The 144,179-nt window shown below is 43.5% G+C and overlaps 3 protein-coding genes and 1 long non-coding RNA gene across 11 annotated transcripts; 2 read left to right on the forward strand and 2 right to left on the reverse strand.

Moving 5' to 3' along the window:
• Positions 1 to 6,664: 6,664 nt before the first annotated feature.
• Positions 6,665 to 50,107, reverse strand: LOC106598853 (polyamine-transporting ATPase 13A3). Of its 2 annotated transcripts, XM_045714507.1 has the most exons (32): positions 49,759 to 50,107; positions 36,158 to 36,234; positions 35,556 to 35,732; positions 33,307 to 33,486; positions 32,982 to 33,052; positions 32,747 to 32,830; positions 32,201 to 32,270; positions 31,522 to 31,656; positions 31,012 to 31,084; positions 30,380 to 30,511; positions 29,951 to 30,118; positions 29,147 to 29,304; positions 28,555 to 28,743; positions 28,265 to 28,326; positions 27,397 to 27,547; positions 22,573 to 22,695; positions 22,449 to 22,466; positions 22,169 to 22,322; positions 21,876 to 21,996; positions 21,547 to 21,671; positions 21,042 to 21,205; positions 20,632 to 20,772; positions 20,205 to 20,284; positions 19,940 to 19,982; positions 19,235 to 19,344; positions 18,761 to 18,857; positions 18,533 to 18,605; positions 18,153 to 18,330; positions 17,537 to 17,718; positions 17,090 to 17,178; positions 16,876 to 16,956; positions 6,665 to 8,852 (listed from the first exon to the last, which is right to left on the reverse strand). In XM_045714507.1, the coding sequence occupies exons 2-32, from the start codon at positions 36,206 to 36,208 to the stop codon at positions 8,673 to 8,675; spliced, it is 3,660 nt and encodes a 1,219-aa protein (XP_045570463.1). In that variant the 5' UTR covers positions 36,209 to 36,234; positions 49,759 to 50,107; the 3' UTR covers positions 6,665 to 8,672. The 2 variants fall into 2 exon arrangements, with proteins under 2 accessions (XP_045570463.1, XP_014045343.1); XM_014189868.2 differs by lacking the exon at positions 16,876 to 16,956.
• Positions 50,108 to 57,863: 7,756 nt separating this feature from the next.
• Positions 57,864 to 62,169, reverse strand: LOC100195537 (nucleolin). Of its 3 annotated transcripts, none has more exons than XM_045714508.1 (14): positions 62,024 to 62,169; positions 61,599 to 61,659; positions 61,405 to 61,509; positions 61,160 to 61,216; positions 60,955 to 61,038; positions 60,733 to 60,856; positions 60,491 to 60,627; positions 60,265 to 60,391; positions 60,020 to 60,162; positions 59,687 to 59,816; positions 59,375 to 59,511; positions 59,125 to 59,251; positions 58,814 to 59,040; positions 57,864 to 58,171 (listed from the first exon to the last, which is right to left on the reverse strand). In XM_045714508.1, exons 1-14 carry the CDS (start codon positions 62,039 to 62,041, stop codon positions 58,140 to 58,142), a joined length of 1,509 nt encoding a protein of 502 aa, XP_045570464.1. In that variant the 5' UTR covers positions 62,042 to 62,169; the 3' UTR covers positions 57,864 to 58,139. The 3 variants fall into 3 exon arrangements, with proteins under 3 accessions (XP_045570464.1, XP_014045345.2, XP_014045350.2); XM_014189870.2 differs by having other exon boundaries at positions 59,375 to 59,514; XM_014189875.2 differs by lacking the exon at positions 61,160 to 61,216 and having other exon boundaries at positions 59,375 to 59,514.
• A 44-nt stretch (positions 62,170 to 62,213) lies between these two features.
• Positions 62,214 to 74,928, forward strand: LOC106598861 (uncharacterized). 5 transcript variants are annotated; one of them, XR_006769067.1, is made up of 9 exons: positions 62,214 to 63,575; positions 63,695 to 64,577; positions 64,838 to 65,075; positions 65,314 to 65,413; positions 65,828 to 65,939; positions 70,810 to 70,898; positions 71,639 to 71,743; positions 72,718 to 72,947; positions 74,271 to 74,928. It is a non-coding gene; the product is annotated as an uncharacterized lncRNA (long non-coding RNA). The 5 variants fall into 5 exon arrangements; XR_006769068.1 differs by having other exon boundaries at positions 62,215 to 63,575; positions 63,731 to 64,577; XR_006769065.1 differs by having other exon boundaries at positions 62,216 to 64,577; positions 70,715 to 70,898.
• Positions 74,929 to 85,474: 10,546 nt separating this feature from the next.
• Positions 85,475 to 126,246, forward strand: LOC106598862 (unconventional myosin-VIIa). Its single transcript, XM_014189878.2, has 48 exons — positions 85,475 to 85,772; positions 86,236 to 86,272; positions 86,890 to 86,991; positions 87,390 to 87,539; positions 87,859 to 88,043; positions 88,265 to 88,386; positions 88,646 to 88,788; positions 89,069 to 89,182; positions 90,878 to 91,031; positions 91,248 to 91,324; positions 91,423 to 91,542; positions 91,805 to 91,947; positions 92,106 to 92,316; positions 92,406 to 92,541; positions 92,647 to 92,816; positions 97,784 to 97,927; positions 98,537 to 98,695; positions 98,856 to 98,948; positions 102,115 to 102,209; positions 102,492 to 102,576; positions 103,078 to 103,296; positions 103,724 to 103,933; positions 104,166 to 104,480; positions 105,011 to 105,160; positions 105,395 to 105,463; positions 105,785 to 105,909; positions 106,121 to 106,247; positions 106,401 to 106,520; positions 107,641 to 107,814; positions 108,708 to 108,935; positions 109,465 to 109,632; positions 109,841 to 109,958; positions 110,109 to 110,235; positions 110,602 to 110,774; positions 115,265 to 115,446; positions 116,632 to 116,741; positions 116,973 to 117,121; positions 117,586 to 117,739; positions 118,317 to 118,472; positions 118,703 to 118,808; positions 119,702 to 119,815; positions 119,906 to 120,017; positions 120,446 to 120,552; positions 120,784 to 120,969; positions 124,487 to 124,603; positions 124,697 to 124,780; positions 125,493 to 125,612; positions 125,834 to 126,246. Exons 2-48 carry the CDS (start codon positions 86,255 to 86,257, stop codon positions 125,930 to 125,932), a joined length of 6,540 nt encoding a protein of 2,179 aa, XP_014045353.1. The 5' UTR covers positions 85,475 to 85,772; positions 86,236 to 86,254; the 3' UTR covers positions 125,933 to 126,246.
• The last annotated feature ends 17,933 nt before the right edge of the window (positions 126,247 to 144,179 follow it).

A 144,179-nucleotide genomic window follows, 5' to 3' on the forward strand; every position in this document is an offset into this window, starting at 1 on the left:
GCAATGCTACCAAATACTAATTGAGTGTATGTAAACTTCTGACCCACTGGGAATGTGATGAAAGAAATAAAAGCTGAAATAAATCCTTCTCTCTACTATTATTCTGACATTTCACATTCTTAAAATAAAGTGGTGATCCTAACTGACCTAAGACAGGGATTGTTTACTATGATTAAATGTCAGGAATTGTGAAAATCTGAGTTTAAATGTATTTGGCTAAGGTGTACGTAAACCTCAGACTTCAACTGTGTGCCTGTTACCCAAAATAAATTCATATTAATTAAATTTATGAGAGGTTGATGTTGAAAGCATAGAGTTGTCTGTTTAAACGACTAGAACACAGCTCAGACACCCCATGCATACCCCACAAGACATGCCACTAGAGGTTTCTTCACAGTCCCCAAGTCCAGAACAGACTGTGGGAGGCACACAGTACTACATAGAGCCATGACTACTCTATTCCACATCAGGTAACTGATGCAAGCAGTAAAATCAGATTAAAAAACAGATTAAAATACACCTTATGGAAAAGTGGGGACTGTGAAGCAACACAAACATAGGCACAGACACATGCATATGTAACAGTATAGCTTCCGTCCATCTCCTCGCCCCAACCTGGGCTCGAACCAGGGACCCTCTGCGCACATCAACAACTGACACCCACAAAGCATCGTTACCCATCGCGCCACAAAAGCCACGGCCCTTGCAACGCAAGGGGAACAACCACTTCAGGTTTCAGAGCGAGTGACGTCACTGATTGAAACGCTATTAGCGCGCACCACCGCTAACTAACTAGCCATTTCACATCGGTTACACACACACACACACACACACACACACGATAACATACGCACTATCCACACACGTACACATGGATTTTGGGTTGGAGATATGTGGTAGTGGAGTATGGGCCAGAGGGCACACACTTTGTTGTGAATTCTGTAATGAATATATTATAATGTTTTTCAAATTGTTTAACTGCCTTAATTTTTCCGGACCCCAGGAAGAGTAGCTGCTGCCTTGGCAGGAACTACACAAAATGGCAGCTTCTGTTGATGTCAGTACCCAGCCAGTACCCAGTCAGTACCTAGCCAGTACCCAGTCAGTACCCGGCCAGTACCCAGTCAGCACCTAGCCAGTACCCCGCCAGTACCCAGCCAGTACCCAGTCAGTACCTAGCCAGTACCCAGTCAGTACTCAGCCAGTACCCAGTCAGTACCCAGCCAGTACCCAGTCAGTACCTAGCCAGTACCCAGCTACTCCAAGTCCATATCCATGAGTGTGTCTGCTGAGGGATTTATGATTGTGAAGGCCATTCTTACCAGTGAAGATGACTCACAAGACCCCTATTTTGGCCACTTACGCTCTGAAAGAGACTTCTGGGACTGCCCTTTCAGCACTCGAGGACCTCTAGCTGAGCCCCCTTCACACGGGAGATCAGCCTCACTGGGGAAAAGTCTCTGCTCTTTTGGGGGGGCTGTCCTGAAGGATGCCCTTGTCCCCGGGCCTCCCTCCCTTCTTCACCTGCCGGCTTAGTGTCTCATCACTTAGCTATGCACATAATCCCTGGTTAGTGCATGTGAGCCACTAGGCCTGGGCTCTGGCCCCCGGCCTCCCGTTCTCACATGCTTGCTGGGTGGCTCCATGGTGGCCATGGCAACTCTCATCTTCTCATGACACTTGGGCCTCAGTCATGGGTCTAAATTCTCTCTGGTCACTGAGTGTTGTTTTCTGTCAGCTTTCTGTCGCTTTCTGTCAACCCCCCCCCATCTATTTGTCCGTTTCTATCTCTGACCCTTTCTGTAACTATTCACCCCCGCAGTTTTCAGCTGTTCCCTGCTATGCTCAAAGCCTGCGAGAATGATCAGGGTTGGTGAAGTTATAAGTGATAGTTCACTCCAAAATGTCAGTTTGTTAGTGGTTTACAATACCTCAAAATACCTCTAATGTTGAGATGAGTCCATGCCGTGTGTGTATATGTCGTGATGCAATGCAGCATTTGGAACATGCATTTGGTAATCCATGCTGTGATTGGGAGTCCCATAGGGCGGCGCACAAGTGGCCCAGCGTTGTCCAGGTTTGGCTGGGGTAGGCCGTCATTGTAAATAAGAATTTGAGGACAATGTTGGCCACAGTACAACATCAACTACTGGTTTACTTTAATGCAACTGGTCGTCAAATGAAAACCTGACCAAAAGTTTTTATTTTGAGTCGGAGGTGTAAAATGAGAGCATAAAACATACTGCAATCATTTATTGTGGCCCCTAAGTGCAGATCAGTTTACCCAACGGCTAGCCTTAACTATTAGGAGGGGGGGGGACTAAAAACCATCAGCCCTTGAGCAGGGTAACCTACAGCTCTGTGTGGCCCCACACTAACAAGTGTCAGTGATACCAGCCTGTCCTCCCCCTATGTGAATGCCATGTGAGAGGCGGCCCCATCCCTGCCCTGCCGCCTGAACACAAGGCCCTCCATTGACTTCTAACCTGTCGAGGGACCTGAGGAGACAAAAGGGCCCGGGGCGGGGCCCGTCCCTCCAACAAGGCGGTGAACAAACGCTAACACGGCTGCAACTGTCCACCCCCTGAATCACTGAATTCATTAACCAACCGCAGAACCCATTCAGGCCCATATCCCCCTGATAACAGAAGGGGACAGAGATGGCCATAAAGGATGGTGGCAGGAGCCTTGCTAAGGGGACAAGAGGGAGGAGAAGAGGCTTTGTGTCCGTCTGCTGGCCTACAGATCGTTGCAGGCCCGCTACCAGACATGGGCGTCTTTGTGTCATTGGTACAATGGGGCTAACCATAAGTGAGCAGCGGGCTAGCCTTGTGGCCCGACTATCAATCACTGTGATGGCCTTATGAGCAGGCCCATAGTTCCAAGTGAGGGTATCTTACTGTGACTTTTGATACTCTCTTTGGAATAATGGGACCAATGTTGTCCAATACGTTGTCTCAAGTTTGCCAAAAAGCACCTTGAAGAACCTGGATGATCATCAAGACTCTTGGTAGAATGTTCTATGGACAGATGATTCAAAAGTATAACTTTTTGAACAAAATGGGTCCCATTACATCTGGTGAAAACCAAACACTGCATTCCACAGTAAGAACTTCACAACAACGGTCAAGCATGGTGGTGGTAGTGTGATGGTTTGGGGATGCTTTGCTACCTTAGGACCTGGACGACTTTCCTAAGTAGAAGGAACCATGAATTCTGGCATCAGTCAGTCATGTAACTATAAGCAGGACATTCCACAAGGCGGCCCAAGCCCCCAACTTTGTGAGAACAGTGAGAAATAAAGCCTGTGTTTGTGTGTGTTCTTTAGGTCTTTCTATCCATCTTTATCTGTTACTGTCTGGAAACAAAGGAATACAGGAAAGACTTACACCAAACATCTAATTCCTCACAAGTGAGGAAACACTAGCCAGAAAACACACTGCTCTAAAGCAAGAGATCCTCATTCCAAAACGCCACTGTTGACCAAAAAGATTATCTACAAGTGGACACATCAATTCATGACTCCTCCTCATCCCCATCATCATGAATATTCCTCAATGGCCTCTTCTTGCCCTGATCTCTGGGAGATTGCATTCCTTTCACTGGCACTGAGCAGCCAGGCACCCCTCTTCTCTTTCAGGGTCCCCCTCTAAACTCTAAATCCACCCATTCACAGCTATGGGCCCTGATCTCCACATGAAATGATACCCTCTTACACTCTCTGGGCTTTAAAGCGCCCATATGCCAGGCAGCGAGGCGGCTGGGAAAGCTCATAATTGATCAGTAAGTGTAAAACTTGTGACCGTGGTCAGCCCCCCATGAAGCCCACAGGAGTGTTTTAATATACAGATTTATTGGCAAATGGAATGGTTGAGTTAAGTCATCAGAATGGAAGAAGGCATTTATGCAATCCTCTCTACAGAGCAAACATAAGGGAAAATATCAATATTATTGTAGACAATTTCAGAAAATCACACATTCTTTGTGAGTTGTATCACAATGGAAAGGAAGGAATTAAAAGTAAACAATCATTACAATTAATTTTTTCTTTTTTTTGTGGTTCTGACTAGCAGTAAGGCATTTAAAGGATAGTTTAGTGAAATTACATGCTTAGATTTGTTTCCTTACCTTGAAAGTTGTATATGGACAAGGAGAGACTGCAATCCACACTTTGGTTTTGTTAAACTAGCCACTGCCAACAAAGGCTAATATTAGCATATTCAGACTAAAAATCAATGAACATCAATCTCCCCCATATATTGATGCCCAAATTATCTTAAAATAATTTCAAACCAAGTCATTGAACAATACAATCTATTTAACAGATGATTTGGGCATGACATTTAAAAAGGTAAGGAAACAAATATCGAACTATTTAATTTCACTGAACTATCCATTTAATACTTCTGGTGAGACCTTTACAGCGAGATCTATTCAAAGTAATTGTTGACAAATGTTTAGGTCAATATCAACAAGCTTGGATGTTCACTACCGTTCAAAAGTTTAGGGTCACTTAGAAATGTCCTGGTTTTTGAAAGAAAATCAAATTTTTGTCCATTAAAATAAACAGATCAGAAATACAGTGTAGACATGTTAATGCTGGCAGCTTCATTAAACAGTACCCGCAAAACACCAGTCTCAACGTCAACAGTAAAGAGGCGACTCCGGGATGCTGGCCTTCTAGGCAGAATTGCAAAAAAAAGCCACATCTCAGACTGGCCAATAAAAATAAAAGATTAAAATGGGCAAAAAGAACACAGACACTGGACAGAGGAACTCTGCCTAGAAGGCCAGCATCCCGGAGTCGCCTCTTCACTGTTGACGTTGAGACTGGTGTTTTGCGGGTGCTATTTAATGAAGCTGCCAGTTGAGGACTTGTGAGGCATCTTTTTCTCAAACTAGACTATCTAATGTACTTGTCCTCTTGCGCAGTTGTGCACCGGGGCCTCCCACTCCTCTTTCTATTATGGTTAGAGACATTTTGCGCTGTTCTGTGAAGGGAGTAGTGCACAACGTTGTACGAGATCTTCAGTTTCTTGGCAATTTCTCACATGGAATAGTCTTCATTTCTCAGAACAAGAATAGACTGACGAGTTTCAGAAGAAAGTCCTTTGTTTCTGGCCATTTTGAGCCCGTAATCGAACCCACAAATGCTGATGCTCCAGATACTCAACTAGTCTAAAGAAGGGCAGTTTTATTGCTTCTTTAATCAGAACAACAGTTTTCAGCTGTGCCATCATAATTGCAAAAGGGTTTTCTAATGATCAATTAGCCTTTTAAAATGATAAACTTGGATTCGCTAACACAACGTGCCAGTGGAACACAGGAGTGATGGTTGCTGATAATGGATCTTCGTATGCCTATGTAGATATTCTATAAAAAAAATGAAAAAAGAAGCTTTTCCCAGCTACAATAGTCATTTACAACATTTTAATGGACTTGTTTGTTGTTGCTTTTCTTTCAAAAACAAGGACATTTCTAAAGTGACCCCAAACCTTTGAACGGGAGTGTATACTAAACAATACAGGCGATACATCAGTTGTAAAACATGTACTGTACAAATTGAAAAAACAGATATTAGAATTAGCTGTTAATCTCAGAGAATATAAAATACAATCAAAATGTGATATCTTTTCAAAACAATTCCCTTTGATAAAAGCAGCATTTAGGTCAGGTGCAATGGTTTATAAATGTTACAAAAGGTATGGCATGACCTCATTCCCATCCATCACCTCACTTGGATACTCTAGGTCTGCTATTCTACAGAGATCAAATGTTTCATATGAGGAGACGGTACAGAATGTCACCTTTTATTTGAGGGTATTCTCATACATATCCGTTTTATCGTTTTAAGATTAAAGCACTTCATGTATTTAGTCCACCTATTTGAACGTTTCAAGTATTTGACGCCTTTAAAATGGGAGGACTAGATACATAGTGCTTTCATTTCTAAATGGTAAAACAGGTATATATGAAAATACCCTAAAATAAAAGATTCTGTACTGTCACCTCATATGAAACATTTGATCTCAAATCCAAAATGCTAGAGTATAGAGCTGAATTAAAACGATGTAGCTTCAGCATCCAAATAAATACGTACAGGAGTGTACGTGCACACACCCACCAGGTTTTTTTCTGGATCAAAATTGGGGTTAGGTGGTGGCTGTGATGAATAGTGCGGTTACCGACTGAAAATTTTAGATGCCCTCTTGGTCCGCAGAAAAAAATGTCCTGCAATTCTACACATTTGTCATGATGTGAGAGAAAAATAATTTTCTATGCAAATTTTCAGCAAATCTACACATTTTGCCATGGCTTATGCATTGATATGCTATCGGAGTGACTCAAACATAACTAAATGAATGGGGGCCCCATGCCATGACAAAAATACTGAATGCATAATTTCTCGAATTTTTGATTCTCCCTAACGGGCTAGATTTTATTTGGGTGATTGTTAGTTCTCAAAGATCATCTCATTAATATATATATATATATATATATATATATATATATCTGGTTTAATATATATCTGGTTTAAGTCATTTAAGTTTCCACTGAAAATGTTTTCCCATCCCAATAATTTTGTATTAAGTCCTGCCTAAGACTTTTCTATGCCGAAAAAACCCTGCATACACACGCACAAACACACAGGCACCAGATGAACTCAAGTGTTCAGGTTTTACAAGGGTCACGGACACTCACATACTTCCACAGGAAGAATTACATTCATAAAGCGTAGCAAATTCTCAGAGAAACACAGCAATATATTATTGGTACATTGGAATGTTATTCAATCTTGGCAAATACAGTAGTACCACTCACGCTTAAAACACACACAGTGCTTTCAAAATGCATAATCTGGGTGTGTTGATAAAAAATAAAAAATCCCTCCATTTCCCTCAGTAAGGTCCTGTTCACACATGTTCTCTTTAACTCTTGACATTTCGTTGGAGCAGCAATCAAGGCAGGTGAGAAAGTGTTAGTGGACGATTCCATAGTTCTTAGTCTTTGTGAAGATGAAAAATCAACCAGTGGTGAGTGCAAGGCAAGCCCTGTATTGGAAAGACATCATCTTTGGGCCTCTACACCAAGGCTCAACTAATAGCAAAAAGAGGGTTATAAATACCCAGTATGGGGCAGCCTGTCAGTAGTCACATTGCTGGGGTTCTATGTGTGCTTTGGGGGTTATGGGTAAGGACGGAGCAGTTATGGTCTAGTTATGGTCAAGAAGTTGACAGGATCACAGTCTGATTACAAGCTCATGATGTGATTTCACATGATTATTTTTGTTTAGTCCTGGATATGGGGCTAGTTGTCCAGGTGATGGAAGGTTCTAGACTCGATATTGGTTATAAACCAGTCAGTTGTCCAGGCAATGGAAGGTTCTAGACTCGATATTGGTTATAAACCAGGTCAGTTGTCCAGGCAATGGAAGGTTCTAGACTCGATATTGGTTATAAACCAGGTCAGTTGTCCAGGCAATGGAAGGTTCTAGACTCGATATTGGTTATAAACCAGGTCAGTTGTCCAGGCAATGGAAGGTTCTAGACTCGATATTGGTTATAAACCAGGTCAGTTGTCCAGGCAATGGAAGGTTCTAGACTCGATATCGTTTATAAACTAGAGCCGGGACGATATCAGTATTGCGATACTTGTTATTATCTTGGAAAAGAAAAACGAAGCAGATTTAACTTCTTTAGGAAACCAGCCCTTATGTTGGAGTCACAATTATTTATTTTCCTAGCTATAGATGGGTAAGCTGACAATGTCACGAAAACGATGCGCACTCTTCAAAATGGGGCAGAAGTCTGAGTTGTTGTGATTCTGGATGGCCAGATAGATACCAACAATGACAAGAAACTGCCATGTGGGGAATCGCAAGTGACTCATTTCAGGTAGTTTCATCTTCTTGATACCATGTCTTGTTTTGAGGTGTTTTGACTGATTTTATGTCAATGCTAATATGGCTCAAATTCGCTAGCTAGCTAACAACTGTTACGATGTATTTGAGAGACAAGTGCTCATTGTGCAAATGGATTTTGGTTTTCAATAAACATTGGAGAATAAATATAGTTGACATGTTGTCAACAATCTAAGCCAACCTGTCTGTTTTTCCCCATAGTTACGCACGCGTCCGTTTTGTTACTCAACAACCAATCTGCCTATTGCACACAATATTTTACTTACAGTAGGTTTTTAAAATACCTAAGAGTTTGGTCTACTTCATGTTTTCATTTTTGCCATGGAAAAAATATTGCGATACTGGTATCATCACAGCCCTACTTGTCCAGGCAAAGGAAGGTTCTATACTTGATACTGGTTATAAACCTGTCAATGGTTCGGGGAATGGAAGGTTCTAGACTTGAAACTGGTTATAAACCAGTTAGTGGTCCAGGGAATGAAAGGTTCTAGACTGGGTACTGTATGCCTCCCGAGTGGCACAGCGGTCTAAGACACTGCATCTCAGTGCTAGTGGCATCACTAGAGACCCTGGTTCGATCCCGGGCTGTATCACAACTGGCCATGATCAGGAGTACCATAGGGCGGCGCACAATTGGCCCAGCGTCGTCCGGGTTAGGGGAGGGTTTGGCCGGGGTAGGCCGTCATTGTAAATAAGAATTTGTTATTAACTGACTTGCCTCGTTAAATAATTCTTTTTTTGTGGCCATGTGTCACATGCTGACAGTGTGGTGGGGGGTGCTGGTGGTGTAGGTGACGGTAGCAGGTTTGGGGGGCCAGTCGGGGTCCTCCTGCAGCTCCTGGGCGACTTGCATGTAGCGCACTCTGGGGGTCTTCTCCTTCTGACCGAACAGCCAGGAGAGGAACGCCGTGCACCAACGCTCATTAGCAGACTAGAAATAGTACATACACAAATCAAACAAGAAAACAGCATAGACCACAGTAGGGTGAGAAACGAGAAAAACGCGAAAAAAAAGGGGGGGGATTTTCACGAAATTGACTACATAGAAAGGTCCTTTGGAAGAAGGATTTGACACAGAGGGGTGTGAAATTATTGACACCCTTGATAAAGATGAGGAATAATGACTGTATGAAATAAAGTATTCAAATACTGAGCTATAATGTATGTTCCAAAAAAATTGGGAAATTAAACAATTGCTCAGAGAAATATTTTTTTTAAGAAGTAATATTTTTTTTTCTCCACAAAAGGTAGGGGTCAAAATTATTAACACCCCTAAAGATTCTAATAAATAAAGAAGTCAAAAGTTAAGTATTTGGTCCCATATTCCTAGCATGCAATGACTACATCAAGCTTGTGACTCTACAAATGTGTAGGATGCATTTGCAGTTCGTTTTGGTAGTGTTGCAGATTATTTTGTGCCCAATAGAAATGAATGGTAAATAACATAGTGTCATTTTGGAGTCAAAATGACAATACAAGAATATGTTTCTAAACACTTCTACATTAATGTGGATGCTACCATGATTACATCTGAATCAATTGTGAATAATGATCAGTGAGAAAGTTAGAGGGTCAAAGATCATACCCCCAAGACACACTAACCTCCCGTTACTGGGAATTGTGAGAGGTTTGAATTACTTATTTTCTAGTCATTATTGTTCATCTTTATCAAGAGTGTCAATATTTTCAAACCCCACTGTCTATTTGACATTTGTATCTTAAAGCATGATTGAGAAATAATTAATTGAAGTTGGAATAATTATGACATTTCGGCATTACCCAGGCCTCCTTTAAGACTCCATAATGTTTGATCTGTAGGGGCTACAAAGCAAAAAAATGGGTGTCATATGAAGCTTTACCACTTGCTATGTAATATGAGTAGTATTTTGTTTTTAATAACAATTCATTACATACATTCAAGAATATTAAAAAATATCAGCTTTAATATTTAAAAAATATAAACTGGGTGGTTCGATCTACTTTTAGTGTTACGATCCAATTTGTTAGCGTTACCAACAGAGTGAATGTGAAAATGGATTCTAAATGGTCGCCCTCTGCTGGTGATTTGCAGGATGTGCAATGATGCAAGTAAAAGGACGGCTGTGATTGGTTAGATCGCCTACTATGCCAATTTCTCTGTATAAAATGGGCCATAACAGAGAGCAGTGGTACTCCTTAGTTTATTGAATATATATATATATTGTTCCCTGGACGGCAGATCGATGGCAGTATGGCGCAGCTGTTGAACAGAAAGGCCGAAATAGAATGTAACTGCTCAGCTGCAGCTCAATTACGCTTTAAGATAAAGGTTAAATATCAACAATCCTTTCTCCAAAAGGAACCTTCTATGGATTACATTTAGTAAAAATCCCCCAAATCATGGTCTTTTTCCCCCTAGTTTCGTGAGGAATCATCCAGTATCAGCATAGACCAAAGTTGCCTTTAGTGGCGTACAATTCTACACATGTTGCTAATCATGTTATTTTACACATTTTGCAATGAGGCTAAGAGAAAATGTTGCTGCTTCAAGGATAATTTCCAGCAGTTCTACACATATTGGCATGGGGCAGAGACAAAAATGCGCAGTTGTATAGTTAATAGCATGCTATTCTACAGATTTTGCAATGAGGCTGAGAGAATTTTGCATTTTTACAGCAAATGTCCTGTAACTCTCAATTTTTGCTATGGCTTATGACCTGTACATATGCTTTCTGGGGAGGGGGATTGGAGACCTCCAGGGTTCTGGGGGGGCAACCTTGCGGTGGTGTGTGGTACGCCAGTGGTTGCTTTTCAAATGCTACAGAAAGTATTTTTATTTCTAGTAATAATGCATGATACAGAGCATTCGGTAAGTATTCAGACCCTGACCTTTTCCACATTTTGTTACGTTACAGCCTTATTCTAAAATTAAATTGTTTTTTTCCCCCCTCATCAATCTACACACAATACCCCATTAATGACAAAGCAAAAACAGATTTTTAGAAGATTTATAAAAAAAAATGAAGAAAAAAAATGAAATATCACATTTACATAAGTATTCAGACCCTTTACTCAGTACTTTGTTGAAGCACCTTTGGCAGCGATTACAGCCTTGAGTGTTTTTGGGTATGATGCTATAAGCTTGTGTGACCGATGTGAAATGGCTAGTTAGTTAGCGGTGGTGCGCGCTAATAGCGTTTCAATCGGTGACGTCACTCGCTCTGAGACTTGAAGTAGGGTTTCCCCTTGCGTTGCAAGGGCCGCGGCTTTTGTGGCGCGATGGGTAACGATGCTTTGTGGGGTGTCAGTTGTTGATGTGTGCAAGGGTCCCTGGTTCGAGCCCGGGTTGGGGCAAAGAGAGGGACGGAACCTACACTGTTACACTTGTCACACCTGTATTTGGGGAGTTTCTCCCATTCTTCTCTGCAGATCCTCTCAAGCTGGGGTGGCAGGTTGCCTAGTGGTTAGAGCGTTGGGCCAGTAACCGAAAGGTTGCTAGATCGAATCCCCGAGCTGCCCTTGAACAAGGCAGTTAAACCCACTGTTCCTAGGCCGTCATTGTAAATAAGAATTTGTTCTTAACTAACTAAGTAAATAAAAAGCTCTGTCAGGTTGGATGGGGAGTGGTGCTGCACAGCTATTTTCAGGTCTCTCCAGAGATGTTCAATCGGGTTCAAGTCCGGGCTCTGGCTGGGACATTCAGAGACTTGTCACAAAGCCACTTCTGCTTTGCCTTGGCTGTGTGCTTAGGATTGTTGTCTTGTTGGAAGGTGAACCTTTGACCCAGTCTGAGTTCCTGAGCAGGTTTTCATCAGGGATCTCTCTGTACTTTGCTCCATTCATCTTTCTCTTGATCCTGACTAGTCTCACAGTCTCTGCCGCTGAATAACATCCCCACAGCATGATGCTGCCACCACCACGCTTCACCGTAGGGATGGTGCCAGGTTTCCTCCAGATGTGACTCTTGGCATTCAGGCCAAAGAGTTCAATCTTGGTTTCATCAGACCAGAGAATCTTGTTTCTCGTGGTCTGAGAGTCTTTAGGTGCCTTTTGGCAAACTCCAAGTGGGCTGTCATGTGACTTTTACTGAGGAGTGGCTTCCATCTGGCCACTCTACCATAAAGGCCTAATTGTTGGAGTGCGGCAGAGATGGTTGACTTTCTGGAAGGTTCTCCCATCTCCACGGAGGAACTCTGGAGCTCTGTCAGAGTGACCATCGGGTTCTTGTTTATCTCCCTGACCAAGGCCCTTCTCCCCCGATTGCTCAGTTTGGCCGGGCGGCCAGCTCTAGGAAGAGTCTTGGTGGTTCCAAACTTCTTCCATTTAAGAATGATGGAGGCCACTGTGTTCTTGGGGACCTTCAATGCTGCAGAAATGTTTTGCTACCTTTCTCCAGATCTGTGCCTTGCCACAATCCTGTCTCGGAGCTATACGGACAATTACTTCAACCTCACTGCTTGGTTTTTGCTCTGACATGCACTGTCAACTGTTGGACCTTATATAGACAGGTGTGTACCTTTCCAAATCATGTCCAATCAATTGAATTTACCACAGGTAAACATCTCACGGATGATCAATGGAAACAGGAGGCACCGGAGCTCAATTTCAAGTCTCACAGCAAAGGGTCTGAATAATGTCTCCCGACCCCTCATGTCTCAGCCTCCAGTATTTATGCTGCAGTAGTTTATGTGTCGGGGGGCTAGGGTCAGTCTGTTATATCTGGAGTTTTTCTCCTGTCTTTTCCGGTGTCCTGTGTGAATTTAAGTATGCCCTCTCTAATTCTCTCTTTCTTTCTTTCTTTCTTTCTTTGTTTCTCTCTCTCGGAAGACCTGAGCCCTAGGACCATGCCTCAGGACTACCTGGCATGATGACTCCTTGCTGTCCCCAGTCCACCTGGCCGTGCTGCTGCTCCAGTTTCAACTGTTCTGCCTGCGGCTATGGAACCCTGACATGTTCACCGGACATTCTATCTGTCCCAGACCTGTTGTTTTCAACTCTCTAGAGACAGCAGGAGCGGTAGAGATATCATCAATGATCGGCTATGAAAAGCCAACTGACACTTACTTTTGAGGTGCTGACTTGTTGCACCCTCGACAACTACTGTGATTATTATTATTTGACCATGCTAGTCATTTATGAACATTTGAACATCTTGGCCATGTTCTGTTATAATCTCCACCCGGCACAGCCAGAAGAGGACTGGCCACCCCTCATAGCCTGGTTCCTCTCTAGGTTTCTTCCTAGGTTTTGGCCTTTCTAGGGAGTTTTTCCTAGCCACCATGCTTCTACACCTGCATTGCTTGCTGTTTGGGGTTTTAGGCTGGGTTTCTGTACAGCACTTTGAGATATCAGCTGATGTAAGAAGGGCTATATAAATACATTTGATTTAATTATGTAAATAAGGTATTGCCGTTTTGTTTTTTTATAAATTAGCAGACATTTCTAAAAGCCTGTTTTCGCTTTGTCATTATGGGGTATTGTGTGTAAATTGATGAGGAAAATGTTTTATTTAATCCATTTTAGAATAAGGGTGTAACATAACAAAATGTGGAAAAAGTCAAGGTGTCTGAATACTTTCCGAATGCACTGTATATTAGACTAAATATCTGTGTAGGACAATAATTGCTAAAAACATGATATCGGTATCAATATCTTTCATACCTGATATTAAGATTATATTTTATTTCCAAAATTATCTGCCACTTAAACTCAAGGCATGCTTGAGAAGATTTGCAGATATTTCTGCAAAGCAGTTTTTAAAATATTGGTCATGTCTATTACGGCCCATAAAATAATGGTTCTCGAACTGGATCTTTCCATATCGGTGCATCTATCATTCTTAGTAATTTAAATGTCACTTATTTCTCAGCTTATTCAATCATAAAAAAGACAAAACAAATTAATTGAATATCAAGCCCCTCAGAAGCCAGAGCAAGGATCAATGTATCAACATTGTGCATGCATGGGGGGGTAGGGAAGGACAACTACTATGGGTCTTAGTGGGGGGGAAAGGGATGAACAACTACTATGGGTCATAGTGGGGGGAAAGGGAGGAACAACTACTATGGGTCTTAGTGGGGGGGAAAGGGAGGAACAACTACTATGGGTCATAGTGGGGGGGAAAGGGAGGAACAACTACTATGGGTCTTAGTGGGGGGGAAAGGGAGGAACAACTACTATGGGTCATAGTGGGGGGGAAAGGGAGGAACAACTACTATGGGTCATAGTGGGGGGAAAGGGAGGAACAACTACTATGGGTCTTAGTGGGGGGGAAAGGGAGGAACAACTACTATGGGTCTTAGTGGGGGGGAAAGGGAGGAACAACTACTATGGGTCATAGTGGGGGGGGAAAGGGAGGAACAACTACTATGGGTCTTAGTGGGGGGAAAGGGAGGAACAACTACTATGGGTCATAGTGGGGGGGGAAAGGGAGGAACAACTACTATGGGTCATAGTGGGGGGGAAAGGGAGGAACAACTACTATGGGTCTTAGTGGGGGGGAAAGGGAGGAACAACTACTATGGGTCATAGTGGGGGGGAAAGGGAGGAACAACTACTAGATCTACAAAGTGAAAGAGAACAAAATAAATACGCAAAGCCTAAACATTCCCAACCTGAGGTGTGAGAGTAGCGGAGGTGACGGCCATGACGTACTGGCCTAAACATTCCCAACCTGAGGTGTGAGAGTAAGCGGAGGTGACGGCCATGACGTACTGGCCTAAACATTCCCAACCTGAGGTGTGAGAGTAGCGGAGGTGACGGCCATGACGTACTGGCCTAAACATTCCCAACCTGAGGTGTGAGAGTAGCGGAGGTGACGGCCATGACGTACTGGCCTAAACATTCCCAACCTGAGGTGTGAGAGTAGCGGAGGTGACGGCCATGACGTACTGGCCTAAACATTCCCAACCTGAGGTGTGAGAGTAGGAGGTGACGGCCATGACGTACTGGCCTAAACATTCCCAACCTGAGGTGTGAGAGTAAGGAGGTGACGGCCATGACGTACTGGCCTAAACATTCCCAACCTGAGGTGTGAGAGTAGCGGAGGTGACGGCCATGCCGTACTGGCCTAAACATTCCCAACCTGAGGTGTGAGAGTAGCGGAGGTGACGGCCATGACGTACTGGCCTAAACATTCCCAACCTGAGGTGTGAGAGTAGCGGAGGTGACGGCCATGACGTACTGGCCTAAACATTCCCAACCTGAGGTGTGAGAGTAGCGGAGGTGACGGCCATGACGTACTGGCCTAAACATTCCCAACCTGAGGTGTGAGAGTAGCGGAGGTGACGGCCATGACGTACTGGCCTAAACATTCCCAACCTGAGGTGTGAGAGTAAGCGGAGGTGACGGCCATGACGTACTGGCCTAAACATTCCCAACCTGAGGTGTGAGAGTAGCGGAGGTGACGGCCATGACGTACTGGCCTAAACATTCCCAACCTGAGGTGTGAGAGTAAGCGGAGGTGACGGCCATGACGTACTGGCCTAAACATTCCCAACCTGAGGTGTGAGAGTAGCGGAGGTGACGGCCATGACGTACTGGCCTAAACATTCCCAACCTGAGGTGTGAGAGTAGCGGAGGTGACGGCCATGACGTACTGGCCTAAACATTCCCAACCTGAGGTGTGAGAGTAGCGGAGGTGACGGCCATGACGTACTGGCCTAAACATTCCCAACCTGAGGTGTGAGAGTAAGCGGAGGTGACGGCCATGACGTACTGGCCTAAACATTCCCAACCTGAGGTGTGAGAGTAAGCGGAGGTGACGGCCATGACGTACTGGCCTAAACATTCCCAACCTGAGGTGTGAGAGTAGGCGGAGGTGACGGCCATGACGTACTGGCCTAAACATTCCCAACCTGAGGTGTGAGAGTAGCGGAGGTGACGGCCATGACGTACTGGCCTAAACATTCCCAACCTGAGGTGTGAGAGTAGCGGAGGTGACGGCCATGACGTACTGGCCTAAACATTCCCAACCTGAGGTGTGAGAGTAGCGGAGGTGACGGCCATGACGTACTGGCCTAAACATTCCCAACCTGAGGTGTGAGAGTAGCGGAGGTGACGGCCATGACGTACTGGCCTAAACATTCCCAACCTGAGGTGTGAGAGTAGCGGAGGTGACGGCCATGACGTACTGGCATAAACATTCCCAACCTGAGGTGTGAGAGTAGCGGAGGTGACGGCCATGCCGTACTGGCCTAAACATTCCCAACCTGAGGTGTGAGAGTAGCGGAGGTGACGGCCATGCCGTACTGGCCTAAACATTCCCAACCTGAGGTGTGAGAGTAAGCGGAGGTGACGGCCATGACGTACTGGCCTAAACATTCCCAACCTGAGGTGTGAGAGTAGCGGAGGTGACGGCCATGCCGTACTGGCCTAAACATTCCCAACCTGAGGTGTGAGAGTAGCGGAGGTGACGGCCATGACGTACTGGCCTAAACATTCCCAACCTGAGGTGTGAGAGTAGGAGGTGACGGCCATGCCGTACTGGCCTAAACATTCCCAACCTGAGGTGTGAGAGTAGCGGAGGTGACGGCCATGACGTACTGGCCTAAACATTCCCAACCTGAGGTGTGAGAGTAGCGGAGGTGACGGCCATGCCATCGCTGCCCCCCTGCTTGTCTCGACTGAACACCAGCTTCCATAAGATGATGTCAAGGACCAAAGTCTAAGGAAGATTTCATTGGGCAGGAGTGAAAAGAAAATGGCTGCTAATCGTCCATAATTAGGGGGTGATGATCAGGTTACGAGCAAAGACAAGGATGTCACTCAGAACAACAGTCAAAAATAAAAACGCACATTATTTAAGAAATATTGATTGAATGTGGTTGTTATATTTGATTATTGAGGGATTGTATCAATTGATTGGATTGGTGTCATTTAATAATCACAGATGTCTACATGCAAGATTCTCAACAAGCTGAATCCTGTAGAGACAGATTGTAGGGTGAATACACATGAAGTTCCCTATACTGTACCTCCAATAGGAAAGACACAGCAGCGTTCACTAGGACAATGATGACCACTGTTACGCGCCATTCATGGGGAACACACACAATCTACGGGGAAAGAGCGTAATGGGATGGGGTTAGCTAGTCTCAAGACAAAAGCGTCACAAGGCAAAGTATACACTACACCACATCATGCCAGGCAATGGCAGCCATTTTGGGTCGGACATTTTGTCTCACTTACCTCCAGGAAATTGTCGATGGCAGGAACAGGATACAGCATGATCATGAAGAGGAATATGTACAGAGCCATACAGGATAGCATGAACGGCCCTATGACATTGGTTCAAACAAAATTAGGTCACAAGTAACTAGGCCATTTTGCTGCTCATATGGACAATTTAATTTAATCAGAGTCGGGGTAAATTCCATTTAAATTCCAGTCATTTCTGGAAGTACACTGAAATTCCAATTCTCTTCAATGCTTTTCAATGAGGAACATCTGGAAATTAAAATTGAATTTGGTTAACTTTCTGAAATGACTGGAATTAAAGCCCAGATTGACAAATCAATACAGTAAGCCATAGCTTCATAACAAATGTTAGCTCTATGTCAAACAATAACATTAGCATCTTAAATCTGCTGTTGCTGTGGATTCAAACACAGTTGACAATACACAAGTGGAGCTTACAGTTTTTATAGCTTGGCTGTCTGAAAGGTTTTCCCTTGGAGAAGATGATGGCCACTGCCAGGTACTGGAAGGAGGAGACGTAGAAGAGTGTAGTGTTCTCATAGTTTTTGATGTTCTTGTGGTCGACATGTGACGTTATGTTGGGACCATGGGTGAGATTGGCACTGGAAACATTACAGGCACTGTTGAAGAGAAACTTGGGTTAGCATGAAGATAACTTTCTTGGACATAATTACATGGCCCAGCTATTGTACCTCAGATTGTTTCCAAGATGGTGGACTGGTGGTGTACCCCTTATCAACCCTTTAGACCCCCAGATAACTTTCTTGGACTTCTGGATTGGGTTGTTGGACCATCTGAGGTCGTGTCCTACAATTCTTTTTTGGACCTTCCATATACAGTAAGAGTCTCAGATCACTTTTTGGACAATCAGATAAATATTTTGGATAATCAATAGGGGTATCCCTGATCATTTTGTTGGACCATCAGATAATATTTTGGATCATATATATGGTCCAGATTACCTTTTGGACCATCAGATAACTTTTGGGGTCATAAATAGCCAAATAGGTGTCCCAGATTCCTTCCCCCACAGCCCAGGCAGCGCAGTACTCACTCTGAGAGGGGCGTCCATTTCTCGTACCAGTTCTGGCCCCGGACCCAGAGGAAGGCCAGGACCTGGAAGGCCAGACAGGTGAGGATCTGGGTCAGCACGGAGAACAGCAGAGGGCCTGAGATTAGACTGGACGGGGGGCGCCGTGCCACCAGAACCTTCCACGCCGGGTTCAGACTCACTTACAATAAATAATGAACAATAGGAAATCAATAAAAATGGCAGTACATTTTTTTAAATCAATTTTAGTCATTCATTTTAGTGATACAGCAATTAGGATGTGAATATTTGAGTCCCCATAAAGAAACTATCAATGTCTGCTTGGATACTCAACTCAAGTAATGCCGGTTAAAGCATTCTGGAGACAGGTTTCTATTACTCACTTGTGAAGGCAATGATCAGAATGATAGCAACGTCAATGAAGAGGAACTGGAAGTCTCCCAGGTTGCTGAGGATCTACAACATGGAGACACAACCCCTTAAAACTGATCTCAAACCAGTCATTATCATATTCGTCAGTTGATCATAGCAGCTACACTTATCTCAAACCGGCTGTTACCATGTTTGTCAGTTGAGCTTAGTAGCTAAACTGATCTGGGACCAGTACTCACAGAGTAGAGGAGCGTGACACTGAGGTACTGGATGATGCTGTACAGGGCCATGAACTTGAACACACAGAAGGAGGTGATGAGAGCAGCTCGCCCCTCTCTGTGGAGAAACAACAGGCCATCATTCAGCCTGGCAACTCTGAGACTACTTTGATACAGCACTTCAGATACTTCAACAGATACATTTTATTCCACAGACAGATATTTCACTGGTACTTGTGCCAAGTAATTTATAACAACTGTATAAGGACTGTCAAATAAAGAGACATTTGACATTGTTCATGAAAAGGGATGCTAGTTCCTCTATAGGTTTATTCCAAGATTCCTGCCTTCAAGGGAGTTGTCCCTGACCACTGTGCTTTTGCCTTTGCATTGCTTGCTCTTTGGGGCTTCAGGCTTGGGTAACTGTAAAGCACTGTGACAACAGATGACGTAAAAAGGGCTTTATAAAAAAACATCTGATTGATGCTACAGTACCTAATGAGGTTGGGCACACAGGAGATGTTGGCGATGGAGGAGGTGAAGGGGGAGGCGACTGAGGCCTCCAGCTCTGACAGAGAGATCCCACTGTGAGCTCTCTTTAGGGCCTGGAGATAACAGAGGGAGGAGGGGAGGTCACTCAAATCGGCTCCAAATAATTGCTTGGAACATTGGTTGTGGGTTTAATTCCCGTGGAGGCCAGGTGAAAGGTACAGAGCCATACAGGATAGCATGAATAGCCTGTCTGGTAAAATAGATTTTATAGCAGAGTTATAAGAGGGCGGCATTACAGGAAAGAGACGTCTGTTCCTAATAGTGGTGTCATGAGAATACTGTCCCCTTATGGAATCTATTGACCAATGTCATACTTCTTGAAAACAGCTGATCCTATAGTCTGAACAGTGGCCCTGATCATAGCAACACTAATCTGCCCCATTCAAGCATTCTTTACAGTAATATATGCCATTTAGCAGCTGCTCCTATCCAAAACAACTTACAGTCATGTGTGCATACATTTTACGTAAGGATGGTCCCGGGAATTGAACCCACTTTCCTGGTGTTGCAAGCGCCATGCTCTATCAACTGAGCTACAAAGGACCACATTAATTGCAGTAAAACATGCTTTTATATTATGAGATGAAAAACACTCAGTACACCTCTTCAGAACAGTAGTACACATAAAAATGACAACCCCATACTTACGCCACAGTCATTGGCACCATCACCACACATCCCTACAGTATAGCTGCAAAGAATGCAAAAAAAGAGGCAGAAATTAAAGCAAAGTAGTCAACATATTACTTCGCTGGATGACAGAAATTTAGCATAATGTAGTTTCCCAGTAAGCACAAGACGTTGAAAAGATGTATTTTCAACGTGATTCCAAAAGGATGTATTTTCATCCCAAAAAAACAACTATTTTGAACGTCTTGTGCTCGTAGGGGTTAGTGCTGAAGAGGAGACTCACTCCACACTCTGTAGGACCTCTACCAGCTGAGTCTTCTGGTCAGGAGCCATGCGGGCGAATATTGTGGCACGCAGTGCCAGCTACAGCACCACCCAGTGGACAGACAGAGCATAACGCTAGCATCAAATAACGCTGTATTAGTGTGACTAAAGCTGCGTTTACACATGTAGCCCAATTCTGATCTTTTGCCCATTTATTGGCAAAAGAGCTGAGCTGATTGGTCAAAAGACCAATGAATGGAAAAATATCTGAATTCGGCTGCCTGTGTAAACACATCCATGATGTCCATAAGGGTTTACCATCTAGGTATTACAAACCCAGCTCAGTTAAGGGAGGCACTGAACACTAGAATGTAGCAATTTAGTACATCTGTCATCCTACAGTCATTTCATTTCTATTGTCCAGAGTGATGGAGTTTGGCACTGACCTTTTGGACTAGGTCAGGGAAGTGTTCAGTGATGACAGCAAAGGACCTGCCACTCATAGCAAAGTGGTAGCCGTGCTCCTGCTGCTTGTGCTGCTCACCATAAGCCACATGGCCCACATCCTCAAGGCTGATTTCCACTGACTGGGGAACATTAGAGAAAAGGGGGACATGAACGGCCATGATGGATCATCAGTTGCAACAACATTAATGAGGAAAAGAGAAACTGTGTCCTTAGGCTACAGGACATACAATATACTGAATATAAAGATACTGCGATATTCATCCAGGGAGTACTTTTTAAATATAAAGATCTTGTTTCCAAGTGAGACTTGCTTAATAAACTCATATCCTGTCTTTATAGAATAGTTTAATATCAATCCATGTCTTTTAATTAAGTTTTTCCCCCTCACCTCAACACGATTGTCTTTGCTGGTGTGGTTCTCTGTGTAGTGCCAATTGATCGTAGCAGGCTGGATGTCTTTGGGAGGTGTGGCGTCTGCTATGATGACCCTCTCATGAGGGGTTATCATGCCACAGTCTCTGGCTACTGATATAGCGGTTAGCATATTATCGCCTACAGACAGACAGAGAGATGACAACAAGATGCAAAACAGGTTAAATTACTAAAATGTAAAATGCAAGATGTAAAATGTACATTTTCATTGTTATCAGTGTAAGTGTGGCAGCTAGTTGTAGTTAGCTTAGTCATTCCAAATGACATAATAGCAGTTTAAATGGCTTTGCAGTACTGATGGTTACTTCAGTGTAAAGTGCTGGTGGGACTATGGTATTGAATATTGGTAAGATTGGTACATGCTACAGTACAAAAAGGCACTAGCAAACCTAAACAATCTCCCAGAATACTGACAACATTTTGTATTGTAGATGAAGACTGTATACGATTGGCTTATTCACCTGTAACCATCACAGTGCGGATGTTTGCACGTCGCAGGTCTTTTAAAACCCCAGCAGTCTCTTCCTTTAGCTTGTTTTGCATGATTATGAGCCCAAGGAACTCCATATTGGTCTCTATGAGATCTCTGACAGGTATAGAAAACAGATGAATTTATTAAAGAATAGGAATTTAGCCCACATAATCCAGCAATTAAAAAAGTTACACTATTTGTGAAAGGGGAAGTTCACAAATTCACACATTCAAATGTCTTGAATCTTCTAGCAAGAAATAAGTCAGTTCTCAATCCTGTGATTCTATTCAGCACATTGTATTAAGCACATTGTACTACCTGTTGAGGTTCTGGACCTTGTGCCAGGAGAGTTTGGCCTCCAGCTGGCGATGGGCCAAGGCTATGACTCTGAACCCCTGCCTGGTGTAAGACTCCAGGGTCTCTGTGAAGCTCTCTGGTACTAGAGTAAGAGAAAATAATCATTCATTGGGTTATAGTCTATTAACCTGCAAGCATGTTCATGTAAATGCGTAAGCCTGTCTTGACCGTGCACATACAGGTGGGGTACAGGGATAGAAGTACATGTTCTGGCAAACTGCTGCCTGGTAAGACTGAATAAAGGTCTAACTAACTTGTGTCCTCTGTGCAGAGGCTGGCCACAACCTCTGGCGCCCCTTTGAGGTAGGCGTCCATGCGCTTCTCCCCCAGCTTCCGGACCACCACACTCATCCTCTGTAGAGCTGACGAGAAAGGAAACTGGCGGACGATCCCAATTTCATAGGACAACTGAGAGACCGACAGCACAAGGTCAAACAAAATCCATTCAACCGTTCAACTTTTCCCATTCATATACAAATCAATATTCAAAGAAGGAAAGAAAGATGCATTTGAAAAAGCCCTCACACTACTTACCGTCAGCTCAGACAGCTCCTAAAAACCCAAAGGAGAAAAGAAGGGTTAAAGGACATAGTTAAGGTATATCTACCAGATATTGAGATGTAGCGAGGTAGGAGAGAGCATACTATGGATACTGTACCATGTTCTGTGCTAGATTGACTTCCTGGTTGACCTCTGGGAGCACCTGTTTGGGTGGCCGCACCACAGTGGGCATTATTGGATTGTGGAGGGCTGTTTCTTCCTCTGTTGGCTCCTCTAGAATCTGAACATCACAAACATTGGTGTTAAACAACATTAGTGACCCATATGAAAAAACTGGCAGCCCCTTCTGAAAGGCTAAACATGATTTAGACGGGTAACCCAGGGGCCAGTCTGCCATCTTGCCAAGGCAACGATGTAACATTGCTGAATGTAGAAACAGTCTGGCACCAGTGGTAGGGATTTTGTGCTTGTGTTAGCATGTAGCATCTTCCAGCTATTCTGTTACCATAGCTCTAACAGAAAGAATCCCACTGCTGCCACTATCTGTCAATATGTTTTGTGTTGTAGTCACGACATACAAAGATATGAAGAATGTGTCAGAGCATGTTTCAGTCAGCAACAGTACATATACAAGTTGGAACATTTCCATTTCCTGTGTAATACCAGTATGTGTAACACATTGCTACATTAGTATTACAGAAATGCAGTTAGCGTGTAGCATTGTTAGCATAACTACACTGAACAAATGTAGGAGAGATTATCATTCCAATATTGTCTTGGAGCCTCTACAACTCTTTCTCCACAACTCTTCATTGGAATCCCATTGACTTGGCTATCTACAAACTACACTGAATAACAATATAAAACACAACATGCAACAATTTTACTGAGTTACAGTTCATATAAAGAAAATCGGTCAATTGAAATAAATTCATTAGGTCCTAAATCTATGGATTTCACATGACTGGGAATTCAGATATGCATCTGTTGGTCACAGATACTTTAAAAAAAGGTAGGGGCGTGGATCAGAAAACCAGTCAGTATCTGGTGTGACCACCATTTGCCTAATGCAGCGGTGACACATCTCCTTCACATAGAGTTGATCAGGCTGTTGATAGTGGCCTGTGGAATGTTGTCCCACTCCTCTTCAATGGCTGTGCAAAGTTTCTGGATATTGGTGGGAACTGGATCCCGCTGTCGTACACGTCGATCCAGAGCATCCCAAACATACTCAAGGGGTGACATGTCTGGTGAGTAAGCAGGCCATGGAAGAACTGGGACATTTTCCCTTCCAGGAATTGTGTACAGATCCTTGCGACATGGGGCAGTGTATTACCATGCCGAAACATGAGGTGATGGTGGTGGATGAAAGGTACAACACTGGGCCTCAGGATCTCGTCACAGTATCTCTGTGCATTTAAATTGCCATCAATAAAATGCAATTGTGTTCATTGTCCGTAGCTTAAGCCTGCCCATACCATAACCCCACCGCCACCATGGGGCGCTCTGTTCACATCGGTGACATCAGAAAACCGCTCGCCCACACGATGCCATACATGGTATCTACACAGTACAGTTGAAACCGGGATTCATCCGTGAAGAGCACACTTCTCCAGAGTGTCAGTGGCCATCGAAAGTGAGCATTTGCACACTGAAGTCGGTTACGACGCAGTCAGGTCAAGACCCTGTTGAGGACGACGAGCACACAGATAAGCTTCCCTGAGACAGTTTCTGACAGTTTGTGCAGAAATTCTTCGATTATGCAAACCCACAGTTTCATCACCTGTCCGGGTGGCTGGTCTCAGACTGTTGCAGGTAAAGAAGCCGGATGTGGAGGTCCTGGGCTGGCGTGGTTACACGTGGTCTGGGGTTGAGAGGCCGGTTGGACGTATGGCCAAATTCTCTAAAACGACGTTGGAGGCGGCTTATGGTAGAGAAATTAACATTCAATTATCTGGCAAGAGGTCTGATGGACATTCCTGCAGTCAGCATGCCAATTGCACGCTCCCTAAAAACTTGAGACATTAGTGGCGTTGTGTGACAAAACTGCACATTTTAGAGTGGCCTTTTGTTGCCTCCAACATGAGGTGCACCTGTGTAATGATCATGTCACGGTTGTCGTAAGGAGGAGCGGACCAAAGTGTCGTTCCACATTTTATTTATACTGTGAAACTATGCAATACATAAACTGAATGACAAAAACAATAAACCGTGACGCAGAGGTGAAACATACACTACTCAAAATGAACCTCTCACAAACCCAGGTGGGACAAACACCAACATAAATATGACCTCCAATTAGAGACAACAATGACCAGCTGCCTCTAATTAGAGATCATCCCAAACAAAGCCCAACATAGAAAATCCAACCTAGAAAAAAACCCTGTCATGCCCTGATCTACTCTACCATAGAAAATAACAGCTTTCTATGGTCAGGACGTGACAGTACCCCCCCCAAAGGTGCAGACCCCGAATACACCTAAAAAACTAAAAAAGGGAGGGTGGGGAGGGGACAAATGTCTATGGCGGTTCTGGTGCAGTACACAGAACCTTCTCATCCAGTGGATCCTCCAGCAAAGGAGGCGGCTCCGGTTCGGGGCGTAACCCCTGCTCCGCCCGCTGATCCCTCCGTTTTTGTGTCACCGGACCGTGGATCATCACCCCGGAGGTTCTGGACTGCAGACCGCCGCTGGAGGCTCCGCGCCGCGGGCCGTCTCAGGAGGCTCCGCGGGCCGTCTCAGGAGGCTCCGCTCCGCGGGCCGTCACAGGAGGCTCCGCGGGCCGCCGCGGGCCGTCTCAGGAGGCTCCGGGCCGCGGGCCGTCTCAGGAGGCTCCGGGCCGCGGGCCATCACTGGAGGCTCCGGGCCGCCGATCATCACTGGAGGCTCCGGGCCGCCGATCATCACTGGAGGCTCCGGGCCGCCGATCATCACTGGAGGCTCCGGGCCGCCGATCATCACTGGAGGCTCCGGGCCGCCGATCATCACTGGAGGCTCCGGGCCGCCGATCATCACTGGAGGCTCCGGGCCGCCGATCATCACTGGAGGCTCCGGGCCGCCGATCATCACTGGAGGCTCCGGGCCGCCGATCATCACTGGAGGCTCCGGGCCGCCGATCATCACTGGAGGCTCCGGGCCGCCGATCATCACTGGAGGCTCCGGGCCGCCGATCATCACTGGAGGCTCCGGGCCGCCGATCATCACTGGAGGCTCCGGGCCGCCGATCATCACTGGAGGCTCCGGGCCGCCGATCATCACTGGAGGCTCCGGGCCATGGATCATCACTGGAGGCTCCGTGCCTTGGATCATCACTGGAGGCTTCGTGCCTTGGATCATCACTGGAGGCTTTTTACGTGGAGCTGGAACAGGTCTCACCGGACTGGGGAACATCGCTGGAGGCTCTGGACTGGGGGATGTCGCCGGAAGCTCTGGACTGGGGGATGTCGCTGGAAGCTCTGGACTGGGGGATGTCGCTGGAAGCTCTGGACTGGGAAGGTGTACAGGAGGCCTGATACTGGGGCTGGCACAGGTGGCGCCAGACTGGTGACACGCACCTCAGGGCAAGTGTGAGGAGCAGGCACAGGGCGTACCAGGCTGGATAGGCTCATTGGAGGCCTGGTACGTGGGGCAGGCACAGAGCGCACCGGGCTGTGAATGCGCACTGGCGACACAGTGCGCATCACCGCATAACACGGTGCTTGCTCAGTCACTCGCTCCCCACGGTAAGCACGAGGAGTTGGCTCAGGTCTTCAACCTGACTGCCAATTTCCCCGTGTGCCCCCCCCCCCCCCAAAGAAATTGGGGGGCTGCCTCTCATGGTTCCCTTGTTGCCGTGCTCTCGCTGCCTCCACCTGTTCACATGGGAGGCGCTTTTCTCCTGCCCCTAATTCCTCCAAAGCCCTGGATATACTCCTCCTCATCTCCTCCCAAGTCCACTGGTCCATTCCACGCTGCTTGGTCCTTTGGTGGTGGGAGATTCTGTCACGGCTGTCGAAAGGAGGAGGGGACCAAAGTGCAGCTTGTGTGTCATTCCACATTTTATTTATACTGTGAAACTATGCAATACATAAATAAACTGAATGACAAAAACAAACCGTGACGCAGAGGTGAAACATACACTACTCAAAATTAATCTCGCACAAACCCAGGTGGGACAAACACCAACTTAAATATGACCTCCAATTAGAGACAACGATGACCAGCTGCCTCTAATTGGAGATCATCCCAAACAAAGCCCAACATAGAAATATAAAACTAGAACAACCCAACACAGAAAATCTAACCTAGAAAAAAAACCTGTCACGCCCTGACCTACTCTACCATAGAAAATAATAGCTTTCTATGGTCAGGACGTGACAGATCATGCTGTTTAATCAGCTTCTTGATATGCTACGTATACTCCCGCTCCCCCTCTCTGGCGCTCGTTGTCACCAGTTTACTTATTATTACGCACACCTGCCACCATCGTTACGCACACCTGCGCCTCTGGACTCCACTCACCTGGACTCCATCACTTCTATGATAACCTCCCCTATATCTGTCACTCCCTTTGGTTCATTCCCCAGGCGGTATTAGGCATGTTTCTCATGTTCATGCTACTCGTTTTGTATTGTTCCATGTTTTTTGTATTATTAAATACACCCCCTGTACTTGCTTCCTGACTCCCAGTGTCTGCATTACACCACACCTGTCAGGTGGATGGATTATCTTGGCAAAGGAGAAATGCTCACGAACAGGGAGGTAAACTAATTTGTGCACAACATTTGAGAGGAATAAGCTTTTTGTGCATATGGAACATTTCTGGGATCTTTTATTTCAGCTCATGAAACATGGGACCAACACTTTACATGTTGTGTTTATAATTTTCTTCAGTATAGAACAGAAACTACTGTAGGTTACAATATCCACACAAGAACAGAGACAGCGTTGGAGAAAAAAAAAAACATTGCGACCACATCGAGACAGCCTTGCGACCGACTGACCCAGCCTGTAGCGTTGAACATCTTGAGGTCCAGTGGGTCTCCGGAGAGTTCTCCCTCTAGCTTGGTCAGAGAATGGCAGGTGGCCATGCAAGACACAAACGAGGACCTGACTAGGGTCTCATTGGCTGGGTCATCCTCTGGGGGAGAGAAGCTGAGAGAAAGAAGTAGATTGAAAGCTGATCTAAGACCAATTTTGTGTTTTCACCCATAGGGGGCTGCAGCTAAGTAAACACGTGTAAATTGTGGGTTTCTGATTGAATAGCTTTAAAAAGGTAACTACAACATTATGTAAATGTGTAACTATGCCTTTAAAAGGACAATCTGCAGTTTGCTACATCCATTTTGGCCCTACAAATTCATATGTATCCATTGATTCTTGAGGAACTTAACTTGTAAATACCTCATGAGCTTAGTTCAACTGCCGTACCCCATCAGATCCCAAAATATGAGCTTGTTTAACTCCAAGTAAATGTAAATAAACAATGTAATGCCTCAAAACATGGTTAGAACTATAATTTTTGATATCATGGATGGTCAGCCCTTGCATCCATATCTCTGTCTATGAATATGAAATTGGTTACATTTCTCCAGCCCAATCCCTCAGCTTTTTACCAAAACAGTGGTGGGCTTTGTTATCGTTTCAACTGCTGATTGCCCCTTTAACGGGGTTTCACGAGGGGACTAGTGGGGTCACAGAGAAAGGACTGGGGGAAACAAAGGAGCTGTGGTATTCATCCACTGACTTCCCCATAACAATGGAGGGGTCAGAGACAGTAGATAACTGATACATGGTAGAAGAGAACATCTCTCCTTAGCCATGGTGGCCATGATGAGAAACATGGACACCTCATATCCCCCTCATTCTCACCTGCCATTTTCAACTCTCTGGATCCCCCAAAGGTCCAAACCATCTTCAGTGAGAGTACCAGTCTGTGTGAGGAGCAGGACAGTTACACAGAAATATACTGTAGCTTCATTCTACAACTGTCTGCATTTTGTACCTGTGTGCTAGCTAAAGATTTCTGAATACTTTAATTTAAAATCACAGAATCATAGTTTTACAAAAACATACTACTAGATAGAGCAATATGTTTTGTTAGTGATTATAACAGCCTGATACTTGGCATGAAGTTTGAGTTTACGTGGCGTAGAGGGTACCTTGTCGAAGCAGATGAGGTTGAGTTGGCCACAGATGTTGATCCTCTGGGGGCTGATGCAGAAGATACCCACACGTTTCAGCCGGCGCTGGGCATAGACTATGCCAGCTGTCATGGCTGCAGGCAGCGCTGGGGGCACCGTGATGGTGATAATGTCCAGAGACTCAACCACTATGGTTTTGGCTGGAACCTGTTCAAAGAGAAGAGAAGAACCTTGTAATAAGTTTGGCTGGAACCTGGACATGGAAAATACTCAATGAAATTGACAAACTGCAGACATAGGGAAACAACACTATTGCTGGACTTAACTGTCTCCATACTGATATGTTTCTATTTTACTATGAGATGGTCGTATTCTTCCAAAAAAGAGAATTGGTTGGGAATGGGCCATGCATGGTTAAATAATGGTCAATTCATACACTGCCAGAGGACTATTTCCACAAATTTAAAACTAAGCCAAAAATACAGGATGGATACTACACATTGATTGTGGAGTGGGTAGGTATAATGCTCTTTGAGTACTAGCGAATAAAGCACTACACAAATGCAATCCGTTTTCAATGCCTGAACAGACAAACTGCAAAGTGCAGTACCTGGTTTATGATGCTGAGGACGATGGTGTAGATGAAGCCAATGCCGGCCACTCCCACCAGACAGAGCAGGAAGAGATAGGCATCTCTGTACAGCTTGAAGTCAGTGGGCTTGGGGTACAGGATGGAGCGTACCAGCTGGCCCTTCTCTGTGCTGAAACCTGACAGACAACAAATATTGGAAATAACCTAAATAGCATTTGAATTGATGAGCTGCAGAGTGCCATATTAACCCTTTAATTGAGTACATTTATCTCACATCCCAGTGGAAGCTGGTAGCTCATCCTCACCATGTCTCTCTCCACTGTTGTATTCAGGGAAGGTTGGTTTATAACTGAATGCACACAAACACTTTGAGCTAGACCTATAACAACTTTATAGCCCTGTGTATGTCAGTTAACCTAGAGTCTGAGGCCCATGCACTAATACACATATGCTATATTTAAGATATAAGGTATGGGGGGGGTGTGTGGTATATGGCCAATATACCACAACTAAGGGCTGTTCTTGAGCATGACGCAACGTGGAGTGCATGGATACAGCCCTTAGCCCTGGTGTATTGGCCATATACCACATACCCCAGAGGTGCCTTATTGCTATTATAAACTGGTTACCAACGTAATTAGAGCAGTAAAACATTTTTGTCATACCTGTGGTATATGGTCTGATATACCATGGCTGTCAGCCAATCAGTATTCAGGGCTCGAACCACCCAGTTTATAATAGGTAACAAATGTGTATTAGGTGTATTAAGGTCAATGAAAAACAGCTCCATAACAGAAGACTGGAAACAATAAGTGGTCTCACCAGTCCTGACCACCACGGCCTTGACCAGTTCCCCAGTGTAGAAGCGAGTCTGAATGATGTGAGTGCCACAGAACAGCGTGTGTCTCTTGTGTTCCTCTATGCTATAGAGGCCAGCCCCATCTTCTCCTGAGCTGGGTAGGCTGGTCTTGGTGACAGGCACACTCTCACCTGGAGAGGACCAATAGAAAGACTCTTTAAATATTATAGGTACACATAACATGATTACACTACAATGGAACCATAGCAGCTTTTATTATGGCATACGGGGCCTGTTTTCAGGACCCAGATTAAAGCTAGCCCTGAACCGAAAAGCACTTTCAAATTAGTTTTCCCATTGAGCATGTTTTTTTAGTTCAGGACAAGGCTTAATCTGGGTCCGAGAAACTGGCCCATAGTGTTCAAATTAAAGGAAGAACATTTTATAGTCACCTGTCAGCATGCTCTCGTTGACGATGCAGTTTCCATGAACCAGCACGGCGTCACAGGGCATGATCATTCCATTGGACGGGATGACGATGACATCACCAGGGACCAGCTCTGTGGACATGGCCTCCTCGACATCTGTGTTCAACACAACACCACAGGGGTATACTACAAAGCAGGAGCCAGCTAACTGTGATAAACAACCAGAAATAACTATGGATTTTCTGTTTCATTAAGAAAGCTAAACTAAATTTTAAAAAAAAGTTATTTCATAATATTTAGGCAAGTTAGCTGGCTAACTCCTTGATCCGGTTTGTAGTATACCCCTCTGGTCAGATGACGAACCCATAACAAGCAGCATAGTCCATAAGGAGGACTTGTTTTTCCTTCACAATAATTAAATAAATAAATAGAAATGTGTAATAAAAGATGTAGGATGAAATTATACCCATTATCAAATCATTATCAAGTACACATTGTCAACCATTATCAAATACACATTTTAATGTAATACTTCAAAAGTGTAACCAAAACAATGGAAAGGAGGAGGTCACTAATAAAATGCAATAGTAGATGAATACACTTGAATACACTACATTAATCTCTATAGAGCCAGTCTTATCAGGCCTGTTACATACCTAGAGTCCCTCTGCACACTGAGACACGTACAATACTGTGGGTTGCCACCATGTCATGCAGCATGATGTATTGCTGTAAGCAGAGAAAAAGGGAATCCATTAAAAGAAACACAAGCTAAACAACACAGAAGTAATCTATTCTATTCAATCTAATATGCTTTAAGTGAGAATTGGTTTGAACCCGAAAAAAGGAAATTCACGAGCACCACAATGTCTATTCCACCCATGCTCTACCAAGGTTTTCCAGCACACAGCTTTGACCTACTACAGTAGCTATGTTGGTATTGTACTTCAGACTATGTGTAGGCAGGTTGCTTAGGATTCAACCCTTCTCTTATATGATGGTAGGGAGATTTGAAGTTAACGCTAGCCCGCCAGCCCCCCCCACAAAAACTATTCTGTCAATGCCAAGGAACGAGTAACATTTAACTCCGATAACTCCGATTGAAAGGCAACATGGCTGCCACTTCCGCTACATGAGGAAGTGCTTAGTCTAGGACGATCACCCACCTTCTTGACGGTGTACAGCGAGGTAGCTATGGATATGACAGACATGAAGACTATGGCAGCGGCGTAGTAGTAATACTGTTCAATGCTCCACAGAATCACGCTGAAGAGCTGGAATATGTAGAACGGATTCAGGACCTGAGGTTGAAAGAATTAATATGGGGAAAAAGTCGGAAATTATTGAGATAGTTTCATCCTATGCAGCTTTATTGTCAGATTTATGGTTGTTTTATTGTCAATTTATTCATTATAATTTTAGATAATGGATTGTTATTATCAGATGAGTCATTGGAAAATAAGCAGCATTTACTCTAAGGCAGTGGTTCCCAACTCTGGTCCTTGGGTATCCCAACAGTACATCTGTTTTATTGTAGCCCCAGACAAGCACACCTGATTCAACTTGTCAACTAATCATCAGGCCCTCAATGAGTTGAATCAGGTACGTTTGTCCGGGGGCTACAACACAAATATGTGTGCTGTTGGGTGTACTCGAGGACTGGAGTTGGGAACCACTGCTCTAAGGTACAGTAGTTATTCCTAGCCATGTGACCTGACCCATAAAAACTCTGGGGCCTAGTTGAAGACTATAAATAGGCTCCAGGGTTTTTCCAGGTCAGGTGATCAAGAAAAACTCCAGGTCATACTTGTTGTTGTGTGAAAGAAAATGTATCCAGTAACCTACCTCTTTTATGAGTAGCTTGAACACAGATGGCACCCTAACTGCTATCTCATTCACTTCAAAGAACAGTCTCCTGTTGAAACCGGATTAGAAACCATTAGCATTTTTGCCAGCTTTCTCACACGCCAAAGGGCCAATGTGTTCAAATACCGGTATGCACTGTATGCTTGTGCGGACTAGCCAGTCTTAGCTGTACATTCAGAGATAAATTCCAACATTCAAAAGAGCCGTTGGGCCAAATGAGATTCAAGAACAGATGGTGTGTTTAATAGTGCCTGTAGGAACAGGGATGATTATGCCTATGTGTAAGGTAGAGGTGCAGCAGAGGAGGCTGGTGGGAGGAGCTAGAGGAGGAAGGGGCTCATTGTAATGGCTGGAATGGAATAAACGGAAAGGTATCAAACACAAACATATGGAAACCACGTTTGACTCCGTTCCTTTCATGACATTTCGGCCATTACAATGAGCCCGTCCTCCTATAGCTCCTCCCACTAGCCTCTTCTTATGTACTGTGTATGGAAGTAGAGGGTTGTGGGTAATGTAGGCTACCTGTAGTCCTGAAGTAGTTTGCTGAGACCAGAGCTGTGGTCAGTGTGGATGCTGGAACAAGTCACCCTGACATCCTCCAAACCTCTAGAAGAGCAGCACACACAGTCACCTCCATGGTAATACTGTATACTTACCACCTTTCATATAAGGATGATAGAGAATGTCCATGTTTTAAAAGTAGCTGGACAATTACACATGTATGGGGGTTACTGTGATTTTGCAATAGGGCTCTTACTTAAACACTTCAAAATTCTGAAGCAGATCATTCCAGTAGTATTTTGTGCTGTGGTGGGTGAAGTAGCAAACCTGATAGAAAGAGAGATGTAGTCAGAACACCAAGTAATGTTCAGAAATCAACTGAGGGCTTTGGATCTGTATCCATCACTTCATGCGTCTCAATAATCTTGGATACCTTCCTTCCCTCGTATCCTTTCCTCCAGGACCACTGATCTATAAATTTCACCCATCAGTTGTCTTGAAGGAAAGGACATGAAGGGAGAGAGCCATTCAAGACAACTGGGACACTGTTTGTTAATGGATATCAGAGGCCATTGCCTTACCTGAACTGGCTGGATATGGATGTATTTTCCCTGATGTCCATCTTGGAGGGCACTGAAGGAGTGTATACTGTCCCCATTAGGTATGTGCAGAGGGCTTAGGAGATCGACATCGTCAAAGGGTCTCTTTCCAGGGGCTAGCATCACATGTACCTTGGTCCGGAACCACCTCCGAAACTCGTCCTGTTAGAATTGAACCAATGTCAAGTCATCCAGTTAACATTGTCCCCAGGATAAATTGCGCACAGCACATGGACTTCGAGCTTGGGGAGGATGTGGATACCATCCATTTGATGCTGTAAGACAGTGATAGTGATTAAGCAGACTGACTCTTCAGTAGAGAATTGGTTATTGTAAATTACAATTTGTAATGTAGTCTCAAGCCAATGTTATCTTTACTGTTACTTAGGTCGTAGTAGTTTTTATTTTATTTTGGGGGGGGGTTAGATCAGCTTTAATATTGCGGATAGATTGTAGCTTCCATCAATGTAATTGTCTGCATCATTTCCAATCTCACATATATTTTGGGGATATATATATATATATATATATTAGTGAGGGGGAAAAAGTATTTAATCCCCTGCTGATTTTGTACGTTTGCCCACTGACAAAGAAATGATCAGTCTATAATTTTAATCGTAGGTTTATTTGAACAGTGAGCGACAGAATAACAACAAAAAAATCCTGAAAAACGCATGTCAAAAATGTCCCACTCCTCTTTGCGCACACACACACACACACACACACACACACACACACACACACACACACACACACACACACACACACACACACACACACACACACACACACACACACACACACACACACATATATATATATATATATATATATAAATAAATAAAGTGTAGATATTGTGAATGTTGTAAATTTGTAGCTGGAAACAGCTGACTTCTTAAAATGTATTATCTACATAGGCGTACAGAGGCCCATTATCAGCAACCATCAACCCTGTGTTCCAATGGCACGTTGTGTTAGTTAATCCAAGTTTATCATTTAAAAGGCTAATTGATCATTAGAAAACCCTTTTGCAATTATGTTAGCACAGCTGAAAACTGTTGTCCTGATTAAAGATGCAATAAAACTGGCCTTCTTTAGACTAGTTGAGTATCTGGAGCATCAGCATTTGTGGGTTCGATTACAGGCTCAAAATGGCCAGAAACAAAGTACTTTCTTCTAAAACTCCTTCTATTCTTGTTCATCTTCAGTTTCTTGGCCATTTCTCGCATGGAATAGCCTTCATTTCTCAGAACAAGAATAGACTGACGAGTTTCAGAAGAAAGTTCTTTGTTTCTGGCCAATTTGGCCACCCCAACCTTTTGAACGGTAGTGTATATACTAGAGGTCGGCCGATTAATTGGTATGGCCGATTAATTAGGGCCGATATCAAGTTTTCATAACAATCAGTAATCGGTATTTTTGGACACCGATTTGCCGAATTTTTTACATTTACTTATTTACATATATACACATATATATATATATTTTTTTTTGTATACACCTTTATTTAACTAGGCAAGCCAGTTAAGAACGCATTCTTATTTTCAATGATGGCCTAGGAACGGTGGGTTAACTGCCTTGTTCATCGGCAGAATGACAGATTTTTACCTTGTCAGCTCGGGGATTCGTTTTTGCAACCGTTTATACATACATATATATACATACATACATACATACATGCCTTTTTAAAATATATTTTATAATTTCCCACAAACCCTACCACTCCTCCCCTAATTGGAGTAAACTAGTGAACACCACCACTTAGGCTTCTACTTCCAGCTTTATACGTACTATATACATTTTACAGTCACAATCTATTTTACAGTAGTTATATTTTGTTTGTTTTTAGTTCTGGCCTTCCTCCATTTCTGATGTTCATCCAGTTATATTTTCCATATCTTTTTAACTGTGCTATATTTCACAACATTTTTACAGACACAGTATATTTTAAATTTGTTATCTTGTTGTTATTAGTCCCACCCTTCAGCTCCATTCAATCCCTTTCATCGATCTCTTAACACCATCCACATTGGATTCCTATTTACTATATATTTTTCATCTGTGCTGTGATGTTTCACAAAAGTTATGAAACTTTCTATTCTCATAGTTTCTACAGATTGTAAATTAAAGAAACATTTTTGCTAAAAGTTTTATTAAATTATGGATCGATTGACTAGGACTTTTCAAATCACCCAGTGAAAGGTTATCTTTGGTGAGTAAGATTAGTGTACCGTGGATCTTAGCAGCAGTGTCTGGGCCTCCCTGATGAAGGGGGTCCGTGTGCAGGTCCCTCTCACTCCCCACTCAGGCAGCCAGTAGAGCACCAGAAACAGCAGCCCCCCGGTGCACACCGCCCCAACGGCCACCAGAACCATCTTCCAGGGGCACGGCCGGTAACCCCACACCTCCTATAGACACACAATGAGATTGTGGCACATGTTGGGTCAGAGAGCAAAATTTGGCTGTAACACCTCTTGGACGGAAGCTCAGCTACTCTAGCCCCTACCCAAGGCACTTCTTAAAGGATCCGCACTCTTAAAGGATCCTCAATTTTCACCTAAAATGACATACCCAAATCTAAGGAAGTATTAGATCAATATTAGCTAGCTACATCACACCACCTGCTAGGCTATGCTAGCACAGCGGTAATCAGTATGGTATATACAAGGCTAAGCCTAGATGGCCTTTCACTCTATATACTTACACATAGTATCCAGTCATCTCTGATCTACATAAAGACCCTAGCTGGGCCCTAGGGGTAGGAGCTTGGCTCTTGACAGAGTTATGGTCTTTGGAGTGGCATGCATGATATGGTGTTTGTTCAGTCACTCACCATCTCGTTCTCCAGGCCCTGGTTGATGATCTTCACGTCTTTCTTCTCCATCCTGTCAGAAGTGTTTAAAGGTCCCACTGAAACAACAGGGAACATCTTACTCAGCGTCTTGGAACTGTTTGCCATTGTAAATATTCCTGTTTGGGTAGCATGTTGGATTTTGTCTAGTTATGTTTGAATTGAAGCTGCGGTATTTGAGTTGAAACCAAAGAATCCAAAAACATGTTCTACCTTGGCACTATCACCTTTGCCTGCAGCAGTTTAGGCCTGGAATGCTGTCACGCCCTTTTTGACAAATGTGTGGGTTTAATGTACTATACATTGCAAGATGGCGCCGAGAGAGATGGCAGCTTCACTTCAAGTCCTTAGGAAACTGTGCAGTATTTTTTCTTAATGTATTATTTATTACATTGTTGGCCCAGAAAACCTTAACCTGTTGGGGCTAGGGGGCAGTATTTGCACGGCTGGATAAAAAAATGTACCCGATTTAATCTGGTTACTAATCCTACCCAGTAACTACAATATGCATATACTTATTATATATGGATAGAAAACACCCTACATTTTCTAAAACTGTTTGAATGGTGTCTGTGAGTATAACAGAACTCATTTGGCAGGCAAAACCCTGAGACATTTTCTGACAGGAAGTGGATACCTGATGTGTTGTATTACCTTTAACCTGTTAGGGCTAGGGGGCAGTATTGACACGGCTGGATAAAAAACATACCCGATTTAATCTGGTTACCACTCCTACCCAGTAACTAGAATATGCATATACTTATTACATATGGATAGAAAACACCCTAAATTTTCTAAAACTGTTTGAATGGTGTCTGTGAGTATAACAGAACTCAAATGGCAGGTCAAAACCTGAGAGATTCCTTTACAGGAAGTGGCCTGTCTGACCATTTCTTGAACTTCTTTTCCATCTCTATCATTTACTAAGGATCTCTGCTCTAACGTGACACTTCCCACGTCGTCCATAGGCGCTCAGAGCCCGGGAAAAAACAGAATGTCGTCATTCCAGCCCCAGGCTGAAACACATTATCGCCTTTCTCAAGTGGCCGATCAAGGGACACTGGGCTTAGGCGCGTGACCAGACCGCCCCCGCCTTTGGGATTTTTTCCTCTGTTTGCCGAAAAGGAGATTCCCTGTCGGAATATTATCGCTTTTCTACGAGAAAAATGTCGTAAAAATTGATTTTAAACAGCGGTTGACATGCTTCGAAGTACGGTAATGGAATATTTAGAATTTTATTGTCACGAATTGCGCCATGCGCGCGACACTTCTTTACTATTTCGGATAGTGTCTGGAACGCACGAACAAAACGCCGCTATTCGGATATAACGATGGATTATTTTGGACCAAACCAACATTTGTTATTGAAGTAGCAGTCCTGGGTGTGCATTCTGACGAAGACAACAAAAGGTAATCAAACTTTTATAATAGTAAATATGATTATGGTGAGTGCTAAACTTGCCGGGTGTCTAAATAAATGTCTAAATGTACTTAGAATATTGCAAAATGTGCTTTCACCAAAAAGCTATTTTAAAATCGGACATATCGAGTGCATAGAGGAGGTCTGTATCTATAATTCTTAAAATAATTGTTATGCTTTTTGTGAACGTTTATCGTGAGTAATTTAGTAAAATGTTAGCGAATTCCCCGGAAGTTTGCGGGGGGTATGCTAGTTCTGAACGTCACATGCTAATGTAAAAAGCTGGTTTTTGATATAAATATGAACTTGATTGAACAAAACATGCATGTATTGTATAACATAATGTCCTAGGGTTGTCATCTGATGAAGATCATCAAAGGTGAGTGCTGCATTTAGCTGTCTTCTGGGTTTTGGTGACATTATATGCTGGCTTGAAAAATGGGTGTCTGATTATTTCTGGCTTGGTACTCTGCTGACATAATCTAATGTTTTGCTTTCGTTGTAAAGCCTTTTTGAAATCGGACAGTGTGGTTAGATTAACGAGAGTCTTGTCTTTAAATAGCTGTAAAATAGTCATATGTTTGAGAAATTGAAGTAATAGGATTTTTAACGTTTTGAAAATCGCGCCACAGGCTGCCAGTGGCTGTTACGTAGGTGGGACGCAAGCGTCCCACCTAGCCCATAGAGGTTAAACCTATGCCATTGAAAAACACAGGGGCTGAGGAATATTTTGGCACTTCCTATTGCTTCCACTAGATGTCACCAGCCTTTACAAAGTGTTTTGAGTCTTCTGGAGGGAGATCTGACCGAACAAGAGCCATGGAACGATGATGGCCCATTAGACACCTGGCGCGCGAGTTCATGTTGGGTACCCTCGTTCCAATACGTTATAAAAGAGAATGCATTCGTCCACCTTGAATATTATTCATGTTCTGGTTAAAAAAGGCCCTAATGATTTATGCTATACAACGTTTGACATGTTTGAACGAACGTAAATATATTTTTTCCCCTCGTTCATGAAGTGAAGTCCGGCGGGCTTAGATCATGTGCTAACAAGACAGAGATTTTTGGACATAAATGATGAGCTTTTTTGAACAAAACTACATTTGTTATGGACCTGTGATACCTGGAAGTGACATCTGATGAAGAGAATCAAAGGTAATGGATTATTTACATAGTATTTTCGATTTTAGATCTCCCCAACATGACGGCTAGTCTGTATCGCAACGCGTATTTTTCTGGGCGCAGTGCTCAGATTATTGCAAAGTGTGATTTCCCAGTAAGGTTATTTTTAAATCTGGCAAGTTGATTGCGTTCAAGAGATGTAAATCTATAATTCTTTAAATGACAATATAATATTTTACCAATGTTTTCTAATTTTAATTATTTAATTTGTGGTGCTGACTTGACTGCCGGTTATTGGAGGGAAACGATTTCCTCAACATCAATGCCATAGTAAAACGCTGTTTTTGGATATAAATATGAACTTGATAGAACTAAAAATGCATGCATTGTCTAACATAATGTCCTAGGAGTGTCATCTGATGGAGATTGTAAAAGGTTAGTGCATCATTTTAGCTGGTTTTATGGTTTTGGTGACCCTGTCTTTGAATTGACAAAACATTACACACAACTCTTGTAAATGTACTGTCCTAACATACTCTAAATTTATGCTTTCGCCGTAAAACCTTTTTGAAATCGTAAAACGTGGTTAGATTAAGGAGATGTTTATCTTTCAAAGGGTGTAAAATAGTTGTATGTTTGAAAAATTTGAATTTTGACATTTATTTGGATTCAAATTTGCCGCTCTTGAAATGCACCTGCTGTTGATGGAGTGCACCACGGGTGGGACGCTTGCGTCCCACCTAGCCCATAGAGGTTAAATATTATTACATACACCCGGGAAGAACTATTGGATATCAGAGAGACGTCAACTTACCAGCACAACGACCAGGAATATGACTTTCCCAAAGCGGATCCCAGGGTATTTGAACTGATTCCAGAGGCCGACCCAAAACAACACCGTCAGAGGAGAGGGTGCCGGAGCGGTCTTCTAGTGAGGCTTTGGATGCGCGCACACCACCCACCGCTTCCGAGTATATTACTAGCTAATGTCCAGTCCCTAGTTAACAAAGTAGATGGAATTATTGCAAGAGTTGCTTTCCAAATAGATATCCGGGATTGTAACATACTCTGTTTCACGGGTGACACGGCTAGCTGGGGCATACTGTCGGAGTCCGTACAGCCAACGGGATTTTCAGTGCATTGCGCCAACAGGAACAAACATCTCTCTGGTAAGAAGGGCGGGGGTGTATGTTTCGTAATTAACGACTCATGGTGTAATTGTAACAACATACAAGAACTCAAGTCCTTTTGTTCACCTGACCTAGAATTCCTCACAATCAAATGCCAACCGTATTATCTCCCAAGAGAACTCTCCTCGGTTATCGTCACAGCCGTGTATATCCCCCCGCAAGCGGATACCAAGACGGCCATCAAGGAACTTCACTGGACTTTATGCAAACTGGAAACCATATATTCTGAGGCTGCATTTATTGTAGCTGGGGATTTTAACAAGCTAATCTGAGAACAAGGCTACCTAAATTCTATCAGCATATCAATTGCAGTACACGAGCGAGTAACACACTCGACCACTGCTACTCTAACTTCCGCGATGCATACAAGGCCCTCCCCCGCCCTACTTTTGGCAAATCCCCTCCCCTCCTATAGGCAGACCCTAAAACAGGAAGCACCCGTGCTTAGGTCTATCCAACGCTGGTCTGACCAATCGGATCCCACGCTTCAAGATTGCTTCGATCACATGGACTGGGATATGTTCCGCATTGTGACCGGAAACATGACCGAATATAAACAGTGTAGCATTTCCCTCCGCAAGGCAATCAAACAAGCTAAGCAACAGTACAGAGACAAAGTGGAGTCGCAATTCAACGGCTCAGACACGAGAGGTATGTGGCAGGGTCTACAGTCAATCACGGACTACAAAAGAAAAATCAGCCCCGTCGCGGATCACGATGCCTTGCTCCCTGACAGACTAAACTAGTTTTTTGCTCTCTTTGAGGACAATACAGTGCCACTAACACGGCCCGCTACCAAAACCTGCGGGCTCTCCTTCACTGTAGCCAATGTGAGTAAAACATTTAAACGTGTTAACCGTCGCAAGGCTGCAGGCCCAGACGGCATCCCCGGCCGCGTCCTCAGAGCATGCGCAGACCAGCTGGCTGGTGTGTTTACGGACATATTCAATCAATCCCTATCCCAGTCTGCTGTCCCCACATACTTCAAGAGGGCCACCATTGTTCCTGTTCCCAAGAAAGCTAAGGTAACTGAGCTAAATGACTACCGCCCTGTAGCACTCACTTCCATCATCATGAAGTGCTTTGAGAGACTAGTCAAGGGCCATATCACCTCCACCCTACCTGACACCCTAGACCCACTCCAATTTGCTTACCGACCCAATAGGTCCACAGACGACGCAATCGCCATCACACTGCACACTGTCCTAACCCATCTGGACAAGAAGAATACCTATGTAAGAATGCTGTTCAGCGATTACAGCTCAGCATTTAACACCATAGTACCCTCCAAAGTCGTCATTAAGCTCGAGACCCTGGGTCTCGACCCCGCCCTGTGCAACTGGGTCCTGGACTTCCTGACTGGCCGCCCCCAGGTGGTGAGGGTAGGTAACAACATCTCCACCCCGCTGATCCTCAACACTGGGTCCCCACAAGGGTGCGTTCTCAGCCCTCTTCTGTACTCCCTGTTCACCCACGACTGCGTGGCCATGCACGCGTCCAACTCAATCATCAAGTTTGCAGACGACACAACAGTGGTAGGCTTGATTACCAACAACGACGAGATGGCCTACAAGGAGGAGGTGAGGGCCCTCGGAGTGTGGTGTCAGGAAAATAACCTCGCACTCAATGTCAACAAAACAAAAGAGATGATCGTGGACTTCAGGAAACAGCAGAGGGAGCAGCCCCCTATCTACATTGACGGGACAGTAGTGGAGAGGGTGGAGAGTTAAGTTCCTAAGTTCCTCAGGAGGCTGAAGAAACTCGGCTTGTCACCAAAAACACAAACTTTTACAGAAGCACAATCAAGAGCATCCTGTCGGGCTGTATCACCGCCTGGTACGGCAGCTACTCCGCCCATAACCGGAAGGCTCTCCAGAGGGTAGTGAGGTCTGCACAACGCATCACCGGGTGCAAACTACCTGTCCTCCAGGACACCTACACCACCCGATGTCACAGGAAGGCCAAAAAGATCATCAAGGACAGCAACCACCCGAGCCACTGCCTGTTCACCCCGCTAACATCCAGAAGGCGAGGTCAGTACAGGTGCATCAAAGCTGGAACCGAGAGACTGAAAAACAGCTTCTATCTCAAGGCCATCAGACTGTTAAACAGCCATCACTAACATTGAGTGGCTGCTGCCAACATACTGACTCAACTTAAGCCACTTTAATAATGGGAAAATTGATGTAATCAATTTATCACTTGCCACTTTATATTATTTATATTAGATAATGTTTACATAATCTACATTATTCATCTCATATGTATATACTGTACGCCATACCATCTACTGCATCTTGCAATCTTGATGTAATTAGATGAATCACTAGCCACTTTAAACAACGCCACTTTATATAATGTTTTCATAACCTACATTACGCATCTCATATGTATATACTGTACTCTATACCATCTACTGCATCTTGCCATCCTGATGTAATGTATCACTAGCCACCTTAAACAATGCTGCTTTATGTTTTCATACCCTACAATACTCATCTCATATGTATATACTGTACTCCATACCATCTACTACATCTTGCCTATGCCGTTTGGCCATCACTCATTTATATATTTTTATGTACATATTCGTATTCATTCCTTTACACTTGTGTGTACAAGGTAGTTGTTGTGGAGTTGGTAGATTACTTGTTAGATATTACTGCATGGTGGGAACTAGAAGCACAAGAATTTCGCTACACTCGCATTAACATCTGCTAACCATGTGTAGGTGACAAATAAATTTGATTTGAGAAGTTGCAATCGCCATCACACTGCCCACTGCCCGATCCCATCTGGACAAGAGGAATACCTATGTAAGAATGCTGTTCATTGACTACAGCTCAGCATTCAACACCATAGTACCCTCCAAGCTCATCATTAAGCTCGAGACCCTGGGTCTCAACACCGCCCTGTGCAACTGGGTCCTGGACTTCCTGACGGGCTGCCCCCAGGTGGTGAAGGTAGGAAAAACATCTCCAATCTGCTGATCCTCAACACTGGGGCCCCAGAAGGGTGCGTTCTCAGCCCTCTCCTGTACACCCATGACTGCGTGGCCATGCACGCCTCCAACTCAATAATCAAGTTTGCAGACGACACTACACTGGTAGGCTTGATTACCAACAACGACAAGACGGCCTACAGGGAGAAGGTAAGGGCCCTCGGAGTGTGGTTTCAGGAAAATAACCTCTCACTCAAGATGTCAGCAAAACAAACGAGATGATCGTGGACTTCAGGAAACAGCAAAGGGAGCACCCCCCTATCCACATCGACAGGACAGCAGTGGAAAAGGTGGAAAGTTAAGTTCCTCGGTGTACATACAGTGAGGGAAAAAAGTATTTGATCGCCTGCTGATTTTGTACGTTTGCCCACTGACAAAGAAATTATCAGTCTATAATTTTAATGGTAGGTTTATTTGAACAGTGAGAGACAGAATAACAACAAAAAAATCCAGAAAAACGCATGTCAAAAATGTTATAAATTGATTTGCATTTTAATGAGGGTAATAAGTATTTTACCCCCTCTCAATCAGAAAGATTTCTGGCTCCCAGGTGTCTTTTATACAGGTAACGAGCTGAGATTAGGAGCACACTCTTAAAAGGGAGTGCTCCTAATCTCAGTTTGTTACCTGTATAAAAGACACCTGTCCACAGAAGCAATCAATCAATCAGATTCCAAACTCTCCACCATGGCCAAGACCAAAGAGCTCTCCAAGGATGTCAGGGACAAGATTGTAGACCGACACAAGGCTGGAATGGGCTACAAGACCATCGCCAAGCAGCTTGGTGAGAAGGTGACAACAGTTGGTGCGATTATTCGCAAATGGAAGAAACACAAAAGATCTGTCAATCTCCCTCGGTCTGGGGCTCCATGCAAGAGCTCACCTCGTGGAGTTGCAATGATCATGAGAACGGTGAGGAATCAGCCCAGAACTACACGGAGGACCTTGTCAATGATCTCAAGGCATCTGGGACCATAGTCACCAAGAAAACAATTGGTAACACACTACGCCGTGAAACTCTGAAATCCTGCAGCACCCGCAAGGTCCCCCCGCTCAAGAAAGCACATATACATGCCCGTCTGAAGTTTGCCAATGAACATCTGAATGATTCAGAGGACAACTGGGTGAAAGTGTTGTGGTCAGATGAGACCAAAATGGAGCTCTTTGGCATCAACTCAACTCGCCATGTTTGGAGGAGGAGGAATGCTGCCTATGACCCCAAGAACACCATCCCCACCGTCAAACATGGAGGTGGAAACATTATGCTTTGGGGGTGTTTTTCTGCTAAGGGGACAAGACAACTTCACCGCATCAAATGGACGATGGACGGGGCCATGTACTGTCAAATCTTGGGTGAGAACCTCTTTCCCTCAGCCAGGGCATTGAAAATGGGTCGTGGATGGATATTCCAGCATGACAATGACCCAAAACACACGGCCAAGGAAACAAAAGAGTGGCTCAAGAAGAAGCACATTAAGGTCCTGGCGTGGCCTAGCCAGTCTCCATACCTTAATCCCATAGAAAATCTGTGGAGGGAGCTGAAGGTTTGAGTTGCCAAACGTCAGCCTCGAAACCTTAATGACTTGGAGAAGATCTGCAAAGAGGAGTGGGACAAAATCCCTCCTGAGATGTATGCAAACCTGGTGGCCAACTACAAGAAACATCTGACCTCTGTGATTGCCAACAAGCGTTTTGCCACCAAGTACTAAGTCATGTTTTGCAGAGGGGTCAAATACTTATTTCCCTCATTAAAATGCATATCAAAATTGTTGTTATTCTGTCTCACTGTTCAAATAAACCTACTATTAAAATTATAGACTGATAATTTCTTTGTCAGTGGGCAAACGTACAAAATCAGCAGGGGATGAAATACTTTTTTCCCTCACTGTATAACTGACAAACTGAAATGGTCCACACACACAGACAGTCTAGTGAAGAAGACACAACAGTGCCTCGTCAACCTCAGGAGGCTGAAAAGAAATTGGGCTTGTCACCGAAAACCCTCACTAACTGTTACAGGTGCACAATTGAGACCATCCTGTCAGGCTGTATCATCGCCTGGTATGACAACTGCACCACCCACAACCGCAGGGCTCTCCAGAGGCTGGTGCAGTCTGCACAACACATCACCGGGGGAAAACTACCTGCCCTCCATGACACCTACACCACCCGATGTCACAGGAAGGCAAAAAAGATCAAGGACAATAACCACCCGCGCCACTACCTGTTCACCCCGCTTCCATCCAGAAGGCGAGGTCAGTACAGGTGCATCAAAGATGGGACAGAGAGATTGAAAAGGCCATCAGATTGTTAAACAGCCACCACTAGCACAGAGAGGCGGCTGCCTATCTACAGACTAGATATCATTGGCCACTTTAATAAATGGAACACTAGTCACTTTAATAATGCCACTTTAAGAATGTTTACATATCTCGGATTACTCATCTCATATGTATATACTGTATCCTTCATTATCTATTCTTTATTTGTTAGATATTACCTGTTACATACTGCTGCACTGTCGGATCTAGAAGCATAAGCATTTCGCTACACTCGCAATAACATCTGCTAACCATGTGCATGTGACCAATAAAATTTGATTTGAATAACTAACATTATTGACTGACAAACTAATCTCAGACCTCCATTAAAAAAGGCTGTCAGCTCTTCAACCCTGTCTGTGTCAATAAAGATGAATGGGTTCAGGACACCTACGCCTCGCTCTCAAAAAAGTTCAACACCTTCTTTGCCCGTTTAGAGGAAAACAGAGCCGCCAACGTGGGCCACGCCGCTCACGAGGACTCTGCGTACTCTCGATCTTTTGACACAACTGTCTTGTGAAGAGGGCACGACAAGTCCTCAACTGGCAGCTTCATTAAATAGTACCCACAAAACACCAGTCTCAACGTCAACAGTGAAGAGGCAACTCCGGGATGCTGGCCTTCTAGGCAGAGTTGCAAAGAAAAAGCCATATCTCAGACTGGCCAATAAAAAGAAAAGATTAAGATGGGCAAAAGAACACAGACACCAGACAGAGGAACTCTGCCTAGAAGGCCAGCATCCCAGAGTCGCCTCTTCACTGTTGACGTTGAGACTGGTGTTTTGCGGGTACTATTTAATGAAGCTGCCAGTTGAAGACTTGTGAGGCGTCTGTTTCTCAAACTAGACACTAATGTACTCTTGCTCTGGTTCTGGTTAGAGCCAGTTTGCGCTGTTCTGTGAAGGAAGTAGTACACAGCGTTGTACGAGATCTTCAGTTTCTTGGCAATTTCTCGCATGGAACAGCCTTAGTTTCTCGGCAATTTCTCGCATGGAACAGCCTTAGTTTCTCAGAACAAGAATAGACTGACGAGTTTTAGAAGAAAGATCTTTGTTTCTGGCCATTTTGAGCCCGTAATCGAACCCACAAATGCTGATGCTGCAGATACTCAACTAGTCTAAAGAAGGCCCGTTTTATTGCTTCTTTAATGAGGACAACAGTTTTCAGCTATGCTAACATAATTGCAAAAGGGTTTCCTAATGATCAATTAAGGTTAAAATGATCAACTTGGAATAGCTAACACCATGTCATTGGAACACAGGAGTGATGTTTGCTGATAATGGGCCTATGTAGATATTACATTTTTTTTTTAAATCAGCCGTTTTCAGCTACAATAGTCATTTACAACATTAACAATGTCTACACTGTATTTCGGATCAATTTGATGTTATTTTAAAATGGACAAAAAATGTGCTTTTCTTTCAAAAACAAGGAAATGTCTAAGTGACCCCAAACTTTTGAACGGTAGTGTACATATATATTTATATTCCAAACTCTGACATTGCTCGTTCTTACATGTCTTCATTTCTTGTTCTCATTTAGTTTTTTTCTTTTTGGATTATGTGTGTATTGTTATTGTATTGCTAGATATTGCTGCATTGTTGGAGCTAGAAACATAAGCATTTCACTGCACCTGCGATAACATCTGAAAAAATGCTGTACGCAACCAATAAACTTAGATTTTCATAAAGATGTTGCTGCTCTACATTTTGCATTCCATCAAGAAGAGGTTTTAAGTTGACGCCCTACTTCCTCAGACCAGAGGGAACATGGTTCAAGTAGGCTGGAGAAAGGTAACACAGTCTTAACCAATTACGATAGCAACAACAAAATCATATAGTTGGTGTGAAGAGGAGATGTAAAATGAGAGCACTTTTGGTGTAAACATTCTACCAGTGAAAAGGGTGTTTTTCCTAGCTTCTTTACATTTAGTTGATGATTAGTCAGCTCTTCTTTACAGATGCCAACTACCAACAATAAAGGCAGGCTTTTGGCAGTGGAAGAAGCTTGAAAGAATGTAAACACACTACTTAAGTTATTGTCACCTTCTTCCTTACTAAAAGCTGGTGACCTTCCCCTAAAAGTGATATCCTCATTTTTTCTGTCTTGTTCAAGAACTGACTCTTCTGTTCGGTCATTTCATTTAGTCAACATTAAGCATTTCTACTGAAATGGTGGACCATTCTGCATCGGAAGAATTTTTAACTATTTTAAGGCTGGATGTGCTCAATGTTGGTCTATTTCAAACTGTAACACATCACAATACAGTAACTATAGTGATAGCCTGTATGGCAGAGCAAAGGAGAAAATTACTCCAAATGTCACTTAAATCGTGATGCGTGTGAATCCTGACTACATTCTTGTTTAATTTACGATTCACAGTCAGAACATTATCAAATACATTGTTTAAAGCCCCTTTTACATCAGTCGTTGTCAGTCCAAGTGCTTTACAGATACCCAGCCTAAAACCCCATAGAGCAAGCAATACAGAAGCAGAAGCACAGTGGCCAGGAAAAACTCTCTAGTTGGCAGGAACATTCAGTAGGAAGAAACCTAAAGAGGAACCAGGCACCGAGGGGGTGGTCAGCTCTCTTCGGGCTTTTCCGGGTAGAGATTTAATTTAAAGAAATGTTAAACTTTTTTAACCTTTATTTAACTAGGCAAGTCACTTAAGAACAAAACCTTATTTACAATGACGGCCTACCCTGGCCAAACCCGGACGACACTGGGCCAATTGTGCGCCGCCCTATGGGACTCCCAATCACGGCCGGATGTGATACATCCTGGATATGAACCAGGGACTGTAGTGCCTTAGACCGCTGAGTACATGTGGCCATTAAGGCCAGATTCCTTTTCAAGATGTTCAAACATTCATAGATGACCAGCAGGGCCAGATAATAACCATAATGGCTGTAGAGGGTGCAAACCTTTCATGACCCTTAAGTTCGGGTTAGGGTTCTAAGTATATAGCCTACAAAAGAAGGGGACCTTTGGCCGGTGAGGTTTTGTGCATTTGCCTGTAACTAATTATAAGTTATGTGAACATGCAACTGATAACTGATCAATAACCATTTCTACTACCCTGATTTGATAAGAGATTAACTTCCAACTTTATTTCACCAGTAAAAGTAATAGTAGGGTAATTCCACCAATTTGGTGTAACTTGGTCCCAAAAAATGTTTGTTAACATTCTGTCATAAAGAACCCACGTTCAACTTTACAAAATAAGGTTAAATAAAAAATGACTAGAGTAAGTGCCAAATAAAGTAACAGGGTTGATGATTTCTTCTTAAATAAGCCATAAATCCCCTTGTGACAGGGGGAATGGAAGCTTGTTGTGTGCAACAGGGAGTGGCAATTGAATGCAGGCTTCACAAAAAAATGTAACTGTTAAAACATTTCTAGCCTGTCAATCTATTGGCAACAGGGTTGATATTTTATGCTCAAACCACTCAGTTTTCCACCACCAAACACCAGTACATTGCCAGAAAGAGTAGAACCAGTGTTTACTCTGATTTGACTATTAGATGTTTCTTTTGAAAACAATATGTATATTTTTATTGGATTTATTTAACCTTTATTTAACTTGGTTAAGAACAAATTCTTATTTACAATGACTGCCTAGGAAGAGTGGGTTAACTGCCTTGTTCAGGGGAAGAGGAAGGCTTCACCATATTAAAATGAGAGTTCAGTTCACCTAACAGGGTTGACCTTAAAATGAGGGACAGACATAAATGAACGACTAATCACATGAAATGAATAATAAATCTTCAGAAATGACTTTGTCAGAACAATAAAATAGCATGGGCTTTACAATGATGGTGAACTTGGCGACAGTTGGGGATTCAAATCTTCCTAGAAGTGACATAGGGTTGGAGGGACAAGCCTTTATTCATATATATAAAAAAATAATAATAATTATCCATGAGGTCTATAATAAAGGGCACTTCATTTAATATAACAGGCTTGGTGCACAATGTGTACTTAAAATATCAAAGAGACGCAAAAGGCACTCTTTTTGTGGACCGACCCAGCAGTAATGGTGGTCTACTACTTTACAGTAGGAGATAATACCTACCACTTTAAATCTAGCTGTAACTTTCACTAGTTATTGTACACACCAGTCACTGTTAATGGCAAAAATGTTTATTTTTGTGGCTATTATTTAAAATTGTTTCAAGTAAAATAATAAACATTATCATCGTAATTTCTAGACAATTTGTAATCTATTTTAAAAACCCATTCAATAAAGTATTTGAAAGTCCACACATGGTAAATACTGAGTTTAGATAAATATTTACCATTAGGTTACTTCACTACTGTAATATGCCACACAAGAAAAGTTAGAGCTTTCTGGGTTCCTTGCACGACAGTTCGAGTGTAACGTTATCTGTTCAAACATTCCCCCATAGTACATGCTACAGTTGTAACAGGGCTGTATGACGTAAGACAACATGTTTTTATCTCGCTGGGTCTTGTTATATGTTCGATATATATTATTTTTTTATAAACATTTAAAATACTCACCAGAACCCTCTGGCCTCTTGCTGTCAGAAATCACTCATATTGCGGGAAAAATACGGATTCAGAATTTCACCGTGCACAAATGTCTTCTACAACTTATGTGGCCTGTAAAGTGTCCACAGAAAGGGCGCGTGTGCAATATTGACAATGTGCTGTGGTATATTCCGTGCGCGTACAGACCGTCCGAAACTGGTTCATTCACGACCATGGAGGAGGAAGTGAAAAACAGGATGTGAGGACACATTTTGCGTACGCCTATTTTCTCCCATTATCTTATTATTTCCTATCGCCGTCAAACCCTCTGGGAAAGTTAAAACCAGACGGAAGAGGAAGCCCCTTACCATTTTTTTCTGGTTCATATACAGTCAGGTGTCGCGTTCAAGACAACTGGAAACTCGGGGAAAAAACGTGGTCCGATTGACACAAATCGTTTTGAACGGTCATCCAACTCGGAATTCCAAGTCGAAAACTCGGGCGTTTCTAGAGCTCATACTTTCCGACCTGAAGATCACTGACATCATATGATTTTACCTCGTTTTTTCCCGAGTTCCCAGTTGTCTTGAAAGCACCATATGACCACGTTTACATGCACGCCAGTATTCTGTTTTTGAGTTGATGCATATGAACATCCTATTTACAATAACCAGAATAAGCTCATATATCCCGGTTTTGAGAAACCTTAATAAAATGACTGGGATATGCTTATCTTAGATAGGATACTGTGGCATGTAAACGTCTTATCCCGTTTACTGTTGTTTTTCGCGGTCTGCACGGGCTGTTTCGCATAGCAGGCTATCACCTTTGAAGTTCAGACGGAAACAGTAATAATTGGAATAGTAACTGAAGTCTGGACACTGACTCTAGACATTACATGTAGCCTATAATAATATTAACTCCTGTAGAATTAAGTGTTTCTTGCAGTAAAATGTCAACTTTGTCTCTGGAACAGGAGTGGAGAAATGTTATTTATTTCTTCCATCTTGAGAAAATGTGAACGTGTGCTTTGGGACCTTGTGTAGCCTAACACTGATTTTATTTTCCAGCTACATAAAAGCTGAGAGTATTTCACTTTAAACCAAAATATGCATCCAAGACAAACTGAAATACTATCATTTTCAAGGCTTTTCATTTCCTTAAAACCGGTCAGTGTCTCCACTCCACGAGAGAAGCAAAAATGAAAGAGAAAACTACCAATGTCAATTAGATTGTTGATTATGCATTCATTCTATGGATTTATGACATCACTCTGGTGAGCAAGGCTTTATTTAATATTCTAGAGCACCAGGTAATGACAGAAGATCTGCTGCATGTATCTAATTATAGACAAGTTGACTAACAAATAGCCTACCTAATGTCGGAAATTATAAGCAGAAAAATAACTAAATGACTGAGGCATAAAACCTTTTTTTCCCCCATCCCCTGTAAAAAAAAAAAAATTGTTCTGCCATCCCTAGGCAAGTTATGAATATTCTGTTTATTCATGGGTACCACAGGAATACTGGTGAGCGGGATATCAAGGGGCATGTAAACATCTTATCCTGAATAAGACCTCAGAGGTGCACTATGCAGAAATCACTCCGCCATTTCCTGTTTGCTAAAATTCTAATTTCAGTGTATGTGACAAACAAGCAAGTATAGTGTGGAGAATCATTGTACCATCTAAACCGCTGTGAAATATATTTTCCATAACCAAAAATATTGTATTTTCAGCTGTTTGAAACTGGTATACAAAACCTAAAGAACGGGAAGCAGAGAAATTGCACACATAGGACAGATCTACCGCTTTTTAGACTTGCTTTCAATGACAATGATAGATCTGGTCAGATCACCCAAAAAGTTACATATTGCAGCTTTAACCAGGTTATGAGCTATTATCCAGAATACTGTGCGTATGTAAACGTGGTCAATGAAGTAGGTAGACCAGACCCAGCTGCTATGCATTGGTGTCTATGTGAGAGTCACCCCTTAATAACCTTTTACTGTAGTGGGCTAAATCAGGGTTACACAGAGTGATTCTTGGTGGTCTTAAACAAATCTACTTTGAAACAAAAGTATACACCTCACACACATGGGCTTAAAAAAAGAAGACACCTGTACCATGGCAGATATAGAGTTGAAATCTATTACATTTTGAGATTGTATCCCAATATCCCAATTTATATACATCACAGAAGACTGAAATATAACAAAACTGTTTGATATAGAAACACCTGATTTTCATCAGTTTTTTTTTAATAATCTTTGTTAATTATGAAATTATGAAAAATATTATTACCATTCCACCCATGAGGCCAAAGAGGGTGCTTTTGGTCATTGACTCCAGCAAAGGGATTATACATATATGTAGACTTTTTTCAATGGTAAACAACCTGAGTAAGACGTCTTAATTTATCCACCATCTTTGGTTAAAACAGACCTCAAAGACTGGGATTGCATCATCCAACTCAATGTGTTACATCTACTTGCATGCAAGACTTTTCTGTTTTCTTGGGGGGAAATAAGAAAATGTTCCAATTCATTCTGAAATGTTTCTTCCATCGGTTTACACTACCCTATCATGCCTATCCAAGAGATGGCAGTGTTCTACAACAGTTAACCATGACCTAAAATCGATTGGCATCAAATAACAATGTGTGTAATATTCCAATCATTACGGTCACATCACATACATTTTACACCAGGTTGGACATTTTTGACTAAGAAAACATTAGCCAAATGGGCACCTGCTGAAAACCTACAGTATATATATATATATATATACAGTATGTACTGAACAAAAACAAACATGCTACATGCAACAATGTCAACAATGTTACTGAGTTACAGTTCATATAAGGAAATCAGTCAATTGAAATACATTCTTTAGGCCCTAATCTATGGATTTCACATGACTGGACAGGGACGCAGCCATGGCGCAGCCACCCACTTAGGACCCAGGCCCATCCACTTGGGAGCCAGGCCCATCCACTTAGGAGCCAGGCCCATCCACTTAGGAGCCAGGCCCATCCACTGGGGAGCCAGGCCCATCCACTTGGGAGCCAGGCCCATCCACTTAGGAGCCAGGCCCATCCACTGGGGAGCCAGGCCCATTTACTGGGGAGCCAGGCCCATCCACTGGGGAGCCAGGCCCATTTACTGGGGAGCCAGGCCCATCCACTGGGGAGCCAGACCCATCCACTGAGGAGCCAGGCCCATCCACTGGGGAGCCAGGCCCATTTACTGGGGAGCCAGGCCCATTTACTGGGGAGCCAGGCCCATTTACTGGGGAGCCAGGCCCATCCACTGGGGAGCCAGGCCCATTTACTGGGGAGCCAGGCCCATCTACTGGGGAGCCAGGCCCATCCACTGGGGAGCCAGGCCCATTTACTGGGGAGCCAGGCCCATCCACTGGGGAGCCAGGCCCATCCACTGGGGAGCCAGGCCCATCCACTGGGGAGCCAGGCCCATTTACTGGGGAGCCAGGCCCATTTACTGGGGAGCCAGGCCCATCCACTGGGGAGCCAGGCCCATTTACTGGGGAGCCAGGCCCATCCACTGGGGAGCCAGGCCCATTTACTGGGGAGCCAGGCCCATTTACTGGGGAGCCAGGCCCATTTACTGGGGAGCCAGGCCCATCCACTGGGGAGCCAGGCCCATCCACTGGGGAGCCAGGCCCATTTACTGGGGAGCCAGGCCCATTTACTGGGGAGCCAGGCCCATCCACTGGGGAGCCAGGCCCAGCAAATAAGAATACGTTTTTCCCAACAAAAGGGATTTATTACAGACTAACCGGTGCCCCCGCACATTGACTCTGTACCGGTACCACCTGTATATAGCCTCACAACTGTTATTTTCACTGTCATTTTACTTTTTTTTTTCTTTACTTATCTATTGTTTACCTAATACCAATTTTTTACTTAAAAATTGCACTGTTGGTTAGGGCTTGTAAGTAAGCATTTCACTGTAAGGTCTACACCTGTTGTATTCGGCGCACGTGACAAATAAACTTTGATTGGCTGGTTGGTCTCAGATGATCCCACAGGTGAAGAAGCCGAATGTGGAGGTCCTGGGATGGCATGGTTATATGTGGTCTGCTGCTGTGAGCCCGGTTGGATGTACGGCCAAATTCTTATGGTCAAGAAATTAACATTAAATTCTCTGGCAACAGCTCTGTTGGACATTCCTGCAGTCAGCATACCAATTGCATGCTCCCTCAAGACTTGAGATATCTGTTGCATTGTGTTGTGTGGCAAAACTGCACATTTTAGGGTTGCCTTTTATTGTCCCCAGCACAAGGTGCACCTGTGTAATGATCATACTGTTTAATCAGTTTATTGATATGCCACACCTGTCAGGTGGATGGATTAACTTGGCAAAGGAGAAATGCTCACTAACAGGGAAGTAAAAATAAATAAGCTTTTTCTGCTATTGGAAATTTCGGGGATCTTTTATTTCAGCTTATGAAACATGAGACCGACACGTTACATGTTGCATTTATATTTTTGTTCAGTATGTATATAAATGTACAGTACCAGTCAAAAGTTTGAACACACCTACTCATTCAAGGGTTTTTCTTTATTTTTTCTATTTTCTACATTGTCGAATAATAGTGAAGAAACCAAAAATCTCAAATTTGGTTTCTTCACTAGGACAGATTTCCACCAGTCTAATGTTCATTGCTTGTGTTTCTTGGTCCAAGCAAGTCTCTTCTTATTATTGGTGTCCTTTAGTAGTGGTTTCTTTGCAGCAATTCAACCATGAAGGCCTGATTCACACAGTCTCCTCTGAAAAGTTGATGTTGAGATGTGTCTGTTACTTGAATTCTGTGAAGCATTTATTTGGGCTGCAATTTCTGAGGCTGATAAGTCTAATGAACTAATCCTCTGCAGCAGGAGTAACTCTGGGTCTTCCTTTCCTGTGGCGGTCCTCATGAGAGACAGTTTCATCATAGCGCTTGATGGTTTTTGCAATTGCACTTGAAGAAACTTTTAAAGTTCATGAAATGTTCCAGATTGACTGACCTTCAAATAAAATAAAATAAAATGTATTTATATAGCCTTTCTTACATCAGCTGATATCGCAAAGTGCTGTACAGAAACCCAGCCTAAAACCCCAAATAGCAAGCAATGCAGGTGTTGAAGCACGGTGGCTAGGAAAAACTCCCTAGAAAGGCGAAAACCTAGGAAGAAACCTAGAGAGGAACCAGGCTATGAGGGGTGGCCAGTCCTCTTCTGGCTGTGCCGGGTGGAGATTATAACAGAACATGACCAAGATGTTCAAATGTTCATAAATTACCAGCATGGTCAAATAATAATAATCAGGGTGCAACAGGGCAGCACCTCAGGGGTAAATGGCAGTTGGCTTTTCATAGCCGATCATTGAGAGTATCTCTACCACTCCTGCTGTCTCTAGAGAGTTGAAAACAACAGGTCTGGGACAGGTAGCACGTCCGGTGAACAAGTCAGGGTTCCATAGCTGCAGGCAGAACAGTTGAAACTGGAGCAGCAGCACGGCCAGGTGGACTGGGGACAGCAAGGAGTCATCATGCCAGGTAGTCCTGAGGCATGGTCCTAGGGCTCAGGTCCTCCGAGAGAGAGAAACAAAGAAAGAAAGAGAGATTAGAGAGAGCATACTTAAATTCACACAGGACACCGGATAAGACAGGAGAAATACTCCAGATATAACAGACTAACCCTAGCCCCACGACACATAAACTACTGCAGCATAAATACTGGAGGCTGAGACAGGAGGGGTCAGGAGACACTGTGGCCCCATCCGATGAAACCCCCGGACAGGGCCAAACAGGCAGGATATAACCCCACCCACTTTGCCAAAGCACAGCCCCCACACCACTAGAGGGTTATCTTCCACCACCAACTTACCATTCTGAGACAAGGCCGAGTATAGCCCACAAAGATCTCCCCCACAGCACAACCCAATGGGGGGCGCCAACCCAGACAGGAAGACCACGTCAGTGACTCAACCTACTCCAGTGACGCACCCCTCCTAGGGACGGCATGGAAAAGCACCAGTAGGCCAGTGACTCAGCCCCTGTAATAGGGTTAGAGGCAGAGAATCCCAGTGGAGAGAGGGGAACCGGCCAGGCAGAGACAGCAAGGGCGGTTCGTTGCTCCAGTGCCTTTCCGTTCACCTTCACACTCCTGGGCCAGACTACACTCAATCATAGGACCTACTAAAGAGATGAGTCTTCAATAAAGACTTAAAGGTTGAGACTGAGTCTGTGTCTCTCACATGGGTAGGCAGACCATTCCATAAAAATGGAGCTCTATAGGAGAAAGCCCTGCCTCCAGCTGTTTGCTTAGAAATTCTAGGGACAATTAGGAGGGCTGCGTCTTGTGACCATAGAGTACGTGTAGGTATGTATGGCAGGACCAAATCGGAAAGATAGGTAGGAGCAAGCCCATATAATGCTTTGTAGGTTAGCAGTAAAACCTTGAAATCAGCCCTTGCCTTAACAGGAAGCCAGTGTAGGGAGGCTTGCGCTGAAGTAATATGATCACATTTTTTGGTTCTAGTCAGGATTCTAGCAGCCGTATTTATGTCTTAAAGTAATGATGGACTGTCATTTCTCTGCTTATTTGAGCTGTTCTTGCCATTATATGGACTTGGTCTTTTCCCAAATAGGGCTATCTTCTGTATACCACCCCTACCTTGTCACAACACAACTGACTGGCTCAAATGCATTAAGGAAAAAAATACTACAAATGAAGTTTTAACAAGGCACACCTGTTAATTGAAATGTATTCCAGGTGACTACCTCATGAAGCTGGTTGAGAGAATGCCAAGAGTGTGCAAAGCTGTCAAGGCAAAGGTTGGCTACTTTGAATAATCTTAAATATAAAATATGATTTAACACTTTTTTGGTTAGTACTTGATTCCATATGTGTTAATTTAGTGTTGAGGTCTTCACTACTATTCTACAATGTAGAAAATAGCAAAAATAAAAACCCTTGAATGAGTAGGTGTGTCCGAACGTTTGACCGGTATTGTATATATGGGTGATTTTGTGGAAAAGTTAACCTGAGCCGGTACAAAAAAAGTTGTCATTTCCAAATGAAACCATGTTCATAATTATCCTTAAAAGGCCAATTGGTTTCTCTTTTCATTGTCAGTATCCTTTTTCAGTGTTATATCCATAACGGTTGTGGATTTGGACATTTCTGTATCATATCTTAGCTTCATTCACCAAATGTTGTGTGCTTTTTCAGAGCTAGTCTTCAGACTCACTGAAGCAACTGCTGCTATCTTGAAAATGTATTCTAGCTAAGCTTCTTGGAAAATATGCTAAAATGTGTTTCTCATACATGGCAGTACTGTTCTTTTGATAGAAAGTTGTTTTATCAACTAATTAGTTCAGTAGTGTCCTTCTGAAATGAAAGCCCCCCCAAAATATACTGACTTTATTCAGTGTCCAGAGAAGTGGACTGTCACTCAGTATAGGCACAGTCTAATTAGCATATTACAGTTTTGAATACAAATTAAATCCTGGTCTACATTCAACTGGTAAAGTAAACTTTTCATACACAGTACGTGTACAAACCACCAGGAACACCTTCCTAATATTGAGCTGCACCCACTTTTTGTCCTCAGAATAGCCTCAATTTGTCAGGGCATGGACTCTACAAGGTGCCGATAGCATTCCACAGGGACGCTGGCCCATGTTGACTCCAATGCTTCCCACAGATGTCAAGTTGGCTGGATGTCCTTTGGGTAGTGGACCATTCTTGATTCTCACAGGAAACTGCAGAGTGTGTGAAACCCAGCAGTTTTGCAATTCTTGACAAAAAAAAACAGTGTGCCTGGCACCTACTACCATACCCCGTTTTAAGTCTGGTCTTGCCCATTCACACTCTGAATGGCACACATACACAATCCATGTCTCAATGCTTAAACATCCTTTTTAACCCGTCTCCCCTTCATTAACACTGATTGAAGGATTTAACAAGTGATCATAGACTGACCAGGTGAAAGCTATGTCATGGAAAGAGCAGGTGTTCCTAAATGTTTTGTACATTGTATACATTATTTTTTTAAATAAATAATTGTTTGAGACAAAAACACAAGCTCCCCCTAAAAATGACGGACAAAATAGAAAAAGACCCAGAAAATCAGAAATTTGGGGACCTTTTAATTGCCCAGTCTTCAATGAAGTCTTTACATGAAATTAACAATTAAAAAGGTAAACTAAAGTAAAACAGACAAAAACATTACATGTACAGTACAATGTGTCAGAATCTTTTCACATATATCTCTAAACAAATTGGTTTGTTTCTTATAATCGTTAGGTGCTCATCAAACTGGTCAGGAAATGTAGACGTTGAATTAGAGCTGTTGCAGCAGTCCATTGTAAAAAACAAAATGCGCCTTCCTTTACTTTTCTTTTTTTAAGTCCTCTTTCCGCCGCCACTACCTCTGCCTGAAAAACAATAACAAACGAAAGCATCTTACAAGGCTGGTAGAATTGTTGGTAGATACAAGTGGAGTAAAGAGAATACATCAAGTATCAATTGACATGTCCTCATCAGTTTGCAACTTCAATTCAACCTATATCAACCGCCCCCAAAAAATCTGAACTTATCACAAGGGGCCACAGTGGCTCTTGTATCTGCTTACCCACATCCATACCCACACAAGCAGTAAGAGTTCGCCCTAGCCTTTTGGGGGCCCCAAGCTAAATTCTGTTCATGGAAAATATATTTCACAGTGGTTTAAGATGGTACAATGATTCTCTACACTATACTTGCTAGGTTTGCATAGTGCATCTTTAATTTCCTGACATTTTGCCATGGGACGGAGAGAAATGTTCACAGTTTTCCCCCCATAAGATCTCTGATGATCAATGCCCTCCCCTGGACAGTAATGCTTAACACAAGTTTAGATAGCTGGCCGCTAGACAAAATATACCATAAAAAAAAAAATAATAATTGCCCCTTATGTATTCTATCACTAACTCAACAGTAAGTTGAGACCCCGGCTAGGTTCCTCCTGGCGGAAATTGATCTACGGGCCTACAAAAGGCGGGCCGCCAGTTAACTATCCCTGACCTAGATGATCTCACCTCCTCGTCCACCCCTGAAGCCGCCACCTCTGCCTCTAAAGCCACCTCTAGCACCGGGTTTCCCTCCGAAGCGCCTGTTGAAGCCCGCTCCTTCTCCACGAGGTCCTCTTTCACCCTGGGGTTTGGCATAGACCAGGGTCACCTTGCTCCCATCAATCTGAAGGTCTGCCATGGCATCCTTGACAACCATGCAGACCTCTGGGCTCTCAAAGTCCACAAAGCCAAACCTTAGGAAGTGGCCAACTGTGAGTATTCAAAAGACATCTGAATGTAAAAATGTGATTTGAAAGGGGCAGGTTTTCGCCACATACCCTCTAGATATGCCAGTCTCCTTGTCTTTGGTGACTCGAGCTTCAATGGCACCTTCAAAGACACTTTTCAAAGTCTCCTCACTCGTCTCCTCGGCAAGATTCCTGACCATCAACGTCTTCGAAGGAACTACAAGAGAACACACACATTACAGAAGTATGAACGATCACACAGCCAAACAACCTCAAATCATTCGCCAACCAATTCTCTGCTATGAGACGTTCATTGGGCAAGTCTAATAGTAATATTTACCAGAGTTCCCTTTGTCACCTTCTGGCCTCTTCTGGTTGAACTCTACTCTGATGGCTCTTCCACTAATCTCTTTGTTTACAGATGATTCCAGGGCTTCTTTGGCATCTTCCACACTTTGAAACTGAATGAAGGCATGACTTCTGAAAGAAAAATGCCTAATTGTTAGAATTAAATTATTTCCAGTCAGAACACGAAATTAATCGCATGAATACTTAATCATTTAATAAAAATTAAAATGCAATTTGATGGCGTTCAACATTTTCAATAGAGCTCAACAAAGCAGATGCAGCAACAACATGCGCCTTCACTCACCCTCTTGGTTTACCATTGCTCTGTGGTATCTTGACACTGACTGCTTTGAGAAAGATTTCCTTCAGGGCATCCTCTTTTACAGCATAAGCCAGGTTGGTCACCAGTAATTCGTTATTTGGTGTGGCCTCAGCTATGGAACAGAACATGTTAACTTCATTCACTTTTCAGAGAACTATGATAAACAAAATGTCTCAACTAATCACTGAATTACAACATACTTTAATCTTGAAGATGCTAACAGGCAACATGACTAGCCATATAGCTAGCGATTCAAGTACCTTGTGCTTCTACAGTAATTTAATTCCCATTGACCTCATTTCTTTCCATCTTTACCTGGAGCTTTGATTATTTTTTGTTGTTGGCTCTTTTCTCCCAAAAAGTCAATAACGATTACACGGCCTTGGACTTCAATCCCCTGCTTCTCCTCCAGCACTTTCTCAGCAATGGCCTCCGTTTTGAACTCTATGTAGGCAATTCTGTCACAACAAAATAGATGCAATAGACGTGTTTAGAACAGAATCCTGGGATAGACATAACTAGCAATTTCACGTGAATATCAAATGGACACGGCATCTCACCCTTTGCTTGGGGTGCCAATGCCTCCAGGAAACCTGATTTCGACAGCTGTGTCAAAGACTTTCTTCAAGTCCTCCTTTGTTGCTGCAAATGGGATATTCTTGACAAACAAGGTCCTGGCATCTTTAGCTGTGAGGAAAAAGACTGTCACTACATGGAAATCAATCAATTCTAGAAATGACTAATATAACAGTAGCAAGGATAACTCACTCAAGATGAGACTAGTACCTTTTTTGTCATCTACTGTGGGGTCTTTGACCTTGGCCTTGCCTAGCCTCATCTTTCGGTCCAGGATCGTCTCCCCATTCAGCTCAAGGGCTTTTGTCAAGTTTTCCTCTGTGTAAAAGTCAACATATGCAAATTTCCTATAGAATGGACAAAAACATGGGGAAGAATCTGGATCATGAAGAAATCTACAAACATTTGTAGAGGTTAAGTTTATGCAGTGCATAAAAATGCCAAGTACTCACTTTGTAATGTCCACTCGAATATCCTGAAACAACAGACTATGCGATGTGAAGAAGTTTGCCAAGGCATCATTAATTTCCTCAATTTTCTTGGATGTGTTCAAGCTTCCAACAAAAAGACAAAAACCTTAAAAAAAAAAAAAAAAACAAGATGCATGATAGCACACTGAAACCATCAATCGCTCAAACAGAGAGGGTGCCATTTACTGCTGTTCACAATCGTACCATCATTAATGCACTTTGTTTTCTTCGCTGGAGAAGTCTCATCCTCTGCTTCCGCTTTTCTCTTTACTGGGGTTGCTGCAACAGCTGGAGAGAGAAATGCAGACATGTATTAAAACACTACTCCATAGATACCCGGATGAAAAATAACTAATGGGTGACATCTGGCAAATATTGGTTACAATTCCGTTCTGTTCTTTGACCTCACCCTGGACCTTAACCTTTTCTGTATCAGTAGTTGTGTCCATCTGTTCCGCTCCTGAAGCTACACAAACAATATTCATTGACATTGGAAATACCTACTGAATTTAAAAACATCGTTTTTTTGTGTTTTGCATTTAAGAAATTTCATATGAACATTATCACCATTCCAATTAGGCTACATGTTGGAACTTGATGTCATACGCAGATTTCCCGTCTACGCTTATTACCACCCCTCAAAGCATTTGCTACCTGGGGCATCTTTGACCTTGTTCTCTTCAGGTTCTGTGGAAACGATGACCTGTGGAGTAGTGGCAGCTTCCTCCTCTGTCGATGCTGGAGAATCAGTCTGGCCCTCTGCAATGCAAGACATCATGTTGTAATCAAAGGCCGATTTAATGTCATTTTAATTTTCTTTATAGCCAAAGTTACATTGGCCCACTTACCAGAGTTATTGTCCTCGCTGATCTTTCCAGTTTTCTTTTTAGAGGTCTTTAATTGGGTTGCCTATAAAACATTTTTGGGGAATGAGCATTTCAGTACATTGCAAGTCATGGTGTGGACTTTGGTGATTAGTTAATAATCGTCAATCAAACAGAACAGGCCGATACTGAGCATTCGAAATAGATACATTATAACTCATTACGTTCAACACGTGTTTCAAGTAAACTGTGATACAAAGTAGCTAGTTAAACATTCCATGAACACACAGTTAGGCAGAGTAACATTGGAGTTCAGCAATAGCTACTTAACGTTAACTTAGCTAATTAGCTAGCGACAAACAATATAATTTCACGTGTGGCCATGTGAGACTAACTGCAGTGAGCCAGTTCGCCTTTAACAATAAGTATATTTTAGATATCGTTCTTACTTTGCCTGACTTTGCCATGTTTTCTGTGTATTCTTTTCTTTCTGCTAACGTTGCTGTACAGCGAACACGACTGTTCACATGTGGGGAGCAGCGATTAAATATTTACTTTCCCGGCATGCAAGTTGACCTAACGCCCGGATATGGTTTCATATTTTCACGGGGATATTTCGCATCCTTGGAACGTCCCTACGGCTATTAAGGTTAATAAGTAAGGATTGTGCTTTTGAATCAGATGTGTAGTGCTAGGGCAAAAAAACAAAACGTGCACCCCTTGGGGTCCCCAGGACCGATTTGGGGAAAGTAAGTTTAGGGGTTAAGGGTTTTAGCTAAATAAAATAAAGGGTTTAGGGCATGGACGTCCCAAGGATTCCAGATTGCAATTACCAGTCATTTACACAGTGGTTATTTAAGGTCTCTACTAGATAGCACAGCCACAAAGCTATATCTTGACTCAAATAAGCTTTTTGGTCTTAATGTAAGATTAGGCATATGGTTAAGGTTGGTTTTAAAATGAATTTTTAATAAGATTAATTGTATAAATATGACTCTGGTAACAACCGACATTTAAGTAACTAGCTAGCTAAATATATCAGTAGTTAGTCAATTTCACGAAGCGAACATCAGAAGTACATGATTCAGGTAGCTAATGCTATCTGGTTTGTAGCGTCTATAGCTAGCTAACGTACTTTCCAGCTTACCAACAACTAGATATCATTCACAACTGATTTGTTATTCAAAGTCCAAGTTTGATTCAAATCAAATTGTATTTCTCACATGCGCCAAATACAACAAGAAGCCCTTAACCAACAATGCAGTTTAAAGAAAAATACGTGTGAAGTAAAAGATAATTAGAGCGTAAGTAAAATAACTAACGAGGCCAAAAACACAGGTAGCGGTAAAGAGTCAATATGCGGGGGCACAGGTTAGTTGAGGTAATATGTACATGTAGGTAGAGTTAAAGTGACTATGCATAGATAATAAACAGAGAGTAGCAGCAGCGGCGTAAAAGGGGGAGCAATGCAAATAGTCTGGATAGCCATTTGATTAGCTGTTCAGGAGTCTTATGGCCTGGGGGTAAAAGCTGTTAAGCCTTTTGGACCTAGACTTGGCGCTCTGGTACCGCTTGCCGTGCGGTAACAGATAAAACAGTCTGACTGGGGAGTCTTCGACGATTATTAAGGCGTTAGCTAGCACTAAACCGATGCAACATTGCATTGGCGAGTTAGCCAGCTAGGCTTGCTAGCTGTATATTTAGCTCAACCTCATGAGGAAAATCGAAACCTCTAGCTGGTCAAGTGAACATTTTAAACGCGAGGTTGCTTGTATTGCTAGTTAATGTAGAGTTGGCTAGCCAAGTTGTCTTTAGCTATATAACTTGATGCCATGTAAATTAGTGTTTGCAGCTGTGTCAACTTGGCCACAATCTCTGACTTGGTGATCCTGATGATGAAGCGAGGTAACCACACATCAGTGGATGGAGGAGGCATGGAGCAAAATAACCTTGGTGGAGCTAGGCATCTAACCATCCTTCCAGTCTATGAGATTGGTTAAGGTGACTACTAACTAGCTAGCTAGTCTGCATAACATTCACTACCTATATCTGTACGTTTCTGTATGTTTTCTCTGGTTAATTGTATAGCTAAATACAAAATCTGAGCACTGTCTTTTCAGCCATTTCACTGCTAAATGGTTCCTCGTCAATTCAAGGCAGGCAATAGGTCTCGGAATGGCAAACGTGGACCCAGCCAGTCCAGCACCCCTCATCAGAACGATGCTTATGCCAGACTCCTCGGCCAACATCACAGTAGAAAGTTCTGCCCCACAGCAGGGGGAAAAGAATGGGCCAAACGCACAGAGGCAGGGTCTAGCCCACAGCAACAAACATGACATACCGCTGAGAAAAAGGGACCAGGCATTTATCGAGTGCTCTGACTCAAGTGACTTCTCGCCTTCACCTATGAAAGGTAAGGGAGGAGAAGAGGGCTCTCTGTCCTTGTACATGGACAAGTGGTGTGCTGCAGGGGGTTTCCGAAAAGCAGCCACAGGTGTGCGTAGGGACACCAAAACCAGTCAGGACAGAGATATGGAGTCCGGTGAGTAGTTGTGCTCTCTCAAACAGAGGGACTCCCAGCAGCAACACCAGATGACAAAACGAAGACTACAAAGACCATGCTTCCAAAGTGCCCACAGGTAACCAAAGAACATGAGTCATGGGACGTCTCCCCCAAAAGCCGGTTTAACAGATTTTTTTTTTTTTAAATGAACCTTTATTAGGCAAGTCAGTTAAGAACAAATTCTTATTTACAATGACGGCCTACACTGGACGACGCTGGGCCAATTGTGTGCCGCCTTATGGGGACTCCTAATCACGGCCAGAGGTGATACAGCCCGGATTCGAACCAGGGTCTCTTGCACTGAGATGCAGTGACTTAGACCGCTGCACCATTCGGAAGCCCACTCGGGATGCCGAGGAGGACCAAAGAAGACAGTGTTTGAAACGTACATGACCATGGAGGACGTTTCCAGCGGCCTAAAGAGAGGAGAGCACATTCAGGTGAAGACATTCCCAAAAATAAAGATTAGTACGATGAATACTTGTATCAAACCAAGGAACCACGGTAATCATATGGCTACTTGTTTACCAAAGAACACTGGCTTTGAGACAATGCTGACCAAAAGCTGTATCTATCAAAGATGATCTAAAGCGCTAGGCATCTAACCATCCTTCCAGTCTAAGAGATTGGTCAAGGTGACTACTAACAAGCTAAGCAAAGCTGTAGCATACTAATAGAAACATTTCCATCTTCTTTGCAGGGATCAAGAAGAATCAACCCCAAAAAGTATCATGAGGCTTTCATTGCAGCACCTGTGTGTGTGTACACAAACCGAGAGATACATGTTTGTTTGGACTGTGTGTGTCTACACAAACATGTATCTCTCTGTGTGTGTACACATTTTTTATTTATTTTTATTTTTAAATTATAAGCTGGGCGGTTCCAGCCCTGAATGCTGATTGGCTGACAGCCGTGGAATATCAGACCATATGCCACAGGTATGACAACATTTATTTTTACTGCTCTAATTACATTGCTAACCAGTTTATAATAGTAATAAGGCACCTAGGGGGTTTGTGGTATATGGCCAATGCAGTGTGTGTGTGTGCCTCAAGAAAGCAAGCGAACTGGATTCAAAGTGACCTTAATGGCATCTAGAGATCTGGTTGTATAAAATGTGTTGCCAGTATTTTTTTGTCTTAATTTCTTTATTTTCCTCTTTTATTCCTCTTCCAGGTTGGTGGAGGAGTTCATGTTGCTGGCCAACGTGCTCTTCTACAGACACTTCACCTCGCTGCAACGCTGATGTCATCGTCCACAGGCTGGCAGACTCTGGGTGGGTGGTGAGAGGAGAGGACACTGGGCTGTGTGTGTGTTTACCCCATAGAGGACAATGGCTTTGTTGTAGAATGAGGGCAAGGAGGCAGTGTCTCTGCTGTCTTGTAGCACACAGAGAAGATTGGGTCTGTGGTGGAATAGTAATGTGTTGAAAGACCAGAGAAGATTGGGTCTGTGGTGGAATAGTAATGTGTTGAAAGACAAAGCTTCCCTTAGATTCCAAAACACCCTGAATCTCAGATGAGGCTTTGTTTCTCCTGGTGTTCTCTCTGAGAGATTGATTGCCTTTGATGGTGTTGTGCTGCCCTCTCTGTAAGAAAAAAGTAGTTCAAGTTGACGTGTGTGCGTGTGCTTGCCCGCGTGTCTTGTCTTTACAATACATTCTCTGCCTCTTTGTGACATTGGTGTGTAGGCTGTGGTCCTCTTCTGTAGCGGAGGTGCAGAAGCAGGCATCCCGCTGTAACGATGACGTGACTGCCTCCGAGAGAGTCCAGGAGCTCAGCTCTGAGCTGTTCTTCATCAAGGTACAACCAAGACACTGCTTAATGTTCCCACTAGAGCATGGGTACTCAACTCTTACCCTACAAGGTCCGGAGCCTGCTTATTCTGTTTTACCTGCTAAGGAATTTCATCCACCTGCTGTCCCAGTTCTAAATCACATTTAATTTGTCACCTACACGTCTTTAGCAGATGTTATTGTGGGTGTAGCGAAATGCTTGTGTTTCTAGCTCCAACAGTGCAGTAATATCTAACAATTTCACAACAATACACACCAATCTAAAGTAAAGGAATGGAATTAAGAATATGTAAATATTTGGACAAGCAATGTCAGAGCGGCATAGACTAAGATGCAGTATATACATATGAGATGAGTAATGCAAAATATGTAAACATTAAAGTGGCCTGTGATTTCAAGTCTATGTATATAGGGCAGCAGCCTCTATTGTGCTAGTAATGGATGTTTTAACAGTCTGATGGCCTTGAGAAAGAAGCTGTTTTTCAGTCACTCGGTTCCAGCTTTGATGCACCTGTACTGACCTTGCCTACTGGATGATAGCAGGGTGAACAGGCAGTGGCTCGGGTGGTTGCTGTCCTTGATGATCTTTTTGGCCTCCCTGTGACAATGGGTGCTGTAGGTGTCCTGGAGGGCAGGTAGTTTGCCCCCGGTGATGTGTTGAGCAGACCGCACCACCCTCTGGAGAGCCCTGCGATTGCGGGCGTTGCAGTTGCCGTACCAGGCGGTGATACAGCCTGACAGGATGCTCTCAATTGTGCATCTGTAAAAAAAAATAAAAAAAAGTCGCCAAACCAAATTTCTTCAGCCTCCTGAGGTTGAAGAGGCACGGTTGCACCTTCACCACACTGTCTGTGTGGGTGGACCATTTCAGTTGTATGCTGAAGAACTTGGAAGATTTCCACCTTCTCCACTGTTGTCCCGTCAATGTGGATAGGGGGGTGCTGTTTCCTGAAGTCCACGATCAGCTCCTTTGTTTTGTTGACTTTGGATGAGAGGATATTTTCCTGGCACCACACTCCCAGGGCCCTCACCACCTCCCTGCAGACTGTCATGTCATTTTTGGTAATTAAGCCTACTACTGTTGTGTCGTCAGCAAACTTGATGACTAGGGTGGCTGGAGTCTTTGACAATTTTTAGAGCCTTCCTAATGACACCGCCTGGTATAGAGGTCCTGAATGGCAGCAAGCTTCCCCCCCGGTGATGTACTGGGCCATGCACACTACCCTCTGTAGTGCCTTGCGGTCGGAGGCCAAGCAGTTGCCATACCAGGCAGTGACGCAACCCGTCAGGATGCTCTCGATGGTGCAGCTGTAAAACCTTTTGAGGATCTGAGGACCCAATGCCAGGTCTTTTCAGTCTCCTGAAGGCAAATAGATTTTGCCCTCTTCACGACTGTCATTGTGTGCTTGGACCATGTTAGTTTGTTGGTGATGTGGACGCCAAGGAACTTGTCGATGAGAATGGGGGCGTGCTCGGTCCTGCTTTTCCTGTAGTCCACAATCATCTCCTTTGTCTTGATCACGATGAGGGAGAGGTTGTTGTCCTTGCACCACACGGTCAGGTCTCTGGTCTCCCTATAGGCTTGTCTCATCGTTGTCGGTGATTAGGCCTACCGCTATTGTGTCATCGGGAAACTTAATGATGGTGTTGGAGTCGTGCCTGGCTGTGCAGTCATGAGTGAACAGGGAGTATAGGAGGGGACTGGGCACACACCCCTGAGGGGCCCCCATGTTGAGGATCAGCGTGGTGGGTATGTTATTACCTACCCTTACCACCTAGGAGCAGCTTGTCAGGAAGTCCAGGATCCAGTTGCAGAGGGAGGTGTTTAGTCCCAGGGTCCTTCACTTAGTGATGAGCTTTGAGGGCACTATGGTGTTGAATGCTGAGCTGTAGTCAATTAATAGCATTCTCACATAGGGGTTCCGTTTGTCCAGGTGTGAAAGGGCAGTGTGGCGTGCAATAGAGATGACATGATCTGTTGGGGCGGTATGCAAATTGGAGTGGGTCTAGGGTTTCTGGGATAATGGTGTTGATGTGAGCCATGGCCAGCATTTCAAAGCATTTCATGGCTACAGACGTGAGTGCTACGGGTCGGTAGTCATTTTCGCAGGTTACCTTAGTGTTCTTGGGCACAGGGACTATGGTGGTCTACTTGAAACATGTTGGTATTACAAACTCAGACAGGGTGAGGTTGAAAATGTCAGTGAAGACACTTGCCAGTTGGCTGCCACATCGACTGCGGAGAACGTGATCACACAGTCGTCCGGAACAGCTGATGCTCTCATGCATGTTTCAGTGTTACTTACCTCAAAGCGAGTATAGAAGTTATTTAGCTCATCTGGTAGGCTTGTGTCACTGGGCAGCTCTCGGCTGTGCTTCCCTTTGTAGTCTGTAATAGTTTGCAAGCCCTGCTACATCCGACGAACGTCGGAGCCGGTGTAGTACGATTTGATCTTAGTCCTGTATTGACGTTTTTCTTTTCTGATGGTTCGTCGGTGGGCATAAGCTTCCGTGTTAGAGTCCCGCTCCTTGAAAGCGGCATCTCTACCCTTTAGCTCAGTGCGAATGTTGCCTATAATCCATGACTTCTGGTTGGGGTATGTACTAGAGGTCGACCGATTATGATTTTTCAACGTCGATATCGGTTATTGGAGGACCAAAAAAAGCCGAAATCGATTAATCGGACGATTGTTTTATATATTTGTAATGACAATTACAACAATACTGAATGAACAATGAACACTTATATTTTAACTTAATATAATACAGAAATAAAATCTATTTAGTCTCAAATAACTAATGAAACATGCTCAATTTGGTTTAAATAATGCAAAAACAGTGTTGAAGAAAGCAAAAGTGCAGTATGTGCCATGTAAAAAAGCTAACGTTTAAGTTCCGTGCTCAGAACATATGAAAGCTGGTGGTTCAATATTCCCAGTAAATAAATATTAGGTTGCAGTTATAGGAATTATGACGTGTCGAATTTCTCTCTATACCATTTGTATTTCATATACCTTTGACTATTGGATGTCCTAATAGGCAATTTAGTATTGCCAGCCTAATCACAGGAGTTGTAAACAGCGCTGTGATCAAGCATTTCTAAGAGCTGCTGGAAAACACAGTAAAGTTTGAATGAATTCTTACGAGCCTGCTGCTGCCTACCACCGCTCAGTCAGACTGCTGTAATGAACACAGAAATACGAGCCTTTGGTCATTAATATGGTCAAATCCGGAAACTATCATTTCGAATATACAAAAGGTTTATTCTTTCAGTGAAATACGGACCGTTACGTATTTTATTGAACGGGTGGCAACCCTAAATCTAGATATTGCATATTGCTGTTACATTGCACAAACTTCAATGTTATGTCATAATTATGTACAATTCTGACAAATTAGTTTGCAACGAGCCAGGCGGCCCAAACTGTTGCATATACCCTGTGCAATGAACGCAAGAGAAGTGACACAATTTCCCTAGTTAATATTGCCTGCTAACATGAATTTCTTTCAACTAAATATGCAGTTTAAAAAAATATACTTCTGTGTATTGATTTTTAAATAGGCAAAACATGTTTATGGTTAGGTACATTCGTGCAACGATTGTGCTTTTTTTGCAAATGCTCCTTTGTTAAATCATCAGCCGTTTAGCGAAGGCTGTGATTCAATGATAAATTACCATGCACCGCACTGATTATATGCAACACAGGACAAGCTAGTTAACCTAGTAATATCATCAACTATGTGTAGTTAACTAGTGATTATGTTAAGATTGATTGTTTTTTATAAGATAAGTTTAATGCTAGCTAGCAACTTACCTTGGCTCCTTGCTTCACTTGCGTATCAGGTGGTCAGCCTGCCACGCAGTTTCCTTGTGGAATGCAATATAAGCGGCCATAATTACTGATTGTTGTGAAAACTTGAAATCGACTCTCTTTAATTGGCCATGCCGGTCGACCTCCAATATGTACGTACAGTCACTGTGGACAACGTCATCGATGCGCTTATTGATGAAGTCAGTGACTGATGTGGTGTACTCCTCAATCCCATCGGAAGAATCCCGGAACATATTCCAGTCTGTGATAGCAAAACAGTCCACTAGTTTAGCATCTGCTTCAAATGACCATTTGGTGCTTCCTGCTTTAATTTTTGCTTGTAAGCAGGAATCGGGAGGATAGAATCATGGTCAGATTTGCTAAATGGAGGGCGAGGGAGAGCTTTGTACGCGTCTCTGTGTGGAGTTAAGGTGGTCTAGAGTTTTATTTTTTATTATTATTTTTCTCTGGTTGCTCATTTAACATGTTGATAGAAATTAGGTAAAATGGTTTTAAGTTTCCCTGCATTAAAGTCCCCGGCCAATAGGAGCGCCGCCTCTGGATGAGTGTTTTCCTGTTTGATTATGGCGGTATACAGCTCATTGAGTGCGGTCTTAGTACCAGCATCGGTCTGTGGTGGTATGTAGACAGTTACGAAAATACAGATAAACTCTCTAGGTAGATAGTGTGGTCTACAGTTTATCATGAGATACTCTACCTCAGGCGAGCAAAACCTCAAGACTTCCTTAGATATCGTGCACCAGCTGTTGTTTACAAATATACATAGACCGGCGCCCCGTGTCTTACCAGAGGCTGCTGTTTTATCCTGCCGATACAGTGTATAACCTGCCAGCTGTATGTTATTAATGTCGTCGTTCAGCCACGACTCTGTGAAACATAAGATATTACTGTTTTTAATGTCCCGTTGGTAGGATATACATGCTTTCAGTTTGTCCCATTTATTTTCCAGCAATTCAACATTGGCTAATAGTACGGATGGCAAAGGCAGATTAGCCACTTGTTGCCTGATCCTCACAAGGCACCCCGATCTGTTTCTTTCTCCAGCGAATGACTGGTTTGAGGCCCTGTTCGGGTGTTTGGAGTATATCCTTCCCATCTGACTCATTAAAGAAAAATGATTCATCCAACTTGAGGTGAGTAATCGCTGTTCTGATGTCCAGAAGCTCTTTTCGGTCATAAGAGACAGTAGCAGCAACATTATGTACAAAATAAGTTACAAACAAATTAGCACGGTTGGTTAAGAGCCAATAAAACAGCAGCCACCCTCTCCTGCGCCATCACTGCAGTGCGATGGCGATTGCATCGTCTGGGGCTCTATTGGGGTGATAAGCAAATTGAAGTGAGTCTAGGGTGTCGGGTAAGGTAGAGGTGATATGATCCTTATCTAGCCTCTCAAAGCACTTCCACGATGACAAGTGAGTGCTATGGGGCGATAGTCATTTAGTTCAGTTACCTTTTGCTTTCTTGGATACAGGAACAATGGTGGACATCTTGATGCATGTGGGGACAGTAGACTGGGATAGGGAGAGATTGAATATGTCCGTAAACACTCCAGCCAGCTGGTCTGCACATGTTCTAAGGATGCAGCTAGGGGGGGCAGTGGAACTGGCTTCGAGGTCCAGTTGAGTTAGAGGGTATACCAGGCCTGATTTGAAATAGTATTTGTTTTCTTTCAAATACCTTTGGCATTTGATTGAGTCTATTTAGTGTTAGATGGTGATGTAGTTTTGGGACTTGTCTATTGGTTCCATCTGTTTGAAAGAAAACAAATACGATTTGAACCCAGGGCTGTTACACAAAGATCTCCAGTTAGGGTTGCGTTCAGGGCAGTCCCAGCATTGCACTCTGCTGACTGTTATTTGCCCCCCTGCAGGAGAGTGATCCTTTGGACTCTGGGGCCATGGTGATGGGAATTCTGGACCAGGCAGTTGACGTCCTCGTGCTGCACTACGGGTTGCAGAAACCTATCTACTACAAAGTGCGTGCCACTCAAACCAATTACAGTATTCATTTAGCCAAATTGTTATCTGGTTGTTATGCGCTGCTTGGGTCCGTTTAGGGACAAACACAACCGGTGTTCTTTGGAGCCCCTCAGGTCTATTCCCTAGGAACCATGCAGGAGCAAACGGGGCTGGGGCGAGACTTATCTGAATTTTCAATAAGAAATGCTAGTTTAAGTTGCAAAACGTTTTGCTATGGCTTGCTAGGGCATGCACTTATCAATACAACCACGGTCTTGTTCATTAGGGCAGACGGTAGCAAAACTTTATTTGATAAGTTAAGATAGAACCTCCATTTCTGTTTTCTTCCATGTTGTGCCTAGCGAACGCGACCCAGGTTACCATCCACGAGTGACTCCCCTCCATTGATATAACTTCAAGCTTTATAAGCTTGCTATAGTGCTACAATCTGCATGAGAAGTTCCAACAATAGTCTATAGAGCGAAGACGGATGCATGTTAGGTAAACATAGTTTAGTCAGCATTTCATAACTAAGACCTTGACAAACAGCTTGATAGCATCCAAATATCAACTATTGCAACCAATCTTAACCCTAAAATCAAATCAAAATCAAATTTTATTGGTCACATACACACATTTAGCAGATGTTATTGTGGGTGTAGCGAAATGCTTGTGTTCCTAGCTCCAACAGTGCAGTAACATCTAACAATACACTCAAATCTAATATAACCGTTTTGTGAATACTAGGTTGAATTAAATGAGGTTCATATTCAATCTTCACCAAAAAGTAGAAAATGGAAACTGGGGAGGTACTACCCGGATAACAAACACTCATTTACGTTTTCTGTTGAACGTTTTTGCATTCCCTCCCCGAATAAACATGACCCAGATAAATGATCAGGAAGAGATTCTCATGTTTGGGATGAACAGAATGAATGCAGAGGTGTGTAGTTGGAGATGTGTAAAGTTGTGTTATTGTCATGTTCTTAAGGGTTTACAGGGTCTGGTGACATTCCATTTCCACAAGGGAGTTGACTGGTGTGGGCTGTAGAAGAGCCAGCGAGCCTAGTGTATGGCAGGTAAGAAGACACGGAGGGACGCACGCAAACTACCTGCCCTCCAGGACACCTACAGCACCCGATGTCACAGGAAGGCCTTAAAGCTCATCAAGGACAACAACCACCGGAGCCACTGCCTGTTCACCCCGCTATCATCCAGAAGGTGAGGTCAGTACAGGTGCCTTAAAGCTGGGACCGAGAGACAGAAGCTGTTTTTCAATCTCAAGGCCATCGGACTGTTAAATAGCCATCACTATCGCATTAGAGGCTGCTTCCTTCGGTATGTACACTAAAAGTTTGTGGTCACTTAGAAATGTCTGTGTTTTTGAAAGAAAAGCAGTTTGTCTATTTCAAATAACATCAAATTGATCATAAATACAGTGTAGACATTGTTAATGTAATAAATGACTATTGTAGCTGGACACGGCCGATTCTTTTTCTTAAATGGAATATCTACATATGCGTACAGAGGCCCATTATCAGCAAACATCACTCCTGTGTTCCAATGGCATGTTGGGTTAGCTAATCCACGAGTTTCAGAAGAAAGTTCTTTGTTTCTTGCAATTTTGTTCTTTGTTTCTAGCCATCTAGCCAGTTATCGAACCCACAAATGCTGATGCTCCAGATACTCAACTAGTCTAAAGAAGGTCAGTTTTATTGCTCCTTTAATCAGCACAACAGTTTTCAGCTGTGCTAACATAATTGCAAAAGGGTTTTCTTATGATCACTTAGCCTTTTAAAATGATAAACTTGGATTAATTAACACAACGTGCCATTGGAGTGATGGTTGCTGATAATGGACCTCTGTACGCCTACGTAGATATTCCATAAAAAAATAAGTTTCTAGCTACAGAAGTCATTTACAACATTAACGATGTCTACACTGTATTTCTGATCAATTTGATGTTATTTTAATGGACCAACATTTTTATTTTCTTTCAAAAACAAGGAGATTTCGAGGTGACCCCAAACTTTCGAGCGGTAGTGTACAAAATCACTGGCCACTTTAATGTTTACATATTTTGCATTACTCATCTCATATGTAGATACTGTATTCTCTTGTACTGTATCTTAGTCTATGCTGATCTCACATTGCTCGTCCAAATATTTATATATTCTTAATTCCATTCCTTTACTTAGATTTGTGTGTATTGTTGTGAACTTGTTATATATTACTGCACTGTTGGAGCTAGAAACACAAGCGCTTCGCTACACCCACAATAACATCTGCTAAGCACCTGTAAGTGACCAATACGATTTGACAAGACTCACTGAATGATTTAGCTTATTCGCTATGCTTAGTGAGATTGACGCCCCAAACAAATCCAGGAATCCCTGTCGAGGCATGTTTGTGGGCACTAGCCCACATTGAGCAGGTTCTCTTAAACAGTAGAGTTCCAACCCAGTGGTAAAATAGGAGCTGAAAGCAAACTGAATGTAATTGTTTTATGTCCTCTAACGAAGGGCTTTCCTGTCTGTCCTTCAGGAGATCTCCATCTTCAGTCTGGACAGCTGAGGGCAGACGGAGCAGACGGAGCTCCTATGAAATACAGCGCTGTAATCAAGAGGCCTAATGAGACATCGTCGTGGAAACTACGATAACGCACACACATCGATAAGACAGACCGAGCTCTGCTGAATAAGCTTACTTGGACAGTATTGTGCGCTTGACAACACACACATGATCACACACACGTCATTGCACATGTTCTTTTGTATGTATTAGAAAAGCCTTTTTTTTTAAATTTAACTTCATGGTTTAATTACCATCGAGGAGCCAAGGCTCTGAAGTAGCACTGAAGCAGTGTTATTTAAATACGGCCTGGACCGCTTTGAAATGAACTGTAAAAGTGCCGATACTGCAATGAATAACGTTTTATATTTAGCAGTTTTGACCCTATGTAATTTTTCGCAAAAGTATATACACAGTCGATGTGTGAAGATAGTTTACACCATGTTTAGTTTAAATTAAGCTGTTCTATTAATGTCGAGTTTTACAGTAACTCATCATTTCAGTCGCAATTCTTTGATTAGTGGTAGCAGTCACCTTGCAATAACTTGTTTTTCCCCATCAATTCATAGTATGACACTGTCCCACTTTAAATGAATTACTTTAAAGGTTTAATAAACCCTTTTTATAATGACTATTTTAAAGCAAATTCATACAACAGGATAACATGACTCTCAGCCAAGTGCTTTGCCATGTGTATTGGGACCACAAATGTTCCGCAAATGTTTAAGTTGCCAGTAGGAAGGAATTCTTGATACCATATTCAAACTCACAAATCAAATACGTTGATATAGCAATTTTACTAACTAGTGTAACTCCCAGTCCTCAACTCCTGTTTAGTCTCTGTGCCCAGATTAGGGATTACATCTGGATTTACCTTCAACCAGTGGTGTAAAGTACTTAGGTAAAAATAGTTTGAAGTACTACTTAAGTCGTTTTTTGGGATATCTGTACTTTACAATTATATTTTGGAGTTTTTACTTCGCTACATTCCTAAAGAAAATATAATTTTTACGCTGTAAATTTTTACTGACATCCAAAAGTACTCATTACATTTTGAATGCTTAGCAGGACATGAAAATGGTTCAATTCACGCACTTGCAGTATCAAGATTACATCCTTGGTGATCGCTACTGCCTTTGATCTGGTGGCCTCACTAAGCACCAATGCTTCATTTGTAAATGTCTGAGTGTTGGCATGTGCCTCTGGTGATCTGTAAATATAACCAGACAGCACAATTTTCTTGTTTTTCTTAACATAAGGAATTTGAAATGATTTTTACTTTTGATACCAAATACTTTTTCTCAAGTAATATTTTTCAGGGTGACTTTTGTGTCATTTTCTATTAAGATATCTTTACTGTTACTCAAGTATGACAATTGGGTACTTTTTCCACCGCTGCCTTCAACTCTGGTTTCTCTTCAGTAACTAATAAACCTTTCGCCTTTCACTAAGTAATTACAATTTGGAGTCAATGAAATATAAAAACACCATGTGCAGAGCTTTCTATTTTGAGGGCTATTTTTGTGAAAGATGTGATTCTATATCCTAATCTGGCCACATACAAAACATGAATTGAGGATTGGGTCTGTCTGCACAACTAAGAACCTCTTTCCTTTTTACTTGTTCAGCATGTGTCTTCTAGGCCTCGCATGCAAAGAATTCAAGCTGTTTCAGATGTAAGGGAAATATTATGGACTTGATTGTGACAATGTAGGTTTTAAACACTTTTTTTTATAGATGCGAGATGCTGCCTGCTCCATTTGTGACTTCAGTAGTGTTAGTGTACTTGCAATGCCTGCTCTTGGTGATGCCAATGTATATCAGCCCAGCATCTCTTAACCATTCATGGGTCGGTGTCCTGCTGGAAGACACACAACATTCAATGGAGACCTGTTTTTTGGACACTGGTTTGAACATTGCATGACAAAACACCTGATAATCTGATGATTTCATGATGCCTTGCGCACATTCAAGGTCCCCAGTACCAGAGGCAGCAAAAGGAACCCCAGGGAGGTTATGATCATTGAATGCTTAATTTGGTCATCAGTGAACACAGGGCTGATCTGTATTGCCAAAGTGCTCTAGTTTTGTTTAATTGGTCCACAGAAGATTTCCCCTGGGACTTTGGCTTATTAGGTGGGTTTTTGAGAAGTTCAGTCAGGCTTTCTTGTCTCCTTCAGCAGTGGGGTCTTCCTATGCCTACCAACACCCAAATGAAGTGTTCAAAGGAAATAACACCCTCCCTACAATCAATTATGGTGGAGGTATAATAATGCTGTGTACACACACACACTTGTCATATGCTGCTGCTGCCCTGCTCTTTACTTTAAGCTTATTATCTATCCTGATGCCTAGTCACTTTACTCTGCCTTCAAGTACATATCTACCTCAAATACCTTATTATTATCTATCCTGATGCCTAGTCACTTTACCCTGCCTTCAAGTACATATCTACCTCAAATACCTTATCTATCCTGATGCCTAGTCACTTTATCCTGCCTTCATGTACCTACCTACCTCAAATACCTTATTATCTATCCTGATGCCTACTCACTTTACCCTGCCTTGAGGTCATCTGATGCAGCACTACATCACTCTCCTTGGTCAAATAGCCCTTACACAGCATGGAGGTGTGTTGGATCAGAAGGGCCTTGATGAGGGAGGGGACCAAATACCCGATGGTCACTTTGACCGAGCTCCAGAGTTCCTCTGTGGAGGTGGGAGAATCTTCCAGAAGGACAACCATTCCTGTAGCACTCCACCAATCAGGCTTTTATGGTAGAGTGGCCAGATGTTTGCCAGAAGGCACCTAAAAACTCTCAAACCATGAGAAAATAGATTCTCTGGTCTGATGAAACCAAGATGGAACTCTTTGGCCTGAAGGCCAAGTGTCACGTCTGGAGGATACCTGGCACCATCCCTACGGGGAATCTAGGGATGTTTTTCAGCGGCAGGGACTGGGAGACTTGTCAGGATCGAGGGAAAGATGAACGGAGCAAAGTACAGAGAGATCATTGATGAAAACCTGCTCCAGAGCGCTCAGGACCTCAGACTGTGGCAAAGGTTCACCTTCCAAAAGGACAATGACCCTAAGCACACAGCCAAGACAATGCAGGAGTGGCTTCGGGACAAGTCTCTAACATTTCTAAAAACCTGTTTTTGCTTTGTCATTATGGGGTATTGTGTGTAGATTGATGAGGGTGAAAAAACGATTTAATCAATTTTAGAAAAAGGCTGTAACGTAACAAAATGTGGAAAAAGTAAACGGGTCTGAATACTTTCCGATTGCAGTGTATATACAGCATATATATTTCCTGAGCTTTCTTATATCTTCACTTCAAAGCCTTCTTTATTATAATACATTTTTTGACCGTTTTTTTTGTTGCCATTTATGAACGTGTAATTCAATGTGTTTCTCTGGGCTATACTAGTAAAGGACAAATTCGATATTTTATCAAAAAATGTTTTATATATTTTTTGATACCTAAAGGGGTTCTGAAATTCTAAATCATATAGCTAAATGATCCATTGTATGACCATCTTAAAACAATTCCATTTGTCAGCTTAGACGCTGTAGACACAATACAGCGGGACTGCACAGAAGGACATTCTCATCTGACTCAGAGCGGACTCTTAAAGGGACAGCGGACGATTTCAGAAGATACAGATTTTTGGACAACTCTTAAAAGGACCAGCAACCTCTCCCTTGAGCAATAAACTGATTATTTGGCAACTCTGTGGTCTGGGTGAACTGGAGAGATCAAACCTAGGTGTCCTTAGTCCTAGTCTTCCTTCATACTGAGGTTCTAGCCCTCTTTTAAACACTAGGTGTTGTAGTATGGCTATTATATACTGCGACACGAGCCCTTCCCAACGATGCAGAATTCAAAACAATACAAATGAAATAGAGTTATATACAGGAAGTACCAGTACCAGATCAATGTGCAGCTATATACAGGGAGTACCAGTACCAGATTAATGTTCAGGGGTACGAGGTAGATATGTACATGAATGCAGGGTAAAGTGACTAGGCATCAGGATAGATAATAAGGTATTTGAGGTAGATATGTACATGTCAACCCAATTGAAATTGTTTGGGATGTGTTGGACTGCAGAGCAAAGGAAAAGCAGCCAAGTGCTCAGCATATGTGGGAACTCCTTCAAAGCAAAGGGTGGCTACTTTGAATAATCTCAAATGTAAAATATATTTTGTTACTGAACTTTTTGCGACTGAACATTTTGTTTCGCGTTGTTGGTGACATACTAAAATGGACAAATCGGTGTTTTCCGATGTTTGATGTGTTAACTGTTATTCTACAATGTAGAAAATAGTAAAAATAAAGAAAACCCTGGAATGAGTAGGTGTGTCCAAACCATTGACTGGTACTGTATATAAAACAATTATTTGATAAAATAATGAATTTGGCCTTTACTACTGTAGCCTATAGAAACGCATTGAACAACATATTCATAAATGGCAAAAAAGACTAGGTTTTGAGTAATAAATGTTTTGAAGTGTCTGTCCTATATTTGCAAGATTTATAAGAAAGCTCAGGATACCCCTTATTTATGTTTGCACAAAATGACCTCCATACTTTCATTGGTTTGTACTGGTTACCGTCAGACAAGTCCCGTGACACTTGTGGGGTCGTAGAGAAAAACGGACAGTCCCCCCTTTCTATAGAGTGGTCGTAATAGTTTTGTAGGCCAAACCGTTCAAATGCTGCAGACATTTTCGTGAGAAGATTTTCAGGATGTCTTATGGTCTGCAAAAACCCAGCTGTAGCTCGGCCACATTCCACAGCAGATGTGATAGGCCGACATAGGTGGATGCGGTGGATAGAGATGCAGCCCATGCAAAAAAAACTGATATCTCTATCTTAAACTGACAGATTTTGATGGGGAGTTTTATTATGTTACTTAAGGAAAGACTCTCACGAACACGATGGTGTTCTCCATTTTGCTCTACAAGTGTTACCTTCACCTCTGAAAGTAAGCAGTACTGTTTTAAAAAAAATTATGGAAGTCAAATCAAATCAAAATCAAATGTTATTAGTCACATGCACCGAATACAACAGGTGAAATACCTTACAGTGAAATGCTTACTTACAAGCCCCTAACCAACAATGGAGTTTACATAAAAAAGAAAAAAAAGAATAAGAAATAAAAGTATCAAGTAATTAAAGAGCAGCAGTAAAATAACAATAGCGAGACTATATACAGGGGGTACCGGTACAGAGTCAATGTGCGGGGGCACCGGTTAGTTGTGGTAATTGAGGTAATATGTACATGTAGGTTATTAAAGTGACTATGCAAAGAGGACAACAACAGAGTGTAGCAGCGGTGTAAAATGGTGTGTGGGGGGGGGGGGGTAGCCATTTGATTAATTGTTCAGCAGTCTTATGGCTTGGGGGTAGAAGCTGTTTAGAAGCCTCTTGGACCTAGACTTGGCTCTCCGGTACCACTTGCCATGTGGTAGCAGAGAGAACAGTCTATGACTAGGGTGGCTGGAGTCTTTGACAATTTTTAGGGCCTTCCTCTGACACCGCCTGGTATAGAAGTCCTGGATGGCAGGAAACTTTGCTCCAGTGATGTACTGGGTTGTACGCACTACCCTAGTAGTTTTGTGCCTACCCAAAAACGGGGTTAAATATGTGTAATGATAATGCTGTTAAATCAGCACCTTGATATGCCACACCTGTCAGGTGGATGGATTATCTTGGCAAAAATTCTAAATCAAATAGTTAAATGATCCATGGTATGACCATCTTAAAACAATTCCATATGTTAGCTTAGTACCCCCTCCTCAATGGCTTCGACTTTTAGAGGCGATTAAGGTGTTTACTTGTCCTAATAATGCGAAAGATTGCTCAGAAAACCAGGTGTTTTAATCAGTGTATGCTCACTTCGATTTTGACCTTACACCGATTAAGGTAAGCAGAGTAAGGTGTTTACATGACTATTGCATAATCTGCCTACTGCCATAATCAGTTTAAAATCGAATTATTAGTGTGCATGTAAACATACTAAATATAATTGAAATCAAGTCTAAAAAGTTCTAGATCTGTTCTCTGTGCGCCCTTTCTACGCTTCCCATTCTTAAGTTTCATTTTTGCATCTTTTACTTTCAGTTTTGTAAACCAGCTTCAAACAGCTGAAAATACAATATTTTCGGTTTTGGAAAATATATTTCACAGCGGTTTAGATGGTACAATTATTCTCTGCACTGCACTTGCTTATTTTGTCACATAATCAGAAATTAGGCTAACTATTCACTATACTAGTTTAGCATCCAGGAAATGCTGGGGTGATTTCTCCATAGTGCATCATTAGAAAAATAATAAAAAACGATTAAAATCAATTGCCCATCTAAGCATTACCCCATGAATGAGCTCCAAGTTCCTCTGTCCTTCACACTGACTGATGATCAGTCTGATTTGATTTGACCATGCCCCATTGCTCATGTGCACACATTTATCGACCATATCCACTGTGCTCCCCTAAAAACGGCATGCAAAGATGATAACTCTGATAAATTGGAGAAACTTCTCTGGAGATGAGCCTGATAAGATTATTCAGACTGTAACGACTAACTGGCTGACTTACTGACTGACTGATTGACTGACTGATTGACTGACTAGCTGACTGACTGACTGACTGACTGGCTGGCTGACTAGCTGGCTGGCTGGCTGACTGACTGACTGGCTGACTGTAGCGACTGACTGACTGGCTGGCTGACTAGCTGGCTGGCTGGCTGACTGACTGGCTGACTGACTGTAGCGACTGGCTGACTGGCTGACTGTAGTGACTGGCTGACTGGCTGGCTGACTGACTGGTTGGCTGACTGACTGTAGCGACTGGCTGACTGACTATCTAGCTGACTGGCTGGCTGTAGCGACTGGCTGACTGCTGGCTGACTGACTGTAGCGACTGGCTGACTGGCTGGCTGACTGTAGCGACTGGCTGACTGGCTGGCTGACTGTAGCGACTGGCTGACTGACTGGCTGGCTGACTGGCTGGCTGACTGTAGCGATTGGCTGACTGGCTGGCTGACTGACTGACTGGCTGACTGACTGACTGGCTGGCTGACGGTAGCAACTGGCTGACTGGCTGACGGTAGCAACTGGCTGACTGGCTAACTGGCTGACTGACTGTAGTGACTGACAGACTGACTGGCTGGCTGATTGTGACTGGCTGACTGGCTGACTGACTGACTGGTTGGCTGTCTGTACCGACTGGCTGGCTGACTGACTGTAGCCACTGGCTGACTGACTGGCTGGCTGACTGTAGCAACTGACTGGCTGGCTGGCTGACTGACTGTAGCGACTGGCTGACTGACTAACTGGCTGACTGACTGGCTGGCTGTAGCAGCTGACTGACTGTAGCGACTGGCTGACTGGCTGGCTGACTGTAGCAACTGGCTGACTGGCTGGCTGACTGACTGTAGCGACTGGCTGACTGACTAACTGGCTGACTGACTGGCTGGCTGTAGCAGCTGACTGACTGTAGCGACTGGCTGACTGGCTGGCTGACTGTAGCAACTGGCTGACTGGCTGGCTGACTGGCTGACTGTAGCGACTGGCTGACTGACTAACTGGCTGACTGACTGTAGCGACTGGCAGATTGACTGGCTGGCTGACTGGCTGACTGACTGACTGGTTGGCTGTCTGTACCAACTGGCTGGCTGACTAACTGTAGCCACTGGCTGACTGACTGGCTGGCTGACTGACTGTAATGACTGGCTGACTGACTGGCTGGCTGACTGTAGTGACTGGCTGACTGGCTGGCTGACTGACTGTAGCAACTGGCTGACTGACTAACTGGCTGACTGACTGGCTGGCTGTAGCAGCTGACTGACTGTAGCGACTGGCTGACTGGCTGGCTGACTGTCGTGACTGGCTGACTGACTGGCTTGCTGACTGTGACTGGCTGACTGGCTGACTGACTGGTAGGCTGGCTGTACCGACTGGCTGGCTGACTGACTGTAGCCACTGGCTGACTGACTGGCTGGCTGACTGTAACAACTGACTGGCTGGCTGACTGACTGTAATGACTAGCTGACTGACTGGCTGGCTGACTGTCATGACTGGCTGACTGACTGGCTTGCTGACTGTGACTGGCTGACTGACTGGTAGGCTGGCTGTACCGACTGGCTGGCTGACTGACTGGCTAGCTGAATGTAGCAACTGACTGGCTGGCTGACTGACTGGCTGGCTGACTGTAGCGACTGACTGGCTGGCTGACTGACTGTAGCGACTGACTGGCTGGCTGACTGACTGTAGCGACTGACTGACTGACTGACTGTGACTGACTGACTGACTGACTGGCTTGGTGACTTGCTGACGCTGGCTAATTGACTGTATATCTTGTTAAGGACAAGGTTCTTTATCCAGCTGATATCATTGCTATTGTCCTGTAAACATTACAGCTTACCCATAACTCACATAAACCCACGTTACAGCAAACCAAATAAGGTAATCGCAGTGAGAAGAGGCACAGGGAGTTGTTTGCTTCATTTCCTCCTTGGATCGGCACGGTTTCCAAAAAGCAAACCAAGAAACTGATATGCCTTTATGATTTCCTTATCTGAATTGGTTACATAAACTTTGACTGCTTAGAGCTTATTTTTTCTTCTTCTAATTCCACAAGGAAATTGTCCCTTAAAACCTGTTGGGGCTAGGGGGCAGTATTTGCACGGCCGGATAAAAAACGTACCCGATTTAATCTGGTTCTACTCCTGCCCAGTAACTAGAATATGCATATAATTAGTAGATTTGGATAGAAAACACTCTAAAGTTTCTAAAACTGTTTGAATGGTGTCTGTGAGTATAACAGAACTCATATGGCAGGCAAAAACCTGAGAAGATTCCATGCAGGAAGTGGAAATCTGATTTGTGGAATCACCGTCAACACTTTGCCTATGAAACACACCGTGAGTTAGGATTCATTTAGCACTTCCTAAGGCTTCCACTAGATGTCAAGAGTCTTTACAAAGTGGTTTGAGTCTTCTCCGGTAAAAACTGACCGAAGGAGAGGCCTGGAAAGTTAGTCATAGGGGGAGGGCCATTACTACTATGACGCGGGCGCCCGTGGGTACCCTTTCGTTCCGAAACGTTTAGTAAGACAATGCAATCGTCTGCCTTGAATATTATTGAAGCTCTGATTGAAAAAGGCCCTAAAGATTTATGTTATACAACATTTGACATGTTTGAACGAACGTAAATATATATTTTTTGCACATTCGTGACGACAAGTTCCGCGCGCCTCGTACATTATGAGTAGCCTTCGGAACGCGCTAACAAGAAGGAGCTATTGGGACATAAATTATTAACTTTTTCGAACAAAACTACATTTGTTGTGGACCTGGGATTCCTGGAAGTGCCTTCTGATGAAGATAATCTAAGGTAAGTGAATATTTACAATAGTATATTTGATTTTTGATGGTTCCAAGATGGCGCTAACCTGTATCGCCTAGCCTATTTTTCTGAGCATAGCACCTCGTTTATTGCAAAGTGTGATTTCCCAGTAAGTTATTTTAAAATCTGGCAATGCGGTTGCATTCACGAGATGCTAATCTATAATTCTTTGAATGACAATATTAAATTTTAACAATGTTTTCGAATAGTAATTTTGTAAATTGTAGCGCTGATTCACCGGAAGCATTTGAGGGAAAATATTTTCTGAACGTCACGCGCCGATGTAAAATGCTGTTTTTATATATAAATATGAACTTTATCGAACAAAAAATGCATGTATTGTGTAACATGATGTCCTAGGAGTGTCATCTGATGAAGATTGTCAAAGGTTAGTGCTGCATTTAGCTGTGTTTTGGGTATTTGTGATGCATGCTAGTTGCTTTGAAAATGGCAGTGTGATTATTTTTGGCAGGGTACTCTCCTAACATAATCTAATGTTTTGCTTTTGCTGTAAAGCCTTTTTGAAATCGGACAACGTGGTTCGATTCAGGAGAGGTGTATCTATAAAATGGTGTAAAATAGTCATATGTTTGAGAAATTTAAGTTATAGCATTTATGAGGTATTTGTATTTCGCGCGACGCGATTCCACTGGCTGTTGACTAGGGTGGGACGCAAACGTCCCAGGTTCCCAGACAGGTTAAATCAGGACCCCATTTTTTTCGATATAATTTCTGTTTAGTGAATTAACAATTACTATTTTACAATCATGGACAAACAATACTTGTTCCAGAACAACACAGGGTTCAATTGCCAGTTTGGTATAGTTTGCTGTAGCTCGGTGAGAGAATACAAAGTGCTTTTTTGAACAGAACTTATTGTAGGAAACAAATGTCTTATTATTTTTCAGCTAATGCCTATTCGTGTGTGTGAGGTGATGCACACGTCCTAATAACTAGAGGGAATTCCTCGACTAACCATTATCAGTGTGATGCAGGTGTGGGGTCCATCTTCAAGTACTGTATAAGATTACTATCTCAGTGATTTACTGCTTTATTAAATCAAATCAAACTTTATTTGCCACATGTGCCGTATACAACAAAATAAAAAGTCATAATAAAAAGTAACACAATAAGAATAACGAGGCTATATACAGGGGGCACCGGTACCGAGTCAGTGTGCAGGGGTATGGGGGGGGGGGGTGTCAATGTAAATTGTCCGGTCGCGATTTCTATGAATTGTTCAGCAGTCTAATGGCTTGGGGGTAAAAACTGTTGAGGAGCCTTTTGGTCCTAGACTTGGCCCTGCGGTACCGCTTGCCATGCGGTAGCAGAGAAAACAGTCTATGACTTGCGTGACTGGAGTCTGACAATTTTATGGGCTTTCCTCTGACACCGCCTATTATAAAGGTCCTGGATGGCAGGAAGCTTGGCTCCAGTGATGTACTGGGCCGTTCACACTACCCTCTGTAGTGCCTTACGGTCATCTTACTACTATTACTGTAGTAAGATGGCGTTGGTGGCTCCATGAACAGGGCTACCATGTCTACCGGTGCCATAACATCTGCTAAATATGTGTACGCAACCAATAAAATTATATTTGATTTAGTATCAATACAGAAACCAGACCAGTGTCTGCTGCCGTTAACACAGGTCCAAAGAGCACTACCATAGTTTCATAAGAGCTCCCAGCTCATAAACTCTTTCTAACATGTTCTGTGATTCAGTTTGTAGATTTTGATATGGATTATTTAGGTTACTGGTTAGCGTCTGGAAGCCGGCCCAGAATTGAAGGTCCAAACGCACTAGGAGAGTGAGTGGGTAGGAGCCGACTTTGCTCCGGTCTTCTTGAGCAGTGAGTCTGCAGCATGACAGATCAAAGTCAAAGTGCCATAAAGGAGATGTGTCAGGGCCAGGAGTTTCAGTCGTTTCCTCGTTCCTTGTGCTATCCTGGTAGGATTGTGTTAACATCATCTAACAAACATATGAGCCCCACATCTACTGTACAGGACTAACTAAAGAACTGGGATTTCAATGAGGACCATCACCTGAGTTGCTACGAGTAAGTTGGCCGATGTGTGTTTTTGTGGTATTTCTTGTGGAGTTATGAAATGTGCCAATAGTCATTACCCACTGGGTACAAACATCAATTCAACATCTATTCCACGTTGGTTCAATGTAATTTCATTGAAATGACGTGAAAACAACATTGCTTCAACCAGTGTGTGCCCAGTGGGTAGGCTGAACGGTGTAGAGTAACGATTTGCAGTCATTTCAGTCGTCCTCCTAGAAGGCGATAAAAGGCCTTGAGTTCTGTATTGTTGGTCTTGTATAATATGTTGTTAGAATGGATGATTGTAGTTATTGAGCACCATTATCACCATATAATCACCACTGGAATCTTTTCTTTCAAAATTGAGATCACAGACATTGAGATCACAGTATCTCCCGGTTTACATTATATAATCCACAGATATTTCTTGAAAAAATGCAAGACTCGTGTCTCTCTTGTTTCTTGAATTTAGGAAATAGGAGGGTTTTATCATGGTGATGTTGAGAAAGGTAAGCTCCTCGATATGATCTATGTTGACTATTTGATCAATGTAACCCAGATGCCATCCTTTGGTTATAAAGGTTTTTGAAATAGAATACTGTTATGTGATCAGCACTTCCATTGCCTAGTCATTCCAACTCCTTTGGACCTGAAAATGACCATGGGAGAAGACTATACAGCACAAACAAATTTGATACCGGACTAGGAATTCTCTCAGGCATTACGTCTGAATGTGATCTATCTACGGTTTGGGGACAATGTCATTGCCATTCAATTCAGGAAATGGCTTGAAATGGAAAAATCCCTATTCCGGTATCAAATCTGTTTGCAATGTATCTCCTATGGTCATTGTCATGGAGTTGGGAAGACAGCGTAAACAGATCTGTGCTAGAAAATACCTATGTTGAATTGTAAGCTTTAGCACACTGGCAATCTTAGATGCTCCACAAACAATTTATTAGATCTTACACAATGATCCTACGGTCACCAGTGTGATGGAGTTTCTTGCAATAGGTCTTTGCACGCTATCCTTTTTTTCAATAGAATAACACACTTTTGAATGTAAGGGTAAAAGCTGCATTCTTTCAAATGTATGATCCTGAACCACTGAGTTTCTTGCTCCCAGGGTGAGTGGGTGTGGGTGGACTCTGGTACCGGGGTGCCCATCGGAGCACGGGTCAAAGTGACCGACACTGGACACCAGCTGCTGGTGGACGATGAAGGAAAGGTGACCGTGGTACTTCATTATACTTGTATTGTATTGAATCATATGACTCTAGTATTTTAATGTACTGCTGGTTTCAAATTAGCTCAAGATATAAATCAATCACTTTAGGGAATAATCTATCAAAGCACTATCTCATTTACAAATTACATAATTTAGAAGGTTAAAAACATTTGTTTATTATTGTCTTTTTACTGTATTTTTGCATTCTGCACTGCTCTGTTATAAAATGATGTAATGCCAAAACCAAAACTTAAAGGGACAGTTTAAAAACAAAGCTAAAGTTTTCAGACCTTCAGACCTCTAAATGTGACATTATGTAACTGAAGATGTCTAAAAAATCCAGTATTGATGTCAATCTGTGCCTAAATTTCTGTGTATTTTCCCTGTATTGTTCCCAGGAATACAAGCTCTCCCAGAAGGAGGACTCCATCAGGGTGATGCACCCCACCTCGGTGGAGGGGGTGGACGACATGATCCGCCTGGGGGACCTCAACGAGGCCGGGCTCCTCAGGAACCTGCTGGTCCGACACAGACAGGGCATTATCTATGTGAGTCCCCTGTTGTACTACACTACCCATAATGCTTGGTGTAACATAAAAGGTTTGGTCTTGATGTTCTGAATCTTTTGAAGCTAACATATTGGTGTAACACCTCTCCGTACCAATACACCCATCACTGCTCCTACACTTGCTTGCTGTACATTCAGACCCTTTCTACGCTATGGATGTTGGACTATTTTGTTTATTTTGGAAACAAACAGAAGAAATATGAAAGATCCATGAAAGACGTTCACAGAATTATTAATGTGGTGCCCCCCAAAAAAGTGGGCTGCTCAAGCCTGAACCTCTGTTATTGTCTTGTGCACAGACCTACACAGGCTCTGTGCTGGTGGCAGTCAACCCTTACCAGGAGCTTCCTCTCTACACCGCCGACCAGGTGAGGCGGTACCATGGGCGTAGGCTGGGCGAACTACCCCCGCACGTCTTTGCCATCGCAGATACCTGCTACTTCAACATGCGCCGCCACAACCGAGACCAGTGCTGTATCATCAGGTTAGACTGGCAGCATTCCACTTGTCAGACACTCAAGTCATTCCGTTGAGCAATAGGAAACCAAAGCAGAAGTGTCACTTTTTTTTATTATGTTTGGAATATGTTTTTTTGATTTGATTTGAAGATGCTCTTTGGAGGGGTTCAGTCCTACTTTTTACATTGACATTTACACTGGATATACACCTGAAATCCAAGAACTGTTTCTCTCTTTTCTCTGTCAGTGGGGAGTCGGGTGCAGGGAAGACTGAGAGTACCAAGCTCGTACTTCAGTTCCTGGCTGCAGTAAGTGGACAGCACTCCTGGATAGAGCAGCAGATACTGGAGGCTAACCCTATACTAGAAGGTAGGCTCTTTACTGATTCAAATATTTTCTCTACAGTACATCTCTCTCCCTCTCTTTCTCTCTCTCTATGTCTCTCTCTGTCTCTCTCTCTATGTCTCCATCTGTCTCTCTCTCTCGCTCTCTCTCACACACGGACACACACACATGCACACACATACACGTCTATGAGACTGAGAGTGGTCTGTGTTTTTACACAGACACACACACTATCGTAATTGTTGTTACTCATGACAACCTTCCTATTCCTGCGTTCCCCCAGCATTTGGGAATGCCAAAACGATTCGCAACGACAACTCCAGTCGCTTTGGGAAATACGTGGAAATCTTCTTCAGCAAAGATGGTGTCATCGAAGGGGCTCGACTGGAACAGTACTTACTGGAGAAGTCTCGTGTCTGCCATCAGGTAGGGCAGCAAAGGCAGTATATTTTAATAACATGTAGAACATGAGGAAATGTCATAGCTAATTGCTTCATAATGGGAATTGATTCCAAAACCATCTAAACTGTCTCTGGTAAACAACAGGTTTGTCTAATTTAAGATGAATTTATGTGTGTTTGTACTTGGAAGAGGACAAAATTCATTGTTGGATTTTCCAGTATCAAGGCAAAAAGGTTTAATGTCATGAGATTTTGATATATTGATATATGTAACACTACTGTTAATTTTTACTAACTAACCCTAGGCCATGGAGGAGCGGAACTACCACATATTCTACTGCATGTTAACGGGGATGACAACAGAACAGAAAAAAAATCTGTGTTTGGGAGATGCCTCTGAATTCAACTACCTCAAGAGGGTAATATCACTAGACTGCTACAACATGACCACTTACAGGTTTTCCTACTCACATTTATACATCTAGCTCATTAATACATTACGTTTTTACTGGGTACAACTAAGTAACTGTCCACTGGGCACAGGCGTCAGTTCAACATCTAGTTTTGATTTACAGTGCCTTCAGAAAGTACTCATACCCCTTCACTTATTCCACATTTTGTTGTGTTACAGCCTGAATTCAAAATTGATTAAATTGTGGTTGTTTTCCTTACCCATCTACACACATCATACCCCATATTGACAAAGTGAAAACATATTTTTACAATTTTGGGCAAATTTATTGAAAATGAAATACAGAAATATCTCATTAACATACATTTTCACACCCCTGAGTCAATATATGTTAGAATCACCTTTGGCAGTGATTACAGCTTTGTGTCTTTCTGGGTAAGTCTCTAAGAGTTTCGCACACCTGGATTGTACAATATTTGCACATTATTCTTTAAAAACATTATTCAAGCTTCATCAAGTTGGTTCTTGATCATTGCAGACAGCCATTTTCAAGTCTTGCCATAGATTTTCAAACCAATTTAAGTCAAAACGTAACTAGACCACTAAGTAATATTTAATGATGTCTTGGTAAGCAACTCCAGTGTATATTTGGCCTTGTGTTTTAGGTTGTCGTCCTGCTGAAAGGTGAATTTGTCTCCCATTGTCTGTTGGAAAGTAGACTGAACCAGATTTTCCTCTAGGATTAGCTCTATTCCATTTATTTTTATCCAACAAAAACTCCCTAGTTCTTGCCGATGACAAGCATACCCATAACATGATACAACCACAACCATGCTTGAAAATATGAAGCGTGGTAGTGATGTGGTTTGTTGGATTTGCCCCTAACACAAAGCTTTGTGTTCAGGACATGAAGTTCATTTTGTAGTTTTACTTCAGTGCTTTATTGCAAACAGGATGCATGTTTTGGAATATTTGTATTCTGTACAGGCTTCCTTCTTTTCTCTCTGTCATTTAGTTAGTATTGTGGAGTAACTATTATGTTGTTCACAGCCATTAAACTCTGTAACTGTTTTAAAGTCACACATTGGCCTCATGGTGAAATTCCTGAGCGGTTTCCTTGCTCTGAGTTAGGATAGACGCCTGTATCTTTGTAGTGACTGTGTGTATTGATACACCATCCGAAGTGCAAATAATAATTGATTTTTTGTACGCATCTACCAATAGGTTTCCTTTGCGAGGCATTGGAAAACCTCCCTGGTTTTTGTGGTTGAATCTGTGTTTGAAATTCACTGCTCGACTGAGGGACCTTACAGTTAATTATATGTGTGGGGTACAGAGATGAGGTAGTCATTCAAACATCATGTTAAACACTATTATTGCACACAGAGAGAGTCCGTGCAACTTATCGTGTAACTTGTTAAGCACATTTTTACTCCTGAACTTATTTAGGCTTGCCATAACAAAGGGATTGAATACTTATTGACTCATGAAGGTCAGCTTTTCCTTTTTAATTAATTTGTAAACATTCTAAAAACATAATTCCACTTTGACATTATAGGGTATTGTGTGTAGGCCAGTGACACAAAATCTCAACTTAATCAATTTTAAATGTAGGTTATAACACAACAAAATGTGAAATAAGTCAAGGGGATTGAATACTTTTTGAAGGAAACTGTATAACCTTTGACCCTGTGTTCTAAAGGGGGACTGTGTTGTCTGCGATGGACGTGACGATGCTAAGGACTACACCCGTATCCGCACGGCCCTGAAAATCCTCACCTTTACTGAGACCCACTGCTGGGCGATCCTCAAGCTGCTTTCTGCACTACTCCACCTGGGCAATGTCAGCTTTGAAGGTGGAGTCCTCTCTGGGTCTATGACCTGATGTCTGAGTGTGTTCTTGGGGAATATGACCTGGGCCTTGTCCTCACCCAATCCCCCCAACCCAAATGGCCATATTTCTTGAGATCATAAAATACTTGAATGTTGATGTGTTTTTGTTGTTGTTATTTTTTATTTTGTAATGTGAAAGCTCTGATTGACCAGGTTTTCTTTTGTTATTTACCTTACAGCCTCCATCTTGGATAACATGGAGAGCTCTGATGTCAGTTCATCGGATCACTTTACAATTGCAGCCAAATTGCTGGAGGTAGGCATATTTTTTTTCTGCTATGTTTTTTAATAACATATTATGAATATACTGTACAGTTTACATGATATACATATATCTTCATATCTTCCTTACAGGTGCAGCCTGCGTCTCTGGGTGTGAGCTTGACTTACCGCTCCTTCATGACCAACAGAGAGCGAGTGTCCAAACCCCTCAGCTCTGAACAGGCAGCCGACTGCAGGGATGCCTTCGTTAAGGTAATGATGCCACACCTGTTTGAAGGTGCCAAGGAAAGATATACAGTAGGCTACCTCCTGAAAGAAGAGGGAAGACAACATACATATTCATAAAGGCACATAATCCTTCATCTTTATTTAAGATCCGTGGGTGAATGGACGTAACTCGAGTCTTCCATTGACATCAGTGCACGATTTACTTGATTGTTGAGTTAAGAGCTCTACGTTTTGGTCCATATTCTATTCAAGAGTATGTGTGTTGTTTGTGTCATGATTTCTTCAGGCAATATATGGTAAACTATTTATCTGGATTGTTGGGAGAATCAACAGTGCCATCCATAAGACTCCCACCAACGGTCCCAAATACGTCCGTAACTCCATTGGCTTGCTGGACATCTTTGGGTTTGAGAACTTTGCCTCAAACAGGTATTCCAGTCAATATCAAATACTAATTTCCCTTATTGTTTGCGACAGTCGACACGCAGATAGTTTAATACAGGCTTGTATGTCCTTCATGCTCTCTCCCCGATCCTGTGTAACCAACTGGTCAATAACACAAGCCTTTTCCACATGCTTTTTCACAGCTTTGAACAGCTGTGCATCAACTTTGCCAATGAGCAGCTGCAGCAGTTCTTTGTGCGTCATGTGTTCAAGCTGGAGCAGGAGGAGTACACTAAGGAGGACATCGTCTGGAAGAACATCACCTTCAACGACAACACGCAAACCCTTGATCTCCTGGTTGGGAAGCCCCTCAATGTGTTGGCTCTGATCGATGAGGAGAGCCACTTTCCCAAGGTAAACTATCTCAAATTTCTCTAATAAACCATTCTGTGGAGGCAATCTGAATTGGAGAGGTTTGTGACAACCTTGAATGTTTCTTCCAGGGCACAGATGTCACCATGTTGAACAAGATGAACCAGGTTCATGCCAAGGGCAACATCTACATTCCGTCTAAGAACACCCACGACATGGAGTTTGGGATCCGCCATTTTGCTGGGGTTGTTTACTACGACTCAAGAGGTAACCAGAGAAAAAGGGATCACATAAAATATTAGTTGATTTGCTGGGACACAGGAATATGCATTTTTTTTACTCACCATTTGATCCTGTATGTTTTTCATTCAGGATTCCTGGAGAAGAACAGAGATACTCTCAGCTCTGACATTATCAAGTTGATTGACACGACCACCAACAAGCTGCTGAGACAGATCTTTGAGACGCAGCTCAGTGCTAATGTAGTGAAGAACCCTGCCAGCAACAACAGGATCGTTATGACACCCAAGAGCTCTCTACGGGTTTGTAGCTGCTGTTATTATTTGGATTCTGAATATCCAACTCCCGTTTGCTACACTGAACAAAAATATAAAACGCAACATGCAACAATTTCAAAGATTTTACTGAGTTACAGTTCATATAAGAAAATTAGTCAATTGAAATAAATAACTTAGGCCCTAATCTATGGATTTCACATGACTAATACGGATACGCATCTGTTGGTAACAGATACTTAAAAAAAGGTAGGGGCTTGGATCAGCAAAGTTTCTGGATATTGGCAGGAGTTGGAAGATGCTATCGTACAGGTCGATACAGAGCATCCCAAACATAGTCAATGGGTGACATGTCTAGTGAGTACACAGGCTGGGACATTTTCAGCTTCCAGGAATTGTGTACAGATCCTTGTGACATGGGGCCATGCATTACCATGCTGAAACATGAGGAGATGGTGGCGGCTGAATGGCGCAAAAATGGGCCTCAGGGTCTCGTCACGGTATCTCTGTGCATTCAAATTTCCATCTATAAAATGCAATTGTGTTCATTGTCCGTAGCTGATGCCTGCCCATACCATAACCCCACCGCCACCATGGGGCACTCTGTTCACAACATTGACATCAGAAAACCGCTCGCCCACACAACGCCCGGTACAGTTAAAACCGGGATTCATCCATGAAGAACACACTTCTCCAGCATGCCAGTGGCCATCGAAGATGAGCATTTGCTCACTGAAGTTGGTTACAACGCCGAACTGCAGTCAGATCAAGACCCTGGTGAGGATGACGAGCATGCAGATGAGCTTCCCTGAGACGATTTCTGACAGTTTGTACAGAATTTCTTTGGTTGTGCAAACCCACAGTTTCATCAGCTGTCAGGGTGGCTGGTCTTAGATAATCCCGCAGGTGAAGAAGCTGGACGTGGAGGTGCTGGGCTGGCGTGGTTACACGTTGGAGGGGGCATATGGTAGACAAATGAACATTCAATTCAATGGCATCAGCTCTGGTGGACATTCCTACAGTCAGCATTGCACGCTCCCTCAAAATCTGTGGCATTATGTTGTGTGACAAAACTGCAAATGTTAGTGGCCTTTTCTTGTCCCCAGCACAAGGTATACATGTTTAACCTCTTTTGGCGCATGAACCGCTAGCGGGACACCTACAACAACATCTGGTGAAATTGCAGAGCGTGAAATTCAAAATACAAAAATCGTAATATTAAACATTCATGAAAATGTGTCATACATCATTTAAAAGCTTAACTTCTTGTTAATCCAACCGCGTTGTCAGATTTCAAAAAGGCTTTACGGCGAAAGCATACCATGCGATTATCTGAGGACAGCGCCCCACACCAAAATACTTTTTCAACCAGCACAGGCGTCACAAAATCACAACTAGCGATTAAATAAATCATTAACCTTTGAAGATCTTCCTCTGTTTGCAATCCCAAGGGTCACAGCTACACAATGAATGGTCATTTTGTTCGAAAAAGTCCTTCTTTAAATCCAAAAACGTCAGTTTAGTTGGCGCCAATGATCTCAGCAATCCACTCGCTCAACATGCATACAAACAAATCCAAAAAGTTACTAGTAAAGTTCGTCCAAACAAGTCAAACGATGTTTCTAATTAATCCGCCGGAGCTCTAATGTCTAAATATGTAACAGCTGTCTTCAGGAATGGACCAAGGCGCAGCGGGAATGTGGATACTCATAGTTTAATTAAAAAAAAGAGTAAAGCATCCACGGTGAAAAAACAATAATCAAGACAGCAACAGTTTTACAGGCTATACAAATGCAGTGCAAAAACAACTACCCACAATCCCAAAGAAAAACACACCCTTCTATATAGGACTCCCAATCAAAGGCAACTCAACACACCTGCCTTCAATTGGGAGTCCCATCCCCAACACAAACCCTTAACATACAAAAAACCTGCCACATCCTGACCACAACTGATACAATACCTCCCTCTGCTGGTCAGGACGTGACAGTACCCCCTTCAAGGTGCAGACCCCGGAATGCACCTAAAAAAAAGAAAACACAAAAAAAATCCCCAATACCCCAACAAAACCAATAAACAATAACCCCTAAACAATAAGGGAGGGAAGGGAGGGTGGCTGCCGTCACCGACGGCACTGTGCTACACCCTCCCTCCCCAACCCACCTATCCTGGAGGTGGCTCAGGTGCAGGACGTGGACCTCGCTCCACCTTCGGTGTCGCCCACTTCGGTGGCGCCGATAGCTGCGCCGGGCAGACGGGCCACTCGGGCTGACCCTGGCAGACGGACCACTCTGGCTGGGCCGGAAGACATGTGGGCCACTCTGGCTGGGTCGGAAGACATGCGGGCCACTCGGGCTGGGTCGGAAGACATGTGGGCCACTCGGGCTGGGCCGGAGGACAGGCGGGCCACTCGGGCTGGGCTGGAGGACAGTCGGGGCACTCGGGCTGGGCCGGAGGACAGGCGGGCCACTCGGGCCACTCGGGCTGGGCCGGAGGACAGGCGGGCCACTCGGGCTGGACCGGAGGACAGGCGGGCCACTCGGGCTGGACCGGAGGACAGGCGGGCCACTCGGGCCACTCGGGCTGGGCCGGAGGACAGGCGGGCCACTCGGGCTGGGCCGGAGGACAGGCGGGCCACTCTGGCAGCTCCGGGCAGTCGGGCCACTCTGGCAGCTCCGGGCAGTCGGGCCACTCTGGCAGCTCCGGGCAGTCGGGCCACTCTGGCAGCTCCGGGCAGTTGGGCCACTCTGGCAGCTCAGGTGACTCTTGACTGGCGGGCAGCTCAGGCGACTCTTGACTGGCGGGCAGCTCAGGCGACTCTTGACTGGCGGGCAGCTCAGGCGACTCTTGACTGGCGGGCAGCTCAGGCGACTCTTGAGTGGCGGGCAGCTCAGGCGACTCTTGACTGGCGGGCAGCTCAGGCGACTCTTGACTGGCGGGCAGCTCAGGCGACTCTTGACTGGCGGACAGCTCTGGCGACTCTTGACTGGTGGACAGCTCTGGCGACTCTTGACTGGCGGACAGCTCTGGCGACTCTTGACTGGCGGACAGCTCTGGCGATTCTTGACTGGCGGGCAGCTTTGGCGACTCTTGACTGGCGAGGCTGGGCTGACACACTAGACGCCTGATACGTGGGGCTGGTACTGGACGTGCCAGCCTGGAGACACGCACCTCCATGCTAGTGCGTATAGCGGGAAACACCGGACCGTCGAGGCGCACTGGCGGTCTTGAGCGCAGGGTTGGCATCTCCCCTTCCGGCTCGATGCTCACCTCACCCTGGCACATGCGGGGAGCTGGTACAGGGCGGACTGGCCTGTGCGTCCGTATAGGCGAGATGGTGCGTACCTCAGCGTAACATGGCGCCATCCACCTTATACGCACCTCCCTGTAATCACGGGTAGCTGGCTTACGGCTCTTCCTTGGCCTGGCCAAACTACCCGTGTGCCCCCCAAAAAAATTATTGGGGGTGCCTCTCCGGCTTCCTCGCCAGCCGTGTTCCAGCATAACGTTCGCGTTGGTTCCTCTGTCCAGCTGCCTCCACTCTCCTGAGTGCCTCCACCTGTTCCCATGGGAGGCGATCCCTTCCGGCCAGGATCTCCTCCCAGGTGTAGCATCCCTTGCCATCCAGGATGTCCTCCCATGTCCATTCATCCACGCTGTTCTCCTGTGGCTTCCTCCTCTTCCGCTGCTTGGTCCTTTTGTGGTGGGTAGTTCTGTAACAGCTGTCTTCAGGAATGGACCAAGGCGTAGCGGGAATGTGGATACTCATAGTTTAATAAAAAAAAAGAGTAAAGCATCCACGGTGAAAAAACAATAATCAAGACAGCAACAGTTTTACTGGCTATACAAATGCAGTAAAAAACAACTACCCACAATCCCAAAGAAAAACACACCCTTCTATATAGGACTCCCAATCAAAGGCAACTCAACACACCTGCCTTCAATTGGGAGTCCCATCCCCAACACAAACCCTTAACATACAAAAAACCTGCCACATCCTGACCACAACTGATACAATACCTCCCTCTGCTGGTCAGGACGTGACAAAATAAATGATAATATTTACGACGGAGAATAGTATGTTCAATAGGGAAGATAAATAACGAAGAGCACGCACCTCATTCACGCGCCAACATTACCACTTTTCTAGTGAGTTCTTCAAACTACTTGTTCATTTTTCAAAAAACAAACCTGAAACCCTTTCTAAAGACTGCTGACATCTAGTGGAAGCCATAGGGTCCTATCTGGGTCCTATCTATTTGTATTTCCCATAGGCAAGCACTGGCCTGGCAAGCAAATGGCATGTGACCTCAAAAAAATTCCGGATGGATTTTCCTCTGGTTTTTGCCTGCCATATCAGTTCTGTTATACTCACAGACATTATTTTAACAGTTTTAGAAACTGAGTGTTTTCTATCCAATGCTACCAAGTATATGCATATCCTAGCTTCTGGGCCTGAGTAACAGGCAGTTTACTTTGGGCACGTCAGTCGTCCGTTATTCTGGACAAAAAACAGTATGCTAATGAAGTTAATCAGCTTCTTGATATGCCACACCTGTCAGGTGGACTGGTTATCTTGGCAAAGAAGGAATGCTCACTAACAGAGATGTAAACATATTTGTGAACAACATTTGAGAGAAATACGTTTTATGTGCGTAGAGAAGATTTCGTGTGTTCTTTTATTTCAGCTCATGAAACATGGGACCAACACTTTACATGTTGCATTTATATTTTTGTTCAGTATATATTCACCAAAAACAAAAGCTATGGGTTTCCGTATTTCATGTAGATTAGCAGTATTATTAATTATTCATACATTATCTATCCATCAAGTAATCTGTGCTTTGGTAACATCCAATGGTTAGATTTGCAGTCATCTAAAAAGTATTGCACTGGGGGAATTCCAGTTTCTCCACATGGCTTTCCTATATGTATGGTCACTGACAACGGTCCAAAATTCCACACAGATGACATTGTGATCTTTCTCCTCAAAGGCGGCCCAGACGGACGGCAGGAAACAGGTGTCCACGCTGAGCGGTCAGTTCCGCCAGTCCCTGGACTCCCTCATGAAGGCCCTGTCCATCTGCCAGCCACACTTTATCCGCTGCTTCAAGCCCAACGACAACAAGAAGTCCATGGTGAATAAGACAGCCAATTGTAGCACTGGGCCAGATACAGCGAGACATGATTCATTGATGGTGCAATATCACAATAGGTGGAGGTCAAACTCACACAAAACAGAAAAAATGTGATTAGGTAGAATGGCAGTTTCACACCATAAACATTTTACAATTCCACGGAAGTCCCCTTTTTCCATCCAACAGTGCACTCCACTCTACTAAAACAAGCTTATGACCAGTTCATCTGCCACCCTTATTGATAATATTTTTTACAAATTCTTTGAGTAATGTGGCTAAAACAGGTATACTTTATTCTGACATTTTTGACCACTTTCCAGTGGTGGAAAAGGTACCCAATTGTCATACTTGAGTAAAAGCAGAGGTGATTTTAGCATGTAAATATTGGTGGTGCAAAATATAAAATGTAGCCTTCCCTGTAGCTCAGTTGGTAGAGCATGGTGTTTGCAACACCAGGGTTGTGGGTTCGATTCCCACGGGGGGCCAGCACAGAAAAAAAAAATGTATGAAATGTATGCATTCACTACTGTAAGTCGCTCTGGATAAGAGCGTCTGCTAAATGACTAAAATGTAAAATGTAAATGTTATGAATGTCTCTGTCTTCCTCAGTGTTTTGACAGAGACCTGTGCATACGTCAGCTGCGGTATTCTGGAATGATTGATACCATCAGAATCCGGAAACTGGGATATCCAATCCGTCACACATTCAAGCAGTTTCTGCAGCGGTACAGAGTGCTCCTGAAGACAACCGTCTGTGACCCCAAAACTGTAAGACATTATTATTTAGAATATGATGATGATTATCATCATCATCATCATCATCATCATCAAGATAATGATATTTGTTAGCATTCAAATCTCCAAAGTTGTCGTTGCTTTTAGTTTTGTGGTTATGGTTCCCAATATCTTCCTCCCTCTCCTAACCCAGGAGTCAGCATCAGCCTGCTGTATTGCCATTTGCAAGGCCGTGATCACAGGACATGATGACTGGAAGATCGGCACGACTAAGATCTTCCTAAAGGTGCAGTTAACCTCTATGGGCTAGGCGGGACGAATTCGTCCCACCTACGAAACAGCCAGTTGAAGCCTGTGGCGCGATTTTCAAATACCTTAAAAATCCTATTACTTCAATTTCTCAAACATATGACTATTTTACAGCTATTTAAAGACAAGACTCTCGTTAATCTAACCACACTGTCCGATTTCAAAAAGGCTTTACAACGAAAGCAAAACATTAGATTATGTCAGCAGAGTACCATGCCAGAAATAATCAGACACCCATTTTTCAAGCTAGCATATAATGTCACAAAAACCCAGAAGACAGCTAAATGCAGCACTAACCTTTGATGATCTTCATCAGATGACACACCTAGGACATTATGTTATACAATACATGCATGTTTTGTTCAATCAAGTTCATATTTATATCAAAAAACAGCTTTTTACATTAGCATGTGACGTTCAGAACTAGCATACCCCCTGCAAACTTCCGGCGAATTTACTAACATTTTACTAAATTACTCACGATAAACGTTCACAAAAAGCATAACAATTATTTTAAGAATTATAGATACATTACTCCTCTATGCACTCGATATGTCCGATTTTAAAATAGCTTTTCGGTGAAAGCACATTTTGCAATATTCTAAGTACATAGCCCGGCATCACAGGGCTAGCTATTTAGACACCCAGCAGGTTTAGCACTCACCAATATCAGATTTACTATAAGAAAAATGGTCTTACCTTTCCTGTTCTTCGTCAGAATGCACTCCCAGGACTTCTACTTCAATAACAAATGTAGGTTTGTTCCAAAATAATCCATAGTTATGTTCCAACAGCGACGTTTTGTTCGTGCGTCCCAGACACTATCCCAATGGTAAATAACTGTTGCGCGCACGACGCATTTCGTGACAAAAGATTTCTAAATATTTCATTACCGTACTTCGAAGCATGTCAACCGCTGTTTAAAATCAATTTTTATGCAATTTTTCTCGTAAAAAAGCGATAATATTCCGACCGGGAATCTGCAATTAGATAAACAGCCGAAGGAAAATATATCACTGGGTCGAATCGGGCACGCGCCTAATTCCATTGTCCTCTGATGGGCCACTTGGAAAAGGCGATAATGTGTTTCAGCCTGAGGCTGCCTCGTCATCGTTCAGGTTTCTCCCGTGGGAGCCGTGGGAAATGTCACGTTACAGCTAAGATCCTGACTCTTCAATAAACAGAAGCAAGAACAACAACACCTTGTCAGACAGGCCACTTCCTGCATGAAACCTTCTCAGATTTTTTCCTGCCAAATGAGTTCTGTTATACTCACAGACACCATTCAAACAGTTTTAGAAACTTTAGGGTGTTTTCTATCCATATGTAATAAGTATATGCATATTCTAGTTACTGGGTAGGAGTGGTAACCAGATTAAATCGGGTACGTTTTTTATCCGGACGTGAAAATACTGCCCCCTATCCCAAACAGGTTAAACCTAGATTTTCCTGTCCAAGTGAAAATGATTCTAAGCCGTAATGTGTACACCACCCAGCCGGGGAGGGATATGGCTTGAAAACGTACCTCAATCCAGGGGTGGAAGATGACGCTGTACTCCTAGTTATGCCAGTATCCGAACTGACAAATGGAGAAGATTGCTAGTTTTGAATTAAATGGCCCTTTTCCATCCTCATGCTAGTCTAGCGAGACTAAACCAAAGGCTAGCAGAGACTAAACCAAAGGCTAGCAAAGACTAAACCAAAGGCTAGCAGAGACTAGCAGTATTTCAATCTTCTCCATTTGTCAGTTCAGTATGGGGATGCTTAACACCCCGACAGTCCTACAATCTAAGCTAGATGCCCTCAATCTCACACAAATCATCAAGGAACTCACCAGGTACAACCCTAAATCCGTAAACATGGGCACCCTCATAGACATTTTCCTGACCATCTTGTCTTCCAAATACACCTCTGCTGTTTTCAATCAGGACATCAGCGATCACTGCCTTATTGCCTGTATCCGCTATGGGTCCGCGGTCAAACGACCACCCCTCATTACTGTCAAAGCTCCCTAAAATACTTCTGTGAGCAGGCCTTTCTAATCGACCTGGCCCGGGTATCCTGGAAGGATATTGACCTCCTCCCGTCAGTCGAGGGTGCCTGGTCGTTCCTTAAAAGTAATTTCCTCACCATCTTAGATAAGCATGTTCCTTTCAAAAAATGCAGAACTAAGAACAGATATAGCCCTTGGTTCACTCCAGACCTGACTGCCCTTGACCAGCACAATAACATCGTGTGGCGGACTGCAATTGCATCGAATAGTCCCCGGGGCACCGTGTCGACATAGGATCCAAGCCAGATGGCAAAAGAGGTATTGTAGTTGTAGTAATTTAGTTTGCTAGCCGGGAGATGCGCCTGGCTCATGGCTAACTGGTGCTAGCTTCGGGGCAGGGGCATTAGCCACTAAAGCCACTCGGTAGCAGTGGTGATCCGGTGCCAAGGTCCAGAGCTTACGGCAAGGATCCGGTGGTGTAGTGGATTCTAGCCGTGTTTGGGTGGTGTCCGGGTGAACAACTGAGTAGGCCGGGAGGTGGGCCTGGCTCAGGGCTTGCTTCGGTACTGGGTCACTCGGTGGCAGCTAGCTAGCTGTGAAGATCAGGAGTAATGGTCCAGGGTTTATGGCAGGAATCCGGCATTGTAGTGGAGAAACAGTCCGATACTGGTAGGCTGGCAAGTATTATCCAGGCAAAAAAAAGGGCTGGTATCTGTGCAGAAGGTAAAGGAGTGGCTAACAATGACTAAATAGCTTGTAGCTAATTAGCTGGTTAGCTTCTGATGGCTAGCTTCTGATGGCTAGGTGGTTCTGGCTATAAGGTCAACAACAACAAAAAAATTGCGTTTCCGTATCACATTGGGTGACGCAGGTTTCCAGAAGGTACAATTGATTTAGAAGGGAAAAGAGATTGAAAATAAAATTGAAATATATACAAAAAAGGCCAAAAATTCAAAAGTACACGAGAGGACGAACAAAACACGTCTGCACTGCTACGCCATCTTGGAAAAGCAGCCATGTTGTAACAGCAGTCATGGAATCTCAAATGTCACTTAAAGCAATTCGAATATGTTACAATGATGTTGGTCTACGTTTTTGAAAAGGTCCACATTAATCGTCTATAACCTGTCTCCACCCTCTTCCCTTTCAGGATGCCCATGACTCCCTACTGGAATGGGAAAGAGAGCGAGAGCTCAACAGGAAAGCCCTCATCATCCAGAGGGTCATTCTTGGCCACAGAGACAGGTAAATGAGGAACACTGAGACACACAGCTTGGAGGGAACACAGGATAGAAAATGGCATGCGACATGTCATACCTGACACAGGGACTTCAATGTTTGGGATGTTGTAAGACATTACATAGCACACTGGCAGTGGTCACTGACATGGGTTTATCTGTTATTCTCTCTAATACCCTATTCTAAAGGTTTACCACAGAGTTACATACAGTTGTTACTATTGTTTTAATACAGTAGTTCTTACAGTCTGCTCTATTGATGTTTTGTTGAAATGTATTCCTCTTGTAGGAAGAGCTTTGTAAAGAAAAGGAGAGCCGCTGTGGTGATACAGAAGCATTGGAGAGGTTACGAAGACAAGAAACAATATAGAAAGGTAAGTCACTGGCTAAGTTTCAAGTGGCAATTAGGGAGGTCTAATGCCGAAAAAGAAAGACAATTCTTGTCTACTTTACCTATATTTTCTCCTCTTTTTGCCAAAACATTTGTGTGAAGTTCCAGTATTTAGCTACACCACTACATGGTAAAAATAAAAATAAAAATAAATACTGAAAACACTACCAATATTTGAATTGAGTTCAACTACCACCAAGCTACAGCAAAATACTATTAAATTACTAGTTGAACTACATATAGTTCACTACACCACAACACTGGTAAGGAGTCAACTCAGATACACTTTTGTAAACAAAATGAGGTGATATTGATTAAATGCCCTAGCTAAGGAGTGCACATTATTGTGCTGATAGAGATTTTATTATTTTCATTTTTTTTATAGGCTCGATCAGCTTTTAATATATCTTTCGCTTTTCTCTCTGCTGCTCACATTTACCTTCTACAAACATAATTTATCCTCCTCTCTGTCTCGTTCAACTAGCTCCAGCGCGGCTTTCAGCGTCTGCAGTCTAAGATCCGTGGTCGTCTGTCCCGGCTGCATTACCTGAAGGAGCTGGCGGCGGCCGTCACTATGCAGTCCCAGGTGCGCGGGTACCTGGCCAGGAAGAGTTATAAGAGCAAGAGAGAAGCTGTGACTGTCCTCCAGGCACACACCAGAGGCATGCTGGCTAGGAAGACCACCAACAAGATGAGGACAGATGTGAGTTCTGACATTTGAGAAAAGTGTGTGTGTGTGTGTGATTGCAAGTCTGTTTTTGCACCTGTGTGCAAATTCAATATATATCTCTGTGTGTGTGTGTGTGTGTGTGTGTGTGTGTGTGTGTGTGTGTGTGTGTGTGTGTGTGTGTGTGTGTGTGTGTGTGTGTGTGTGTGTGTGTGTGTGTGTGTGTGTGTGTGTGTGTGTGTGCATGCAAGCCTGTTTTTGCACCTGTGTGCAAGTTCAATATATCTGTGTGTGTGTGTGTGTGTGTGTGTGTGTGTGTGTGTGTGTGTGTGTGTGTGTGTGTGTGTGTGTGTGTGTGTGTGTGTGTGTGTGTGTGCATGCAAGCCTGTTTTTGCTCCTGTGTGCAAGTTCAATATATCTGTGTGTGTGTATGTGTGTGTGTTTGTGTATGTGTCTGTGTTAGGCATTCCTATCAGCCCGGGAGCGGGAGGCGAGGGAGCAGACAGCCGCAGAGCTCCAGCGGAGGCTAGAGGAGGTCCTCAGCCAATCACAACAGGCTGCTGCCGAGCCAGAGCCAGTCAGTGAGCAAGAAATGGTGGAAACCATGTTTGAATTCCTGCCCCAAAAAGTGTCAGTAGGAGGGCGGGAGGGCCCGGCTCCAGAGGGCTTTGAGGTGATGCTCACAACCAATGGTGGATCTTAATGTCATATCAACATAGGTTTCCATTTGCTATAGTCTTATATGTCTTAATACCTCAGTGATGAACACTGCTAACAGAATGACCACATCCACCTAATCCTCTCTTCTCATTGAAGAAGCATTATAATATTCTACTATTCTCTCCAACTCAAAGAAAAAAGTATCTAACTGAGTATCCAACTGCACTCTCCCTATCCGTCCTCAGGACTTGGAGAGCACGCGAACAATCCCAGAGGTGACTGAGGAGAGCCGAGAGGAGAGTCAAGATGAGAGCCCAGTAGAAACCCCAGCTCCGGTAGTAGTACCAGTACCAGTACCAGTACTAGCTCGGACTGAACCAACTCCTGCACCAGCACCAGTACCAGTGGAGCTACCAGTGGTGGAGTACGATGATGAGGATGAGGAGTTCTCCTTCATCAAGTTCAGTGCTCTGCACTTCCAGGGCTCTGCTACCCACAGTCACATCACCCAGAGGCTGCGGCAGCCCCTGCTCTACCACGAGGACGAGGGGGACACACTGGTGAGAAGTCAACATCAGGCTTCAGTGTCTCTCAGAGGGATCCAAAGCAAGGATGGCATTTTTCTTCCTCTGTCACATATTCCACATTATAAACTGGGTGGTTCGAGCCCTGAGTGCTGATTGGCTGAAAGCCGTGGCATATCAGACCATATACCATGGGTATAACACAACATGTATTTTTACTGCTCTAATTAAGTTGGTAACCAGTTTATAATAGGAATAAGGCACCTCTGGGGTTTGTGGTACATGGCCAATATACCACGGCTAAGAGCTGTATCCAGGTACTCTGCGTTGCGTCGTGCGAAAGAACAGCCCTTAGCCGTAATATATTGGCCATATACCACACCCCCTCGGGCCTTATTTCTGAATTCTTCTCTCCTCTTTTCTCTTTTTCTACTGTACATTCTCCTCCTCCATTTTCCTCCTGCTGTTTTTGTTTTGTTCCTCACTTCACCCCATTCTTTTCTTTTCCCTTCCATTCCCCACTTTCTCCTCTCCTCTCCTCTCCGCTCCTCTCTGCTCCTCTCCAGGCCTGTCTGACAGTGTGGTGGATCATCTTGAGGTTCATGGGGGACATCGCTGAGCCTAAACAGATCAACCAGGAGCCCTCCACCGTCATCCAGAAGAACCTTGGCCAGAGACAGAACAGGAGGCTAAGCAATCTGGTGGGCCTGGATCAGGTACTGAACATAAGGCCTTGACTTAACTTTACATTCAACTCAGTTCAATTCATCCCTGACGAGCAATAGGAAAAATATCGCTACTCACTGATTCCCTTAATGTGATGACAATAGACACTTGTGTCATTTTATGTGTTTCTAATAGTTTCCTGTTGTACTGAGTTTTTGCTGACTGAATTCACCCACTAAACAGTTTGTCAGATGTCTAATTCGTCATATACATTTTTCCATCAGAAAATACTTAGGAAAAATAGAAAGAAAGAAGGAATGGGGAACAGAAAAGCATCGGCCATTATAGATGAGGTATGTTACATACACATTATTTTGTCCTCAGAACTAAAATGAGTCTGAATATCCATGATGTAACAACACAGGCTAATTGTCCAGATGGGATACAGTTTATGTAAAATTGATGTCAAAAGTAGATTGTTTTGTTGTTGTGCATTTTAGCTAACCCTACTCTTTTCCTAACCTTAATCTAATTCTCCTAAACTGCTAAGTCATTTCTCCTAACATGCTGCCTAAGTTTTCCTAACCTGCGACGAAAAGGCAAATAGGACATAAGCTGTAGCCGCTCCAGATTAAACCGGCTAATTGTCTCGTTGTGCTCCTCATCTCCTCCAGCCAGAGACTATGACGGAGGAAAAAGACATTCTAATTGGAGAGGGGCGCACTTTGGATCGGCCAATACCCGACCTGGAAAAACTGCACATTATTGTTGGATACGCCCTATCCAGACGAGATATAAGGTAACAAACCGAATTACAACACGTAAACAATGTTACCCAGATATTTCCCAGTTATTGATGTCTACAAAAGTAATTTGTTTGTCATCCCAAAACTGTTTCATTCAGAACTAATAAAGGATTACAGCTACAGTTGCAATGCAAATTAATTGGATCCAATCAAAACTGATAGACAGCTAACTTGAGCCCTGTCTGTCCTTGTTTGTCTGTGTAGGGATGAGATCTATTGTCAGATCATTAAACAGCTGGTGAACAATAAGAACCAGAAGAGTTCCCTCAGAGGCTGGGTCCTCCTGTCCATCTGTCTTGGTATCTTCCCCCCAACAGAACTCCTTATGCAGGTCAGGCTAAAGTTGACATTTTTTCACCTGTGGCTGTATGTCTTAAGGCGCTGTGTTTTTACATATAGTCATACTGAATTTATGACCCAGGCCCCACTCAATCAATTACATACACTGTAATTGTATTCTATTCCACCCTATTCTATTCCACAGTATCTGGAGAGCTTCCTGCGCAGAGGGCCAAGTAGCTATGGTCCCTACTGTGCTGAGCGCCTGCGTCGCATCGTGGCCAATGGGGAGCGAGGCGAACTGCCTTGTTGGATAGAGCTTCAGGTAAGATCCATGACAGAGACATACTCATCTGGGTGCCATCTCCCATCTGACACAATGCAACAGAATTGGGGGGTAGGCCTGTCAGGACTCAAACACCCTAGCCAAAGAATCTCAAATCTCTTGACGATGTCGCTAGGTGTCGACTACTACTGCTGTTAAGCAGTATCAACACTACAGATCATGGACAGTATTCATGACAAATGTCGCGTTCAAAACAACTGGGAACTCAGAACTGGGAACTCGGAAATCTCTGACTTCCGACTTCAGTGCGTTCAAGACAACTGGGAACTCTGGAAAAAAAATGCTCCGATTAGGAAAAATTGTTTCGAACGGTCATCCAACCTGGAATTCCAACTTTGGAACTTAGGCCTCTTTCTAGAGCTCCGACTTTCTGACTGACGTCATGATTTGACCACGTAATTTTCTGAGTTCCCAGTTGTCTTGAAATCACCATCAGAGCAGGTTTGGTCAGACAACAATACATTGACTGATCAGAAACAGACTGGCACTCATGTTAAATGATGAGAGGTCGCATCAGAGTTATGTGAGAGACAGTTGCTAAACTACAGCTACATGCGCCATATCCCACCTACTCCAACATATGAAATCGATTCTCTGTTTTTGCTCTGCCGACATATCTTTATGGCGGCAGGTAGCCTAGCGGTTAGAGAGGTGAGCCAGCAACTGGAGGATTTCCTGTTCGAATCCTGGATCTGACAGGAAAAATCTGTCGGGAAGTGAGCTGGCAACCAGAGTGTTGCTGGTATCAAATACTAGATGCTATTGCCTACCGTTGTGCCCTTGAGCAAGGCACTTAACCCCACACAACAACTGCTCCACGGGGCCCAGTGTGGTAGCCCCCTGTTCCAACCTGTCCAACCCCTTATATGTGTCTTTTGGAAGGGTTGGGATAAATGGAAGTCAATGTTCGGTTCGACCTTGTGTACAATTGACGAATAAGGTGATCTTACAATGAATCTTATGACAGTGACTGTATTAGTAAGGAGACAGGACACCAAAACCGTATGTGTGCAGTACAGAGCAATATGGGTCCTGTAGTAAGTAGTCAATTATACTGCAAGGACTAATTATTCCCATGTCTCCACCTTCCCACATGTAGGCCGTCAAGACCAAGAAGCCTACACAAGTATCTGTGGCCCTGATGGACGGCCTTAGTGTTAGCCTGCCTGTTGACTCAGCCTGTACCTCTGCTGAGGTGTGCCAGGCTCTGGCCAAGAAAGTCAACATCAAGGATACCTACGGATTCTCTCTTTACATCGGCTTCTATGAGAAGGTGAAGGGAACCCCCAAGGGTTTTGGGGATACCTAGCCATGCAACTAAAACGAGTACATACAGTTGTAGGATCTTCATTTTAGCCAGTTTGTTACAGCAGGAAAATAGTCCTGCAGCAACAGGAAATGTGAATTATTATGTGGATTATAATTCATGGATATTTTTGTAGGAGTTTATGTATTTTTCGTAAGGGAAAAACGAGTCTGTAATTTCTAAGTGGATATTACAAACTCCAGAAGCTTTTTTTACAACTCAAATACACTACAAGTTTGAAATCTCCTGCATTACAGGAAAGTTCTCCTGCTACAGGGTGATCAAATTAAGGTCCTACATCTGTATTGACAAAGAACATACATAATAAATACAACAGTGTCAATAGGTACTCTTCTTAGTCGCATGGCAAGGGGATACCTAACTGTGGTGTCCTGGGTACTTGGCATCATGCCTTTGAAGTTGCTCATTCAGTGCCAGTTCAATATTGAGATTGAAAAGGGACAACATTGACTTGATAGAATTTGACTACCATTCATTAGCATCTTCACTAGCTTTCAGAAGTTGACTAACATTGACTTGCATTGACTAGCCCTGTGATATGTTTTGACTAGCTCTGGCATATTTTGACTAGCCCTGTGACATGTTTTGACTAGCTCTGGCATATTTTGACTAGCCCTGTGACATGTTTTGACTAGCTCTGGCATATTTTGACTAGTCCTGTGACATGTTTTGTCTAGCTCTGGCATATTTTGACCAGCCCTGTGACATATTTTGACAAGCTCTGACATATTTTGACCAGCCATGTGACATGTTTTGACTAGCCCTCTGACATGTTTTGACTAGGCCTGTGACATGTTTTGACTAGCCCTGACATGTTTTGACACTGTGCTTTTTTCCAGGTGTGGTCCCTGGGCAGTGGCGGGAAGCACGTGATGGACGCTATCTCGCAGTGCGAGCAGGAAGTGAGGCGGAAGGGCGAGGAGGAGCAGCACGCCTCCTGGAGACTCTACTTCCGCAAGGAGTTGTTTACGCCCTGGCACGATTCCTCGATAGATGCCGTCAGCACAGATCTCATCTACAGACAGGTCATCAGAGGCCTCAAGTCTGGGGAGTACCATTCTGAGAAGGTGCGTCGTTGTTTTATATATATTTTTTTAACCTTTATTTTGACAGGGAGTCAATGCTGAGACCAAGGTCTCTTTTCCAGATGAGTCCTGTTTAGCTCAACAATACACATCAAAATACAAGACACACATTAAACTACACACCCATATACACATTAAAATAAATGTTATTATACAATACATGAAAAGCAAAACACAATCGTAAAAAACAGTACACCGCCTAAGACTCCACCCACCCAGACAATGTGGATATCATATCACTGATGGTGACATTGTGAAAGTAGCCTCCACTACTCTCGAGGGTAGGTTGACCATGAACCAAGCATGAATCTTAGGAGTCACAATGTCTCATTGAACTCTATGTAATAAATCATAAAATAATAAAAATCAATTACCACTATTGTTGAAAAAAAGAAAAGATATAAAGACTGCTTATGTTTGAGGTGGAAATTCTATTAACTTAACAACTAAACTGTTATTCTTTATTAATTGGACCTAAACAGACTTTGTATTTATTTGTTGTGTCATCCAGGAGGATGACTTTGTCCAGCTGGCAGCGATGTACTACTATGTGACGTTTGGGTCTACCAACAGTGTAGAAAATGCCAAGAAGGTGGTGGGGGAATGCATCACTACTGAACTTATTGAGACCAAGTCACAAGGAAAATGGATTCAGCTGGTCACCGCAGCACATACACAGGTACTGCTACTCACTGGTGCAATAAGTAATGGCCAGACAACCTGTAGTATATTCTGTTCTAAAATTCCTGCTATTCAGTGTGCTAACCCTATCAAGTAAAGTAAAGCAAAGTAAAATAAATAATTAAATTGAAAAGTTAAGTAGAATAAAGGAAAGTTAATGCCAGACAAAATGATTCAACTAATAATGATCCTAATCATTCTCACAGGGTCCTTACATAAACAGCAGAAGGAGCACAGACAGCGTGAAGGGGGATGTGGTTGACTACGCTCGTCAGAAATGGCCCATCTTCTTCTCCAAGTTCTACGAGGTTACGCAAATGTCAGGTAAGTCTAACAGGAATAGGTCCGCATAATGTACCAAGTGAAGTTGCTATCATTTTTCATGATGAAGCTTTTAGTTGGTTTAAATCAGGCAAAATATTTATTTTATTTGTCAAAGACGATTTTATTACTAAGGTATTTGTATACCCACAGGACCTCCTCTATCCAAAAGCAATTTTATTGTGGCCATCAACTGGAATGGGATCTCCTTTCAGGACGAGAAAGAGAAGAAGCTCCTTGAGCTGCCGTACCCAGAGGTGACTGGGGTGAACAAGTCCAGGTATGAACAGGCTATACCAAGGCCCTGTTTAAATATTTCAGAAATGCATCCCTCCTTCCTTCTTCCCTTCGAAGTGATCACTGATCTGAATTGGTTGGTTTTGAGGTAATGGAGTGATAACCTTATTCACAGCTATCCAATCACTTATAGGTCTGTTTACCTCAAGGAAACAAGGAAGGATACATTTCTTAAGTATTCCAACAGGGCCCAGAATATATAGACAGAACCTAGTTTTATACACTGGCTGTTTATTGTTCAGTTGTCAGGTAGTGGTGGTTGTCATGGTTCACATACTCCCTCATACCGACATTCAATCCACCATAAAGTTATTACATACATTTCACATACGTTTCATATGTTCATCAGTGATGACGGCAGGATCGACAGCAGTCAGTCTGTGAGCCTGGCCACACTGAGAGGGCAGTTCCTACTGCAGTCTGTGGAGGCAGGGGAGATGGCTGACCTGATCCAGTGGTACCTGGAGGGCCTGAGGGAGCGCTCTGTCTACGCAGTGGCCCTGCAGGACGTCAACAGACAGGGTACGAATATGACAATGAATCACTTGATCACTCATCTCACAGCTGAGGTTCACTGATTTTGGATAAGTTTGTTAAGCTTTATATCTCTGAGCTACAGAGGGTAAGTTACAGTAGATGGATGTATTTGTCAGAATCATAATACTTACTAGTATATCTACAGACACTTCATAACTGAGGTTCATCCATTTGGATGAGATGGGTGAAGGCCATGCTGCGTAGCACTGCTTAAGAGGGGTGGGTTTCTGGATGTTTTCCATAGAATTCTAATGCTGTAAATTGTAGTGGAAAACAATGAATTTGTCCCAATCAGATAACAACAGGTAGTCAGTGTTTAACAGAAAACTATATCCTAAAAGATCCCTTCATATACAGTAGGTGTTTTTGGCTGGGGATCATGCATGACCTAATACGGTTTCTCTTATATACAGTGCACGGAAAGTATTCAGACCCCTTGACTTTTTCCACATTTTGTTACAGCCTTATTCTGAAATTGATTAATTGAAAATGTTTTCCTCATCAAGCTACCACATAACGACAAAGCGAAAACAGGTTAAGAAATTTTCACAAATGTATAAAAAATTCAATAACAGAAATACCTTATTCACAACCTTTACATTTTACATTTTTTGTCATTTAGCAGACGCTCTTATCCAGAGCGACTTACAGTAGTGAATGCATACATTTAATTTCATGCATTTAAAAAAAAAATTGTTTATTTAAAAAAATAGATATAATTGTACTGGCCCCCGTGGGAATCGAACCCACAACCCTGGCGTTGCACACACCATGCTCTACCAACTGAGCCAGAGGGAAGCTGTGGCTCAGTTTGCTATGAGACTCGAAATTGAGCTCAGGTGCATCCTGTTTCTACAACTTGACTGGAGTCCACCTGTGGTAAATCGAATTGATTGGACATTGGACAAAAGCACACACCTGTCTATATAAGGTCCCACAGTTGACTGTGCGCGGCAGAGCAAAAACCAAGCCATGAGGTCGAAGGAATTGTCCATAGAGCTCCGAGACAGGATTGTATCGAGGCACAGATGTGAGGAAGGTTACCAAAATATTTCTGAAGCATTGAAGGTTCCCAAGAACACAGTGGCCTACATCATTCATAAATCGAAGAAGTTTGGAACCACCAAGACTCTTCCTAGAGCTGGCCGCCCGGCCAAACTGAGCAATCGGGGGAGAAGGGCCTTGGTCAGGGAGGTGACCGAGAATCCAATGATCACTCTGACCATGAGTTCCAGAGTTCCTCTGTGGAGATGGGAGAAACTTCCAGAAGGACAACCATCTCTGCAGCACTCCATTAATCAGGCCTTTTTGGTAGAGTGGCCAGACGGAAGCCACTCCTCAGTAAAAGGCACATGACAACCCGCATGGAGTTTGCCAAAAGGCACCTAAAGCCTCTCAGATCATGAGAAAACAAGATTCTCTGGTCTGATGAAATGAAGATTGAGCTCTTCGGCCTGAATGCTAAGCGTCACGTCTAGAGGAAACCTGGCACCATCCCTACGGTGAAGCATGGTGGTGGCAGCATCATGCTGTGGGGATGTTTTTCAGCGGTATGGACTGGGAGACTAATAAGGATCGAGAGAAAGATGAACGGAGCAAAGTACAGAGGGATCCTTGATGAAAACCTGCTCAGAACCTCAGACTGGGGCGAAGGTTCACCTTCCAACAGGACAACAACCCCAAGCACAAAGCCAAGACAACGCAGGAGTGGCTTCGGGACAAGTCTCTGAATGTCCTTGAGTGGCCCATTAAGAGCCCAGATTTGATCCCGATTGAACATCTCTGAAGAGACCTAAAAATAACTGTGCAGCAACGCTCCCCATCCAACCTGACAGAGCTTGAGAGGATCTGCTGAGAAGAATAGGAGAAACTCCACAGATACAGGTGTGCCAAGCATGTAGCATCATACCCAAGAAGACTCAAGGCTGTAATCGCTGCCAAAGTTGCTTCAACAAAGTACTGAATAAAGGGTCTGAATACTTATGTAAATGTGATTCATTTTTTAAAATAAACTCAGCAAATAAAAAAGAAACGTTCTCTCACTGTCAACTGTGTTTATTTTCAGCAAACTTAACATGTGTAAATATTTGTATGAACAAAACAAGACTCAACAACTGAGACATAAACTGAACATAAACTGAACATAAACTAAACTAAAAGTTCCACAGACATGACTAACAGGAATGGATTAATGTGTCCCTGAACAAAGGGGAGGGGGGGGGTCAAAATCAAAAGTAACAGTCAGTATCTGGTGTGGCCACGAGCTGCATTAAATACTGCTGCGCATCTCCTCCTCATGGACTGCACCAGATTTGCCAGTTCTTGCTGTGAGATGTTACCCCACTCTTCCACCAAGGCACCTGCAAGTTCCCGGACATTTCTGGGGGGAATGGCCCTAGCCCTCACCCTCCGATCCAACAGATCCCAGACGTGCTCAATGGTATTGAGATCCGGGCTCTTCGCTGGCCATGGCAGAACACTGACATTGTTGTCTTGCAGGAAATCACGCACAGAACGAGCAGTATGGCTGGTGGCATTGTCATGCTGGAGGGTCATGTCAGGATGAGCCTGCAGGAAGGGTACCACATGAGGGAGGAGGATGTCTTCCTGTAACGCACAGCGTTGAGATTGCCTGCAATGACAAGAAGCTCAGTCCGATGATGCTGTGACACACCGCCCCAGATCATGTCGGACCCTCCACCTCCAAATCGATCCCGCTCCAGAGTACAGGCCTCGGTGAAGCGCTCATTCCTTCGACGATAAACGCAAATCCAACCATCACCCCTGGTGAGACAAAACCGCGACTCGTCAGTGAAGAGCACTCTTTGCCAGTCCTGTCTGGTCCAGCGACGGTGGGTTTGTGCCCATAGGCGACATTGTTGCCGGTGATGTCTGGTGAGGACCTGCCTTACAACAGGCCTACAAGCCCTCAGTCCAGCCTCTCTCAGCATATTACGAACAGTCTGAGCACTGATGGAGGGATTGTGCGTTCCTGGTGTAACTCGGGCAGTTGTTGTTGCCATCCTGTACCTGTCCCGCAGGTGTGATGTTTGGATTTACCGATCCTGTGCAGGTGTTGTTACACGTAGTCTGCCACTGCGAGGACGATCAGCTGTCCGTCCTGTCTCCCTGTAGCGCTGTCTAAGGCGTCTCACAGTACGGACATTGCAATTTATTGCCCTGGCCACATCTGCAGTCCTCATGCCTCCGTACAGCATGCCTAAGGCACGTTCACGCAGATGAGCATTGACCCTGGGCATCTTTCTTTTGGTGTTTTTCAGTCAGTAGAAAGGCCTCTTTAGTGTCCTAAGTTTTCATAACTGTGACCTTAATTGCCTTACAGATGTAAGCTGTTAGTGTCTTAACGACCGTTCCGCAGGTGCATGTTCATTAACTGTTTATGGTTCATTGAACAAGCATGGGAAAAGTGTTTAAACCCTTTACAATGAAGATCTGTGAAGTTATTTGGATTTTTACGAATTATCTTTGAAAGACAGGGTCCTGAAAAAGGGACGTTTCTTTTTTACTGAGTTTACATTTGCTAAAATTTCCAAAACCCTGTTTTTGCTTTTGGTTTAATGCATTTTAGAAATAGGTTGTAACGTAACAAAATGTGGAAAAAAAGTAAAGGTCTGAAACTTTCCGAATGCACTGTACGTGGGTGACTTACTACGTGGGTGACTTACGACTTACTCTGTCTGTCTCTCTCGCTCTGTGTCTCTCTCTCTGTCTCTCTCTCTCTCTCTGTGTGTGTCTGTCTCTCTGTCTTTCTCTCTCGCTCTCTCTCGCTCACTCTCTCTCTGTGTGTCTCTCTCTCTCTCTGTGTCTCTCTGTGTGTCTCTCTGTGTGTCTCTCTCTCTATGTCTCTCTCTCTCTATGTGTCTCTCTCTCTCTCTCTGTCTCTCTCTCTCTGTGTGTCTCTCTCTCTCTATGTCTCTCTCTCTGTCTCTGTCTCTCTCTCTGTCTCTGTTTCTCTCTCTCTGTGTGTCTGTCTCTCTGTCTTTCTCTCTCACTCTGTCTCTCTCTCGCTCTCTCTCTCTCTCTCTCTCTCTCTCTCTCTCGCTCTCTCTCTGTGTTTCTCTGTGTCTCTCTCTCTCTCTCTGTGTCTCTCTGTGTGTCCCTCTCTCTGTCTCTTTCTCTCTCTCTGTCTCTCTCTCGCTGTCTCTCTCTCTCTATGTCTCTCTCGCTCTCTGTGTCTCTCTCTCTGTCTCTGTGTCTCTCGCTCTCTCTCTCTCTCTCTCTCTCTCTCTGTGTCTGTCTCTCTGTCTTTCTCTCTCGCTCTGTGTCTCTCTCTTGCTCTCTCTCTCTCGCTCGCTCACTCTCTCTCTGTCTCTCTCTCTCTCTCTCTCTCTCTCTCTGTGTGTGTCTCTCTCTCTCTCTCTGTGTCTCTCTCTCTCTTTCTGTGTCTCTCTCTCTGTGTCTCTCTCTCCCTCTCTCTCTGTGTCTCTCGTGTCTCTCTCTCTCTCTGTCTGCAGACGACCCCACGTTCCTGAGCTACAAGCGAGGGGACATGCTGGTCATCCTGAAGGATGGAGAATACTCCCCTGACCGGGGCTGGATCAAAGGCACTAACGAGCGCACCGGGAACACTGGCGCCATCTCCGCGGATACCGTCCTGATTCTGCCAACCCTTGACAAGCCCAGCAATACCACATTGGTAAGACGGTTCTAGACTCTAACAGAATGTTCTAGACTTAAAATACTTATTGAAAACTTCACTCGAATGATGTTTCAATTCATATGGTTAGAAGAATAGATCATAGAACAATAGTGTGGTCCTAGATCTGTTTGTGCTGTCTGGGACCAGGCTAATTAAACTGCACACATTGTACAAATCAGAGGGTGATAGGAATGGGATTGGGATATTACTGAGATACGAACAAAGTGCTAATGGGGATGTGCAGGTTAAGATTCTTTATTTTATTAGATTTTTTTCCCCCCTTTTTCGTGGTATTCAATTGGTAGTTCCAGCCAAGCCGCACTGCTTCTTCTTAACCCGGAAGCCAGCCGCACTAATGTGTCGGAGGAAACATCGTACACCTGGCGACCGTGTCAGTGTGCATTGCGCCCGGCCTGCCTCAAGAGTCGCTAGTGCACGATGGGACAAAGACATCCCTGCCGGCCAAACCCTCCCTAACCTGGACGACGCTGTATCAATTGTGTGCCGGCCAGCTACGACAGAGCCTGGACTCAAACCAGGATCTTTACTGTCACGAACGTGAGGAGAGACGGACCAAGGCGCAGCGTGCTCTTAGTTCCGCATATTTTATTTAGTGAAACTTTAAACAAAAACAATAAACAAGCAACGAAACGTAACATAAGTGGTGCAACTAGCACACACACAAACAATATCCCACAAACACAGGTGGGTAAAATAGTTACTTAAATATGATCCCCAATTAGAGGCAACGATTACCAGCTGCCTCTAATTGGGAACCAAACCAAAACACCAACATAGAAATTTTAAACTAGAACACCCCCTCGTCACGCCCTAACCTACTACACCATAGAGAAACAAGGGCTCTCTATGGTCAGGGCGTGACAAGCACTGCGATGCAGTGCCTTCGTCATGCTAAAATTCTTATAAGCTAACAAGTGAACATGGACGCATTCCGTTACAGATAGTTGTCCCTACGGGAAACAACGTAATGGAACCTTGGTGGATTTATTCCTTACACCTAACCAGTTGGAATGCTGCCCATATGTTGGGCAGACTTGTGAGCATTGTTAGACAGTGGGGCAGGTCGACATCAAGTCCCTATTCTTCGAGGGATTGTGGAAGGGGAAGACTACCATCTTGTGGTCGTATTAACATTGTGTTTTTCTTTGGTTGAACCACAAGAGTCTGCTGAATCTGAGCCCAGATCAGAGGACAGTGGCTCAGAACGCACCTGCCAGGGAAGAGGCAGTGTCCCCCGTCTCACTGAAAGAGTTTGCCTTTGACTACTTCAGGTAGATTCCACTCTCACTACTATTTCAACGACATCAATAACCATTTGAACTTTAATAATTACCACAAACATTTGTAAATTAATCATCGATTTAACAAAGGAGTATTCCAATGTGACAGTAATCTGACCAATTATCTCACTACTACAGTTTGCATGGGTAACAGTATATTTTCTGGTTATACTATTCTCAAGACAGCAAGTTAACCTTAGCTATTTCCTTGGTTTCCCTTAGGCAGCCTGGTAAAGAAGGGGGCCGCGGGGCGCAGGCCAGAGGCAGGGAGAAACTTTGGGCTGCCTCCAAAGAACCCATAAAACAGCCCCTACTGAAGAGTCTGGTGGGCAACACCGACCTCAGCCATCTGGCCTGCATCTCCTTCACTGATATCCTTTACTCAAATACTTTATTTGTTAAAGGGGAAGTTCAGGATTTTACAACTTGATGTTAGATGGTTCCTCGCCCTGAAGTAGTCTACGGGCCACGACAAATTGGTTCGGGTTTTCTTTAAACAGCCACTACAAACTTCAGTTAACTTTAGCCAACTTCAGCTACTTACAGGTTGAGAAACCATCTAACATCCAGTTATAAAATCCTGAACTTCCACTTTAATGTACGGTTGATGTTCATATTGAGGTGAACACTGGATAACAACAAGCAAGATTTCTAATAGGTGTTGAAGACACTAGGGAGGGATTACACTTGGACTTATTGTGACTGGAGACCTTTAAACGATAAATACAATTACTTTTTTTACAATGGCGTAGCAGTTACCGAATTATCCTAATAAATATGTCTCTCCAAGTGGAGTTTCCTAAACGTTTGCTATTGTCCTTAGCCTTTCCCTCACCTATCCTAAAGTACATGGGAGATTACCCTATCAAACAGGTGCGCCAGCCCATAGAGCTGACTGACCAGATCTTTGGCCCGGCCACTCAGCATGTGCCTTTACAGGATGAAGTCTACTGCCAGATCATGAGGCAGATGACCAGTAACAACAGCAGGTATGTGTGGTAATATACTGCCATGTCAGCTATTTCTCATGTATTACTAGGAAATAACCACAGAGATGTACAGTATATGTCTGATGTTCTATTTTTAATTATATGATAATACTCTCCCCCCTCTCTCTCTACTCTCTCCCCTCTCTCTCTACTCTCTTCCCCCCTCTACTCTCTTCCCCCCTCTCTCTACTCTCTTCCCCCTCTCTCTACTCTCCCCCCTCTCTCTACTCTCTTCCCCCCTCTCTCTACTCTCTTCCCCCCTCTACTCTCTTCCCCCCTCTCTCTACTCTCTTCCCCCCTCTCTCTACTCTCCCCGACCCTCTCTCTACTCTCTTCCCCCCTCTCTCTACTCTCCCCGACCCTCTCTCTACTCTCCCCCCTCTCTCTACTCTCTTCCCCCTCTCTCTACTCTCCCCCGACCCTCTCTCTACTCTCTCTCTCCCTCGCTCTACTCTCTCTCTCCCCCTCTCTCCTCTCTCCTTCTCTTGCTCTACTCTCTCCCCCCCTCTCGCTCTAATCTCTCTCTACTCTATTATATCCATCTCACCTTCCCTCTTTCTCCCCCTCCCTCTCCTAGAATGAGTGTAGACTATGGTTGGCAGCTCCTTTGGCTGTGTACTGGCCTCTTCCCCCCCAGTCAGATCCTGCTGAAGTACACCCAGCGTTTCCTAGAGTCACGGCCCAGAGAGCCCCTGGCTGCAGACTGCCTGCAACGGCTACAAATGCTAGTCAGGTGGGGCTCCAAAGCACACTGTAGTGAATTTGGGAGGCAGTGTGAAAAGGTCTCGAACTAAATGTCCCTACAAATCCAACACCCAAGCCATGACACCAAGAAGCCTCAATCTGAATATCTTGGATGAGGTTGCTGGAGTTGTGCTGAGGACGCTACAAAATATGGTATTGAGATATTAAATACTAAAATGAGTGGGGGGAAATGAACTCTATACTGTCCTCTTGTTGTAGTATGGAGCCCAGGAAGCTGCCTCCCCATCAGGTGGAGGTGGATGCCATTCAACAGGACAGCAACCAGATCTTCCATAAAGTCCACTTCCCTAACGACAAAACTGAGGTAGAGAGCTTCTCCTTTGCCTCATATGATTACTGATCACTATGATTATTATGATCACTGACCCTTATCCCTATGATCCACATTTACATTTTTGTCATTTAGCAGACGCTCTTATCCAGAGCGACTTACAGTAGTGAATGCATACATTTCATACATTTTTTTCTCCGTACTGGTCCCCCGTGGGAATCGAACCCACAACCCTGGCGTTGCAAACACCATGCTCTACCAACTGAGCCACACGGGACCTGATCCCTGATCCCTATGATCACTGACCCCCCTATGATAACTGATCCCTATGATCACCGATCCCTATGATCCCTATGATCACTGATCCCTATGATCACTGATCCCTATGATCACTGATCCCTACGATCCCTATGATCACTGATCCCTACAATCACTGATCCCTATGATCCCTATGATCACTGATCCCTATGATCCCTGATCCCTATGATCACAGATCCCTATGATCACTGATCCCTATGATCCCTATGATCACTGATCCCTATGATCACTGATCCCTATGATCACTGATCCCTATGATCCCTATGATCACTGATCCCTATGATCCCTGATCCCTATTATCACTGATCCCTATGATCACAGATCCCTATGATCACTGATCCCTATGATCCCTATGATCACTGATCCCTATGATCACTGATCCCTATGATCCCTATGATCGCTGATCCCTATGATCACTGATCCCTATGATCACTATGAATTTCTCACATCCACTTACATATGGTATCTGAACATTTGTCACAGTGGAAACTATCTGGCTGGCTAAATCTACAGAAATATAATAATACAGAAATGTTGATTAATTATGCTCATTGTCCATGTGAAATAAATTTAATGAAATAAATGAAATGTGTCAATTCTTTATTTAGCTCTTCGAGGTGACATCAACGTCTAGGATTCGTGACCTTGTTCGTAACATTGCCTACAAGCTCATTCTGGCCTCAGCTGACGGTTACAGTCTCTTCATGAAAACGCCAAACAAGGTTAAATTCAAGCTCATTTAACTGGTTTAGTTAGTCCGGGTAGTGCAAGTGAATGTATGTTTATTTTTTCTCTCTCCTTTTTGTTTTCAGGTGGTGAGCTTACAAGACCAAAACTACTTCTTTGACAGTTTGAGGGAGACGATAGACCAACCTAAGAAAACGAAGAGAGCCAGAGAGGCGAAGAAAGGAGGTAAAACAGAGGGTAAGGCACAGTACTGAATTTAACAGATAAAGTTTTGAGCTTATGCTGCAACCGTTTGTTGTAGGTGGTGGCAGATTGTGGTAAATTGCGTCATTTTGGCAACATTGGCTGATACTTAAATAACGTGCCATAGAATTCTGCGGCACCCCGCAAGCTATGCTACAGTATGCCACGACTTTTAAAGGAAGAACCACTGTACAATAAAATCTAGCATCCACCATATTGTCCTTATATGTACATAGTAGCCCTAAAACAGTCAAAAACATAATATAATGTAAGGAAAAGGTCAAAGTAAACTCTAACTCCCACCAAGTTGTCAGTAGATGAAACTGTTATGTTATGCTACACTATGCTATACTAAGCTATGCTATACTAAACTATACTATGCTATGCTATGCTATAAGGACTGATGAACATTTGTGTTTCAGGAGGTCCAGTCACCATGCCCTACCTGGTTTTATTCATGAGGAAGCTGTGGTTCAACGTGACCCCAGGAAGAGACCTGACCGCTGACCTCACTTTCCATTTCCCACAGGTCGGGCATGAAAGACACAGACAGACAGGCACACACACAGACCTCTGTACATTTCTAGTAGTAGAATTTGTTTTTATTCATCATTAAAATCTCCCATTGGCATCAATGGGTAATGATTACACTAAAGAGTTACGCATCTCAACCTGTATTCAAACTGCTGTAAATAGTGAGTAAGCGGGGTGAACCCAGAACCCAGTTACTCATAACTCATACACAAACCTCTCCCCTCAGGAGTTGCCCAAGTACCTGCGTGGCTACCACAAGTGTACCAAGGAGGAAATGACCAGCCTGGCTGGCCTGCTGTTCCGGGTCAAGGTGGACACGGACAGGTCCCAGTTTGTCATGATTCCCAGGATGCTGAAGGAGCTGGTGCCAGCTGACGAGATGAAAACCATGTCCCCAGAGGACTGGAAGAAGGTAAGGAGGAGGAGGAGGAGGAGATAACAGACACCTATGGTACACTGTCAGTTCTTCTCATTTTATTGAGCTTTATATGATATTTGGCATACATCTCTTGCTCTCTCCATTACGAAGCAGATGGATCATTCCAATAAAGCATAATTTCTGCAATTAGAACTGCTATCATGACCTCAAGACAATTCAACCACTACCCAAACAGTGTTCTTAGTAAATTAATAGCGCAACATTATGACAAAAATTTGGGCCAGATTTATATCACAGATATGTCAATATTTGAAAGCATACTATATATATATATATATATATATATATATATATATATATATATATATATATACTGCTCAAAAAAATAAAGGGAACACTTAAACAACACATCCTAGATCTGAATGAAAGAAATAATCTTATTAAATACTTTTTTCTTTACATAGTTGAATGTGCTGACAACAAAATCACACAAAAATAATCAATGGAAATCCAATTTATCAACCCATGGAGGTCTGGATTTGGAGTCACACTCAAAATTAAAGTGGAAAACCACACTACAGGCTGATCCAACTTTGATGTAATGTCCTTGAAACAAGTCAAAATGAGGCTCAGTAGTGTGTGTGGCCTCCACGTGCCTGTATGACCTCCCTACAACGCCTGGGCATGCTCCACCAACTCCTGGACAATCTGTGGTGCAACGTGGCGTTGGTGGAAGGAGCGAGACATGATGTCCCAGATGTGCTCAATTGGATTCAGGTCTGGGGAACGGGCGGGCCAGTCCATAGCATCAATGCCTTCCTCTTGCAGGAACTGCTGACACACTCCAGCCACATGAGGTCTAGCATTGTCTTGCATTAGGAGGAACCCAGGGCCAACCTCACCAGCATATGGTCTCACAAGGGGTCTGAGGATCTCATCTCGGTACCTAATGGCAGTCAGGCTACCTCTGGCGAGCACATGGAGGGCTGTGCGGCCCCCCAAAGAAATGCCACCCCACACCATGACTGACCCACCGCCAAACCGGTCATGCTGGAGGATGTTGCAGGCAGCAGAATGTTCTCCACGGCATCTCCAGACTCTGTCACGTCTGTCACGTGCTCAGTGTGAACCTGCTTTCATCTGTGAAGAGCACAGGGCGCCAGTGGCGAATTTGCCAATCTTGGTGTTCTCTGGCAAATGCCAAACGTCCTGCACGGTGTTGGGCTGTAAGCACAACCCCCACCTGTGGACGTCGGGCCCTCATACCACCCTCATGGAGTCTGTTTCTGACCGTTTGAGCAGACACATGCACATTTGTGGCCTGTTGGAGGTCATTTTGCAGGGCTCTGGCAGTGCTTCTCCTGCTCCTCCTGGCACAAAGGCGGAGGTAGCGGTCCCGCTGCTGGGTTGTTGCCCTCCTACGGCCTCCTCCACGTCTCCTGATGTACTGGCCTGTCTCCTGGTAGCGCCTCCATGCTCTGGACACTACGCTGACAGACACAGTAAACCTTCTTGCCACAGCTCGTATTGATGTGCCATCCTGGATGAGCTGCACTACCTGAGCCACTTGTGTTGGTTGTAGACGCCGTCTCATGCTACCACTAGAGTGAAAGCACCACCAGCATTCAAAAGTGACCAAAACATCAGCCAGGAAGCATAGGAACTGAGAAGTAGTCTGTGGTCCCCACCTGCAGAACCACTCCTTTATTGGGGGTGTCTTGCTAATTGCCTATAATTTTCACCTGTTGTCTATTCCATTTGCACAACAGCATGTGAAATTTATTGTCAATCAGTGTTGCTTCCTAAGTGGACAGTTTGATTTCACAGAAGTGTGATTGACTTGGAGTTACATTGTGTTGTTTAAGTGTTCCCTTTATTTTTTTGAGCAGTGTATATATATATACACAGTTGAAGTTGGAAGTTTACATACACTTAGGTTGGAGTCATTAAAACTCGTTTTTCAACCACTCCACAAATTTCTTGTTGCAAACTATAGTTTTGGCAAGTCGGTTAGGACATCTACTTTGTGCATGACACAAGTAATTTTTCCAACAATTGTTTACAGACAGATTATTTCACTTATAATTCACTGTATCACAAATCCAGTGGGTCAGAAGTTTACATTCACTAAGTTGACTGTGCCTTTAAACAGCTTGGAAAATTCCAGAAGATGATGTCATGGCTTTAGAAGCTTCTGATAGACTAATTTACATCATTTGAGTGAATTGGAGGTGTACCTGTGGATGTATTTCAAGGCCTACTTTCAGTGCCTCTTTGCTTGACAGCATGGGAAAATCAAAAGAAATCAGCCAAGAACTCAGAAAAGAAATTGTAGACCTCCACAAGTCTGCTTCACCCTTGGGAGCAATTTCCAAACGCCTGAAGGTATCATGTTCATCTGTACAAACAATAGTACGCAAGTATAAACACCATGGGACCACGCAGCCATCATTCCGCTAAGAAAGGAGACGCGTTCTGTCTCCTAGAGATGAATGTACTTTGGTGAGAAAAGTGCAAATCAATCCCAGAACAACAGCAAAAGACCTTGTAAAGATGCTGGAGGAAACAGGTACAAAAGTATCTTTATCCACAGTAAAACCAGTCCTATATCGACATAACCTGAAAGGCCTCTCAGCAAGGAAGAAGCCACTGCTCCAAACCCGCCATAAAAAAGCCAGACTACGGTTTGCAACTGCACATTGGGACAAGATCGTACTTTTTGGTCCTCTGGTCTGATGAAACCAAAATAGAACTGGCTTGCAAGCTGAAGAACACTATCCCAACTGTGAAGCATTGGGGTGGCAGCATCATGTTGTGGGGGTGCTTTGCTGCAGCAGGGACTGGTGCACTTCACAAAATAGATGGCATCATGAGGATGGAAAATGATGTGGATATATTGAAGCAACATCTCAAGACTTCAGTCAGGAAGTTAAAGCTTGATCGCAAATGGGTCTTTCAAATGGACAATGACCCCAAGCATACTTCCAAAGTTGTGGCAAAATGGCTTAAGGACAACAAAGTCAAGGTATTGGAGTGGCCATCACAAAGCCCTGACCTCAATCCCATAGAAAATTTGTTGGCAGAACTGAAAAAGAGTGTGCGAGCAAGGGAGGCCTACAAACCTGATTCAGTTACACCAGCTCTGTCAGGAGGAATGGGCCAAAATTCACCCAACTTATTGTGGGAAGCTTGTTGAAGGCTACCCAAAATGTTTGACCCAAGTTAAACATTTTAAAGGCAATGTTACCAAATACTAATTGAGTGTATGTACACTTCTGACCCACTGGGATTGTGATGAAAGAAATAAAATCTGAAAGAAATAATTTTCTCTACTATTACTCTGACATTTCATATTCTTAAAATAAAGTGGTGATCCTAACTAACCTAAGACAGGGATTTTTTATTAGGATTAAATGTCAGGAATTGTGAAAAACTGAGTTTAAATGTATTTGGCTAAGGTGTATGTAAACTTCCGACTTCAACTGTATATATATAGTAATAAAGAAATACCAACATTTCTGAATCTTTCTGTTTTCTTCTTCCTGTATAGCACATCATCGCCTCCTACAACAAGCAGGCCGGGATCACCATGGACGAGGCTAAAGTGGCCTTTCTAAAAGGCATCTGCCACTGGCCGACGTTCGGCTGTGCTTTCTTCGAAGTAAAGGTGCGTTAGCAGACAGCTCAAGTCGATACAAAAATGATACATACAGACACCAACCATCCCATTGGTGAATTTATGTATGCTCTTCCTTCACAGCAAACCTCTGAACCAAGTTACCCGAGTATCATCCAGATTGCAATCAGCAAGCAAGGAGTCAACTTCATCAATCCCAAAACAAAGGTAAACGTATCATTGTTTTTTTATATGATTATTTTGATTTGATCAACATTCAGAGCATTTTACTTTAATCTATAGTACATTTACTGACAGATTGTCATATAATTATGCTGACATCAGGTGCAGTTTCCTAAAAATCTGATCGCTTACATGTGTGCCGTGGAAATTACCACCAGGGAAAGTCAAATTTAAATGAATCATTCTGTATTATCAGCAAGCTGGGGAGATTCCAACAAACTTAATGCACCATAGTACACGTCGGTCGGGAGCTCTCCCGGGGCAGTCCCGTTAGTTCTCTTATATACTGCTTACACAGACAAGTTATATTTGCATGATTTACATTATTCATCATTAACATTTGGTTCCTGCATGTGACCGACCAATACTTCACGAGGCTTCTTCTCTCCAAGCTGAGACCTTGAAACTGAGATCCCTTTTGGTTCCTAGAACAATGTTCTGGGTGTACTGCCAATTGGTCTGAGGAGGTCACAGTCACCTGCACGAACCAAGATGGAGAGAGAGGAGATACTGTGTACAATACAATGCTATCTCTTCAGACAACAACATTTTCCCTCACGTTTGTTCTCCAAATGCTGCACCACAACATTAAGACAACATCAAGCTTGTATCCCACTTCTGCCACCATCAGCACTATAAAGTATTTACCTTCTCTGTTTAACCAAATATTACCTTTTGACCTTTACCTAAACCTCAGGAGTTTCTGGTCATGCACCCGTTCAACCGCATCACCAACTGGTCCAGCGGGAGCACTTACTTCCACATCACCATTGGCAACCTGGTCAAAGGGAACACTTTACTTTGTGAGACCTCATTGGTGAGTGGACATTATGTCTTTGAGGCAAAATTAAAGATGTTGCCTTCTTTAAACCAATAAATTACAATTTTGTGTAAATTGAAAGTAGTGTTTGCTGAGGGTGTACTAAATGACCTTCACAAACAGTTGCATTGTAGTGACTTATTCACAAGAGACAGAATGTGATGTGACTTTGCTTCTATGTTCATACCCCAACGACTCTTTTTGACTCTGCTCTTCAGGGTTACAAAATGGATGACCTCTTATCATCTTATGTGAACATGTACGAGATGCAGAGGCAGGCTGTGCGACCCAGAAATAACTCCATGTTCCCTACCTAATGCCTGCTGGGAAATATGGAGGACAAGGAAGATTAATTTAATTGATAGAACTAGTCATTTGATGGAGGAGTTTAATTATTATATTGCTTTTCAGTTGGTCTAAAACCTTTTGCCTAGCTTTGTAATTAAAATGCTGTATTGAATTGACACTGTGCCTTGTGTTTGTGTGTGTGTATGTGAGTAAAAGATTTCTCATAGCAATTTTGAAGACCGGTATCCACAGTGTGAAACCCCCCAAAAATGTAATGTGTAGGCCTATATACAAACAACAAGGATAACTGAATTCAAACTAATAAAGCAATTCTGAAATATAAGATGGCAGCTCATGTTGTATGTGTGAATTGAAAGGATTATTTCAAGGAGTAGAGGGGAATGAAGAGATGGATATTTTTTGGCCAACAACTGGGCACAGATGTCAATTCAATGTCTATTCCACGTTGTTTCAGTGTAATTTCATTGTAATGATGTGGAAACAACATTGATTCAACCATTGTGTGTCCAGTGGGTCTTAGACATATTAATGTTGACATGGAGGTCCCAGTAAAGCAGAGGCCAAGTGGCTAACTTTAGGGAAGTGATTGTTATTAAGAAGTGGCAGGAGATGTGGAATCAGGGGCGGACTGGCCATTGGGCAGTTCAGGCAAAAGCTATATGGGCTGATTCATTTTTGTCCCAGTGGGCCGGTCTAAATTGGGGGTTTTGCGCAAAATCATTATTTGGCTTATAATGGGGTAGGCAAAAATAATGGGTCGGTGTGGGGGCCTCAAGGGACGGAATGGGCCAGTGCGTTAGAAATGCTCGGGCCGATTTCTGAACCCAGTCCGCCCCTGTGTGAAATGGAGGGAAAGGGCCTACATCTTTTTAAGATCCAGGGAAAAGCGAGGGCAGGGAGGTCCTCGGGTAGACAGAAGGGAGACCATAGTTTCTAGGCTGAGACTGGGGCATAGAAGGTTGAAGGAATACTACATTGAATATTATAGGTAGCAGTCAACTGGGAGGTGTGATTATTGGCAGGAGGTTGAGATGGTGGAACATGTCAGCAATATGGGAGGGAAAGGGAACGTTTCCGGGTAAGTTTAACAGCATTCAGGAGGCAGATATGAAAGAGATGCTTAGTAAACCACCAGAGATGTGATGAATATATTTGTAATTTGTTTTCTTGGAGATAGGTGGGCAAAGAGTTCTAGAAGCATATCAGCAAGGTTTAGATCTTCCCTGCCACTGGTCCATGCTCCAGCCCAATTAATAATGGTAAATAATGCAACATTGAATTTGTTTTTCAACTGTCAATAAAATCTGAAGAAGAAAGTAGAATTGAACATTCCTTGTGGACGAAGCAAATCCCAGCAAGCCTGAAACCAGAGGAGGCGAAGTGAGAGGATAATATATATATTTTTTTTAAATACAGTTGAAGTCAGAAGTTTACATACACTTAGGTTGGAGTCATTAAAACTTGTTTTTCAACCACTCCACACATTTCATGTTAACAAACTATAGTTTTGGCAAGTCAGTTAGGACATCTACTTTGTGCATGACACAAGTAATTTTTCCAACAATTGTTTACAGACAGATTATTTCACTTATAATTCACTGTATCACAATTCCAGTGGGTCAGAACTTAACATACACTAAGTTGACTGTGCCTTTAAACAGCTTGGAAAACTCCAGAAAATGATGTCATGGCTTTAGAAGCTTCGGATAGGCTAATTGACATCATTTGTCACATCCTGACCAGTGAAAGAGGTCATTTGCCATAGTAGAATGGTCAGGGCGTGGCAGGGGGGTTTGTTTTGTATGTATTTTGGCTTTTCTGTTTCTATGTGGGTTTGTTCTAGTTGTCATTTTCTATGTGTTGGTTTTCATGTTCAGCCGGGTATGGTTTCCAATCAGAGGCAGGTGTCTTTCGTTGTCTCTGATTGGAAGCCATACTTAGGCAGCCTGTTTTTCCTTTGGGGTTGTGGGTAGTTGTTTTCCGTTTTAGTCTTTGTACCTGAAGGGTGCGTTTTTGTTATTTTTGTCAAGTGTCATCATTAAAATATTGAAAATGAACACTATCCACACTGCGTCTTGGTCTCCATTTCACGACCCCCGTGACATCATTTGAGTCAATTGGAGGTGTACCTGTGGATGTATTTCAAGGCCTGCCTTCAAACTCAGTGCCTCTTTGCTTGACATCATGGTAAAATCTAAAGAAATCAGCCAACACCTCAGAAAAAAAATTGTAGACCTCCACAAGTCTGGTTCATCCTTGGGAGCAATTTCCAAATGCCTGAAGGTATCACGTTCATCTGTACAAACAATAGTATGCAAGTACAAACACCATGGGACCTCGCAGCCGTCATACCGCTCAGGAAGGAGACGCGTTCTGTCTCCTAGAGTTGAACGTACTTTGGTGAGAAAAGTGCAAATCAATCCCAGAACAACAGCAAAGGACCTTGTGAAGATGCTGGAGGAAACAGGTACAAAAGTATCTATAGCCACAGTAAAACGAGTCCTATATCGACTTAACGTGAAAGGCTGCTCAGCAAGGGAGAAGCCACTGCTCCAAACCCGCCATAAAAAAGCCAGACTACAGTTTGCAACTGCACATGGGGGCAAAGATCATACTTTTTGGAGAAATGTCCTCTGGTCTGATGAAACAAAAATAGAACTGTTTGGCCATAATGACCATCGTTCTGTTTGGAGGAAAAAGGGGGAGGCTTGCAAGCCGAAGAACACCATCCCAACCGTGAAGTACAGGGGTGGCAGCATCATGTTGTGGGGGTGCTTTCAGCAGGGACTGGTGCACTTCACAAAATAGATGACATCATGAGGATGGAAAATGATGTGGATATATTGAAGCAACATCTCAAGACTTCAGTCAGGAAGTTAAAGCTTGGTCGCAAATGGGTCTTCTAAATGGACAATGACCACCAAGCATACTTCCAAAGTTGTGGCAAAATGGCTTAAGGACAACAAAGTCAAGGTATTGGAGTGGCCATCACAAAGCCCTGACCTCAATCCCATAGAAAATGTGGGGGCAGAACTGAAAAAGTGTGTGCGAGCAAGGGAGGCCTAGAAACCTGACTCAGTTACACCAGCTCTGTCAGGAGGAATGGGCCAAAATTCACCCAACTTATTGTGGGAAGCTTGTGGAACACTACCCAAAACGTTTGACCCAAGTTAAACAACTCAAAGGCAATGCTACCAAATACTAATTGAGTGTATGTAAACTTCTGACCCACTGGGAATGTGATGAAATAAATAAAAGCTTAAATAAATCATTCTTTGTACTATTATTCTGACATCTCACATTCTTAAAATAAAGTGGTGATCCTAACTGACCTAAAATAGGGTATATTTACTTGGATTAAATGTCAAGAGTTGTGAAAAACTGAGTTTAAATGTATTTGGCTAAGGTGTATGTAAACTTCCGACTTCAACTGTTTGTCCATGTGAGATGGTGTCTATGGGAGAGTGGAGGTCTATGGGGGAGTGGAGGTCTATGGGAGAGTGGATGTCTATGGGGGAGTGGAGGTCTATGGGAGAGTGGATGTCTATGGGGGAGTGGAGGTCTATGGGGGAGTGGAGGTCTATGGGAGAGTGGATGTCTATGGGGGAGTGGAGGTCTATGGGATAGTGGAGGTCTATGGGAGAGTGGATGTCTATGGGGGAGTGGAGGTCTATGGGGGAGTGGAGGTCTATGGGAGAGTGGGTCTATGGGAGAGTGGAGGTCTATGGGGGAGTGGAGGTCTATGGGGAGTGGAGGTCTATGGGAGAGTGGAGGTCTATGGGAGAGTGGAGGTCTATGGGAGAGTGGAGGTCTATGGGGGAGTGGAGGTCTATGGGAGAGTGGATGTCTATGGGGGAGTGGAGGTCTATGGGATAGTGGAGGTCTATGGGGGAGTGGAGGTCTATGGGAGAGTGGATGTCTATGGGGGAGTGGAGGTCTATGGGGGAGTGGAGGTCTATGGGAGAGTGGAGGTCTATGGGAGAGTGGAGGTCTACGGGAGAGTGGAGGTCTACAGGAGATATTAGCGGTGTGTGGGTAAAATCACTGGGGAACCCCCCCCCCCCCCCGAATACAACGTGTTGACCTTACCGTGAAATGCTTACAAGCCCTTAACCAACAATGCACTTCCAAGAAAAATAAGAGTTAAGAAAATATTTACTAAATGAACTAAAGTAAAAAAAATGTAATAACAATAATGAGGCTATATACAGGGGGTACTTGAAAAAGCAAAAGCGGAATACCAGGTGGAAAATGATCAAATCAAATCCAATTGTATTTGTCACATGCGCAGAATACTTACAGTGAAATTCTTACTTACTAGCCCTTAACCAACAATGCTTTAAGAAGTTAAGTTAAGTGTTAAGTAAAAAATAGAAAATAAAAGTAACAAATAATTAAAACAGCAGCAGTAAAATAACAATAGCGAGGCTATTTACAGGGGGTTCCGGTACAGAGTCAATGTGCGGGGGCACCGATTAGTCGAGGCAATTGAGATAATATGTACATGTAGGTAGAGTTAAAGTGACCATGCATAGCTAACAAACAGAGAGTAGCTGCAGTGTAAAAGAGGGGTCTGGGTAGCCGTTTGATTAGCTGTTCAGGAGTCTTATGGTTTGGAGTAGAAGCTGTTAAGAAGCCTTTTGGACCTAGACTTGACGCTCTGGTACCACTTGCCATGTGGTAGCAGAGAGAGCAGTCTATGACTAGGGTGGCTGGAGTCTTTCATCATTTTTAGGGCCTTCCTCTGACACCGCCTGGTATCGAGGTCCTGTATGGCAGGAAGCACGGTCCCGGTGATGTACTGGGCCATGCGCACTACCCTCTGTAGTGCTTTGCGGTCAGAGGCCGAGCATTTGCCATACAAGGCAGTGATGCAACCAGTCAGGAGGCTCTTGATGGTGCAGCTGTAGAACCTTTTAAGGATCTGAGGACCCATGCCAAATCTTTTCAGTGTCCTGAGGGGGAATAGGCTTTGTCGTGCCCTCTTCACAACTGTCTTAGTGTGATTGGACCATGATAGTTGGTTGGTGACGTGGACACCAAGGAACTTGAAGCTCTCAACCTGCTCCACTACAGCCCCGTCGATGAGAATGGGGGCGTGCTCGGTCCTCCTTTTCCTGTAGTCCACAATCGTATCCTTTGTCTTGATCATGTTGAGGGAGAGGTTGTTGTCCTGGCACCACATGGCCAGGTCTCTGACCTCCTCCCTATAGTGTGTCTCATCGTTGTCGGTGATCAGGCCTACCACAGTTGTGTCATCGGCAAACTTGATGATGGTGTTGGAGTCGAGCCTGGCCATGCAGTCATGAGTGAACAGGGAGTACAGGAGGGGACTGAGCACGTACCCCTGAGGGGACCCCGTGTTGAGGATCAGCGTGGCAGATGTGTTGCTACCTACCCTCACCACCTGGGGGCGGCCTGTCAGGAAGTCCAGGATCCAGTTGCAGAGGGAGGTGTTTAGCCCCAGGGTCCTTAGGTTAGTGATGAGCTTTGAGGGCGTTATGGTGTTGAACGCTGAGCTGTAGTCAATGAATAGCATTCTCACATAGAGGTTCCTTTTGTCCAGGTGGGAAAGGGCAGTGTTAAGTACAATAGAGATTGCATCATCTGTGGATCTCTTGGGGCGGTATGTAAATTGGAGTGGGTCTAGAGTTTCTGGGATAATGGTGTTGATGTGAGCCATGGCCAGCCTTTCAAAGTCCTTCATGGCTACAGACGTGAATACTACGGGTCTATAGTCATTTAGGCATTTACCCACAAAACACAAAGACAAACACACCCCATTATATAGGACTCCCAATCAAAGGCAGCTCAACACACCTGCCTTCAATTGGGAGTCCAACCCCAATTAACTATACATAGAAAAACAAACCTAGAACCTATACCAACAACTAACACCCCACTACACCACACACAAAACCCCAAAATACAAAACAAATATACCTCTGCCACGTCCTGACCAAAATATAATACAAATAATACCTAAATATTGGTCAGGACGTGACAGTAGAATAGGTTTGTATGTCATCTACCTACTAATGTAGCCCCATTTTTGGAAAAAAAAGGTTCCAAAAGGGTTCCTCGTCTGTCCCCATAGGAAAACCCTTTTTGGTTCCAGGTAGAACCCTTTTGAGTTCCATGTAGAACCCTCCAGAACCCTCTTCTACATGGAACCCAAAAGGGTTCTTCAAAGGGTTCTCCTATGGGGACAGCCAAAGAACCATTTTAAGTTCTAGATAGTATATTTTTTTCCTAAGAGTGTAGTTATAGTTCTATTCTTTCTTTCAGATGGCACGTGTCCTGACGATGTGGTCACTAAAAAACCCATGGCACTTACTGTAAGAGTAGGAGTGTTAACCATGGTGTCCTGAATTACATTTCCAACCTCGCCTAGTTCCATCATGGCCACTTAATCAACCCCCTCATTCCTAATTGGCATATGTCACTCCTCACCTCCCCACCTGATAGCTGATGTGTGGTTAGCGTTCTGGCACAAATGGTTGCCGTGCGTCACCCAAATGCGTGCTACCCATTGGTGGTAGATGAGATGAGTTTCCCCCCCTTGCAGCACATTGAGGATCTGGAAAGGCGATATATAAATGCAATCAACACTCAATAAACTGTTTAGGAAATCGTTTTTGATCTGTGTGCAAAATTGTCTGCGTCAGCAGTTTGAAATGGCAAGTCATGCCACTAAGCATTAGGCCAGGGAATGTCAATGGCATTTGGCCAGGGAATGTCTAAAGATGTAACATACTAGATAGACCTCTGTTCCTCTCTACTCCCCTTCAGAAACTCTGCAGCTCTCTCTCCCTGTCTCTGAAAAGGTTGTTTCCCCTGGGCAGCACTAGCACTGTGAGCAGGAGTGTGGACCAGGAGGACTCAGAGCCCACACAGATTAAAGAGGCAACTCCAGACCAGTCAGGAGGAAGAGCAGGTTCAAGGGCTGGAGGCTAAAATCATTGAGTTAATATTAATTGGCTCTCCCCGAGTGAAACGTAAATATGAGCAGGAGGACCCACTTCAGTCCTTAACCAAGAGAGCGACTCTAAACCAGTTGATCTCAAACCTTTTGAATCCCACCTTCAGTCTCAACATTCATTGTCATCCTCCAGATAACCTAAACAATGCCTTCAGCCAGAGCTCAGCTGTAAGCAAAGACCTAGTAGGACTTGACAGCAGCCCACCATTGGATCCCAACCTTCTATTGGATCAAAACCATAATTGGAAAAACAACATTCCAGACCCAGCACCATGTCTAAAAAGACTCACAGCTGCCTTGACTGTGGCAAATGCTTATCTCGAATTGGCCAGCTGAAGATGCACACAAGGATTCACACAGGGGAGGGAATCTATCGCTGCTGTGGCTTTGGCAAAACGTTTGCTCCGAAACTTGACCTGCTGAGGCACGTTATTCTTGGGAAATCGTACCCCTGCCCCATTTGTGGCAAGACCTTCAAACCCAAAGGAAATCTGTCCAAGCAAATGATGAATCACACAGGGGAGAACTCGTTTAGCTGTGGTGATTGTGGAAAAAGCTTCAATCGTAAGAAAAACCTGAAAGCACATAAACGGATCCACACAGGCAAGAAACCATTTAGCTGTGGAGACAGTGGAAAAAGTTTCCGTCAGAAGAGAACCTTAACCGCGCATACATGGACACACAGGGGAGAATCCCCTTTAGCTTTGGTGACTGTGGGAAAAGTTGTAAGGACAAGGAGAACCTGACCAAAACATTTTCGGACCCAAACAGAAGTTTTGGTAAAAGTTTCCATCAGAAGGGGACTTTAACCATGCTTACTGACTCACACAGAAGAGAAACAACATGGGTGCTCTGTCTGTGGTAGAAGATTCACCCAGAAAGGTGACCTACTGAAGCGTGTGAAAAACACCCACAAAGACAAAACTACAGGAGGAACACTTAAAGAAGATGAGGACAAAAATATATTCTATCTAAGATGGGAATAAGAAGGCAGGATGTGGACAACACTCTTAGGAGGAAATATGGAGGGAGGCTCACTAGGAGAGAGAGCAGGGCTACAACTCCTTCAACGTTTACTTACGTGCATTGCAGCTGTCTTTTATGCTGAAACTGTTTACCAAAAAGAAGTGTGTCAAAAGACTACTTGGTTTGTTTCAATATGAAAACTAAAGGGTTTCAGGACAAAATGGCTGTTGTTTCTTGACTGTCGGAAATATACATAACCTGGAATGCGTCCCAAATGACACCCTATTCCCTATTTGCCATTTGGGACGCAACCCTGCCCATCTTCCTCAGGATTAGGGTTGTCATTCTGGTCCACAGCCAGACCTGCACATAAAACATGTATTGAAATACAAGAAAGAGTTTATTATTAACTACTATATTGGATGACATATGGAGTTCTTTCTAGCCACTGTGCTTCTGCATCTGCATTGCTTTCTCTTTGGAGTTTTAGGCTGGGTATCTGTAAAGCATTGTGTGACAACTGCTGATGCAAAAAAGGGCTTTATAAAATAAACGTTATGAACCAAGCTGGTCAGAGCCACTAGGTGGCAGTACTTACCTTCAGTAGAACTGCATGTCAAGGGCACGAACAGTGATGTACTATGGAGGACCATTCACACAATGTAGAGGTATAGATTTCTCCCTTTTTTGAAATGCTTATGCTCCCTGAAAAGGTTCAATCGCAGAGACTGGTGGTCATTGATTTTGGACCGCATACCTCATACTGCTGAGAGACATTACACATACTTTGCCATAAGCTAAGCTTCATTCACTCTTGACTGAGGGATGTTTGGACAACGTTTCACTGTGTGGAGAGGGGAAATGATGTCAGTGAGAGGTGGGTCCCAGAACAGTATGTGTGTGTGAAGGAAGGGTGGTAAACACCAGAATTTGGGCCCAAAGTAAAATAACACTTTGCTTGTGTTTACGTTGTGGGTGTGTAGTGGAAAAAAGAAGTCCAGGGAAAATACACGTTGGATCATTCTTTAGGGCCATGACTGAAGGCAAACAAGAGTTAACTTGGGGATGTGGTTTCATGTGGGTGTTTCTTGGGTGTGTCTTTGCCATTCAATCAAAACAAACAAGGGCCGTAGCGAGTACAGCGAGTTAAGCTAAGCTAGCTTTGGTATGGAGACAACAAAGTTTTGAAGTTGAGGACTTCTCCCCTCCTTACTGACTGCCTATTCAAGATGGTCTGCTAATTCAGGTCTATGTGTAGGCCAAAGCCTGCGTTGACCTTGTGTTTAGCCAAGCGGACAGCAGCTAGCTAGCTGGTGATAGGATAGCCAGCTGCAGCTATCTAGCTAGCTGATATTTCTGTCAAATCAGTTATGGCAAGATGGCAAGAGACAGTGTCTGGAATGTGTTTCATAAGACACTCGTTCTACAACATTTACATTTACATTTACATTTAAGTCATTTAGCAGACGCTCTTATCCAGAGCGACTTACAAATTGGTGCATTCACCTTATGATATCCAGTGGAACAACCACTTTACAATAGTGCATCTAAATCTTTTAAGGGGGGGGGTTAGAACGATTACTTTATTCATGTGTTATTTCCTCAAGTTTATAACTGTAGTTATATCATCAAACAAGAAATAATACTCTCATACAAATGTAATTGCACATTCAGTTTTTATTAAATTAATTACATATTCAATTATATAGTTACACTTTTTTGTTAATCCCTTTGAGGCCTTGCCTTCATTCAGCTTTGACTTAACTATCTCCAGATCCTCTTTTTAGTTGCAGCCACATATCTCCACCACATAACTTTTAAGAAAATAAAGACAAGCACAAGAGACAACCAATTATAAGCCATTATCAATCATCGGCTAACACAGAAAAACATTTGATAAACAATGTTAATCTTACCAACAATGGCTTCCAGTCTTATGTCGAGGACCTCCTTGTCAAAAGGTCAAAACGCACAGGAGGTTGGTGGCACATTAATTGGGGAGAACGGGCTTGTGGTAATGACTGGAGCGGAATGAGTGGAATGGTATCAAATGCATCAAACAAATGGTTTCCAAGTGTTTGATGCCTTTCCATTTGCTCTGTTCCGGCCATTATTATAAGCCGTTCTCCCTTTAGCAGCCTCCTGTACAAATTAGGTAAGTAGAATGGGTAAGTATACCAATATGAACATACTGTACATTTGCATACAAACACACATACTTATTAGCTAGTATAACGAAAACAGAGGCTACATAGCTACATTTCAGTAGGGCTAGCAAACAGCTAGGCTCAACACAAGACTGATTTGACTAGCAATCTTTTTGGCATGGTAAAAAGTTATATTAACGGCTAATCAACAACATGAAGGTATTCATAAAACATAATGTATAAATGGTGCCTGTATAAGGACTAGTGAAGATGAGGAAAGATGGAAGATAATTACATTTGGGATCGTCAACAGTTGCTAGCTAACAACAACCAACTACTTCCTGTTTTGTCTTCTTCTGTGGTTGCGAAAAAGCTGTGTAATCTGGCTATAGTGTTGTGACTACTTATTTACTATTAACATCAAGTAGTAAAAACTCTACCTGATTATTACTGGAAACACTTCTGTTTTCCTACTGAACATTACAAAACTATACTTGTGTATCTTGAGTAGTGTCATGAGGGTTATGGGAAGCCCATTTTCACTACAGTAGCTATTTCCTGAGCAAGGGCAAGTACTAAACACACCTGTCTTGTCTGTAGAAGATTTCGTTTTGTGTGACCCAGTACCTTTGGTGGGCGGGGTTTGCTCATTTTTGATCGTTCAATTGTTCCTCCTAAGAAGAGGTTTCCGCCCACTCGGGGCACCGGGCCATGCAAAGAAAACTCGCCCAGTCCTTTCCCAGAAAACACGGTGCCACTATGTGTTAATAGGCAAACGGGGGCATGAATTGATGACATAATTGTAATCCAAACCCAACCTTCATTTACCCATTGTGACACACTCACAGGTTCTAAACTCCGTTTTGAATGAGACTGGATGAGACTAACTTTATACCAAAATTATCCTGTTTAGACTATACACGAGAATACATGTTTCGGACTCATATCGATGCCACACAGGCCGTTTTCGAAGGAATTAGTTGGGTTTTAGGGGCAGTTGCCCTTTAATAGCTTTTGGCTTTAGTAGGCTAATAGGTGGGGCGAGTTACCTCCCTGCGGCTCTAAAGTCACCATAACACATTACACCTTAATTACCCAATGTCCAAAATATGTTCTGGTTCGACAACAAGAAAAACAAATGGTGTGAGGCTACGTCAATCCATTTCTCCTTTGGGTGTTTTAGAAATCCCTATCTGCTGGAGCAAACCTGGGCTTTGAAAGTTGTTCTAGATGTCCATTAATCAATACTGGAGATGTCTGCCCTTGGGAAAGTGAGTTAATCTTCTATTAACTCAGCCCCACCAGAGCACTGCATGGGGACTTTATTGGACACAATCTGTGTTTGGAAGATCTAAATATTACACATTCCAACTGGTTTGTGCATACATAAAACAGAGATGACTGGAAATGATATTGCTTCACAGCATTCCAACCAGCACAGAGCAGTGAGCCCATCCCTTGACAAAGGCAGTTAGCTGAAATATTCCGTATTTATTTGTGTTTGCTAATGTTTGGAATATAAATAAATGAACAATTAAGCATGCTTTTTTCTCTCTTGGATCGCTTTCCCCTTTCAAGGATTATACTGTACTTTCACAGCACTTCTTGTCATACAGGGATCCTTGAAAGTCGGGACAATCCTTGTCTGTCAGGGAAATTTCATTTTTATAGTTGTTTCATTATTTAACGAAAAAAATTACATTTAGGGGATTTTCTAAGGGAAAATATTCCCCGCAGGGAAGACCCCTCATGGTCTAAAAATTTCTCTACTTTTGATATATTTACAAACAATATTGAATTCACCATGGTTACAATTATAACCTGTCAACTCCATCTCCCTTATATACAGTAGAGTAACAATGGCGCCAGAGAAGGCTGACATTTTACGTGTCCCCAAAGATTGTGTTTTTTTGTTTGTTTATTTGCGTTTATTTTGTTTAGTTGTTCGTAACATATTTTTTTACTTATTTTGTATATAATGTTGCTGCTACCGGCTCTTATGACCGAAAATAACTTATGGACATCAGGACTGCGATTACTCACCACGGACTGGCAGAATCCTTTTTTTCCTTTTACTACTCTGACGAGCCCGACGTGAATGATATACTGCTTTCTTGGGAACAGGCCCAGATCCCCGTGATTTGCATGAAGAGGAGGCGGAAAAAAGGGCCCAGAGGGCGGACTGCCTTCTGAGAATTCGTAGGCGATCGAATAAACCTCCACTTCCATCCATTCTGCTAGCAAACGTGCAATCTTTGGAGAATAAAATAGATGACCTACGTGGAAGCTTAAACTACCAACGGGACATTCAAAACTGTAATATCTTATGCTTCACGGAGTCGTGGCTGAACGATGACACTATCAACATACAGCTGGCTGGTTATACGCTGTATCGGCACGACAGAAAAGCGGCGTCTGGTAAGACAAGGGGCGGACGACTATGTATTTTTGTAAATAACAGCTGGTGCACGATATCTGACGAAATCTTGAGCTATTGCTCACCTGAGGTAGAGTATCTCATGATAAACTGTAGACCACACTATCTACCTAGAGAGTTTTCATCTGTATTTTTCATAGCTGTTTATATACCACCACAGACTGAGTGTGGCACTAAGACAGCCTTGAATGAGCTGTATTTTGCCATAAACAAACAAGAAAACGCTCACCCAAGGCGGCGCTCCTAGTAGCCGGGGACTTTAATGCAGGGAAACTTAAATCCGTTTTACCAAATTTCTATCAGCATGTTAAATGTGCAACCAGAGGGAAAAAAACTCTGGACCACCTTTACTCCACAGACAGAGATGCATACAAAGCTCTCCCTCGCCCTCCATTTAGCATAATTCTATCCTTCCGAATCCTGCTTACAAGCAAAAATTAAAGCAGGAAGCACCAGTGACTAGATCAATAAAAAAGTGGTCAGATGAAGCAGATGCTAAGCTACAGGACTGTTTTGCTAGCACAGACTGGATTATTTTCGCGGATTCCTCCGATGGCATTGAGGAGTACACCACATCAGTCATTAGCTTCATCAATAAGTGCATTGGGGACATCGTCCCCACAGTGACCGTACGCACATTCCCCAACCAGAAGCCATGGATTACAGGCAACATCTGCACTGAGCTAAAGGCTAGAGCTGCTGCTTTCAAGGAGCGGGACTCTAACCCGGAAGCTTATAAGAAATCCAGCTATGCCCTCCGACGAACCATCAAACAGGCAAAGCGTCAATACAGGACTAAGATCAAATCGTACTACACCGGCTCTGATGCTCGTCGGATGTGGCAGGGCTTGCAAACCATTACAGACTAGAAAGGAAAGCACAGCCAAGAACTGCCCAGTGACACGAGCCTACCAGACGAGCTAAGCTACTTCTATGCTAGCTTTGAGGCAAATGACACTGAAACATTCTGTTTAACAGTATTAAAGATGTATCAAATTGGACCTTTGTACCAAGTTTCTATGTACAGAAGGTTTTATTTTTGTTAAAAAAATGTTGCTCAAAAAACTTGGGAGTCCAAATAAAACCACCCGCGGGCCGCCAGTTGGGGAAACACACATGTTGATTAGCTCAATGTGAAGACTGAACTCAAATGTTTTGTTTATTTTTATTTCACCTTTATTTGACCAGGTAGGCCAGTTGAGAACAAGTTCTCATTTACAACTGCGACCTGGCCAAGATAAAGCAAAGCAGTGCGATACAAACAACACCACAGACTTACACATGGAATAAACAAGCGTACAGTCAATAACACAATAGAAAAAAAAGAAAGTCTATATACAGTGTGTGCAAATGGCGTGAGGAGGTAAGGCAATAAATAGGCCATAGTAGTGAAGTAATTACAGTTTAGCAAATTAACACTGGAGTGATAGATGAGCAGATGATGATGTGCAAGTAGAAATACTGGGGTGCAAAAGAGCAGAAAAGTAAATAAAAACAATATGGAGATGAGGTAGGTAGATTGGGTGGGCTATTTACAGATGGGTTATGTACAGCTGCAGCGATCGGTTAGTTGCTCAGATAGCTGATGTTTAAAGTTAGTGAGGGAAATATGTCTCCAGCTTCAGCGAGTTTTGCAATTCGTTCCAGTCATTGGCAGCAGAGAACTGGAAGGAAAGACGGCCAAAGGAGGTGTTGGCTTTGGGGACGACCAGTGAGATATACCTGCTGGAGTGCGTGCTACAGGTGTTGTTATCATGACCAGTGAGCTGAGATAAGGCGGAGCTTTACCTAGCATAGACTTATAGATGACCTGGAGCCAGTGTGTCTGGCGACGAATATGTAGCGAGGACCAGCCGATTAGAGCATACAGGTCACAGTGGTGGGTGGTATAAGGGGCTTTGGTGACAAAACGGATGTCACTGTGATAGACTGCATCCAGTTTGCTGAGTAGAGTATTGGAAGCTATTTTGTAAATGTCATCGCCTGTAACGGTCGTCGTATGTAATGGACCAAGGTGCAGCGGATTGAGTGCTCATTTTAACGTTTATTTGAACACTGACAAAACAAAACAAGAAAACGAACAAACAAACAAACGAACGAACAGTAATGCAGTCTACACACACAGCAGTGCAAAAAAAACTTCCCACAAAACACAAGTGAAAAAAGGGCTACCTAAGTATGACTCCCAATCAGCAACAACGATGTACAGCTGTTCCTGATTGAGAGCCATACCAGGCCAACAAAGAAAATACACAACATAGAAAACATAGAAATACAAAACCAGAACAATACCCAAAACCCCGGAACACATAAAACAAACACCCCTCTTACATAAGGATATATCCCAACAAACCCCGAACCACATAAAACAAACACCCCTGCCACGTCCTGACCAAACTACAATAACCAATAACCCCTTATACTGGTCAGGACGTGACATTGCTGAAGTCGAGGATCGGTAGGATAGTCAGTTTTACGAGGGTATGTTTGGCGGCGTGAGTGAAGGAGGCTTTGTTGCGAAATAGGAAGCCGATACTAGATTTAATTTTGGATTGAAGATGTTTAATATGAGTCTGGAAGGAGAGTTTACAGTCTAGCCAGACACCTAGGTATTTGTAGTTGTCCACAAACATCTAATATCAAGTGCCTGATTCACACATAGGGCCGACCCAAACCATACTGTGCTGGCTCAGGTATCTTCTTTACACATTGTTCTTTTAGCATGGTTCCAGGAACTATAGTATGGTGGAGGCATAACCAGGCCAGCCTAGTACAGCTTGGCTTGGCTCAGCTCGGTTTGACTTCCAAAGCTCTTCCCTTTCAATTCACTGCTCTTATATTAGTGTTTCCCATCACTATTCTAAGCCCTCAAACTACAAAGCATCTTCTCAACTATTAGGAATGTGTTGTAAAACAGTAAAGGGCCCAGAGAAGAAACAAATGTTACAAAAACAAAAAGTGTACAAAAATGATCTCCGTGTTTAACACAACCGATATGATCCTCTAATGACAATTGGTTGAGGTCGAAGAAGAGCATTCAAGTGGTTGAGCAACAGAAGAAGAATGTCAAAATACATTTGCCCTGACATCTCTTGACATGCTAGCCCCGTTGCGGAATTTCACCCGTCAACATTACGATCTTTCTTCATCATGTAAAATCCAGGAAAGAGAACCTTTGTTGAAACATGTCAACTGCCTCTCAGAGAAACAGAAGGAATGTTGGCGGCTCCTCAAACTACTGTCAGTGCAAGGGGGAAGAAAAACTCACTCAGTCCGTAAATAAGATTGATAGCCGCTCGCATACCACCAGTTCCCATAGAATCTTTCCTGTTCCTATCTAATCAGTCTGATCTTGCCATCTAATTTCCTGCATGGGCTAATATAAGGGAGGGCCCTGCCAAGTCCATGCTTGTTGAGGTGCTTTAAACATCCAACCTCTATCTAACTATCAACCAACCCACAGTACCAAAGATTTTTTATAACTAACCCAAGATAGACCAGAGCCTGTCGTTTCTAATGGGAGCAAATTAATCATAGTTGGCAGAACAAGCAAGGAAGTGGTCAGAGCCAAGCACAAGCTAGTGAGAGCCAATTAGCACATTCTAGCATGTATTTGCATATTTCCGTTAGGGAACGCCTATTCTATGAAGTGTGCGTGTGCAATAACTCAATTCACTCCTTCTAAACAACGTAATTTTTTAAAACTTTGGCAAGTCTACAAAACGCAGTCGACTCTGTTTTTACAGATTCTAGTTTTGGAAACAGAAAACTGTACTGAGATCAAATGGTTCATCGATGAGAAAATGTGCAGAATGTCAGCCAAAATTCATCTAGCTCCGTCTTCTCCCACTGCTGGTCCACTTGGCTTCCTCTCATCACCATATTTGGTAGTGAGTGGAAACACCAACCGGATGTTTCACATTTATACATCTGGTGAAATATCTGGCTCATTGTTCTGTCTGTGACAGTAACATTGCCTGTGTGAAAATCAACATCATGGACAAATGGACAAATTACCTCGACTAACCTGTACCCTCGCACATTGACTCGGTACCACAGCCTCGTTATTGTTATTTTATTGTGTTACTTTTTTTTTTTTCTTTAGTTTATTTGGTAAATATTTGCTTAACTCTTCCTTGAACTGCACTGTTGGTTAAGTGCTTGTAAGGAAGCATTTCACGGTAAGGTCTACACTTGTATTCGGCACGTGACAAATAAAGTTACATTTGATTTGAAATGCTTCTGACTTGACTTAGAGGAAATTACGGTCGACAGCTCTCTATCTATGGGTTGGTTGCACAACTGATGAGAGTGTGTTCCTCAGTCATCCCTATGAATCAGATGAAACTGGAACTCATAGAAGTATGAACAGCTCAGGGTACATGGAAGTCAACATAAACTCATAGCCACAGCTATCAAGCAATACAACAGTCACACACTCATTACACTGTTGACCAGTGGAGGAAGGGGAAGACCATCCTACTCAGTGAATTTCATAAAAATAGTGAAACATTAAAAAAGTTATCCTTTTTAGATAAAACTAGTCTAAATATATTCACGTCACCAAATAACTGATTGAAGCACACTGTTTTGCAATGAAGGTCTACAGTAACCTCAACAACACTCTGTAGGGTAGCACCATGGTGTAGCCGGAGAACAGCTATTTTCCGTCCTCCTCTGAGTACATTGACTTCAATACAAAACCTTGGAGGCTCATGTTTCTCACCTCCTTCCATAGACTTACACAGTAATTATGACTTCTTTCGGATTACGTCCTCCAAAAGCTCTTGCATCATGAACTGACATGTTGTCCACCTAATCAAAGGATCAGAGAATTAATCTAGTACTGAAAGCATAAGCTACATCTAGCTAGCACTGCAGTACATACAATGTGGATAGTAGATTTGCTAGCTAATGCAGCTAGCTAATTTAGTCTACTCAAACACCCAGCTCAAACAGAGAGGAATGTTATTTATGTTAGCTAGCTGGCTAGGGCTATCCAACACTGGAACTCTCCAAGTCAAGGTAAGTGTTCAGTTTTATTAATTTATTGCTACCGGGGCCCGCCGGTGTAACTGCTAAACTGCTTGCTGTACACTGTACTGCGTGATTGTAGTGGGTTTACTAACACGTTAGTTCTAGTAGCTATGTTGACTATGATATTAATTTAGATAATATGTTAGGCCAGAGTGGCCCGCCGTTCCGGATCTGCCAGAGTGGCCCGCCGTTCTGGATCTGCCAGAGTGGCCCGCCGTTCCGGATCTGCCAGAGTGGCCCGCCGTTCCGGATCTGCCAGAGTGGCCCGCCGTTCCGGATCTGCCAGAGTGGCCCGCCGTGCCGGATCTGCCAGAGTGGCCCGCCGTGCCGGATCTGCCAGAGTGGCCCGCCAGCAGGGTGCAGCCATCGCCGCCCGCCAGCCGGGCGCAGCCAGGGTCGCCCGCCAGCCGGGCGCAGCAAGGGTCGTCAGCCAGCCGGGAGCAGTCATCGCCGCCCGCCAGCCGGGCGCAGCAAGGGTCGTCGGCCAGCCGGGCGCAGCCAGGGACACCCTCCAGCCGGGCGCAGCCAGGGTTGTCCGCCAGCCGGGCGCAGCAAGGGTCGCCTGCCAGCCGGGCGCAGCAAGAATCGCCCGCCAGTTGGGCAAGGATGGAGCGGAGTCCACGTCCCGCACCTGAGCCACCTCCCATATAGGTGGGTTGGGGAGGGGGGGTGTAGCACTGTGCCGT

This window comes from Salmo salar, chromosome ssa03 (assembly GCF_905237065.1).
Source record: "Salmo salar chromosome ssa03, Ssal_v3.1, whole genome shotgun sequence".
Lineage (NCBI taxonomy): Eukaryota > Metazoa > Chordata > Actinopteri > Salmoniformes > Salmonidae > Salmo > Salmo salar.

What these genes read in the sequence shown, in the direction of transcription:
- LOC100195537 (XM_014189870.2), bottom strand. An exon ending in AGAAAAGGTTAAGGTCCAGG is followed by an intron (nt 61,039 to 61,159) that starts GTGAGGTCAAAG and finishes TTCTCTCTCCAG; the next exon opens with CTGTTGCAGCAACCCCAGTA. An exon ending in AAAAATAATCAAAGCTCCAG is followed by an intron (nt 59,817 to 60,019) that starts GTAAAGATGGAA and finishes TCTGTTCCATAG; the next exon opens with CTGAGGCCACACCAAATAAC.
- LOC106598862 (XM_014189878.2), top strand. An exon ending in CGACTAAGATCTTCCTAAAG is followed by an intron (nt 98,949 to 102,114) that starts GTGCAGTTAACC and finishes CTTCCCTTTCAG; the next exon opens with GATGCCCATGACTCCCTACT. An exon ending in CTATCCAGACGAGATATAAG is followed by an intron (nt 105,910 to 106,120) that starts GTAACAAACCGA and finishes TTGTCTGTGTAG; the next exon opens with GGATGAGATCTATTGTCAGA.
- LOC106598853 (XM_045714507.1), bottom strand. Translation starts at nt 36,208, where the DNA reads ATGGAGAAGAAAGACGTGAAGATCATCAACCAGGGCCTGGAGAACGAG. An exon ending in CCGCACTGTGATGGTTACAG is followed by an intron (nt 21,206 to 21,546) that starts GTGAATAAGCCA and finishes GTCTGTCTGTAG; the next exon opens with GCGATAATATGCTAACCGCT. An exon ending in ATGGTGCCAATGACTGTGGC is followed by an intron (nt 19,345 to 19,939) that starts GTAAGTATGGGG and finishes TGTTATCTCCAG; the next exon opens with GCCCTAAAGAGAGCTCACAG.